General features: G+C 51.1%; 5 protein-coding genes and 1 non-coding gene across 10 annotated transcripts; 4 read left to right on the plus strand and 2 right to left on the minus strand.

Moving 5' to 3' along the window:
- The first annotated feature begins 4275 nt into the window (after positions 1 to 4275).
- On the plus strand, positions 4276 to 40579 carry ZBTB7A (zinc finger and BTB domain containing 7A). 3 transcript variants are annotated; one of them, XM_019485392.2, is made up of 3 exons: positions 4276 to 4367; positions 21172 to 22373; positions 26965 to 40579. In XM_019485392.2, the coding sequence occupies exons 2-3, from the start codon at positions 21187 to 21189 to the stop codon at positions 27416 to 27418; spliced, it is 1641 nt and encodes a 546-aa protein (XP_019340937.1). In that variant the 5' UTR covers positions 4276 to 4367; positions 21172 to 21186; the 3' UTR covers positions 27419 to 40579. The 3 variants fall into 3 exon arrangements, with proteins under 3 accessions (XP_019340937.1, XP_006278739.2, XP_014464328.1); XM_006278677.4 differs by lacking the exon at positions 4276 to 4367 and adding an exon at positions 4886 to 5018; XM_014608842.3 differs by lacking the exon at positions 4276 to 4367 and adding an exon at positions 5474 to 6141.
- A 13630-nt stretch (positions 40580 to 54209) lies between these two features.
- PIAS4 (protein inhibitor of activated STAT 4) lies at positions 54210 to 87611 on the minus strand. Of its 3 annotated transcripts, XM_014608848.3 has the most exons (12): positions 87504 to 87610; positions 83590 to 84028; positions 76428 to 76512; positions 73805 to 73939; positions 69143 to 69184; positions 68656 to 68746; positions 68008 to 68136; positions 67809 to 67914; positions 62833 to 62906; positions 62439 to 62599; positions 59366 to 59496; positions 54210 to 57409 (listed from the first exon to the last, which is right to left on the minus strand). In XM_014608848.3, exons 1-12 carry the CDS (start codon positions 87528 to 87530, stop codon positions 57204 to 57206), a joined length of 1626 nt encoding a protein of 541 aa, XP_014464334.1. In that variant the 5' UTR covers positions 87531 to 87610; the 3' UTR covers positions 54210 to 57203. The 3 variants fall into 3 exon arrangements, with proteins under 3 accessions (XP_014464334.1, XP_014464335.1, XP_059575521.1); XM_014608849.3 differs by lacking the exon at positions 73805 to 73939; XM_059719538.1 differs by lacking the exons at positions 54210 to 57409; positions 59366 to 59496 and having other exon boundaries at positions 62435 to 62599; positions 87504 to 87611.
- Positions 87612 to 100444: 12833 nt separating this feature from the next.
- Positions 100445 to 110552, plus strand: EEF2 (eukaryotic translation elongation factor 2). The gene is made up of 15 exons (XM_019485391.2): positions 100445 to 100556; positions 101615 to 101829; positions 102408 to 102589; positions 102682 to 102893; positions 104002 to 104180; positions 104714 to 104819; positions 105188 to 105301; positions 105490 to 105628; positions 106245 to 106440; positions 106779 to 107037; positions 107690 to 107797; positions 108336 to 108689; positions 109148 to 109330; positions 109449 to 109581; positions 109727 to 110552. Exons 1-15 carry the CDS (start codon positions 100554 to 100556, stop codon positions 109918 to 109920), a joined length of 2577 nt encoding a protein of 858 aa, XP_019340936.1. The 5' UTR covers positions 100445 to 100553; the 3' UTR covers positions 109921 to 110552.
- LOC132246664 (small nucleolar RNA SNORD37) lies at positions 104896 to 104963 on the plus strand. The gene has a single exon (XR_009458076.1). It is a non-coding gene; the product is annotated as a small nucleolar RNA SNORD37 (small nucleolar RNA).
- Positions 110553 to 113144: 2592 nt separating the features above from the next.
- On the plus strand, positions 113145 to 127227 carry DAPK3 (death associated protein kinase 3). The gene is made up of 8 exons (XM_006278679.4): positions 113145 to 113296; positions 117089 to 117449; positions 118279 to 118408; positions 118948 to 118996; positions 119774 to 119800; positions 120068 to 120220; positions 120908 to 120953; positions 121539 to 127227. Exons 1-8 carry the CDS (start codon positions 113235 to 113237, stop codon positions 122079 to 122081), a joined length of 1371 nt encoding a protein of 456 aa, XP_006278741.1. The 5' UTR covers positions 113145 to 113234; the 3' UTR covers positions 122082 to 127227.
- Positions 127228 to 131139: 3912 nt separating this feature from the next.
- On the minus strand, positions 131140 to 138359 carry LOC102559899 (protein-lysine 6-oxidase). The gene is made up of 7 exons (XM_006278681.4): positions 137695 to 138359; positions 135971 to 136079; positions 134430 to 134567; positions 133987 to 134143; positions 133547 to 133642; positions 133147 to 133262; positions 131140 to 131916 (listed from the first exon to the last, which is right to left on the minus strand). The coding sequence occupies exons 1-7, from the start codon at positions 138296 to 138298 to the stop codon at positions 131910 to 131912; spliced, it is 1227 nt and encodes a 408-aa protein (XP_006278743.3). The 5' UTR covers positions 138299 to 138359; the 3' UTR covers positions 131140 to 131909.
- Between the last annotated feature and the right edge of the window lie 910 nt (positions 138360 to 139269).

Below are 139269 nucleotides of genomic sequence, written 5' to 3' on the forward strand. Positions count from 1 at the left end.
GGACAAACTAACCTCTCATGAAACTTGGGACAATTCCCAGCCCCACTCAGGGCCTCCATTTCCCCACCAGTAGCTGATGGGGACTGGACCACCTTCCTTGCAAAGCTGTTGAGTACCTCAGCTCCATCCCAAAGAGCTCTGGGCCTTCTGGGTGCCTCTTGCTCCATGCAGCCCCAGGCCCTGCCAGCCTAATACCAGGCAGGTGGGTGGGATGTGAGAACCCAACAGAAATCCTGGCTCCCAGGACTAACCACTAAACCATCCTCCCCCATGCTAAATGAACCCAGCTCCTGGTGTGCTCTGATATGCGATCTGAGCTGCCAGTCCTTTGAATGCCTAATTGCTTCTCATTAAAGTTAATGATCTCCGGACACAGCATGCCTTGGCTTGCTGGAGGTAGGTGGTACAGCCTTCTGGGCTTTGACTATGAGGGAGTAGTTCATTCCCATTATTGTATTAACCATTGATTTGTCCTATCCTGTGGCATGGTGGGCCAGCACCCCTTGTGCTAGGTGCTGTATAAATCTAGCTGTGGCTGAAATCTTAGTTTTCCTTATCATGTTTTCTGCCTGAGCTCTACCTTTGTGTTATGATGCAAGGGCTGCCACCCCCAGGCCTGCAGCAATCATCAGACTGGCTTAAAATCATGAGGTTTTTTTTTTTATATAACAGTTAATTTGTGGGAGGAGGGGTTATTATTTGCCTTCTGATATTGAGCTGTTGAGTCCCATTTTTTAGGCCTCTCTTGAAGCCAGGAGGGCTGTCAGCAAGACCTCCTGAGCTCCTCGGGTGATCCCTTTAGGAGTTATGGCTTCAAGAGAAAAAGGGTTTTGAAGGCAATAGTTTGCCAATGGTGTTAGCTGCTTGTTCGAAGCCCACAATCTACCATCTTAAATATAGTTTTTGCAAAGCTGCCCACAAATAAGGGTATTTTAGTGACTTTCTTTGCTACTTTGATTCCAGCAAAGAAACTGCTTTGGACTCTCGCCTTTCCAACTTCCCCGGCAGCCACTGAAACCCCAAGGTGATGTTGCCGTCCTAGAGCACACAACTGAGGAGCAAGAGAAAGTGAAACCGGTTGGGCAAGCATGTTTCAGTGTCCGAGCTGAGTAAGATGCAAATAAGTAAGTAGGTCGCAGGGGCCCTGCGATTGCAGCTCTTCAGGTTTTAGTAATCTAAGATGGAGGTGGGCTCGGGCCTAATGCACCAGATCACGCATCCAGACAGACGCCTGGCTTCCAGTTCCTGCCTCGGCATGTGGCTGCACACAAGTCACTTCCTGTCTCAGGGCCAAATCCAAAGTCCCGTGTAGTCATTTGGGATACTTGCAGCTGACTTTTGCTGGGTTCGAGATAATGGTGTCTGCTTTGTGCCTGGGAGCAAAGAGGGAGGTGATGATATCTCCACATTCAAAGCAAGAAAATGGCATCTCTGTCCCCCATGAGATGTGATATTTCCCATCCCCGCCCTTTATTAATGTATATACTAGAAAAATTGGAATAAACCTTTAAAACCAGGCAGCCCTTACATACTTGCTCTTCCCTATCTGACTGCCAATGCTTAAGTGGAAGAGTTATACAAAGCTCTGTTTGACCTTGCGTGGGGGATGTGTGTTAGCACGTATGTGCTAACAGTATGACCTAGTGAACAGAGCACTGGGCTGGGAGCCTTGGTGTTGGGAGACCTGGGTGCTGTTCCTGGCTCTGTGATCTTGCGCCTCGTAAGTCCTTGCCATGGCCTTGCCCCATAACCATCGTGGTAAAGCTTTGAATTCGGAAGCTGAAAGGTCCCTTATCAGAGGTAGGTAGTGGTGTTAGTGATTAGAGGTAGGTAGTGGTGTTAGTGATTAGTGCAATGAATCCAAGGCCCAGTCTGGTCTGTGGTGATAGGATACCTCCCGGGGCCCTAGTTTTATATATGCACTGGCTTGCCCCAGGTTATGGGCCCAAATTTTCCTTCTTAGATTTTCTTTTAAAGGAGCAGAAGGAAGCAGGAGTCGATTTATCTTCTCCAGCCAGAGACCATGGCAGTTCAGCACTGTTGTGGGTGGCTGTACCGTGGGACACTTGTGAATGGAAGGTGCTAAAGAAATAGGGACTATACTGCTTGAAAGGGGGATTAGAGAGACTGCCTGCGAGCAAGTGAGCATCAGCTGATCTCCTGCAACTGTTTGGCCTGTCTGAGCCTGCACTACATTGAGTGAAACTAAACGGCAGCAATTTACCCCGGAATGAGCCAGGTGAAATACTTACTTACCATGGGCTAGAGCAGACAGACACAGCAGTTAACATCTGACCCTTGGTAAGTCCCTTCCCCCTTTCAAATCAGTATCGTTTTGCTCATCCACACACACAGCAGCAGAGGAGGAGAGATGTGATGCAGGGGGAGATCTGTGTTGAGCACTCTCCTCCAGAGGGTGGAGGCCCATCTTTTAGGGCTTTCAACACCCCACTTCCTTGGTGGGCTCCCTAGAGGGCTGTGATGATCGGGACATGTGCAATCGGTCAGCTATATGGTGGCTGCACTGGCGGTGTCCCTGCCCTGGGCTGATCACTATGCTCTTCTCTTCTGTTTCACACCTAAGTGATACCAAAAGCTAGTAGGGGCCTCCTTTGCACCTGTCCTCTCTCACTTGATCAGTTGTGGGGAGTACACCTGAGCTGGCAGCACTGCCAAACCCAAGCAGTCAAGACTCTGATCCCTTGAAAACCGTGAGATTTAATTCTATCCATTTGGGAGCCTGTCTCTCTCTTTCTCTTAGTTTTTTGGGGGGGTACATTCGCATGACTAAGCTTTCATCAGCTATTAGTAACCACTTTAAAAAGAAAGCTGGGATTTTTTTCCCATACTTGCAGGACTCCAGCATCTGGGAACATTACAGATCGCACAAGTTGGCAGCACCAAGCCGGAGACCTCGTGCCACAGGCTTCATCCTCCATCCCCACGTTCTGCCCCACAGCAGTCCTTCAGGCAGGTGTTTCTAAACGTACCTTCTGGGGCCCTGCTGAAGGTAGTTGATTAGTTTGACAAATGCTGGGATGGTTTTTCTAATTATCTATATTCCCCCAGGCCCGCCCCAGTGTACGGCATTGTGGGATTGATCCAGGCAAAGCTGTGAGTGTTAAAACAATGCAGCTTTCCCTTATTGTTCAGTCCGGGCCAAGAGTTTCTGAAGTAATGAGTGAGCACTTGAATACAGTATATTGGGATGCCTGACCTGAGCCACATTGAAGGCTCCTGCTTTAAAGGAGCACCCTGCACCCCTTGTTCAAGACCCATGCACAGACTGCGCCCAAGTGCTGGGGTCAAACTAAGAGCACATATCCACACTCTTAGCTGGTCTGTGGGAGCACCCACCTCCTTTGTGCCACCCATATGCCACCTCTCCCATCTAAGGGGCTTCTGCTATCCACTGGCATGCCTGTAGATATGGTTATACTTTCTGCCAGGGCTTGGTGCCTTCTACAGCTGGAGTCTTCCCAGGGTGCATTCACCCCAGCGGGTGCAGTGAATGGCATGGACCTTGCAGAGGCGTGCTGGTGACTTCCTTGTGGCAGCTGCTGTCTGCCAGTAGAAGCTGCCCTAGTGTAGGCAAGGCCTCGGACATCATTCCCAAGCTGCTAAGTTGTGCCTCGGACCCAATCTCCCAGAGCAAGCCTGGTGCAGCCTTCTCCTGCATCCCGCTGCTAGCCCCTGGAAGATGCGGACTGGTTCTTCTCTTTATCACGAGGCAGGAGGCTGATTGCATGTGCATTGCCATGGGCATCCCAGCACAGCCAGGCACTTCTGGACTCAAGGACATCGCGTTCGGGTAAGTGCCAGGGACAGATCAGGGTAGCTCATGATGACACAGCAAGTCGGTCCTTTTCTCTGGGGCGGGGAGAGGCTGCGTTTTGTGTTCAAGCCCTTCATGACTGGACTTTCGGAAGTATCCAAAACCCAGTGGGAATTGAGCGTCTCACTCCCTCGGTCTTAAAAGTCCCCCCCCCCTTAAATCTGAAGCCTTTCCTCTTGCAAAGGAAACATTTGAGCGAGGGGGGCTGCACACGTGCCCATGCTGGCAGATCATGCAAAACGTCTCCAAAGACGGATGTGAAATCCCAGGCTGTTGACCCTGGAACCTAACGATGGCGGCGCGTTAGCAGCGACTCGCGTGAACGCCGTTGACCATTTCTCAGCTGTTGCAAGGGGCGTTCATGCTGTGCAAGCTCCTGCGAGAGGCACTTTATTTAGTATCGGGCATAGGAGGAGCTTGGGTGGGAGGAGGAGCTCTGAGGGAGCTCGCATGACTTTTTTATTTTTCCTGGCCTGACCTCTGGCTCCAGGTGATAGGCAGCCAGCGGATTGCACTTGATTTCCTTGAAAGGGTGAGATGGGAGGCAGGCTCTCGAAAGCAAGGCTTGGTTTTGTAAGAGCTTCGTGGCCGTAGAAGCACGTGCCACCGACGGTTTGTGGGGGGCTGGGCTGGGCGCTCTCGCCACGCCACGGCCGTGCCGGGCAACGTGAGTAACGTCTGTCTGGTCCGGTCCGGTCCGGCTCCGGGCGCTGATACGGGGTTCCCGCGCTCCGGGGCCGTGTCACGGAGCTAAATCGCGCGGGGCCTGGTCCGACGTCCCTCCTCTCGTCGTGGTGGGCCGCCGGAGGAGAGGAAAGGCCCCTGGGGAAGGGGGAAGTCGCTACCCTTGACACGACGCCCCTTGCCCCCCACCTCTGTCTACCCTCCGCTGGGCCGAGAGGTGGGGAAACTGAGGCAGGGGGGTGAGACGAGCCCCCCCCCACCCTTCCCCCTCCCCCTCCCCCGCTCAGGCTTGGCAGCTGAGGCCGGCCGAACTCGTGGCACGGGCGGGGGCGGGAGGGCGCTGCACCTTTAAGAGGAGGGAGGGACCCCTGTGCCCTCGGAGAACCAGGAAGGGAGCTGAGCATCATACGGGGCTTTGCATATACAGTTACAGTAGGGGCCGGAGCGCAGCGCCGCGCGGCCCGGGACCGCCGCCAACTCCGCGCCCGCCGGACCCGCGGTAAGAGCCCCCCCGGGCCGCGCGGGGGGGGCAGGGGCGTGGGGGGGGGTCTCCCCATAGCAGGACCCCCCCGGAATGAACTTTTGCGGCCGTGCAAGGGGGGGCCGCGCGCAGACGCTGGAGTCTGGGGAGGGGGGGAGTATTTTCGTATTTTTTTTATTTTTTTTTATTTTGGGGGGGGCTCTGCCCCGCGGGCTCCTGGGAGCCGTAGTCCGGCCGGCAGGTGCCACGGGCGCGCGGACTACGCTTCCCGGCGTGCCCCGCGCGGGGCCGGGCCAATAGGGCGCGGGAGGTGTGTTGACGGGCGGCAGGCTGAGCCAATGGCGAGGCGGCTCGGCCGCCGGGCCAATGGCAGCGCGGGGGGAGGGGGGGTGGGCGCGGGCGCTGGCTCGGCCGGCTCCGGCTCCGGCGCGGGCGAGCCCCTCCCGGCTTCCGGCCGCCGCCATGGGCAGCGCCCCCCGGGGGCCGGCCGCACGCGAGGCCGGGGATGCGCGGCCTAGTGCAGGCCCCGGCTGGGTGGCGTCCTCCTGCCCCCACCCCCCGCCCCGGCCTCCATTGGTCGCGGCCCCGCGGAGGGTGGGGTGTGGCGCGGCGCCAGGCGCCCTGTGGGCCCCACCGAGCCCAGCTTCCCCTCGGCGCCGGCGGGGGGGCCGCTGGGTGGGGTCCCCCCGGGCCTGCTCGGCGCGGCGGAGGGCGGGGGGCGGAGGGGAGGCGGCTCCTCGCGGGTCCAAAGAGACAAGGTCGCCCATAGGCCCCGCGCCGCCGCGTCGGCAGGGCGGGGGGCAGGCGGGGGCGCTGCGGCCTCAGCCGGGGTGGGGGGGGCCTGCCTCGCCTCCCTCCCTCCCTCCCTCCCTCCCTCGCCCCCACCCCCCGGGCCGCGGCACCAGGCTGCAGGAAGCAACTTGCAGCCTGATAAATAATCCAGCGCGGAGCGCCCCGAGGACCCGGCCCCGCTGCAGGCAGGCAAGTGGCGGCCGGAGCAGAGGGCGGATTGAGGGGCGGGGGGCCGCTCGCCTGCCGTCTCTCCTCTTCCGCCGGGACTTCCTCGCCTTCCCCCCCAGCCAGGACGGGCGTGGGGCCCGGTCCGGAGAGCTGCTGCGGACACCCCGCGATGCGTCTGAAGGTCATTAGATGCCTCTTTTTTTTTCTGAGCACCGCTTTTGCACGGCCGGTTTGTTACATAAGCGTCGGGAGGAGGAGGAGGAAGGGTGGGGGGTGTTGGTTCGGAGCCGGGTCCGAACCGCCGGCGGAAAAGAGGTTTGGGCTGCCTGAGCGCTCGGGTGCCCGTCGGCAGCGCTCCTCGGCGGAGTCCCGGTGTCGGCTGGCATTCGTGGGATCGCAGGCCTTCCTGTCATCCTGGTCGGGGCCCACGGAGTTTGCGATTTCTAGCCTATTGGTGGAGGCGATATCACGTTGGGACCAATGTGCGTGTGTGTGTGCATCTCCTCCTGCTTCAGCCGGTGTTCGGGGCAGGCCTGATGGTTCCCGTGGAGCCAGGGGCAGGTCCCTCTTCCTTGGGTCTGTGCAGGGCAGCCGTGGGGCTCCTGTCCCCTGCCGTCCCCGCGGCAGCTTAGGGGGTCGCAGCAGTGTGCCGTGTAGTTGGGTGACGGGGTCGATTGTGTAGTTTTAGGAACGGGCTCGGCGAGGACTTGCCGTGGGATTGTTTGGATAGGGATGATCCTGCCTCGAGCAGGGGGGTGGACTACACGAGGGTCCTCCAGCCCTGCTTGTCTCTGATTTCAGAGCCAAGGGAGCGGGCAGTGCGTGGCTTTGGCTTCCTGAAATGGCCCCTTGGTAGGATGTACTGCTGGTCCCTGAGCACAACAGTCATGATTACCCAGCCTCCCCGCTGCTAATTATCTCCACTGTAAAACAAATATGCATGTTTACAGACCCGTATGTGGGGAAGGTCCCTACTTTGAAGAGTTTACAGCCTAAACGAGGATTGGATGCATGCAGGAGTGATTCATGCCATGGCTTTCATTGATATTTGTTTGAGGAACCAATGGGACAATATTTCGGCTTGTCCCAGGTTTAAAGAGCACCTACGGACACTGGTTAGGGTTGAGTTGGAGGAGCTGGCACACTTACGAATTCCAGCAGTTTGTGACAGATGTGTGTTTTGTTTTGTTTTTTTTGAAACACTATTGCCTCCTATATCCACGAACAGGTTATTGGAGATAAGGCATGCCTCATCTCATAATATATTCATTCAGTCGTTAATATTCATTCTGGCTGCTCCTGTGGTTTGTTCTGGGAAACCAAAGATTAAAGTAGCACAGGCCAAACGTGGATGACATGGTGGGGCTTTTCCACTCGGCCCTAATCATGTTAGGAGTATAGGGAGGGTTTTGGAGGATTAGAGATGTCACAACACAGGCAGTGGATAAAAGTTGTTCCGTGTTATGCTGATCCGTGCCTCTTCGTGGGCTCGCATGTGTGCCATGTTGCGTTGTGGGGTTGACACGCTAATGGTTCGCCAGTTTCCAATGAACTGGCTTGGAGAGTTGAGTGCTTTTACCCTTGGAAAATGTGCTCTGTTTTGCTTTCTAGTACTGGGAGAATGTGAAAACTAACAGGTGTTCCTCAGCCATAAAGCGCTGGTTTCCCAAAGGAATGCAAAGTTGGTTGAAAAGTTACATGCTTCAAAGATAAGGTGCTCACTGGTGTTACGAAGTTGCCCGGTTAGCTGTGGGGTGCTGTAAGAACCAGCCATAGACCCCATGTGCCAAGCTGAGTGTTTCTCCTGTGCCCAAGTTGAACTGGAGGCCTGTGGAAACCCTGCCCTGATAGGAAAGTCAGCTCCAAGCATCTGAGATCTGGTGTTTAACTTTGGTTAAAACTGACGCTTGAGGGGGTTTTACCACTCTTGCAACGCCACATTTATTGAGAGAGAAGTCTTTTGTGACAAACAGTTACACTTCCACTTGTTATCTTGCTAATCAAAGCCATTCTTAGCTATGGAGAGACCTGTTCCCATCTATAATTAAAAGCCTTTTGATGAGAGTGTTTCAGCAAGGGAGAAAAGGAGCATCTAGGATGTGGAGAGGTATTTGTGCCAGATCCCATGACTCTCTGATCCAAGCTAGGTTGGTTGATTGGTTGGTTGGGTTGTTTGTTTGTTTGTTTTGTATTTGGGGCTCTTTTGATTGGCCAAAGCACCTGTCAATCAGTAGGACATCCGGGCCTCCAATACCTGTGCTTGAAGCATCCTGCTAAGCCTGGAGGAGCTCCAGGAGGACGGCAGAATAAGTGACTGAGGTCAGAGCAGCGCTGGGATGCTGTGCAGATAGGCAGAGGCAGGCCTTTGTTTCTCATCCCACTCCCATGCGGTACAGTTGTTTTTTTTTTTCCCCCCCTCTGCATTGAGCTCAAATGTCACTGTTTGGACTCTGAGTAACTTTGCCCATTAAAGTTGAACCCGTGCAGGTTGATCTAATCCATTCCTCTGTGTGCAAGTATGGCTAGCAGAGGTGAGAAGGAGGAACTCTCTCCCAGCCTCAAGGCCTGGTGCGTTACGGAGATTTTCAGTTTTCCCTGAAGCATCAGACGGCCACTGCTGTAGGTGGGACATGACTGTGGGGTCTCTGGGTCTGTTCAGGTGTGGCAGGGGGAAGGGCACTGCCCAGGTGGCATGTGCTAGCCTGGCTGCAGGTGGAAGGCAGGAGCAGGTGGGTGAGGAGTCTGTTCTGATATAACCTAGTGACACAGTGCTCAGCACTTCCATTCCTCTTCCAGCCTACTCGCTATCATTCTCGCCTGTCAGAGTTATGGTCTCAAACAGAACAAAATTATGTCTCCGTCTCTGGAAGGGTGGGTCAGTGACCTACGTTTTCACAGAAGAGGACGCATGTAAATATATCTTCACCCTGTTAGTTGTTCTGGTTGCTCATTCCACCTTATACTTGCTCTTTTGCTCTGGATTGGTGGGAATTCGCTTTCCTTCCTGGTTCACATGCCCAGTTTCTGCCCACTGGCAAAACTAGAAACTGATAAGTACACAGCTATTTTTTTCCCCTTAATGAATGTGTATCCCACTCTGAGCTGGGAAAGTGTCTATAATCTATAAGTCAGGCTTGTAGCTACAGGTAGCTGTTCTCTTCTTGGTTGAAGCCTCTTGCCCGAACAGGTAGAGGTAGAGGTTCAGCACTCCCACCCATGGTTGCTGTACGATCAGTTCTTGCGCTGGGAGGGGTCAGGGAGGAAGAGTTAAAGGCAGGAGTTTCCAGGAATTTCTTATGACACACTTACTCCTGGGATTCGTTTTTATACTCCAAGAGAAGTAAGAAGTGAAGAGCTATCTGTTCAGCCACAAACTAAAAATTACATAAGTGCCCACCCTGCCGTTCATGCTTGGCTTTGTCAATAAACTCGAACCTTATTCTTTTATTTTTTTCCTTCCTGGTGCGGAAAAAATGAGCGGCCTTTGGGGTGCTATTTGAGGTAACCGGAGTCGGGCTGGATCTTGGTTCCTGGAACTAGAAAGCTGGGGGTAGTAGGGAAGGAAATGGAAGGCTTTCTCAGGGTCAGGGGTTTGGAGGGCTGGTGGGGCAGGGACCTTGAAAGGGAATCTAGGAAATGGTTTCAGATCTGAAGAGGAGCATTTTCCTTTAAGCTCACAGCAGCACGAGTGGAAGGGGGGAGGGGGCAAGCAGCTATTGAAGTATCTATTTGGAATTTGTGCAAATGCTTGTTTGCACAATGCAAGGTTTGCGAGCTCATTTGGTAGGGAGCAGTCACAGAAGAGGGGACTGGTTAATCCCCAGCAAAAGAAAGAAGCGAGTGGGGACTTGGAGCACTAGTCATCAGGGGCAGATCCTGCGGGCCTTCCTGAGCTGTCAGGGAGAGCTCTGGTTACACAACAGGAGTTCAGCGCAAGCAAAGAATTCAGGATTTGGCCTCGGATGCCTGGTGTCCATTCATGCCTCGTCTCCCAAAGAGGTAGAACAGAAATACGGCCTACCTAGCAGGGGCCTTGCCCTTGCCCAGATGGAAATTTACTGGACTGACTTTCCCCCTCGATACGTGCTCGAGTCCTTCGGTGGCACCATGCCAGGCAAGGCTGGAGATTCCTCCGTTTGTGCTTTGCTGAGTAGTGGGTTAGCACTCTCGCCTTGGGATGTTTTATTTTATTTTATTTTATTTTATTTTTTTTTAAACGATGATTCTCTGGGCTGGTTCAGATACTTTATTTGGAGATGTGGAGTCTTGTGCCCTTTTGAAATGTTGTCAGCTTATTTTTATGCAGTACATGGTTAACTCCAGCTTTGCAGTCTTCAAGATCTAAGTAATTCTTTCTCTTTACAAACGGACTGTATTTCAACCCTGGCCTTAAAATGGAAGCCCTCAGTTACTAATTTAATTCCATGGATTTTTAAATTTATTTATTTTTGTCCCCCTCTTGCAAAAATGATTAAGATGGAGATCCTCAACATGGCTGCAGGAATTGAATACCCAAAGACAGCGAGAGCAGAATACTTCACTGTTCTCCGCTTCTGAAAATCTCTGAATGTGGTTCGGTCACGATTCTCGGTCTGTTTCTTCATTACCATTCCAGAACAACTTAGGGGGAGCAAACCAACTGGACGGTCACAAGCACACGGATCACATTCGCTGTGGGTCTCAACAGGACTGGATTCAGCAGCGATATAAGGTCCTGCCATTAAAACCAGCACGTGGGGTGAACTCGGTGACAAGTGACTGAAAACGATATTGCAGCGTCTTAATAAACGAGCGGACGTTCACGCAGAGGATGGGTACACAAAACTCGACTGTTGCTACACATATACATAAGTCAGGAGACATTCCTGCTGGATTAAATGTGGTCTCTGATGACAAAGGAGAAAATTGGCAAGGAGGTCTGGGTGGAGTAACCAGTTGAGACTAACCTTGCAACACAAGATCAGTTTTAGTTTGCCCTAGTTTTTCACATCAGTGGCAAAAAGGGCCGTGTGTTGACTTATCGCAGAATCACTCTAATAGGCCTCCTGCTCCAGCCCTAAGTAGGGTGGGTGGGTGGGTGGGCAGGCCGGTGACTGGGCTTGATTTGTATTTTGCAGCTTGATGGGCTTTCTCCTCCCACTGTTCATTGGGGAAGAGCCTTGTCACTTGAGCATGTGATTTGCCATCCTGGATCAGCCTGTGGGTAGGTAATGGCATCTTGCTTCCAACATTGGCCAATTCCTGATGCCTCTGTAGAAGCTGATCTTCCCCGATGCGCTCTGCAGCTTGTGTACAAGCAGGAAGAGGATTCCTTCCTGATGCCTGGAGTGAGCAGCGGTTGCCCTGAAACACGAGGCTTGATTTCCTCGTGTCATTTTGCACGGACTTGGGCGTAATAACCAACCATGCAAAAAAACCCTGCTGGAGCACTGCTCTCTTGCTCTCTTTCCTGTGGCAGTGAATTCCAGGGGGTGATCGAACAATGCAGGTCTTGTCCCACTCGGCAGCGAACTCCCACTGAAGTGTTTAGAGCACCCAGGAAGAGGCCTTGCATGGAAAGCTCCTGCTGCTACTTGGGCATTTCCCTGCACTACCTGCCAGGTGTTCCTTTGTCCCTGCCTCATGGCACAGCCAGAAAATGGATGGATCAGCTTTCTCACTGCACTTCACAATACTACTGCTGTGGCCCCTTTAATTATTATGTGCTTTTTGGTAATGCTCACAGACCTGAGATATGGGCTGGGGGCTGCACCCACGTGTGAGAGACTGCCCCTTATCCCGAGAATTTAGAGTTGATAGAGGAGGCAAAGAGGGGACAGGGAGGTAAAGTGACTCGCCCAAGGTCATACCTCAGGTCATTGGCAGAGCCAGAAATAGAGCTCAGGGCTCCTGACTCTCAGTTCACTGCCCGTCTGCCAGTTTCCACTGCCGGCGATTCTTCTTTTTTTTCCCTTCCAGGCTGAAATCCTGGTGTCTTTGTACCCTCTCATCAGTTGCATCACTCTCTCATTTCGTATATCCATATGACTGAAGAAATTACCCCCTTTAACATCCTCCAGCAGCTTTGTGTTTGGGCCCATCATGTGCAAGGCATTTAAATTTTAGCAGAGCCAGAAATGGAAAAGTAACAGCCTTTCCACCCTCCCTCCCTCCTGGTGGGCTCTACACCAGTGTCCCTAATAATCTCCTTCAGAGCAATGCAGAGTACTAGACTTTTGAACATCTCATTAAATTCAAAGAGAACTATTGATACTGCAGATCCAGCTTGCATTGGGTAGTAATTATCGTTCTCCTTCATCCCAGCTCTATGCAGGGAGAGGTACAAATCTCAAGTTAGTCACCGAGAAGAGGAGCCAGGCTTGTTTTCTTACCTATGATTCGATGATTTAGGGCTGTTTGCGGTCTGTCATACTTTGTACTCGGAGCTTTGCAAAAAATAAGTGATGCTACAGCATAATCCCAAGCGACGGTTAGAGATGACAACCGTGTATTATGCATGAGGTAGCTATGGATGGAAGTGGCTTGCTCGCATGCCCTGGCGACTCTGTGGTGAAACTGGCAGCAGAACTCAGGGTTCGAGATTCCCGAGTTTCTGCTCTAACCACTCCCTTATGCTGCCTCAGTGCAGATGCCTGGTTAACATGTCAAAGAGCAGGGTGGAACTTGATACGCAATGAGATGTCTTTGCTAAGTCATCCTTCAGCTGCTGTCATTGTTGACACAGCAATAAAAGGCAAAAGAGAATAAAAATCGGAATGCTGAAACGGTTGTAAGCAGGCTGGCCTGGGAATATGCAGCAGTCCCGTGGGAGGCCTGGTGACAGCAATCTGCAGTTTATCTGAGTTAATTGAGTGCTGCTGAATTATCCCCCAAACTTTTTTCTTCTCTGGAGTCGCTGGGTGATGCTTGGTGTGAGCTTAATGCCAGAGCAGAAAAGACTGGTGTAGCTGCCAGTCTTTGGTGTAGCTGCTGGGATTTTCTCCTAAGTTTTAGATGCAAATATCGAAGACCAGTCTCAAGACTGCCAAGATGATCAGACTAATCTAGGCTCTAAATGAGCGCAGGATGCAGCTGTTTTTGCTCTAGGAAATGGCTGTTGGGATTCATGGTGGGAGGGGGAATGCCTTTCTGCATTGGCTTTGTGTGTTTGCGCCTCTTTGATTAGCGGGTTCCAGGGAAAAGCCAGCTGGGGGCACGGCTCATTCTGCAGAATTGTGCCCTGGTGCAGGGGGGCCATTCCCCCTGGGGAAGCTCTCTGCAGCTCAGCCATGGCTCTGGCAAGAGAATGGGGTAAGTTTGTTGGAAGGTCCCAGACCATCCACTTGAGCCAAAGGCCTCCATTTCAAACCAGATCCTAAAAGCTCTGGGGGTTTGCCATAACTCGGGTACTCTCCTGAGCAAGATCTCACCCATTTCAGTTTTAGCCTGCGTTTAACAGTCTGAGGTTCCTGGCACCAGTTCTCAAGGTCCAAATCTGGCAGGGTTGTGTAACACAGGTGCACACACATGCTCACACAAACACACGTGTGCACACAGCATGCATATCTGGGCATCTTATTGCAGAGGTTCCCAACCCCTGGGCTGCAGCCTGGTATCGAGCTGCAGTGGGTTGGCTGCTGGACCGTAAGTCCAGAAGTGACCGGCATACTGTGGACCCGTAGCCAACCCTTTTTTATACTGAGTATATAAAAAAAAAAAAAAAGTTGGCTGCCGGTCCGCAGCATGCCGGTCTCTTCCGGTCTGCAGTTTGCTGGTCCGCGGTCTAAAAAGGTTGGGAACCACTGCCTTGTTGCCTTATTTTAGCAATGCAGTTGGGTTGAGTGACCAAAACTCAGCCTGTATTTGCCACTCCTACAGCAGCTAACTTGAAATGCACTTGGTTGTCAGCCTGGTTCCTAACAGATGAGTATCCACATCATAGAAGCTTCCATCACACTTTGCCTAATCAGGCCTCCAGCTTGACAGCCTCAGCAGAGGTCCCATAGGGTGTTCCTCGAGGTGACTTCTCCAAAGCAGAGGCTACTAGGGTGGCTGTCAGTAGGGATCGGGTGAGCGTGATCCAGGGAATAGGGTTCAGGGAGTCGAGAGACATGGCTTCACCCCTGACTTGCAGTGTGATGTGGGGCAAGTCATTGCCCCTCTCTGCGTCTCAGTTATTCAGGCATGGATCTCAAGGATGGGTCTTTCAGCTGTTAAATCAGAGAAATATAGCTCTGGAAGAGACGGGCTGGGCCTACCCCCTGCTTACCGCAGGATCATCCCTGCCTAAGTCCTTCCAAATGCGGGGCCTAACCTGCAATTAAAAACTTCCAATGACAGAGCTCCCACAACATCCCCGGGGAATTGGCTCCAGTGCTGAATCTCCCTCCGAGCTAGAAAGTCCTCCCTAATATCTAACCTACTTCTCCCCTACTGCAGTTCAGCCTATTACTTCTCGTCCTGTCCCCTGTGGACATGGAGAACAATAGCTTGCCATCCCCTTTATAACAATCCTTTCTGTATTTGATCTGTTCTCAAATCTCTCTCTGTGCTCCCCTGTCCCCCCATGTTTTTGTCTTTAAACTAAATAAACCCAGGCCTTACCAGCCTTTCTTCATGTGTCACATTTTCTGGACCTCTGATCATTCCTGTTGCCCTCTTCCCAAACAGAGGATTTCTCTTTCTTCTGCTATGCAAGCCAGTATAGGTATTTGTGTTTAATTTTTAACTGGCGTTAAATTGGGGGGGATTACAATTTTTAAATTGCATCCTTGTTTCTTTTAATGTCCAGGATCTTCACCTCAGGAACATGCATCTGTTTTGCAGGTCCACATAATTCAGATACTTTGGCAGTCAACTGCTGAAAGCCCATTCCTTTTAGAGAGCAGTTGAATTTTTATAGAGCCAAGGAGGAGTGGATACTGTGGCTTCTACCAGCTGGGCAAACGCCCAGCTTTTAGAAAGATTTTTGCTTCCTCCAGAGTGTCATGAATCCCACCTTTTGGCTCCGTGCTGTGTTTCCCAAGGCCTGGAGGGAGGATCTTGGGCGGAGAGAAACCTGCTCGGGCTTGCCTTGTGATGTTGCAGGGAACGTCGTTGGCAAAGCCCGGCTCCTTCCCCGTATGATCTGAGAGTTGCGTTCATCTCTAGGGATCTGGGGCCACGTAGTTGGAAGATGGGGGAGGAGGGTAGAACCAAGGCAATTGTTGCCTAAATATCAATCAAACAGACAAGGGCTTTGTATGACTTGTAATTGGGGTGAGCTATTCATAGGGAAAAAATGCCTGATTCTCCAGTCGGTGGTGGTTGGAGGATAGGATAATATTTGGGCTGTGGGCAGCAAACCACAGACTTTTTAAAATAGCAATACTGATTTATTTTTTTTAATGGCAGCATTGTTTTAATACTCCTTCTCCAGCAGGCAGCAACGCCATGGCTAGATCCGTTCCAATACTATAACGTGCGGCCATACCCTCAGCGCGCAGACTTGACGGCTCACGGTCCCAGGTCTTTGACGTAGCAAGTCAAATGCCCGGCACCTTCAGGTCTGAAACGGAGTTGTTCCCATGAAGCCTCGCCCCTGAGATGCCAGCAGCGCGGTGCCCTGAAGCCAGTTCACCTCGTTCTCATCTGGGAATGAGAGAGGCTTTCCTTTCTGCCCTCGCCTCGTTGTGTAATGTTATTAAACAGCTGACGCATTGCCAGAGTGGGTGGCATTTCAGCAGCGAGGGAAGAGGCCTGCCTTTGTGAAGTGTGCTGGGATGCATCGGGATGAATGGTGCTCTGCAAACCCCCAGCGCTATTATTGGCCGTCTCGCTCTGACTTACACCTGCTTGCCTCCGAGCTCTCATGAGCTCATGAGGCTCCTCCTTTCATCCAGGGCAACTTTACATTACAGCAGGGAGGCAGAACTCAATCGAACCAGCTAAGACATCAGGAGGACCCCAGCAGCGCACCATGCTGATGTCGACTGTCCCTTATTTGGATCCTGACTTGACATGGACCCCATGGCTTGAATTAAAAAAATCTCAGATGGCTGCTTTAGTGATCAGTTGGGATCTGTTAATTAAATAAAAGCCAGCTCCATTGTAATTCTTAATTAACTTTTATTTCTCTGCCTGTTGAAGAAAGAGTAGCTAATTTGACTCTAGTCTGAAAGAAAATAATAATGTAATTTTAAAAGAAACTTTTCAATGTAAATCTGCTCCAAGGTAAAGTCGGCCTTAAGTGTGGCAATGATTTATGAGTTTACAGCTAGGATAATTGCAACTGAAGGCAATCAACCACCTGTTGGGAAGTATTTCTTTGTTTTTGCCCATTCATTTGTACTTCTGATTGTGCTTTTTGCCTTATTGGTTTCACTCTGTATCCTGAAGACACAAGTTTTGTCCAGGGAGATTAAGCTTAACGCTAGGAAGTATTCCCTGTTAGGGTAGGGAAGCACCAGAGCAGGCTGCCTCGGCAGCCGGTGGAATTTCCTTGAGGGGTTTGAAAACAGGTCGGACAAACCTGTCTGGGAGGCCTAGGTACATTTGAGCCTGTGTCAGCGCAAGGGGTTGGACTAGATGGTCTCTTGAGGTGCCTTTAAGCCCATTAGTGCCAGGGTTCAGTGCATTAGGTTGGCTAGGCTGGTATAGGTACATCTACACTGGGACTTGGATTGCCATAGCTATGCTGTAGTGGACATTTCCTCTTCTGGGCCCATCAGACCCCACGCTGACCAGCTCGGGGCCAGCTGGCAGCTATGCCTGTGGCTTCTATCGTGCACACATCCGCCTGTTTAGAGCCCCAGAGTCCATTCCCACCCCCATGCTCGATTCAAACTAGGCCCTGCGGGGCCATAGCACCAGGATGACTTTCCACTGCTACCGGCCTGGGCTGCTTTTGGAAACTGTAAAAGTGGAAAGCCCCATATCTCATTACTCATCCCCTGAGCCACCTAGTCCTGGCCTGTCTGGAAGGGCCTTGCCACTCAGCTCCCCTTAGGAAGGCAATGGGATACCATTTCTGCTTCCCGTTTTGAGGACCTGAGCAGGACACCCGGTACCGAGCCTGGGAGCTGTTGGCTAGACGCTCAGACGGCTGCTGCTGCGGTGCGGCTGTTCGTCCCGGGGAGGCTGGGAGGAATCGCAGGGGAATGGCATTGTTTCGGGCCCCCTTGCCTTCTCGGCTGCTGTGAATCTGAACCGCAGCCGGACACAAAAGGCACGTTGTGCGAGTAGAATAAGTTGCGAAGTGTACCACTTTCCATGCCAACGCTGGGAGTCTCATGACCCTGCAGCCGTTCCCACACTATCCTGCTGATTGTCCCGGCCCCCACGGCGAGTGGCAGTTAACTCTTGCCTGGCTTGGGGCTGGGGGTGGTATATGATGTGGGTAGGCTGCCCAGAAAATAAGTCACCTGGAGCTTCAGTCTTGCACACAGTCCCGCTCCCTTTAGGAAGCAAAAAGCTCCCTGCACTGTCTAATGCAGCAAGTTGTCCTGGCTCTCACTGTTGGGGCCAGAGTGATGGCCCCCTCACCAAGGTGACAGTAATGTCTCTTTATAGACATGGATGGCTTAAGGCAGGAGTGGCCAACGTGGGTATGCAGCCCCTGTGCGTGGCACATCAGGGAGGGAGCAGAGCAGCCTGTTGGGCAGGGGAAGGGGGTTGGAGTGGCACTCCGGGAGCATGTGGGGCTTAGCTTGTGACACCCCTGCCAAAAAGTTTGGCCCCCACTGGCTTAGGGGGTTGTGCTGATGGTAAACCAGGCCAGTTGTGTATAGCTGGGTGCTCTTAGGAGCCTCTTCTCTGTACTGTCCGAACGCTTCAGGATCACCGGCAAATGGGCAGAAAGCCCAGTGAGGTCAGGAAGGATTGTTTAGTCCTGTTTTACAGATGAGGAAGCTGAGGCAGAAAGAGAGATGAAGTCATTTTCCCAAGGTCACACAGCCCACAGTAAAGTGAAGGCCTGGGCCGCATTTTCACGAGTCCCCTCTCAGCACTTAGCTCTAACCTCGCCTCTCTCTGAACAACACCAGCCCAACAGCCCAGGCTCCCTGATTCAAGAGCATGTTCTGCCCCTTTTCGTTGCCAAAACGAAATCCTCCTTTCCAGCGGGGCAGGATTTCAAACCCCACGAAGCCAGGTCCTGCATACAGTGTGAGAAGCCACTTCCGTCATGATCCATATGACGTGCTACGCTCGGCCTGGTTTGGCAGCCCCTACTGGGGCCAATGGCCAGGATCCCATTGATTTCACTGGGAAGTGACATCCAGACACATGCACAACAAACCCGTCTCCGGCTCTGAAACCCATTCCTGCCATTAAAATCAATCTCTCTTGTGCTTAGATACAGTCGATTTCATTAAGAGCTCTATCGGGCACTTCCAAATGCCAGTAACCCTCTATTGGAGCCATTTCTACACCTTCACGCTGGATGGATGTGGGTGTTACTGCGTGAGAACCGCCTCTGCGCTGGGATTGATGTGGCTATTCATACTCTTTGAATGAGGAATGAACAGCAGGAGGTGTGGAAACATGCCTTCCTCTCATACAGGGATGTTATGAGAAAAGGTTCGGCTTGGAGAGAGAGTCAAAAAGAAAATTAGTAACAGATAAAAGCATGTGTGTGCAGAGGATATTGTTTGACTGCTTCAGGTGCTGTGGCTGGTTGCCATCTCCCAGTGCCAGCACCTACAGCTAGAAACTGGTTCATGCACCAAGGTGCATCAGGTCCCTGCCCCGTGCTTCAGTTTTCCCGTTGACAAGGCAGGGATGATGTTGCTCACCCGGGTGGTTTGAGTAGTCTGAGAGCTGTGCCGGGAAGGTGCTTTTCAAGGGCAAAAGCTGCTTTCCTTTTTCTATTGTGATAATACCTCGGGGATCTAAGTGTAATGGGAGCTTTTGTGCCAGGGGCTGTGCATCGAGAGGCAACCCCTGCCCCGGACAGCTCGCGGTCAAGCTGGGCAAAGAGCTGCACAGAGTGGGAAACTTGGGCCTGGAGAGATTTAAGGCCACGTCTCTACAGAGGTTGGCCCAGCCTGCTCGCTCCCGCTTGGGGGCATGCCGGGCTGGCAGCCAGGCCATGTAAACAACTCTGGAGCAACCTCATGGCTTGCCATGTACACAGAGCCCGAGCACAGCCCTAGCGCGGGCTGGGGCCCAGCTGGGGCAGCCCCTGCCCCATTTACGGTGCCTTGTGACTGGTTGGTGCACCCCGGGGCAAGCAAGGGGGCAGGCGGATCTGTTCTCTAGCAGACTCGGGGTGGAGACACAGCCAAAGCGAGCTGGGGATTGACCTGGGGCTTTTCTGCTCCCCCCTCAGCCACAGGTTGCCCCTCTTTGGCTGGCAAATTGCTTGCATGAGGGTTGTCCAGCTGCAGCGAGGAAAGGTAGATCAAGCTGAGCAGAGTCGCTTGGCCTCGCTGTCCTGCCGGTGCCCCAAAAGAGCCTCGTCACTGTAGGAAATCGCCGTTCCCCGTCCCAGCGATATCTGTGGGCCTGGGCTGCAAGGTGAAGGGGGGGCAGGTCGCTGCCCTTCGCCCGGGGCTCCTGCGCCGTCAGCACTTCGCCAGCCCTCCAGGAGCAGCTGAGTCGCTCGGCTGGTGCCTTTCATGCCACCTCAGGGTTGTTCTTGCTGGAGAGCAGATGGGTTTGTTGAGAGAGGGGAGGGGAAGGACGGCACAGCTGTGGGGGCCTGGGGGCCTGTGTGAAATCAGATAGGTAGGGACCCTGGCCAGATCCTCCCCTCCAGCCTGCCGGGGTGGGAGGGTGTAATCCTGCCCAGCTGGCATGCCAGGAGCTCAGCCAGCCCTTGGGAGTGGGGGGGTATGAGGCACCTGACTGGGGACTGTGCAGGAGCACACAGAGTACACAGGGGCTGGGCCGAGGGGGAGCGAAGGCGGGCACTGTCCTTGGCAGTGCCGTGTAGGGAATGGGCTCAGCCATGCAGCAGCATGAACTACGGGCACACACAGCTGCTTGTCATGTCTTCTGCCTCCTGTGATACAAGGCTGCTTTAGCACAGTGCACACTGGGCTGGGACTGGCAAGATCTGCATACATTAACTGTGCCCCAAGGCCACTGGGGACCCAGGGCGAATCACTTGGTCCATCCTGAGACCTTCCTCCCTCCTCGGGCGGAGGTCAGGATAGACCCGTTCATCCTTCCGAGGTGCTCAGGTACAGGATGATTGCTGGGGGTGAGAGGAGATTCACTCTCTGCATCTGTTTGGGTTTTCAGTCCTCCACAGAAGTTATACCACAGTCAGACTGAGACCCCCCTCTGCCCTCCCTCCCCTCCCCTTCCCTCCTCTGATCTTCAGCCACACTGTGGCAGGTTGGTGCCCCCTCCTCTCATGCACAGTCCCCAGGCCCTTGCAGGGTTGGGAGCTGGGGCACCTGGTGAACTTCAGGATCTGTCCATGCGCAGCAGCCTCACTTGTGACCCCTGTCCCCCTTAGATTTGTTGAGAAAGTTTCCAGTCTTTGCACTGGGCACTTCCACAGCTGGTCAAGATGGTCTTGTTAAGACCCCATTCTGGCATACTGTCTTCTTCAGTACTATTTGCCCATGCCCCCTTCACAGGGCAGTGCATATGGGTGCATCTACTCCTGGCTTCCTCTGTGAGTGTGGAAACACAGTAGGCTGATCCATCTCTTACAGGCATGGCCAAGCTGGTGCTGCAAGAGATGCTGTCCTCCCCCGGCTTGTTCGTAGATCATACCATGGGTTTGACCCATTCCTTTTTTGAATTGTTTTTCAGGCCATGGGTGAATTAGCAGGGTGGGGATGTCTCTGAAGGAGATGGCAGGACCCTGGGCACTATTTAACAAGCCGGACAAGCTATGACAGAAAAAGGGCTCAGCACAAGGGGGATGTTTGCTGTTACATGGAGGCTTATGCACGGGCCAATAAATAAAACCAACCATATTCCTTCCAATATAACAGGCAGTATTGAAAACCAAGTCTTTCTTGTGAAACAGCTTGCGTCTTAAATTTGCATTCAAAATAATAAAGCAAAAGCTCCTACGTGCACTGTGGAGGTTGTGCCTTGCCAACGTGCCTTTGTTGGATGTTTTACTTTCTCCCTTACGTTTAAGTTTCAAAAAATCTGGGGGTGTCTTCGTTTGAAGGGGTCTTGTATTTGAAGGGAAGTGCTGTGTCAGGAAATGATCTGTTCAGGTACAAGAGCTCTCTGGAAGTGGAGGCCTCCATGACTTACGGTGTTTCCTCTTGTCTCTCCTCAGCCCTGCGTGTCGAAGATGGAGGGTGGCGTGGATGGTCCCATAGGGATCCCGTTCCCTGATCACAGCAGTGACATCCTGAGCAGCCTGAATGAACAGAGGAACAATGGGCTGCTGTGCGATGTGGTCATCTTGGTGGATGGGCAGGAGTTCCCCACCCATCGCTCTGTCCTGGCCGCTTGCAGTCAGTACTTCAAGAAGCTCTTCACCTCAGGGTTAGTGGTGGACCAGCAAAATTTGTATGAGATAGACTTTGTGAGCGTGGACGCCCTGTCGGCTCTGCTCGAGTTCGCTTACACCGCGACCCTTACCGTCAGCACTTCGAACGTCAATGACATCCTCAACGCCGCCAAACTGCTGGAGATCCAGGCGGTAAGCGATGTTTGCACGGATCTCCTGGACAGGAAGATTCTGGCCAAAAATGACCAGATGGATATAGTAGATCAAATTGATCAAAGGAACCATCTCAGAGCAAAAGAGTACCTGGAGTTCTTCCAGAGCAACCCCATCAATGGCCACCAAGGCAGCCTTCCGTGGACCAACCAAGACTTGAGAGACCTTCAGAGACTGAACTTCCAAGGCCAAGAGGAAGAGGAGGAGCCAGAATGCAACGGCATGGACTTCTACTCGCAAGCCCCCCTAAATGAAAGACCAAAGGTGAACGACTGTGACCCCGACAGCAACCAGGACATGTGGCTGGACAGAGACGAAGAGGAGACCGCTGGGTCCTTATTCCCACCTTCCCAGAATGGACATTACAGTGGACGTAGTCTGCCAGCCCCAGGAGATGATGATGCGGCCCAGGGGGGGCCTCTGGACCAGCAGGAAGCCAGCGACTCCCCCAGCTTTGCTCCTGGGGGGGCAGAAGTGGAGGATGCCGACACCAGGGATGTGGACAGCCTGGCTGCCAGCGCCTTGCTGCAGCAGATGATCAACTCTGTGGGGAGGCAGCAGCTAGGCGATGATGACCGCAAAGATGATGATGGGGTCATGGATTATTACTTGAAATACTTCAGCAGTTCGAACGAGAACGACGTGTATCCGTCCTGGTCCCAGAAGGAGAAGAAGATCAGGGCAAAAGCATTCCAGAAGTGCCCCATCTGTGAGAAGGTGATCCAGGGGGCTGGCAAGCTTCCCCGCCACATCCGGACCCACACGGGCGAGAAACCCTATGAATGCAACATCTGCAAAGTCCGATTCACGAGGTACGCGGGGCAGGTGGGACCTGGGGGCACTGGCGTGTCCTGCCACGGGGCTAGGGGAGGGGAATTGCACAAGCTTCACTTTCGGCTGGGTGGGGGAGGGGGTCGGCTGTGCAAATCTTGCACAATTCTTTTCGCCCACTCTCCTGCAGTGACTAATTTCCGTCTTGCCAGGCAAGTAGATATAAAAGCCCACATTTTCCAAAGAGACGAGTGGTTACAGGTTGCTGACAAGAGGTGTCTTAAAGGGGCCCTGGTGTAGTGTGGAGCGACTTGGGCCTCTTAGAGATAGGAGTAGCTCTCAGGTGTCTTTGAAGGGGGTCCGTGATCAGTAGTCATGGCTAGAGATGGGATATTGTAGAGACCCTGGGGGATTGACAGTCCATGGGAATTAGGGGGTCTCGGGGAGGTGGGTCCCAGCCCCAAATGCTCTCAGCCTGGTGGGGGAGATTTGCTTTGCTCAGTGGGGCTGGGATCAGAACAAGGGGGAGTGAGCATTGATTGCCCCAGCTGACAAGTGTGCTGCAGGGAGGGAGCCAAGTGCAGGCCGCCCGGCCTGACCTCTCTGAACTCACTGTCTGCAAACCCTCCAGGATCAGAGCTGCTCTTGCTGCTGTTGCCTGGTCCTCCAGGATCTGGGAAGGGCTTGGGGCTAGATCTCTCCCTGTCTCACCTCCAGCCCGCTCCAGCAAATCAGGCAGCATGTTTGCCCCGGCAGCATTTCTAGTCAGGGGCCATCTGCGCTTCCCCCTGCCATGGGAGCGCCGAAGAAAGGGCATATTGTTTGAGCAACTCCAGCTCGTCCAAGTGTTACAAAGCGCCCTCCTCCTCCTAGCCTCTGTGCCTGTGATTGCAACGCGAGGCTGGAGCCGGGGCTTCCACCCAGGTCTGTCCTGGCTGTGCCAAGCGGTTGTGTGGGCTGGTGGTGGAGGAGCCAGGTGGCTCAGCCTGCTCAGCCTGCTGAAGAGTTCGCAGCCCTGGGAGCCCTGATGGCTTTGCTTTCAAGGGAAACCGTCCTTTCCAGTGCCTTGGTAATGGTGGGGCAGCATGGGGGGAAAAGTAAACTATGGGGAGGGGCCAGATCACCCTCATGTGCGTGTCAATTTGGAGCAACTTAGTGTAACATAAATAGGTTTCTGGGTGGAGAACATATGAGATAAGGGAGTACCTTGCTGCCGAGGAAGCATTTGGCCCTCACCTTAACCTCTGTTCACCTTGCTGGATTGGGCCCAAGGGGCACTTGTGCCAGTGCATGCCCTGTTGTGTCATTTCCTGTTCTCCCTGCCCCCTTCAGCACCCCAAAAATGCTGCCCCTGCCTGTCCCCAACTGGCCGGCAGGTGCAGGGGGCGTTAGCCCAGCAGCGCAGCAGGGAGAGGCGTGTGGCGCGCAGGCCACACATTCGCTAGCTGGGGAATGCTGATAATGCACTGACTCGCTGGGGCAAGCCGCCAGCCGCACCAACACCCTGCACCAGCTCCGGCTCCAGCCCCGAGTGGGCCTGGCTTTGGCAGCAGCCGAGGACATATGTACCTCCCTGCCCTGGGAGTGAATCTACCAGCAGGCCTGGGGCGGCCTGACACAATATAATGTGTGCATTGTATGTGGGGAGGGGGAGGGGTGTGCACTGTATGCAGAGGGACATATGCAAACACTGCATGCACACGCAATTGTGCACTCTCACGCATCAGATAAGTCTTCTCCATGGTAGGTCTGTGGAGGGGCTGAAGGATGCTGTCTCTCTCAAGCGTGCCCTTGCGGGCTGTGTCCTGGCACGGAGCCATCCTTGGCAGTGGGGTGGGGGGAGCAGGGGACGCGTGGCTTGCCTTGCTGAGTCTCTTTCGGAGGAGAGTTTTGATGATGAGGCAATGCCACCTCATCACTTTTTTGATCTCTCCCTCCTGCTGTACTGCCAGGGCTGCTGTATCTCTCTCTCTCTAGATGCTAGCCTGCGCCCACCACTCGCTCTGCCCAAGCTGGTGGGAGGGCCTGGCCTGGGTGGTTTGCTTTTTTTTTCTTTCCTTTGGATGCGGAGAATTGGATGGAAGCACTGTCCTTCGCCCAGCCCAAAGTTATAAACAAGGCTGTTTCAGACTACGCAGGGGCCAACTTGCCTTTTCAGACCAGACTGTTTGTCCCTCCTCCCCCTGCCTCCCTCCAGGGAAAACCATATTTGGCTGCAGAAACCCCCAAATCAGGGCTGCCCTCGCCCTGTGCAGGCTCCTGCCAGGTTTCACCTGCAGCTTCTTAGCTGGGATGCCTTGTTATTGCCTGTGGGGTTGTCCCACAAAGACCTGCTGCTAGGCCCACTTTTTTCCAACTGCAGTTTTATTGACCTCAGAAATGCTGAGTCAGGCAAAGGCGAGGGTTATGGAAAAGTCTCTCTAGAGGTTAGAGACAGAAATGGCATGTGGCTTCCAGCCATCCTGTGTGTCAGCCCTCACCCCTCGCTCCCATTACCTAGCACCAGGCAGTGGGGCTGGAGGAGGCTGATGGTGCTGACCCAGCTGCCTGGGAAATGCTGGTCCCTGGCATTTTGCCATGTTTATGAACCTCTGCAGTGGTCAGAGTGGGAACAGCCGAGTCCTGCCACCTCTCCTGCCAGCGTTTACCGTCCCTGGGGGTGCAGCAAAAGTCCCCTTAAGCCCCTATGGTTGTGGTGTCACCCATGTGCTTCCCTCCAGATTGCCATCTCCCTTCGCTTTTCCTTTCTCATCGTTCCCTCCTTTAACCAGAACTTGTCAGACCAGACCCCCCATGTCACAGATGTCAGGAGGCCATTGTCTGCGTTGCAGCTGGGCCCAAGCAGAGATCAGGACTCACTGATGCTGGATGCTGTACAGGGAGGTGCAGCCCCTGTTGTAAGGAGGTTGCAGTCTAACGAGACAGGCAGAGAGAGAGAGAGGACGAGGTGGGCAGTGAAGGCTCAGACCAGGGAGTGACTTGCCGCAGGCTGCACAACAGGTTAGAGGAGCAGAGCCTCGATCTCTGGGGCTCAGCAGAGCCCCCGCCCCATGGACAGGGCCGACTCGCAGGCTGCCCCAGACTACTGACACTGGCCATTTCAACTCACACTCCCCGGCTCGGTTTGCCTTCCCCATTTAGCCCACCAGCTTCCCCTTTGACCCTCTCTCAGCTGGGAGGGTGACGGAGGCAGCCTGATGTCAATCCCCTGAGTTTTACTTAGTTCTGTAGCAGCCCTGTTAAAGTGTAATTAAAAAAGAAAAAAACTCTTTAAAAGGGGAAATAATTTTAATTGTTTTTTTTTGTTGTAAAACCTTTGTTTAGAAACTTAGATTCAAGGGAGTGAGCTCTTAGACCATGTGCCCTGAATGTGACCCAGAGCTGTCCCCATTGCCCCTGAAGCTAACCTGCCAGGGGGAACTGGTGTGAACCAGGGCTCTCCAACTGGTGACCCACCGGCCTCGTGGAGCCCATGGGCTCCTGCCCAGTCACTGCTCCCCTCAGTGCTTTTCATGCAGTGATACCATGGGGCTCCAAGCTCCCTCTCCTTCCCCTGCTTCTGCCTCCCCCCCAGGAGTGGAGGCAGGGGTCTTGCAGCAGGAGGGGGCCAAGTTAATGGCTTGAGAGTGCTGCAGACATGACCTCTCAACCTTGGAGAAGTTGGATAGCCCCGGTAAACAATTATGACTCCATGCTCATGCACCTTCCTTCAGATGGTAGGAATGTCTTTAAGCTTACTGTATCCTGTAGTCCATAGCCAGAACTTTCTTGTGGTTACTGCAATCCGTATTAATGATTTGTATTGAGATAATAGCTAGGAACCCCAGTCTTGGGCCAGGCAGTAGTGTATATAGCACAGAATAGAAAGGCTGGGGCTGCTGGGCCCTCCCCAGGGTAGAGCTGGTATCTGGGAAGCAGATTGCCTCTCACTAAACAGGCCAGCACTTTTCGGGGTAGCAGAAAGGTATGGAGTTTGCAATAGTAAATCCAAATAATGGAATGAGGCCTTGGAAGGGGCTAAATCTTTCCACTTCAGGGGTGGCATCAGCCTCCCCTGAACACACTGACCGGTCGGGAGGAGGTTATCCCAGTGAAACAGTTGGTGTCATACTAGGCAGGGTGGCCCCCTGTCTGATTCACTCTGAGAGCTTAGCTCCTGGGTTCCCCCCCAGGCACGGGATGGGCTGCCCTAGAGATGTGCCTCAGGTCTGACCTTCTCTGGGAAGGGCTCTGGGACGCTGCCCCACCAGATTGTGTTGCTCCTGGTCTCCCTGGATGGCTCATGCCACACTATGTGGGTTTACTAGGTGGATGCTTGTCTGTTAAGAACCACACAGAAACCCACCAGCTTGTTTCACGCAGGCTCCCAAACAGCCATTGAATGGCAGCAGCTTGCTAAAATGCTCCACTCCCACCCCCAGTGTCATTGCACCGAGTCACCCCAATCTCTTCCAGGACTGTTTGTTAGCATCCGGCCAAGAGCGGGTGGAGCGTCTGAGGTCGGAGGGACTCCCCGGCCCATGAATTGTAGGAGGTAGCAGGGTTTCCATCCCTATTGGGACCTGGCGGTGCGTTGGGGCGCAGGGTCTGAAGGCTGCGGGCTGACACCCCCTTTCCTTTCTGTCCTTGCAGGCAGGACAAGCTGAAGGTTCACATGAGGAAACATACAGGTGAGAAACCATACCTGTGCCAGCAGTGCGGGGCCGCTTTTGCTCACAACTACGACTTGAAGAACCACATGCGCGTTCACACTGGCTTGCGGCCCTACCAGTGCGACAGTTGCTTCAAGACTTTCGTCCGATCTGACCACTTGCACAGGCACCTTAAAAAAGATGGTTGCAATGGTATCCCATCCAGAAGGGGACGGAAGCCCCGGGTGAGAGATGTTGGCGGCTTGGCCGCCTGTACAGGGAACCCCGAAGACGGAAGCTTTCAAGGTGATGGCGAGAATCAAGAGTCAGAGGACACCACGCAGAGAAACAGCCCAGAGCAGCACTTTGAAGATAGCCCTAACGATGAAGCATCAGGAAGTTTGAATGTAGCAGGGGGGTCGTCTGAGGGTAACAACATTCAAGGACTCTCCTAAACCAAAAAAAAAAGGTGTCACAAAATCTAGTTAGTACTTTCCTCCAATTTCTCTTCAAAGATGTTTCTCTCCCTTTTTAAAACAAAATGAGATATATATATCTATAGATATAGGTATAGATATATATATATATAGATATATATATATATATATGTGTGTGTGTAACGTTTCCAATCTTCTCATCATAGCCAGGCTTCCTTTGGGAAGCTTTTCTAGCCAAGGGCCTTTTCTTTGAAGGCAGATTCTTAGGAAGTTTGGGTTGAGGGTGGCAAGATGGGTCTGTAACATGGAAAGAAGCTTCCATGTAAATCCAAAGCTTTATTTTGTGTCCAGACACACTTAAAACAAATTCTGAGATGCATCTCTTAAAAAAAAAGAAATGATGGAAAAATGCTAAGAGCTGAATTAATTTTCCTGGGCAGTTTATACTTTTGGTGCCTCTGTTTGGCTGGACTGGGAAAAATCAAGCTCAGATTTTTTTGCTTCTTCTGTTTTGGAAAGATAAAGCTCCCGATGCCTGAGATGCTCATCGCAGGGTATCTGATACCTCCCAGGGGTTTGGGTCTTTCCTTCCCTGATGCTGAGTAAATTGAGGTAGCTTTGGCAAAATCGTCCTTCATAGCAGCCCCAGTGCAATTACATTCACTTGCTATTTGTGATAATGGAGGGGGTGGGGATTAAGGATACTTTACACATTGATTTAAAAATGTTTATGCCGTGTGTGTAGACAGACAAAATTCTGCTCCAGACATCATGCTTGAAATGCCTACAGTAAAAACCAGGGTCCTTCCTATAAGTTTAGCACTTCGTCCCTGACTGGGAGTAGGTTGTAATCCTGGCTCTGCTCTCACATCCCTTTGTGATGTCAGGCAAAGCCACTTTTCCACGGGTCTCAGCTTCCTCAGTTGTAAAAATGAGGCTAATGCTATTTGTCCACATTTGCAAAGTGCTTTGAGATCTAGGGAGTCCACATCATGAGGGGAAGACTAACTCTTCTGCTTCCAAGGCAGATGAGAAACAAACAGACAAACCTGTGCACCCTGCAGGGGAACCGCGTGAGATTCTCTTGGACAAGACAGTGGTTTTCAGCTGGGGTGCTACTATTCCCCGTCAGGGGTGCCAGGATGCAGGTACTGCCACCATGGTGACAGCCATGAACATACTCCTGCTGCATTAGGGCTCTGATCAGCCTAAAGCAGGCAGGAGCTGGCTTGGCCATAGCCCTTCCCAGTCCACCAGTGTACCTTTCTTTCCAGGCGGAGCATTGGGGCTGCTGGACCAAGAAGGGCTGCACAGCATGAGGCAGCTCCTGCCTGCTTTAGGGTGATTAAAGCCCTAATGTAGGAGTGCGCTCATGTGCCACAGCCCTTCCTGGATCGGCTGTGCAGTAGGTGTAGGCCAGCTTTATCTGGAGATAGCAACACCCAGTTGAGAAACTCTGAACTAGGTTGAGCAGCACCGACAGTGGTTCTCAACCAGGGGTGCCTCCACCTTCCAGAAAGCGGTGCAGGGGGACTGTGGCTCTGAAAAGGCTGAGATCCACTGCCTTAAGTGGTGGCCTTGTCTGCTCAGGTGGCACTTTTCCTGAGAGCGCTTGACCTGCCTGGTGAGCAGCACATATATACATCCTGTCCCCCACCTCAGAGATGGCTGTATTTCAGCCGGTACTATGTGGTTGTAGATTGTAATATGATATAGCACTAAAAGTCTTGTGTGAGTGTTAGATGTCAGTAGAAAGAGAATCTTGTGGCAACAAAACTAACTCCTCCTTGCATATTGATAACCCTGAGTGGGACAGGGAATATGAGAAAGCAACAAAAATTCCAGACAGTCTCTGATTCAGGGATGAGTTAGCAACACCCGCTTTATTTTTTAGTGCCTGGCTCCGTGATGACGAACTCTAGGTGTAGTAGAGCCAAGAGCTGTTCCATTGCAACTGGGACATCCTGACTTTCCCTTTTACAACATAGCACTTACTTTCTCTTCCCTGTTTATTCATACTCTACTCCCGAATCCCAACTCCAGTCGTGAAGCTATGGTCATCTCTAGGATAGGGCAGAAGCCTTTGAGGCTCACAGTGACCCAGTGATTACTGGAGTGGCTTCTTAACCTCAGCCTTCAGCCTTCCTGAACAGCTGCTGCATGGCCTAGTGACAGTCCTTAGCACTTGCTACATTGCACCTTTCAGCCCAGGATCTCAAAGCACTCGATTCCATGATTATTTAAGTTGAAAGAATTTCTTGGATGAGGATTATCCCGGAGATTTTAGGAATGAGAGCAATGGTGTCAAAGCTCACCCTAAAAAGGAGCTAGAAATGAGAGATGTCCTGCAAAGGTTATTTAGGATTTCCCTTAAAAGATTCAGGGAATCATTATGAGGAGAGAATTGGTAGGGCTAGAAATAAAAGTCTGCTGAAGCTGCTATCCCTTTAAGGCTTAGGGGATTTGGAAACGTCTCTCCTATGAGCACCCTGCGCTGGGTCATCACACACCCTGACTTCTGGGGTATGTAGTTCTGGTCCATTAGACGGGCACCAAAGTATTCACTGTCCAGCAGAGGCAGGGACTGTTATTTATTTGGATCGGTGGTGCTGAAAGCCTTGCGCGGAGAATACCAATGGAACTAAGGTGCTGGCAGTGCCACGGGGCAGAAGAGGCAGCCTGCGGGCCTCTTAATGCAATGCATAGCAGGTTCCTTCAGCATCACCCAGCGCCCTGTTTCAGTGCCAAACAGACTTGGAAGTGACCTGTCTGGGAGATCCTTATGATCGTAGGCCAGCGACTCCTTGAGATAAAGAGGGTCAGGCCCTGTTCTCCCTAACAAAGGCCCCTTCCCAGCTCTCAGACAGCACAGAAAGGTGGTAGAAGTTCATCTGCCTATAAGTTCATCACGGGGGCACAGAAGGGAATTGGTAGGTATTTACTCAAGGCGCCCCCGGGGGTTACAAGAAACAATGGCCACAAGCTAGCAGAGAGCAGATTTAGACTGGACATTAGGAAGAACTTCTTCACAGTTCGAGTGGCCAGGGTCTGGAACGGGCTCCCAAGGGAGGTGGTGCTCTCCCCTACCCTGGGGGTCTTCAAGAGGAGGTTAGACGAGTATCTAGCTGGGGTCATCTAGACCCAGCACTCTTTCCTGCTTATGCAGGGGGTCGGACTCGATGATCTATTGAGGTCCCTTCCTACCCTAACATCTATGAATCTATGGTAAAACAACTAGAAAATTACACCCACAGCTGAGCTGAGTACAGGAAAGAGGCAGGTGTTGCTTTCAGCTTCTCCAGCATGTAGGATCTTGTCCCAATGTAGCTCTTTGGCTTGGGGGTGATGTCTTACCAGTAGAGCTACACTGGGGCAGTCCTTCGTGCGGTCTCAGTTTGAGCCAAGTAAAGGTCATTGTACTGTCACGTGCAGGAAGGAGAGTTGCTGCGCTGGTGTAAACACCTTTGTCCTAGTCCACCAGGCTACCGTGTAGGGCTTGAGGGATGTCACTAGCAGTCCTGGCTCTGTGATCTGAAATATCTCCCAGGGGTCACTCCCCAGCCTGTTCCCCAGCTCTCTAGCGAGACAAGTCCCTGCATATAGAGACAAGTAGATGGGTGGGTACACAGCACACCCCGCTCCAGGTTAGGAGAGGACAGATAAGGCACCTTTCAGCCATTCACCTGGTTTTTAAATGCACAGTGTAAAATGAAAAGAGATTCTAGTCCTTTAATTTTAAAAGCACTTTTTAGATTCTTTTTTGTTTGTTTTTTGATTTCCAAGTGAGAGCAGGTTTGGCTGAATGTAATTGGAGCGGGAGTGAGATGGGCGTGTGAGGGGGGAGGGGGCGCGTGGCGGGGTCGGGGGGGAGCTGGATGTTTATTTAATGCAGAAAAAGCAATAAAAATAAAAAACCATTATAAAAAATATATAAAAAAACAAAGAAGTCTTAGCACTTTGCGATGGAACGGGTACTTTGAGATCACTTTATCTTAATTTAAAAAAAAAAGCAAAAGCGAAACATGTTTACAAGTCAAAACCAACTTCTACGGAAAGAAATTATTATTAAAAAAAAAATTCCTAAATTTATTTTTGTAAGAAAAAAATGTGTATATAGATATAAAAAAAAAAGAAAAATCAATTTCCCTCGGCAGAACCCAACGTATCTATCACAGAGTAATAAACCCAGAAGACCCACCATGTGAGGAATGATGCTAATTAGGTTCTGTGACATGACGTGAAAACAAACCCCTCAGAAGTGATTGCACTTCACAAAACAGAAGCTTGAATTTTAGGCAGGAATCATGGTTTCTTTTTTTGTGTATTGTTTATTCCCCCCTGACCCCCCCCCCCTTTTTTTTTTTGTTTCTTAAATGTCTTATAGCCAGTGCTAGCCCAGATGTCTCTCCCATCTCCCCCACGCCCCGTCCCCTGGGAACATCTTAGTTCATACAGTTCTAGGTAGAAAGAAGACTGCTAAGCTGACCGACAGTGCTGTTTATCAGGAGAAAAGGGCCCTGGGATGGTAGGTGCCCCCGTGCTTGTCTTTGGTTGATTTCGGAGGGTCGGCAGAGGAGTATACGCAGCCCCTGTGTACATAGCTTCAAGCTTTACTAATTTAACATTCCCCAGCTCTGCCTGTTGCCATATAAATATCAGCCGGTGCCACCCCACTGTTTGGACAGCAGTCAGTGCAAAGGGAGGCATTCAGGTTTGAAATCTATTTGCTGACGGCTAATGTGGGACTTCAGGATCAGGGCTTAAAGATGATAATGTGCAGAAACCGCCTCCCCTAACTCCCACTGGAGCCAGGATCAGATTTGAGAGATGGAGGGAGATCACCTTTCAAATTAAATCAAGGGAAATCGGAGTAGTCCAAAAAAGAAATGGAAATAAATCCTTTGTTGATTCTTTTCACCCACCATTTGGCCAGACCTTTGCCCAGATCTCAGCATGGGATCTCCATTTTCCTAGCGTTTAAAGTGAAAACCTGTTGGCAACAGCGCAGAGGGTGGTTCCTTCCTCCCTGTCGAAAGGTGCATTAATACCGCTCTCCCCTCCCAATTCTGTCCCATGCAAAGAGGGTGGTGGGAGGCAGGGGAATATCCCATGACCTGGGCACTAGATGGACAAGGCAAGCCACCTCTTCCAGGGATGAACCTCTGCTTAGCACTGGCTAACTCTTGCATATGCAAAAACTAGTGTGGACTTGTAAATAGACAGTTACTTGAGGTTCTTTATTGTAATCAAAAGTTGTGGTATCTCTTTTCTAGTTTGTGTTTCCCCCCCTCTCTCCCCTGCTTTTAAAGCTTGTGTTTCTCTCCACACCTCCTTCTGCCATTTGAAAAAAACAAACAAACCTCTCTCTTTTCCTTCCGCAACGTGGACAGCAAAAAAAAAAAAAAAAAAAATTACAAAAAAAATTAGTCTCAGGATTCCTACTGGGGAGAGAGAGAGAGAGAGTGAGCAAGCAAGAGTCACTCACACACATGTGCCCCCTAGATCTATGCTAGAGGGTACCCGCCTGCCTCTTTACAATGCCAGCCTGCCCTGTTTCATCCTGAGATCTCTTTTTTGGAGTTCTTTTCCTCTAAGAAGCAGCATGCAGGGATGGGACTGTTTTGAATGGGGCAGGGCTAAATTTGGTCTCCTTCTGTGTGAAATCTTCCCAGCAAGGAAAGATAAGACCTGAATTGAAACCCCAGATCCAGGGTCATATTCCCAGTGACAGCAGGCGCGTAGTTTAATCAGCGTTCCCCCTGCAGAGCTCTTCTCGGAGCTCCCCTTTTGGGGATTTAACTCTACTAAGGGGCAGGATCCAGAGTCCTGGTCTGGGGTTTGCATTTGGCTCTGTCTCCGCTATGGCAGAGCATGGAGCTCCGCTGCCCCCTTGCTCCGGGTCTACGCTGACCCGAAAAGAGGGCGGGGGGGTCCTCTCTTTCTCTCACTCTAACCTTCACCTCTTCTCCCCATCCCCGTTGTTTGCAGTGATGGGCTTGGGAGCAGGTCAGCGATGGTTTATTCTGAACAGAGATACCGCACCTTGTTTGTGATATGAAATGCTTTGACCTTTATTAGAGATCTGGGGATTTGATGCGTGAGCTTTGAGTGGCGCTAGATTCATGCATCAACATGGCAACACTTTAGCACAAGCCTTGATAAGTTTGCACTAAACAAAAAAATCCAACCAACCAACCAACAAATGATTCTCATCCCTTCTCCCTATAGGGAGACTAGGAGCTCCGAGTATGTTTTGCCTTAACCTTATGACTTGTCTTACTCTGTGTAACAACCAACGACGGAAATAATAGTGCATGCAAAAACTCCCCAATCGTATACTGTATATAAGTATTGATTTTTATTGTTGTTATTATTATTATTATTATTATTTTTAAATTCAGGTTGTGATAAAGTGTTGCCAAAGATACTGCTGAATTACATTTCAGGAAAAAAACAAAAAAAAGTAACTCCTAAAAAAAAAAAACAACCAACAACAACAACAACAAAAAAACAGCAATTTTTTTATTACTGCCTGTTTTGATTTCTTGGTACAAAAGAAAAATGTAATTTCAGTAGTGGTAAAACTGTGTTTGTTTGCATATGTGTGTCTCAGACAGTGGTTCCCTCTAGGCAGGGGGACTGGGGCCTTCTTCCAAGCTCCTGGAAGAGGACTAAACCCTTAACTGATCAGAGATTGGGATTTCCTCTGAAGCATTTGAGCTAGCTTGGGCTTTTTGGACTTGTCAAACATCCTTGCTACAGGAAGAGAAGGGCATGGCCTGGCTGTGGGCTTGATTGTGTTCCCACGTTGGCATCAGTGGGGAGAATGTCTCACCGTTACGGAATCAAAATTGGGCCTTTGGGTTTCAACACTAAGAGATCTTGGGATCCAGCCCACCCTGGCACTGTGGGAAGCAGAGGAAGCCTTCTCAGATGCTTACGACTCAATAGATCCCCCCCATCTAGAGGGAAACCCGCCCGGACACACGTGCTGCACCGTGTCTACCACCTTGGCGGAGCACAGAGAAGCCACTCCTGCTTGCATTCTTCCTCTAGGAGACGGCGGGATTCCTCTCCGCCGTGTGCACCGAGGGCCTGTCGAGCTGCCCGCCTCACAACTGGGAGACTTGTTGGAAGCTGTTCTCTCCTCTTTCCACCCCACTCCCCAAATGCAGCTAGTGAATGTAACCCGCGGACATGGCCAAGGGCTGAGGACAGAGGGCAGAGAGGTGGGGAGGGCCAGCTGGCCGCCTGGGGAGAGCCTGCTGGCATCCGGCTTAACGGGGACACGAACAGAACCGTGAGTTCCCACGACTTCTTCAGTGAATACCAAAGTATACTCCACCCTCACCGCAGAGGTCCTGAGGGGCAGGCGGGCAGGGGGTGGGGGGCAGGGGGGAGCTCTCTGATGGGATCTGCTTTGATCTTAAATCAAACACTTTCCCATCAGAGTGAGCTGTAAGGGATTCACTTCTCTATTGGCACAGACTAAAGGCTCTTGGCCCTCCCCAGTGCAGGGAGATGCGGGCCAAGGGCAGTAGCTTCCTAACGTGAGCGTGGGGTGTATTTTCTTCTCCATTGTCATGCTGTAACCATGCCTCATGTATGTCGGTTTATTTCTTCTGTCCCCTTCCCCTTTTCTCTGATCTCCTTTCAAAAATGCTGCATCTCCCCCAGACCCACCACCCCCAGCAACGTGCCCCTCAGCTCCAGCCGGACTTGAAGGCTTTGCTAGCAGACATCGACCCTGGTGGAGCTTCCAGCTCCTCGGCTGGGGCAGGACACTGCTCTCTCCATGTCCAGATTGGGTTGGGGAGAAGGAGGAAACTTCAGGGCACAAGGCAGATCCCATCTGTCCTAAAGTCCATGCAGCCGGTGGTGCAGGAAGCTGTCTAGGCTGCAGGCAGGTCCTTGCCCCTCCAACCCTGAGTCAGGTCCTGCACCTAAACATAACAACCTGCTTCCCCCCCACCCCCCCACAAGCCTTAAGCAAACCCAGACGGTGTGGCAGGGATGCAGCATCTTGGAAGGCAGCAGATTGATTCTTTGCACTAACTAGCCCCATTTGCTTTGATGGGAAACTGTCCTGTTGCACACATGAGCTGAGAGCAAGCCAGGGGCTGTTTCTAAGAGGAGCCCGGGGGCAGTGACAGGTGAGGATGGGAGAGAGAAAGTCACAGGCTCAGCCATTCCTCTTGGTGATGCCGGGCAGGAGAGGGGCAGACTTGTCTCTCCTGCAGGCAAAGGGCTCCTTTCTTTTTTCCTTTAGTGTCTGATGATGTTTAACAATGCGAGTGGTTTGGTTTCTTCTCCCTTTCTCTTCCCCTCCCCATCCCCGCCTCCTCTTCAAAAGTTCTTGATAGTTACACCTAGATTGTAAAGATGGGTCTGGGGACCCCAGGCCCCAGCACCGGGGGAGGAGGGCTGGGAACACATCTGGTAACACCGTTCCCAACTTTGTGGTGGGCTGGAACCAGAGCAAGAGTCCAGCTGCGAGGCAGGGGCCGGGGAGCAAACACAGATACTTGCTGGTGATCTCTTTGCAGTGCAATCAGGTTGTCCATCGGTCAGTGCCAGGCGGTATCCCCGAGTGGGTGTTTCTGTCCTGTGGGAGGCAGGTGAAAGGCTCAGAACAGTCTCTTCAAATGTCCCAATCTCAGAAAACACCCACCCCACCCTAGACCATTCATTCAGGGTGCTCAATGGCTGCCTTGGTGAAACCCCACCACCCACCCTCAGAGGAGCAAGGCCAAAGCCCAGCTTCTCTCTTTCTCTCTCTCCCTCTCTCGAAATGCCAGTGTGACGAGCGTTCAGGAGGCCTGATTCGACTATTTAAAAACATATATATATATTTATATTTTCAATTTATTATGAAAGTTTTATTTAAATAAAGAGGAACACTTTTTAAAGAGCAGTTAGTGAGTTGTCACAAGATTTAGCTTCCTTAGTTGGGGACCCAGGCTTGTCACATTTGTATGGCCTGGGACGAGTAACAAGATGCTGCATTAAAGTTATGTTTTCTAAAATTACATATATATATATATGTGTGTGTGTGTGTGTTTGTATGTGTGTGTGTATATATATATATATATATACGTGTGTGTATGTGTGTGTATACACACACATACACACACACACACACACACACACACACACGGAGATTAAACTTTATTTTGGGGTAGGTGGATCTAAAACTCCCCTCACCTTTCCCCAGGAACGAACTGATCCGATGTCAGAAGGAAGAGAGAATATTTAAAAAAAAAAAAAAAAAAAAGATGGGGCCACATTTTCTGCGTCTTTATATATAATCTATTTTAAAAAAAACCAAAAAAAAAAAAATTACAAATTCTATATATAAAGCACTCGCAAGTTTCATCAGTTTTATGTGTAAACTACTTTTTGTGGTATCTGGGTAATGAGTGAGGTGAGACAAGCACAGAAAAGACATTCCATAGATTGTAACTTTGATAGTTCTTTATAAAGTGTGGGAGACGAGACAAAAAAAAATAAAATAATAAAAAATGCACTTTTTGGGGGCTTTAAAAAAATAAACTATATATTAAAAAAATACATGCAACAGTTTTGTCCTTCTTGTATATAAGAACCACTAAAAAAAAAAAGAAAAAAAAGGTAATTAATAATCCAGTCATTAATAACTTGGGAGTTGTTTTGTTTTGTTTAAATCTCTTTTTTCCCCCTCCCCTCCTCTTAAATTCAAAGAGAATTTAAAATAAATTAATCAAAATCACTGGTGTCTTGATGGGGCTGAGACATGAGGAGGTGAGAGAGGGAGTTTGTAGGGTTGGAGGGAACCGGTCCCTGCCCTGCTCTGTCTGAGGTGCTGCTGGGTCCCCTCGGTGCCACCATGCCCTGCCCCATCGTGTCTGGCTGAGTGGATGTTCAGGGCTCATAGGATCCATTGCAAACCCGTGTCTCTTCCCCGTGGGTGGCGTTCACCCGTTCACCCTTGCAAAGCAACTCCAGACAGGAAGCCCTAAGACCAATCTCTCTCTCCGCCTGACGAAGGGGAGTGTGGGGAGATTGAGCCAGTTGTTCCTCGGGAGCTTTTAACTTCACCCATTTCCCTTTGCCCCATCCCATGCCTTTGTGGCGTTTTCTCTCATGGCTGTGGTGGGGTTGGGGAGATGGGGGTGGATGTGTTGCTGGCTCAGGATGCATGTCTCTTCCCCCTTCCGGCTCCGAGTCAGGACATGGGGTGGGATTGAGGCCAGCAACCTGCGGGGCAGACACGTTTCTGTCCACGATCCTGAGCTCCTCCAGTGAGGCCATTCCTGTCTGTTGCCTGCATCCTCCTTCTCCAGTGCCCTGTGCTCTGACTAACCCCTCTTGCGAGGCAGCTGGACTCTCGCAGACACGGAGAGCCTGGGCATGTGTGCTCAGCTTCCCCTCGGCCAGCTTTGTAGGTCTCTCTCTGCCCAGCCCCGTGGTTGTGAGGGATCTGGGTCTATCTGCCCCAACCGGGACAAATCATAGCTCCCCAACCCCAGCCAGGTGCAGGCCTGCCTGCCCGGACAGCTGAGCGCTGATGGCCAACAGTGGGTGCCTAACTCTTGAAAACTAAGCCCCAAGTCTGTGAGGCAAACCCCACAGCTGGCTGGAAGCCTGTGGTGCTAGGCTGGCTGGCACCTGCTGAGGACCCACTGACGGCCGAGCCCCACTTGCCCCCAGTTGCCCTGGGTCAGTGCTTGGAAGCCACTCGGGATCAGTCTGGTGTTGACTGGTAGCAATGCGTAGTTTCCTGCTCTTTTTTCCCCCCGCTCTTTTTTCTCTCTGCTTTGTCTCCACTCTTTTTTTCCACCCTTTTCCCCCCCTGCTTTTTTCCCCACTTTTTTCAAGCCCTTCCCCCCTCCCCATTTTTCCCCCTGCCCTTTTCCCCCTGCTTGTTTCCCACTCTTCCCCCACCTTGCTTTTTCCCGCTCTTTTTCCCCACTCTTTCCCTGCTGCTCGTTTCCCGCCCTTTTTTCCCGCTCTTTTCCCGCCCTTTTTCCCCGCTCTTTCCCCTGCTCGTTTCCCGCCCCTTTTTTCCCGCCCTTTCCCCTGCTTGTTTCCCGCTTTTTTCCCGCTCTTTCCCCTGCTCGTTTCCCGCCCTTTTTTTCCCGCCCTTTCCCCTGCTTGTTTCCCGCTTTTTCCCCGCTCTTTTCCCTGCTCATTTCCCGCCCTTTCTCCCTGCTCGTTTCCTGCTCTTTTTTTCCTGCCCTTTTTTCACGCTTTCCACTGCTTGTTTCCTGCTTTTTTCCCACCCTTTCCTCTGCTCGTTTCCCGCTCTTTTCCCCTGCCATTTCCCCCTGCTCATTTCCTGCTCTTTTTTCCCGCCCTTTCCCCCTGTTCCTTTTCCACTCTTTTTTCCACGCCCTTCCCCCCCGCTTTGTTTCCCACTCTTTCCCCCACTGCTTTTTTCCCGCCCTTTTTTTCCCCCTGCTCTTTTTCCCCACTCTTTTACCTCAGAGGGCGTCAAGCTCAGCCCTGCCAGGCACAGGGCTCTTCTCACCGCTGGGGACAGGGGAATCAGAAGAGGGCGTTTGGGAGCCAGTTGCTCCCCTGCTGTCCCACATCAATGACTTTCTTTCCGACCAAGTGGTGGCACTTAGATCAGGATCTGGCCCTTAGCAGAGAGAGGCCATATCCTCTGACATAAGCAGGGAAGGCACCAAGCGGAGCAGGACAGGGGCTGGGGATAGCGACCAAACCACTCACAACAGCCTGCATCTGAATATTGGTCCCATCTTCACTGCACAGAGCAGGGGTTAAACTCTGCTCGGCCCCCGCTGGGCTCTGCTGGCACTGGCAAGCCCAAAGGCAATCTCCAGCCTGGGCTGGGGGAGCTCAGGGGTCTCTCAGAGGATTGTCCCGATCCCGGCTGGGCAGAGCCTAGCAGGCATAGAGGCCGTTTGGCCCCTTGCCTCTCTTGAACCAGCCCCATCAGCAGTCACCACCCCGGTAGCCGCAGTTGCTTTCAGCCCACAGCAGTGAAGACTCCCAAAGGACACCGCAGCTTCTGCTAAGGGCCGTGAGCAGGATCCTGCAGTCCTTCCTCAGGCAAAATGACCACTGAAGTCAGGTCACAGGAGCAGAGGAGGCCAGCAGGAGCTGGGGACAGTATGGGTGTGGGTGCACGATGGCACCGGCTGGAGGTCAGATCGGCATTGCTTTGCCGCTCCTTTGCTCACCTGTGCCTCCCTTCTGGGATCAGTGACCGTCTTGCTGCAGCTCTGAGACGAGGTCCTTTCTGAAGGTCCCCTCTGCCGGGCTCAATCCCACGTGCTTAGTTCTGAAAAAGGCCCAGCTTCCTGCACCCAAACCTTCCTCTCCCCTTTAAAACCTCCCCTAAAATAATAAAGGAACCTGGCTAACTGTGCGTGGCCGGGTGTTGCAGGCTCTGAGCACAGTCTGTCTGGAAAAGGAAATCCTGACCGGCTCTTCCCCTTGCTGCTGCTGCGAGCTACCCCGGGAGCTCAGCCGCTTGCTCCCTGCAAAGCAGCCGCCTCTTGCAAAGGGGCCCCCTTCATAGCATAGGACTCCCTGTCTGCAGGCCTCGGGCTTCTTCGGGGGCGATCCACACACAGGCTCAATGCTGCCGAGGCCAAAGCGAAAGACCCAGCATCTCCCTGTGCAGCGGGCTCCTTCCCCGCAGCAGAGAACAGCTCCCCGCACCAAACCTTGCCAGTCCCGTCGCCCTGCTCTGAGCTGTCCTGAGGTCCCAGCTTTTTTTTGCTTTTTTTTTGCTGGGGGTAAAGGGTGGGGCAGGAATCCTGTATCTTACTATGTAGTCCTTGCTCCTTTTCTAATCAACTAGTACCAGGTATTCAGGGCTCCTGCTGACACTTAATGGAGGCAGGCTGGAGAGAAGGGCTGTTTGCTCTGGAGGCCTGGGGTTTATCTTTCACTATTATTCTTTTTTCTTTTATTTTTTTTTACTGCGGGGTGTTCAGGCCCTGGGGGGAGGGGTGCCTGACATGAATTTCAGGCTTGCACAGGAACCGTTTCCTCCCCTGGTATAAGAACAGCCCATTTCAAACGCTGCATTTGATTATTTTCTACTCTTGGGCAGGTTTGGTTGTTTGACTAAAATCCAATCCATTGTACGTTCCTTTCCATCTATTGTACTGTAATAGAGACCTGTTCATTTTTGCACTAATAGATTGTTTTTTTTCTCTCTGACTCCTGGCATCCGCTGCTTTTACTCGTATCCCGGTCTCGTTCCTGGCCAGCCCTGTGGCCCGGGAGTCGTCGACCCCTGCTGGCGGAGTCGTTGCTAGCACCAGGCTGCCCGGGGGGCTCCTCTGCCCCAGCACTTGTCATGCTGGGGGTGCTTCCCACTCCTCCCCCATGGCTGGTGCTCCTGCAGGGCCTCCTTCTGCCAGCTGCTTGCTCCCACACCAGTGCCTGCTGGGACAGACTGGAACTGAGGAGCCCTAAAGTCCTGCCTCCCTCTCAGCTACTCCCCATTTTGCAATCTCCCCCACCCTGCTGGGACTCATAGTGCCCCATTGGGGCAGCTTGGTCATGATGGCTCCTGCATCTGCATCTGTGCTCCAGTGCAGCACTGGCTGCCGGCCACTTTCCATCGGGGACCCAGGGTTGTAGTGAACCCCGACCCTGCCAGCTGTGCTGCTGTCCTGCCATCAGGGGACTCTACAGCGGGTGCAGGAGCCCAGCCAGGGCAGGGGCTGTTTGGCTACAACACGCTGCGTGTTGGGTGGGCTCCGGGGCACACCCAGGCCCTCAGTGCATGTGCACCTCTGCCGTGCAGGGGAACGTCCCACAACTAGCACCAACATGGCTTGCCCTGCTCTGGAAGTGGGGGCCAGGGAAGTATCTCAGCCACTTGTCACAGGCCTGGATGGAGTCTGTGTCCTGTACTGTGCCTCAGTTTCCCTTTTTGTTAAATGAGGCAGAGTCTTCCCCGCCCCCTGCCCGTATTTATATCTCGGCATGGCTGGCAGGCAGGCAGTGCAGCTCATTATCATTGGAGGCCCTTCCGCTGGGAGAGACGGGCTGGAGGCGCAGTGGCCATCCCCAGCCAGTGGATCTGCTCCTTCTGGGGTGCAAGTACAAGCGGCACTGATTCCTGCAGAGGCCAACTGGTCCCCCTGGAGAAAGGGGCAGCTATCCTAGAGCCACTTGCTCTCGCACCAGGCTCGACAATGCCTCTTTGTGGAGGGAAGCAGAGCAACCCCCAAAGGCCAGTCCCCAGCACTTCCCCGCTGCTTTGGCCCGGTGGGTTGAACTGTGCGCCCGCACCCCCAGCCTTTCCCTCATGCCCCTGCTCTTGATTATTCATTAAAGGCTAGATGGCACGCTGAGGCCCATCTTTGCTTATTGTCTTAAAGGAGCTTTCCTGCCTCTCAGCATCCTAAGCCTCTTGCCTTTGCTGCTGCAAAGTGCGATTTGAGGCTGCTGATGCCTGGATAGCAATACAAGGAATGATTGTAATCCGTGTTTTGCACAGATTACTGCCTGGGAGGCTCCTAATGCCACGCCTGCAGCCTGCTGAGGCATGGGGCTGGCACTGCCGCTTAGTGCAGCGCAACCTGTCACCCAGCGGGACCCGGGAAGCATATGGCAGCGACTTAAAAGAGTTGCCATGCCAGGTCTCGGCCTCACTGCACACCTTGTGGTAGAGGAGGCATCGGAAAAAAACGGGAGCCCCTATATAGAGGCTGGGTGGTGCTTAGCGAGCTCTCACACCTCACCGGCCCAGAATGAGGGCAGGTGTTGCCCCATCCTAAGGATGTGGGCACTAAGGTGCACGAAGAAGCAGTGATCTGTTGGGGTCAAAAATAAAGCCAGTTGCAGAAACAAGAGCAAGGACCGGGAGTGCTAGCTGGCATGCCTCTGCACTCACCATTACACCATACTCCCTACCCATCTGGAGCGGAGCCAGCGTCCTGCCCCACCACTGGCCCTGCTGTAAGCCCTCTCCCACACTCCCTCTATACCTTGGAAGCAGCGGGCAGGGTCCCAACCTGTCCAGAAGGGAATCTGCCACCCACACAGCCCCACTGAACAAGCAGAGGAGCCAGCTCCACTGAGGGCTGGCAAAGAAAGCATCCTGGGCTCTGACAGGCAAGTGGGATCATGAGAACTGCGTTTAATCCCCTGCCCCAGGCACTGGGCCTTTGTGACCCCCAAAAGGAGGTCGACTTGGTCCTGCCCACAGCTGGACAGGAGCCGACAGAGCTTGTGCACTGATCTGTGCAATAGCCACGCTGAACTATAAACGCTCCACAGTGAAGACATTTTAGGCCACATCAGTGGGGGCTGTGACTGCTTGGGCTCTCCCCAGCCTTTAGTTTCAGCTCCAGAAGATGTCTGCCTCTCAGCTGAGGACCAACAATGAGGCCAGAAAATGCCTCCCCTCTGTTTCTGTGGTTTAAGAGCCCCCCACAGCTAAAGGCTCAAATCCACAGCACCCTGGCAGTCTCCCATCTAAGTGCTAGCCAGGCTGAGCGCTGCTTAGCTTGGAAAGCAAGCAAGAGCAGGTAACATCAGTCTAGGAGAACAAGAGGGTCAGCGTGAATCACTCATAAGCTGCCAGACCCACATGGATGTAATCGAACACCACCTTGGTGGAGATTCAAGGTGTAAGGCACACGCCTGCATAGGGAAAGGGCCAGTCTGTACAAGTCTGCCACAAAGACTGGCACCCTGGGGCTGGACATTACACACCAGGGACACCAGCGCCATGCAGCCTCATTTGCTCTGCTCTTCAGCTGAGGAAGTAGACTCAGCCAACAGCCCAAAGCACAGCACTGGCGATGCCAGGCATTTGTCCCTGGACCCCCAAGCCTCCTGGCTACAGGGAACCCTCCCTGCCGCCCAGCTCGTTCTTTAGCGCTCTGCCGCTGAGCTCGAGGCGGTTTGAAGTCACCCCAGCCAGCCCTGGGTATCGTAGGCCTGCTCTGCCAGCTCCACACAGACCTGGAGAGCCCAGGATTTAGCCCAGGTGTCTTGGGCAGCATGCACGCCACAGAAACGGTTGCATTTTGTCAGCAGGGCACAAGTAGCAGCACTTTGGGAGGAGGGCCGCGGTCCATGGTTTCTTGCCACTGCCTAGGTGGGGACTGGTGCCAGTAAAACCCAGGCTGGGAAGGGATTGCCATAGCACAAATCGTGCTACTGGTCACTGCCTGGGCTGGGGCTGGGGCTGTGTGGTTCCTGCTGATGTAATTGGAGAAGTGAGTAAGCAAAAAAGAGAAGGGGCACAGCGAAATAAGTGAGTTTGAGCAACAGGCCTGCTCCCCACACCTCCTGCCCTTACCTGCCACATCCAACCCCTCCCCAAGGAGAAGCCGTTTTGTCACACTGGGGGCTCCAGGAACATGATAACTATCGCCCACTCAAGCCTCCTGTGCCCGTAGCCAGCCATGCTGCCAAAGAAGGGCACAGGAAGGTCTCAGGAAGCAGCCATCATCCTCCACCCCAGAGCTGGCTGCTTTTCACTGATGGGTGAAGGAACCTGTGTTCCTCCAAACAGCGTATAATTCAAGATATCATGGCTACGATTGTTGGTACTGTGTGTTCTATAACACCAAGTGAAACCCTTTTTAAAAGGAAGATCAATAACCTATAGGAGTAAGAATTAATAAACCATAACACCATAACCAACATGGGTTGGGATTGCCAGTACCCCCAATGGAGAAATCTGGGTTGGGCGCTGCAGCCAACAGTTACCATCTTGCTGATCATCAGGTTAGAACTAGGCTCCCCTCCATCTCCTCCCTCTGCTGCCTCCAAAATGCTCCTTGCACAATCCCTCCCGAGCCATTGCCCCCATCCACGTGGATTCAGAGTAGGAGGAGAGCAGAGGCTGCAGGCTGGGTGTATCAGTATCACTGCATCCCCGCGGGGTGACACCTGGCTGGGGCAGAGAAGCAAATATCCGACAAGGAAGAGTGTGCAGGAAACTGGCTTGGGACCAAAAACTCATTCTTCACAGGTCACCAAGCAGGTACTGAGATGAAAAGCAGGGGTTCTCCATGTCTTGCAATCTTGCCAGGTGAGGAAGGGCAAGAGGGTCGGGACCCCAACACCAGATCCTATCTCCAAGTTACATGAACGCCAATAGCAAACCCGCACCCCCCTTTCATATATTGAACTCAGAGAGCAAGAACATCCAAGGCCACACTTTGCAGAGCCACCGCCCTTTGGGTGAGAGACACAAGCAGTCATATAGAGCGAGATTCAGCATTCAGACATGTGCACCTTGAAGCCAGAAATGGGGAACTGAGCCAGGATCCTGCCATAACATATCTGCAGCTCGAATGCAGATGTCAGAGAGCCTCTTCGCTGGATGCTTGCCACAGGTCTGTCCTGCTAGCTGGAAAAATAGGTGGTGTCACAAGGGTGGAAACAGGAGACCCGATCATCCCCAAGGACCAAGCAAGCAGCTGCCCCATGTGCCACTAGAGGACACTCTGGTGAAGGTGGAACCCTACAGACCTTTCGCCTTCCCGTGAGACGCGTTTACATTGACCTCCAGTTGCAAAGGCATATCCCTGGAAGTCTCCATCCAAAGGGCACTGACAATGTTAAAAGATTAGTTTGTGTCATAAGCTTCCTATTTTTCAAGGCCGCTATAAGATTTTGGGGGCTTATCTCCTGGGATTAAACAGCCAAGTCGTCTTTCTTAGCAAGGTCCCTAATGCCACTTAGTGCCTGGGATCTGCGATTTTCATTAAGGGCGTCAGAAACAATTAGCAGGAAAAAATTAGGGCAGGGTCTTTCTTAAATAAAAACCAAGGCTTATTCAATCAGTCAAATGAATTTCCAACTAAGTATCAGGCCTGACACCCCTCCCCCACTCGTGCATGCAAGATGGAGATTGTAAACCCCATATGTACAAGTGGCTTTTGTATCCAGTGGCAGGGGTGGAATGGGGGGGAACTACCTGCACACGCGCGCGCGTGCGCACACACACACACACACACACCCATACTCGCACATGCCTAGACATGCATGTATACATATGTAAGCTTAAAAAACCATCAAAAAAGAGGGGCAGGTACTTTTCCAATGGGTTTATTGGCAGAGAACAGCAGGGAGGAACAGGACAGACCTTAACATCTTTGCTGCTAGGGCAGCGATTTGCACAAGGGTTCAACGCTTCCTTTTTGTGATGGATGGATGGATCGTTCAGCGTCACAGAGCCATGTTCAGAGCAACATGAAATAACTTGAAATGTGCTCATGTGTTGTAAGTCATCCGAGACCTTTCCCCAATGTGGAAGTTTCTGAAAACCAACCACCAAACCAATGCTATAGAACAGCAGTGATCTCATTCTTCAATCGCAACAAAAATAAAGGGGCTGGGATCGCACAAGACCCATCAGATACGCTGCTCTGGCCAATGGCGTCCACATAAGTCTACCAGAAGCCAGCAAGGCTAACTATGGGGCAGAAGCAGGACTACTGGGTTCATCTAGAAACCTCATATCAAAGTAAATATCCTGTTGGGTCCCTTCTAGTATAACCCTGACAGCCTTGCCCAGCTGGGGTGTAAACGGTAGGGGACACAGGTGTGAACTCCATGCTTCTTTAGTACAATACACACACTTGCACAGATTCATATGCTGCCTCCTCCTCCTCCTCCTCCCCTTCAGCTGTTCTAGTTAGCTCCATGACTAAGACTCTCAGTCTCAGGTGCTGGTTGTGTCCCCAGGAAGGGATGCAGAAATTGAAGTGTGACCCCTGGAATTGGCAGCTTGTCTTGAGGGGGAAGCCCAGCTGGGGAACAGGTTTGTTTGTAAGAGTCACGCTGGCGGAAGATGCCCAGCTAAAGCCCTTGTAGTGCTATGCTGCACCGCAGGCAATCAAAACTACAACCACTGGACCTGAAGGCATGATGTTCTGCTGCCTGCCTCCATCTGCTAAGGCCTTAGCCGCCTCATCATGTCCTTTCTGTGCTGCAACCATGATTAAGGATAGAGCACCCTTATGGGGTGGGTGCATGACTGATATGCTATAGATATGAAGCCACACTAAACCCTATCCCACGTGGCCTGGCATGGCCTCACTAAAGGCAAGGAGGATCACTGGTAATCTATACCCCCACTCAGTCCTTGGACTGGGTCTGGGATGCAGACAACTGGCCACTTGACACCCAAGGGAGTAAATATCGAGTCACTGGAGTCAGCATCCTGCCATCACAGGACTTGACAACCATCAGCTAAGCCAAACTCTGCTCGAACTGGTACCTTAGAGGAGACAGACTTCAGGTATCCCAACACCAACAGTTTGGATACCGCACGGTAAATGGGAAACACAAGAATCCACCCAGCATCAAAGACAGGAATGCACTGAGCTTCTGGAAACACTGAAAAAGATACACTAGATGAGAGAGCAGGCATCCCTAATCTTTTGGGGTAGGTGACCCCACTTCCAGGTTTGCAACCCCATGTCCCATAGGAGTCTGAATGCTATCCCTGAATGGGCTCGTACTTGCTAGCTTGAGACCTTCTGGCATAGGCAGCTCATGCTACTAGACTGACACCACGGTCCTGTCTGACAGCCCATCAAATGACGCTGGATGATGCTGAGTATTCAGGTGCTTTCAGCTGTGGATTTATTGTTTATAATACTATTCCAATCAAAATAAACCAAAAATAAAGACTCTGCAGAGGCTCTAAGCTAGGCAAGAAGACTGAACACGCTGAAGGGACGTGGAAAGGAGTAGCTACTGTGAACCCCATTATCCTCACACCAGTGTTCACCCCAGCAGGGGACAGCAGCAGTCAGCACTGCTGAATGTAGTGATCGGATGCTCCTCCAGGCATGGATGGGGACTGGAAGCAGTGTCTGAACCCCTGAGCAGGTGGACTTGCAGGGCCCCTACCTCATTTTTATATATATAGAAGATGGGGTGGAATCACAAGTCATGTATCATTTTCTGGCCTCTGCCCTCTTCAAAGGGCAGGTCCCTGTCCCAGCTTCACTAAGGCAACCCATGCAAGGGGAAGGACCTTTGCAGTCAAGTTCAAGGCTAAGTGCAGGTCGGCAGTCATGCTCAGCTCTCCGTGCCGCATCGGTCAAACCTGGTTCTTCCCGGCCCTGGTGGCCCCACGTTCCCGAGAGGCTGGCGAAGCAGAGGCTACAGGTACAGATGGGCCTTCAAGGGGTGCTGTAAGTGGGGTCTGCTCCAAGCCCAGCTGAGCTGCTTCTCCTGCAGGCATCTGTAGGCAGCTCCGGGGAGGTACAGGGGAGGCTGGGAAGCTGTCTGGGCGAGGGGCAGAACGGGGAATCTGGGATGGCAATGCTGAGAAGGGCTGGCGGCAGCAGGGTGCACGTACGGTGGGCAGCACAGGCAGTACCTTCCTGGGCAGCAGCTCGCCCCGTAGAAGGCGTAGGGGTAATAGTTCAGACTCACCGCCATCCTGGAACAGGGCAAAGAGAAGACAGGGTCAGATGGGGCCGTGCGCTCTGGACACAGGGGTCTGGCTAGCCTGGAGCAGATTATCTCTTCCCTTGCCGCCTGGCCCAGCAAACCCAGGAGGGCTCTCCCTGGTGCAGGGCACGCAGGGCTGGGAGCCAGGTTTGACTTAGCAGCCAGCAGCCCCCTTGGGAGGGTTGTCTGCCTGGACGACGACCGCTGCCAGGGCTGCGTCTCTCAGTGGCTCGCACTGGCTCCCAGGCTGCTGGGGGTCTCTTCCCGAAATGCAGCTCACAACTCGATTGTTAGAGACTCCACATCTCCCACCCATTCCCTCAACCTTTGCCCTCTGATAGTGTCTTTCATCTGCACTCTTTGCCTTGTGCACTTTGCAACCAGGGCCCCTTGTCCCATCTAACCCTGGCTCTGCCCCTTCCCTCCCAGAACGGAGGCAGGTTTAATGTTCATTATGGAGAGAAAACAGAGCGTGAGAGATTAGCTAAAAGTCACGTGGCAAACCCACGGAAGAACCCAGGTGACCTAACTCCCCAGCGCTCAAGTCCTCCCTGCTGCTGCGCGGCACTAAAAGAACAAAAGGCATTTCAGGAAATCACCAAAACCTGCAGTTAACCTTGGTCTCAGGCACCAAGGATTTTGGGGGGGCCTTGATGAGTATGGGAAGAGATGTTAGCCTGCTGCTTTCCTAGCTGCCCCTCTCAGCTTCTGCAGCCCTTACTGTGACCACTGGCTTTTGCCCAGCTGGAGGCACCACTCAGTTTCCTTTCTCCTCTGCCAGGCAGAAAGGTTTCAACCACCAAGTGCAGTATCATGGCAAAGGACAGAGGAGGGATCACCTGCAGCACCAGGCTCCAGTGAAAGGAAAAACAGACATCCTTTTGGGCCCGGTGAGGTCAGATTCAGGTCAATGTAAAGGGATAATGGGCTTATCCCCATCCACAGGTCAGGTTGGAAGTCAGTGGAGTCCAGTAGAGAGAGGGGGTCACTCTGCACATGGCTCAGGGATAAGCCAAGGATTTGAGAACTGGGCGCTGCGAGCCATGACTCCCTGCCTCGGGCTGTCGCTCACCTGCGGATGCGCCGGCGGGCTCTGCGCCGGTGGTAGTCGCCCTTGGAGAAATCCTCCAGGTTGGCTGGGTGGATGGCCCAGAAGTGCCCCTTGCCGTTGTCACTCCGCCCGGCTTTGATGAAGCATTCGTTCAAGGAGAGGTTGTGCCGCACACTGTTGCGCCAGCTCTTCTCCTGCAGAGCCAAGAAGTTGTACGGGGGCAGTGAAACATGGCAAGAAGGGGAGAAATTGGAGTGATAGCATTTGCATGGAGACAAAGGAGGGAGGGAAGGCAGTGGCTATAGGAGCAGCTGCCCCACCATGCTCTGCTCGCTAGCACCCAAACCCCATCATAGATCTTCAATACTCACATCACGCTCCCATGGTCTAGGTTGGATGAGCTGAGTTGTAGCCAAATTTGAGCTAGATTTTTGCCTAACTTTTAATTTCTTTAGGATGAATCAGAGAATGTTTTCTTCTTTCCCCTGCTGTTTACTGAACTTTAGAAATACCAAGCCTGATATTGATATCTTGGTCTTTCCGGAAGACAATTTGGAGGCCCCAGACAGCAAAGGTTGATTCTTTTATGGAGATTTTCTTTGCTTCAAAATGTTACTGTCACTACATCCGGGGAACAGAAGTGATTTTAATAGTCTCAAGTCAGAAAAAAGAAGACAGCCCTTTTCTTCTCTCAAGCACTTCTGTTCTCAGAAGGTACCCTTAGTCTGGGGTGGCTAACCTCCGCTATCCCAACAGCACCAACTTGGGGTGCTCAGACCTGAATTTCTAATGTAACAACACAAAACCCACCTGCCCACCCACCCACTCACACCAACAGCTTGCTGTTTCTCTTGACAAAGTAAAAGGGGGTCAGATGCAAGTCACTGTGCAGCGACCAAGCAAATCACTGGCAGTCACAAGTTAGCCCTGTCACTCGGTTCTCTGAGCACCATCACATCAACATGTAGCTGCCTCCCCCAGAACACCCACATGGATCCCAGGCATGGACAACTTCATCTTGCTGCTTGCGTTGGCTAATCATCCAGATGACCCAGTGATCTGGACAGTTTCCTATTGCAGCCAATTTCAAGATTTTTTTTTTTTTTTGTATAGTCTAACCTGGGGAAAAAAAAAACAATCCCAAGATCAGAAAGTCACTGCATCTCCCTGAACCTGCACATCTCACCCTCTCTGTTCCACCCTGCTACTTGGTGATCTATGCAATGGGGGTTTCAAGCTGGCAGTGGATGGATCCCACATTTGCAAGACTCCGGACCTTTTTTGCATCCATTTATACTGAGAAGTGTAAAGCCAGAGAGGGAGAATGGTCGCTTCATTTTGCCTTCTCCCTGGGCAGCAGGTAATGAAGAGCAAACATGAAAATCAAAGAAAAAGGCATGGATCAATAAGAAGGGTGTAGCAGGGTGTGTGTGTGCAGTCAGTATCATTGAACCAATGTGTGTGGGGGTGGGCATTGGGTAGAGAGAAGGAAACGGCAGAGAAACTTCCTCTACCCCGAAGAGAGGAGATGCTTCTTAATTCTGTAAGAACATGCTGGGTCTCTCTCTCTCTCCGGTCTAATTTCAGGGCCAAGGCACCCTTGTGCCCACTCCCTGCCAGACTGGCATTGAGACAAAGGGAAATTTTAAATCTCCTACAGATCCTCTCCCTTTTACCCAAAGATTCAAGTGAAAAGTAGAGAAGCAACTCTGAAAAATTCAGCCTTGTCCGTGCACAAACCAATGTCAAGAGGCTCAGACAAGGGTGGTGAGTTTTTATGAATGAAAGAAGGACGGAGCTTGCAATCTCTCAGCCCCCCGTTGCAACGTCCCTGGCACCAAAAGGAACCGTCCAGCAGGCACAGAGGCAAGAGGCAAGCCCTCGGTGTTGTATCCAGCAACTCATACCCCACCCGTGGCTGTGGAAACTCACCTTATTTTTGAAGTAAGGGTAATTATCCATGATCCACTGATAAATATCCGAGAGCAGCAGCTTCTTCTCTGGGGAAGAGAGGATGGCTGTGGAAATAAGGGCAATGTAAGACTGGTTGGGTTTGTCCACGGCATCTGGTGGTGCCTGAGCTCCAGTGTCTGCCTGCTTTCTCTGAACCTCCTTTTCCATTTCTTTCTCTTCCAAGGAGCCCAAGCTCTTGGACTGAGGCTGGCTCCCAGCCTCCAACTCCTCACTCACTGGCTGCCCCTTATCAAAGAGCAGATAATCAATCGTGAAGGAGACACCCAGTTGTCGCTTGCTCCCAGCTCCTGCCTCCTCCATGGTACTAGTGACTCTGGGGCTCTTGTGTTAGTTCATCCTTTTCTTTGCCGCTGACTTGAGTAGCTTCAAGCTGGGCTAGGGAGATCCTGCAAGGGGAATGAGCTGGGGAAAGCCTCCTGAGCACTGCCTGATAATTAGTGCAGATTACAGGGTTTGCTAATTGTGTTTTCACAAACGGGCTGCCTTGGCAAAGCAGCCTGTTTATCTGGCAAAGCCCTGGGTTTAGAAGGATTTGACCCTTAAGCCTAATAAATAAAATGATTAATCCACTGGAGGTAGAGGAATTCTGAGCCAAGCTTTCCAACAAGTCAAGGATTCACAAAAGAAGAGAGACATGCAATGGGGAAACAAAGCAGGGCTGGGAAATGTTTGAGGCTGATGGATCTTCTAAGAGACGCCTCGAAATCTGTTAGCAAACCCATTGTCTGCGACCCTGCAGATGAGTCTAGAACGACAGTCCAGTGGTATCTGTTTTTCTGCACATAGACTAACTCTTTTCCCTGGAGAAGAACGAGTTTAGATTGTCCAATGCTTTCCCTTGGACGTCAACACAGCAAACTGGGGTTGAGACAAGAGTAAGGGAGGAGGTGGAGAGGTCCATTGCTGAGCCTAGGAAGGGAACAAGCTACTGGGGAAGGATATAAAAGAAACCAAGCTAGTATCATGGGTAGAGCAAACGTGGTGAGTTTTAGGAACCTAGAACTGGAAAAGACCCCCTGAATCATCAAACCAATCCTGAGCAGGCGCAGACAGCCACCTGGCTAGCAGAAATCTAAAATAAGAGAAACAGGAATGTTTTTTCATCTCAAACAAGACTCACGACAGCTTACAGGAGTGGTGCCCAACCTTGAGAGACTCAAGGCACCCTTTGGAAAAAGCCAGCTCTTAGCTTTCACTTGTTTTTTGCCTAGAGCAAAATACTAGAGCAATTCTGTTGCAAGGAACTCCGAAAGACCACAGCAGCTCAGAGCATTTTTTGACACGATGGACTCCTACTTGAAATCTCTGGGTTTATCTTGTAAATCATGTTTGCCCACCTAACAGTGCTAACATTGCGTGGCATCCTGCCACATACTTAAAAGGATCTCAAGGCACCCTAGGATGCCACAATACCTTGGCTGAGAATCACTGCCCTACAGCAACCATAAGATTTAGAGAAACTCATTCTTGATGTTGACCATAGGAATGAATCACTATCCTCACTGGATTAATGATCAAGGGACCAGTGTCCCAGGAGCCCTCCCAATCGCCAGCTCATCTATTGAAACAGCTGAAGTTTGGAAGTCAGAATCCGACCCACGTACATAATAGGATTAAACGGCGCAGCATCCTTCTTGGCACACTTTGCTCTTCCACCTCTGTTCTAGTCTTTCCTCAAACCCTTATCTTTGCCTACTCCACTTGGGTTTCCTCTTCGAGTGAAACTGTGAACCTCTCCCCAGTTTAGTCAGGCCTTGGATTGGAGTTTAAGAAGCAAACTCTTCTAAAATGGAATGAAGTTGGGTGTTTTTGGTACTAAAGAAGCATATAGTTGCCCCAGTCAAGATCAAGACTTTATTGTCCTGGATGTTGTACCTATCCGGTGAGGCACCCCCTGTCTCCAAAGAGTTTCCCATCTGATTAGAACAGAGGCCACAAAACTTTCAGCTTCCTTCCTCCTTTCCTTCCTTGGGTCCTGCTCCCTTGCTCTCTGTTTAGCAGAGCTTGTGATAGCCGTTCATTACCTACTGGTACGGAGAGCAACCCACTCCTGCTATGGTAGCAATCCGAGTTGGAGTCGTATATTATTGAAGAAAAGTGTGTCCAAGAATTTGCCATTGCACAAATCCTATTTTGGTTTGATGTCCTATTTTAGGTGGTGATTTTATCAGATCGGTAGGGAACAGAGCCAGAACTTGGTGTGAATGCAGCTGCCTGACACAAGGTGTCCAATAAAAGAAAATCTGAATAGGAGAGAAGGACAAGGACTAGTCCCAGATTTAATCAGGAGAATCTGTGCAGCTGAGAGCAGCCTTTCCCCTGCACAAAGCCCATTAATAATGAAAGCAGGGATGCAAAATGTAGGATGAGGAAACCATTTTATTCCTGAATGCAACAACTACCATGAGTGAGAAGGAGGCGGCAATTCGCTTAACGACATCGGCTGAGTCCTCCATTGAACACGTGGTGGGACTTCCTAATTAATGGTCAGGGGAGGCTGCACGTGGCAAACACTTCCAGAGACCAAAATCCTCCCAACCACGGCTGTATTTTAGTAACTACCTAGTGACACTAGGAAGACTCCCCCCACATTTAGGTTGTCCACACAACTCATTCCATGACAACCACCCCCAACATCTCTAGGGCCCAAGTTTTCTCAGTCCATTCTGCAAAAAGCAGTGACCTTCTTTCTTGGATGGAGCCTCAGCAGGGAATGGAGGAGTGCAGGTAACATGGGCACCATCAGCAGCATTTCAGTGACTTCTAGGACACCCTCCCCACCTCAGCAAGAGCAAGGAGCAGTCAGACTGGTTGCATCAGCTATTGAAGGGATCCCCTGCTAGTGACCAAACAAAAGGACGCCCACCCGGTTACAGGACAGCTGCAGGCAATAGAGGCTGGGCTGCCACTGCGGAGCATTAGCTACATGCAGTGCAAGCCTTGTCTGGAGCCAACTAGTTTGCTAAGTAGGCATAACAGGATCACAGCCAAGAGAGACGACCTTGTCCCCACTCTGCCTGCCCAACACCTCTGCCATCTTCTGCAGGTCCATGAATATCATGCTGGATGGGACTGCAGCAACCATCTGGGCTGGGCTTCTTCAGCGCACAGAATAAGCAGTTCCTCTGGTGAATTCTGCTTCCCGCTAAAGCTTCTCCCTTGCCCTGGACCTTTGTCAAATATAATCAGGCCTAAGTGGAGTTAACGCTTGTAAATCAATATGGTAATAAATGGTATCTCTTGACCCTGGCGAAAGCAACGGCAGTGCACGGGAAGAGGAAAATTGAGTGCCCAATCTCAAAGCAATGGAGAATCTACTGCCGTTGGGTCAGGAAGAGAAAAAAAATCCAATAGCACAATGGAGAAGGACAAAGCTGGGAATTAAATGTAAATCTTTCTTTTTATTTAAGAAACACTATAATTCTGAACTTTGAAGAATGTGTACTGAGGGAAAGAAAAATAATTTTCTTTTGCTTTTTCTCTTCTCTTTACAAAAAGAAAAAAACAGGATATAAGAAAAAACATATGTACAGGAAGAGCTGGCCAACTCAAACAGAAAGCAGTAACAGAAGCATGATGTTTCCCAACAGTGGCTTGGCCTGGAAAATTTAAAAACAATTAAATTAGAATACAAATATTAGAAAAACTGGACTCTAAAGCTACCTTGCGGCCGGGGATGCAAGCCGCGCAACTTTATACAGTAAAACTTAATGTCTGAGCTCTACCCAGTCCCCCCCGCCCCCCAACCCAGTTTAAACCTGAAAACATATTGCTTACTTGCGCAAAGAAAAGAAAAAAAGAAAAGAAAAAAATTAAACGGAAATTTTCGTACAAACAAAGGTCATTCTGTGGTGGAACTGAAATGGCGGAAGAGCAAACAAGGTTTTGGGTTGTCTCCCTCCCCCACATGCCCCTGTCTCATTCCCTTTCCGCAGCCCCTCACCCCTCCGTGGAGGAGGCAGTGCTTTCGCATGCTGGTGCTCGAGAGGAAACTTGAAGAGGCTTCTTTATTATTTCTCCCTCTGCCTGATGGGCCCCTGCCAGAGTCATTTGCAGAAGGTCCCAGAGGGGTGTAATGGGGGTGGGGTAGGGAAGAGAATCTGATAGAGAAGGCAAGAAGAGCTCCCTTCTGCCTCCTGTTTCATTTGCTGGGAGAAATACAGATTGGCAGAAAGGGCTCCTCCCTTCAGAACAAGCCCACGTGGCTCAAGGTCATCAGGTCTTTGCCCTCCACCCTCAGGCGGTGGGATGCAGAGCCCAATAACCAGCCACCATAGGGCATGGGATTTCTTGAAGCAGATTAATCCAAGGTACAGCGTGCCGCACCGGAGAAGACTCTACTCATACATCATGCAACGAGACTCTATGGAGAATTTGAAGAGAACTTCAAATGCCAGGGTCTAAAGCATTCTGGCTCGATAGCATCTATGGGATAATATTCTGTTCTCTTCCTATATGCGTTAGGCTAGGTCCTTAAAGGTATTTAAAAATAGTTCTAGGTGGAACTTGATGGCTTTAAGTCGATGTGGTATTTTAAATGCATTGCTTTTTCTTAAATGCATTAAAAGTGCTTTTGAAAGCACCATCACTTTGGTTCTGTGATTGAACATAGCTGCCTCCTTTCCTCCAGACTGATGCTTTAGGGGAGGAGGTGGTTCTAAGGGATGACGTAGATTCATGCTGCCCAGACGTCTGTCATTTCACTGCAGCTGGAACAAACAGCAAGAGCTGGAGGCATGGCGGGGGCTGGAAGTGTTCAGTGATCAACTGCCTTTTTCCAGTAGCTAGAAAGCCTATATACAGTATGACTGAAAACTACTTGCGTGGCCTTGGCTGCAGTATTACCACTAAGCTGGTCTGGTGCACAGTGCACTGCTAAAGGCCATTACGTTGCTCTCCACCCTTCCCTTGTACACGTTCACGGGCCAAGTCAACATGCCAGCTTCCTTCCAACATTTATTCCCATCCACAGACGAGAAAGTCAGCAAGGTCCAAAGCAATGCAGACTTCAGAGGCTTTTAACTAGGAACAGGCAGAGCAAATTATGCAAAGTTAATTACAAAATCTCTACAAGACAAAAAGGTTACCATTTGGAAACTCAAAAGCAACAATATTTTGCCATCAAGAGCATAGCAGTAGCTTTGGGTCTGGGACCAAAGTCTTAACAGAACAGAGAAGTGGAAAAGTCCAGAGGCCGTAATACGTGGTCACTGTGCTCCACTCGTTGCCCCTTGGCTCTGTCCCCAACATCATGACGTTCGTGCCGTCAGAAGTACCAGTGATGGGCTTTGCACTGTTTCATGTCTGAAATAAACCTGAATTGGAGTTACCGAGGTAGTTGGCTAGAAACTGAGATTCTCCCACCTGGCATTTTCTTGAAGGCCATCCCTCCCCTCCACCCTGCCCCACTCCTACACGATGCCACATGTCCAGTTGATGGGCTTCAGCTGTCCTGCAGGCTGCTGGCACCGACTCCAGAAACAAAGCCTTCTTAAAAAAAAAAAAAAAGGAAAAGAAAGAAAAGGGAATGTGCAGCCCTTTTAAGTCTTCAAAAACACCAAGTTATTGCACTTCAAAAATACAACAGGTTTGTGGTTCAAGCCCTCCCCGCCCGCCCCATGGCTTCTGCTCAACTAAAATGCTTCACTACGCACAATTTCTACATTACCTTCAGATTAGGTTAAAAGGATTCAAAATGTGTCTCTCTTTACATGAGGTGCAGAGCTGCGGGAGCTCCTAACTAGAACAGTGCGATCCCAATCTTAAGTCTCTTCCCTTTCAGTCCCGGCCCTCCCTGCCCTCTCCCTCCCCCTCTGCCACCCATTAAAAAAAAAAAAAAAAAAGAAAATTAAAAAAAAGAAAGAAAGGAGACCTAACTTTGCTGGGGTTCTATCAACCGCCCCCCCTTCTCTTCCCCACCCCAACCCACCCATTCACATGTCCAGCAAAACTTTATCAGGAATGGTTATTTAACAAGACAATAAAAATGCACACAGCTTTGGAGATGCACCGGAGTTAGACGTCCTGTTGGTTTTCAGGTGAACTCCACCGATTCAAACCGTACTGGTGAAGGGCAGTTGAGATCAAGTTAGCTCTGGATCTTGACTGCCTGGCTTAAGACACTTTTCCTTACTTCAGACTCTGGTTCAGGTTGAGCTGGCAGAGCTCAGGTCAGGCTTTTAGTGGGGCAGTTTTTCAACCAAGAAGCAGCTCAATGGTTTTATTTTTCATTTTAATGGTTAACTCGGAATAGGAAAGTCAAAAGGAGACCAGGGAGGAAGGGAGATGAGGTGAGAGGTCCTCTCCCACCTCCAGTTTAGTAAGCACCAGAGTATTCAAGTCTATCCATTCAGAGATTCAGAGCTACTTCCGCAGTCAGCAGGCAGAAACTAGATCTTTCTCGTAAGAGCAGCGTCGTTTCGGTTGGGGTCCATCATCGTCGTCGTCCTCCTCCTCGTCTTCTTCCTCCTCCTCTTCTGATGATGAGCTGTCCAGTGTTAAATCCACCACATCAGCAGTGACCTTGCCATTCTCACCATTACTATTGGGAGTGGGCAAGAGCCCGTTCACATCTGAAGAACCTGGGAATAAATGGACTTCAATTAGAACATCTATGAATTAAATGTTAAATAAATGGACCACAATTAGAACATCTATTATACTCCCCAGAGCCAATACCCCTTGGCAGGTCTTGTATCCACAGTATCCGGGGAAGTAACAGAGAGAACCCATTCCTCAGGGAAAGCAGTATGAAGAAAGATCTACTTCATATGAAGTCCACTGTTCAGTTTCATAGTTGGTTGGGTCGGAAGGGACCTGAGCAGATCATCAAGTCTGACCCCTTGACATGGCAGGAAAGAGCATTGGGGTCAAAAGACCCCAGTAGGGTGTCATCAAGCCTCCTCTTAAAGACCCCCAGGGTAGGAGCCAGCACCACTTCTCTTGGAAGTTGGTTCCAGATCCTAGCAACCCTGACAGTGAAGTAGCGCCTCCTGATGTCTAGTCTGAATCTACCCTCCGCCAGCTTGTGACCGTTATTTCTAGTCACTCCTGGGAGTGCTCGGGGGAACAGGGACTCCCCCAATGCCTGCTGGTCCCCTCTGACTAGTTTGTAAACGGCCGCTAGATCCTCCCTCAGCCTTCTCTTGTGGAGGCTGAACTGGTTCAGGTCCCTCAGCCTCTCCTCATAGGGCCTGCCCTGCTGCCCCCTGACCATGCGAGTGGCCCTCCTCTGGACCCTCTCCATGTTGTCCACATCCCTCCTGAAGTGCGGTGCCCAGAACTGGATGCAGTACTCCAACTGCAGCCTGACCAGTGTCGCATAGAGGGGGAGGATCACCTCCCTGGACCAGCTTGAGATGCATCTGTGGATGCATGACAAGGTGTGGTTGGCCTTCCTGACCGCGTCCCCACACTGTCGGCCCATGTTCAATTTGGCATCAATAATGACTCCAAGATCTTTTTCTGCCTCTGCACTGATGAGAAGTGAGTTCCCCAGCCTGTAGGTATGCTGCTGGTTCTTCCTCCCCAGGTGCAGCACCTTGCACTTGTCAGTGTTGAAACCCATCCTGTTCTCATCCGCCCACCCCTGTAACCTGTCTAGGTCCAATTGCAGTCTATTCCTCCCTTCTAGCATGTCTACTTCCCCTCACAACTTAGTGTCATCTGCGAATTTGAACAGGGTGCTTTTTACCCCCTCGTCCAAGTCGCTGATGAAGATGTTGAACAGTGCGGGTCCGAGGACCGAGCCCTGCAGAACCCCACTGCCCACATCCCTCCAGGCTGAATAGGACCCGTCCACCACCACTCTCTGGGTGCGGCCCTCCAGCCAGTTAGTGACTCATTTGACTGTGTAGGTGTCGACGCCACAGTCCCCTAGTTTTTTTTAATGAGAATGGGGTGAGAGACTGTGTCGAAACTGTATCTTTGTAAACCAATGCAATAGTAAAATACTTTCTAGGATACCCCCAAAAGCTCATCTGATCATCTTCTGCTCAAACTACTGATGGGAAGCATTTGAAAAAGTGTATGAAGCCCTTCAGTTACAGGGAGAAAAAAAACCTCAGACATATACAAGCAGGTTCTGGCAAAATCCCCATTCAGGGAAGATCTGATGTTCCACTGCCCCCAGCCAGATGAGTTAGAATAGTTTGGTGTTTGGTCCAAAAGCATGCATGCCAGAATTAATTCTGCACCACTTTGAAGCCATACCTAAACAATTCACTTGGACTTGGTAGTTAAACCATTAGAGAACGAAACTGTTCAAAGGGTTCAATGACCCCATCCATAATGATCATCTTACTGGTCAGATGCATTGGGCATCTCTAGGATGCCAACTTACTCCTTTGTATGGAGAGAGGAAAAATAAAACCCTATTGGCTGCCTGGTTGTTTACTCAATCAGGTGCCCTACTGTTTCCAACACTAATCAAGCGCCCCTTAGGAAGCTGGGGGCCCATGATTTTGTATCACGAAATCATTTGTGCAAGTTCCCCAGAGCTCAGCATATTAATCTCCTTTGCACCATGCCATACGTACCTAGTACTAGTATTGGACACTGAGGGCTGCAGCTTCTCTCCTTCTCAGCTCTTATTGGACACCAGGAACCATCCGCCATGTATTCTATTTCGTCTGCATCCTCACATTCTGTCAGTATCTTTGACAAGAGCCTGGAAAGGAAACAAGACGCTATCTATTAACCTTCAGGCAATCAGCAGAGCACCATGGCAGTATGTCATTAAGTTGGATCCTCGCCTTACATGGCCCTACAGCTTAATCCAAGAGGAATTTGGTGACAGGGCAAGGTTACAAAACAAAACAGTCCTTGATCACAAAATCCTATTTTCTCATAAAGGAACCACAGTATAGGTTCTAACAGTGAACCTTCATCACAAAACCATTCCACCCTGACAATGCATTTAAATAATAAAGCAGAGACAGAGTCCAAGTGAGAGAGCAGTCTCTATGCTCAGTTCAGTTCCTTGCCTCTCAAGGCTGACAGCAAAGAGAATTACTGCAGGTGGATGGTTTTGTGATGAAGGCTTTCAAACAAGTGGACTGAAACACCAGCTCAGTCATAATAGCAAGTCCAGTCTGAAGTCCTCGCTCCTCACCAGGTCATCAGATCCTTCAGAGTGTTGAGACTGTAATTCCATGACGTTAGAAGCAAGAATTCTTGCAGGTGATCTCTTTTATTGGACTTGAGACAGACAAAGGCAAGTTTTTGGGTATCACAGTACCCCTCCTCAACCTCTGAGAGCAGCAGACACAGCAGAACCAAACAGCAGACTGAACAAAAGCTTGTGTAAAACTCAGTATGTAAACAAAGGTGGGAGATAAGAGCGATCGGGTAGCCAACAGGCAGGAGAGAGGCAATAAAAACCTGATGAAAGAGGAACAAGGTTGCTCAGGAGGGTCATTATCACCTGGGATCTACAGATGGCCTGTATCAGGTAGATTATAATTGGCCATGAAGTCACTGTCTATGGCATTAAAACCCTGGTACTTAGTTCTCAAGCTTCTCCTGTAAGGGTGCAGGTAGGTTTCCTTTGAGCACAAGAACTGTGAGGTCAGATTGTTTTCTGTGAAAAATGTTCCCCTACTTGTGTTTTAGTGTCTCTCTTCTTAATCTTTTGTCTGTGCTCATTCATTTTGGTGCATAACTTTTGTCTGGTTTCAGCCACAGTTGCCATGAGGGTATCTGGTGCACTAGGTTTAACTTCCCAAGTCCTTTGTGCTGCTGCCCAGACAATATTCATATGATGAGATGCACAAAGCTTACAGGATAACTGGTGTACATGCATCAAAATTAACACATTAGGATAAATTGGATGCTTTTAATAAGACTGAGAAATAGGCAGGAAATATTACCCTTTTTGCTCTTTACAAGTCCACATGCTGGATTTCCCAAGCTACTGCTGAAGTCTCTAGGGACACCATAATGTATGCAAATGCTTCCTGTTAGAGGCTGTACCAGGCAACGGGTGGGGAGGGGAAAAGAGGGCAACAAGAACTTTTTTGCCCAGCAGCCCACTATCATCATAAGAAATGGCCATCTCTTTTTCTGAAGTCCCTGGTCTCTAAGTCCAGGTTACTCTTCTGGTTCACTCTACCTTCTTTTACCACTGTTCAAGTCTCAGCACTTGCTTTTCAAATGCACCTGGAAGCCATTTATATTTACAGAGTCTGTCTGCAAGTCTGGTTCTGGAAAGCCTCATTCCCTCTTCCACTTTAACAATGTGACCCAAACTCATTTGGCTGGTTTGCAGCCCAAAAAGAGGCATCTGTAGGTTTCCATTTTAGTAACGGGGCTCTTACTGCATTGTGGGCATAGGAAAGGGAGTCTGGGGACAGCGGTCAGATTTCTCACTGGTGTTAGAAGTACAGTTCAGAGGGTCTTCGATCTAAACACCTAAAACTTCACTGTTTGCTTAAAGAGCTTCTCAGAAATCCTGAAAAGCAACTATTGTAGTTAGAATAAAGATGATCCAACCCTTAACATGAAACTCCCCAAATCAAACAGGAAGGGTACTTGTTCCTCTTTTCAAAAGCAGAAGCTACTCGGCACCATAAACAGACAAGTTCTTTTGATTCACAGAACGCTCCAAAAAGTGTCTTGGTTGTACCGTCTCCATCTACTGGCAGGGAGGAGCTCTACCTGTGCATCTAGACTGATGCCAGATAATAAAGAATGAAGCGTAAGCTTCTTTAATTAACCTAGGCCAAAGACTAAAAGTAAATACTATTTAAAATACACGTTAGGGGAAAAAAATCATGATAAAAAAAGAAGCCAGGGAAAATTTGGTTTAAGTGAGACTTCAAGAACCCTGAATCTTCTGAAGTCTGGGTATTTGGGAGGTACACGAAATATCTTAATCTTGCCCCTTCAGGAAGATTTCTACCCTTTATCTTGTTCCTTATATAGGTAGCTAATGAAACAGCCAGAACAATAATACTGAGTACTTTAAGGAGTTCCCAGTCTGCAGCTACAGAAACCGCACTTGCGCAGCTTGAACCAAAAGCATCAAACATGTACCAGAGATCTCTGGTTTAAAACTGCATTTGTACCTCAATCTCAAAGGAGCTAGCTCTGTGTCTAGAGATACTCGAGTGAAAGGCTGGCATTTAGAATCATTTGACCCGAACCGATGACATGTTGAGAACTGCTCATGGGGTGCTAACATCATGCATGATAAAGGCTCTTAATGAAGGAATGGGAGAAGAATACATGCGAAAGGCAATCTGTCCTGACACTAGCATGTAAAGAAGTTTCAGTCTGCTGAACTATAAATGATAAGCAATAGCTCATGGTAGAGTAAAGCACCCTTGTTTTGTCAGTCTCTAGTCAGATAGTGCATATGAATGAGAAGGTGGTACAAGTTTTATTTTGGCAACAGTTTACAGAAAGCTGGTTGAGAAACTATAAAACCAAGCAAGGTTCAAGTCATCAATTTTGGTGTCAGTGTTGTCTCACCCAAATTAAGAGCAACTGGAACTGTAATATGTGGCGTTGGATCAGATATGGAGCTAAAATGATTATAAAATCGCAGTTGGGAAGAGAAAGGGGCTGGAGAGAAGCAAGTGAAGAGATGGTGGAAGAAGGTAAACTCACCCATCGATTATTAGCTGGTCATAGGGCGCTGGCTTGTCACACACAGGGCACATCCACGTGGGCTTCTTCTCATTCATCTGTAGGTAAAAGACTGCGTCGAAGCACTGCAGATGTGCACAGGTCTCGGCTCGACAGGGGACAGAAAGCCGCATCTTCACCAGCTAAAGGGACCAATGGCAGGCAGATCAATGAGAAATCCCACCACAACGTCGGAAGCCTTCCCCTCCCAAAATGAATACATGTGTGTAGACAGATGGTTTTGGTGCTAACATGCAAGAAACTGCTTAAAAGGCAACTGGTAAAAGGAAATATTTATTATCCTGCAATGGTGGCTTGGGTAACAAACCAGGACAACTAGTATTAGTAGCTGGAATTGCAGTGCAGTGAGACTTACTGGACAAATGAGTGACACTCGAACACCTGTGGTAGCAATTTCACTGTCTGGATCCAAGCGCAATTTCTCTTTTACTGCATTCAGAAACACAAAAAAGGATAAAATTAACATGCAGCTCCATTTAACCAGGACCGTTATGTGTGGGGAAAACTGCTGATGCCAGAAGAGTATCTGGTACATTCCCCAAAACATGCAAATTCATTTCAACCATGGAGAGTAATTGCTACTAGGCAACGACAGGATGGTAGAGAGATTACTTGGACTAGGTCTTGCTTTTTGGGACCAACGGACCATGGTCAACCCTCAAAATTTCTCAGAGATGACTAAGACTGCAAATCAAACAATGGAAAAGTGCATCAAGGCACCAACACCTACTGCAACCTGTAATTTGTGAGCCATTTGCCACCATTTCATGGAGCAGTTTTTGATACCACTGCTTCAGAAGGTTCTCAGCTAAATAGACAGGGACAACAGGAAAAAAAATACGTGAGAAGGAAGCAGATCTCTCTCATGTAAAAGTCATGCTAAGGTGTGGGTCACCAACAGTCGGTGTTCAGCTTCATCCCCGTGCCCTACAGAACTAGGAGGCTCTAAGATAGCAGTGCCTAAACTGTGGATCGCGACCCCAAGTGGGGTCGTAACATCAGTGGTTGGGGTTGCGAGATTTCTGAGCCCACAGTGGGGTGCGGGGCTGCAACGGGGCTGGACCAGCTTCAGGCAGAAGCTGCCTCCACAGCCCAATGGGCAGGACCCAGCACAGGAGGGAGCATTACACTGTCACGGCTGCCAAGGCGAAGTGCAGCAGCAACAGCGTGGAGTTGTGCCCCCACTGCTGGGTAGGAGGCGCCTGCATCCTCCCCCTCCTCCCCACGGGCTCTGCTCCAGCTGTGCCGCCCATAGGGGAGGGCAGGAGCCAGGCTCCACACTCTGCTCTACCTGCAGCAGCTTCCGCCTCTTGCAGGCAGCAGCTGGGGCTTGGGTGCTGCTGGGGGAGCTGGCAGGGATAGGGAGGTGCGGGCCCTGGCTCTGGGGCACCTGGGAGGCTGTGGGTCAGGAGGGAGAGGCAGTGGCAGGGCCAGGGACTGTGGGTCAGGAGTGAGACACGATGCTGAGGAAGTCTGGGAAGCACTGCTCTAAGATATGCACTTTTCCTTCTGTTTGTTTGGCTACACCAGCAGTCAGAGAGAAAGAAAGACTTAGACAAAAGACATTACAGAACTGCACTGTATTTCTGAGATCGGGTTAACCTAAAATATCTGGTCAAGTGGGATGTAAACTCACTCCATCCCGAGACCAGGGCAGAGACCGGACAGTTGTGAGACAATCGGGTCAAGGTCACACCTACTTTTCAAAGGAGATCAAATTAAGGTGCAGAAGAAATCACCACTGTAGACAGGCAAGTGCTGCGCCAAGTCCACTCAGTTTCCCCAGCCTCACTTGAGCTGAGCTGGCCTGCCTCGGTTGCTAGCGGGCCACAGTGCTGCAGTTGACCAACATGCTGGGCTAGCTTCCCTTCTCCAGAACCTGTGTACACATTTGGGCAGCAGCTGTGGCATGAGTATGCACAAAGGCTCCTCCAGCGGGCCATCCGCAAAGCACGCAGTGCAGGAGGTTGAGCCAAAATGCCGTTAACAAAGCAGGCAGATGGAGAGGGTATATCCGAGAGGACTCGGCACATCAGGACAAGAGACAGGGAGTTCAGATTCTGTTGCAGCCGACTGGTGTCAGAAACTAGTGGGGCTGCAGATAGGCTCTCTCACTGTGCTCTAGCCTCAGTGACTGCAGAGGCATTTTGTGGAGGAACATCTTTTTAAAAATCAGGGGTGCTGGAGAACAGAGGCCAAATGCGCCACTATATAAGCACAATTATAGAAGCTATTAGCACTGCTGTTATAAGGATCTATTACCCTTCCTGCAGCCTCTCTCACTGGAGTGATTTCCCATTTTGACTGTTGCAGATCACAACAAAATGCAATTAGATATTGATTCTAAAGGCAGCTTTGTAGCAAGCATCTCTACGGTGAAAGGCAGTTATGCAACTAACCTGTAAGAATTTATGGGGTATTTTTGTGCCATTCCAGCCACACTAAAATTATCCTCAATTTAAAACATTATGTTTTGCCAACAGTTAACTCGTATTTTGTCCAGTCACAGCAGCCCCTGTGCATCCACTCCTGGGTCATGGGGGCGGGGAGGAAAGAGACCTCCTAAGGAGCCATTAACCAGAACCAAGATTCGTTTTTAAAACAGATGCCTTAAGCCTGGCTCTTAAATCCACAGTTCAGTATCTGATTACGTAGCCTGATGTTCAGACAATGTTCCTAAGTGAATGCACATAAGGAAGATAAGTCAGCAAAGGGAGTCAAGCTGAAGCATTAGTGCTTACTGGAAGACAGATGAGCAGAACCTGGAACCCGTTGGGGAATGATCGTTAAAGCTACAGCAGCAAGGTTTAAGCTACCGTTTCTTGCATACTTCATGCACCTTGTCCCTCAAAAATCACCCTCAAAAGCTGGGGTGCATGTGTTAAATGGAAAAGCTGACTTTCTGCCTGGGGTTGGAAGCGTTTGGATTAGATTTGGACTCTACTGTGCAGCAGCTGTGATATTACTGTTCGGGCAGCTGAGGGAGCCAATTGACTTAATGGCTCCCTGCTCCTCACGCTACAGGTGTTAACAATGTTCACTCCTTTTTTAATGGTCTTGTTGTTCCACTAATTAAGTTAAACTTGAGGGAATTCTGCTGGCTGCTCCTGGTCCATTTCACAGCCTCTAATCTCTCTTTTCAAAATCACAGGCCCACCTGTGGAGACCAGTCTTCAGCATCAGCTAGGGATTCAACTTTATTTATGCAGGAAAAGGAGCTCAAGTCAGCTGAAGATCAAGCTGTGCCCCTGCTCTATGCAGCCATGACTCTGGAGAAATCTTTCCCCTTCATTCTGCCTTTCAACAAGGTACAGATGAAATATGGGGGCACATGTATGCCAGAAAATACAATATTTGGTTTTGCCAGATTCAGAGAGCCATAAAGAAGAGTTTAAGGCAAGCAAAAGCAATGCGACTAGGAACTAAGGCAAAGAGCCTCCAATTTGAATGTAAAGATTTTGAAAAATAATCCATCTTTCCACCTAAATGAAACCAAGTTTGATTAGAGCAGAGGTTCCCAACCTTGTTAGACTCAAAGCACTCCTCCGAAAGTGTCAGCTCTTAGCTTTCACTCCTTTTTTCGACCACAGAAACATAATAAAGCAATTCTTCTGTTGCCAAAGAGCGTAAAGACCACAACAGGTCATAGAAGTTTTTGATATTATGGCATCCTATTGGAAATCTCTGCGTGCATCTCGTCAATCACGTGTAGATGTCTGCACACATAACAATGCCAAGATTGCACAGTGCCCTTAAAGGGATCTTTTGGCAGCCTGGTTGAGATCACTGTATAAGAGCCTGAAGTGCAAGTCTAATTTAATGGAAAAGTGGAAGGCAGGAGGCCTGTTTGCAGAATCTCTGCTGGCTGCTCTAAAACAGGATGAAACACTCTTCTAGAAGAGACAGGACACAATGTTCTACTCGGATTATTCAAAACTTGGTTCCAAGAAAAGTGCTGGGGTCAGAGGGAAACAATGGGCTCTTGAATGCATTCATCTTGTGACAAGACCAAAATTGCATCTTCTGCTCAACTCATCTGAAGGTACCACTAGGGAGCAGAAGTGGGAGCACAGCCAACTGCCAAAGCTGACTTGAAATTTCTTCTCGCATCAGCCAACGGCTGCCAAAGATTTTTAACCACTTGCTGTTTGTCCCCCTGCCCCTCATGCTCAGATTGCCAGATGTTCTGTAGGACTGCTAATCACATTGACAATTCTTCCTGAATGACCTATGTCTCAGCCAGAATACCTTGTTAGAGAAGTTCAGCATTTCTATTTGCACCATATTTGGGCAGAGCAGGGAGTGATGAACAAAGTACAAATCTGTATTTGCACACAGAGATAGTCCGAAAGAGATTCGTACAAATGGATGTTTAGTTAAAGCATTGCCGTGTACCACAGAAATGCGGATTTAATCTTGTAAGAGCGATTCTGTATAGCTAGTGAGATCCGAGGCGCTGGTGAGGCAGAACACCCAGTTTTCTCCTATACATTTAATACACCACGAGATTGTATTTTCTGGGCCTCTAGAGTTGTCTGTGATTAGTAGTTAAAAATTATGCCAATGAAATTAAATCAGCCTCTTGTAAAGTGCTAAGACTATTCCCTACGTCATTCGGAAATTTTGAACAATTTCAAGTAAATTACTCAGACGCCTAGGAGCCGAAGGCAAGGCCTTCACTTTGCGAGGTTATTTCCCCTAAGACTTACAATAAGGTTTTGCATTTGGTTTATACCACAGTAAATTTACCTGGACAGTCTGGGACAAGCATCTCTTGGGGATCAGATCTATCATAGCATTTGAAAAGAATGGTGATGAAACACTGCTTCCAGCCCCTACGATTCCTCAGGGGCTGGCAGCAGAATATTTGCACAGGATGGTTGTGTGCTCCACAACACTCCACTAGAAAGACTGCACATCAAGGCTGAGGAGCTCTGGCACAGTTTCTTGCCTTATGAGTCAGATGAAGGCAGGAAGTCACACATGTAAGAATGACATTGACCCTCAGCAACTCACTCAACATGACCTAGGGATGAATTTTAAGTCTGTCATAGATTCTATGGAGCCACAGGAAAATACACGCTGCAGAAACTATTTCTGCAGAGATCTGGAGCAATTTGCTGTGTCCGACATACAGCGTAGCAAATTCACAGACTTGAAAGTGTTTTTTTCACAGAATTGGACAGGGAAATCCTATAGACCATGGCAGTTTCTCACAATTTCTAGTGCCCCAACTTACTGGCTTTTTTCAGTTGGAGGGAGGACATAATGCACGTGACATGGACTAGAAGTAACCACTCAATCAGTCTCTTCACAGCCTCACACACTCACCGAGTGTCTTGCAGAGTTCTGGGTGCTTGACTCCAATAGTTTTCAACTTCTGCAGCAATTCTGCTGAAGTCAACTGTCGCACTAAGTACAGACCCACTGAATAACTCTGGAGAGAAAGAAAAAAAAAAGTGAGAGGATGAGAAAGAATGCTCTCCCCACATGCTAGCTTAACTCCCAAATCACCCTCTTTGGCATTTACCTTTCCATAATTCCCCCAGGTGACAGTGATACGATTGGTTGCTCCAGACAGGTACAGGAGATGTGTGAGGTTAATGGGACGACAGGGCCTCTTTGGCTCCACTCCTGGCTTGTTTGATGGATAATAGCCCTAGGGGACAGACAGAAAGTTTTATTTTCCATAGTAGTGTCTGATTCCCTTCCCTCCCTGCCCCCCACATTTTTTGAGCAAAAGGACACACCTCTTCTGTTAACCAGTGTTGCAAAATTCTAGTCACCTAAAGTCTTTTCTGGGGAAAGAAAATTAATTGCTTTGCTTCCTCCTCATGATCAGCCACAGCAGAGAGCAAGAGGGTACATACCGACCTTCCCAGCAGCATGGCCAGAATATAGGTTCACAGGATTTCAGAGAGCTTAAGGTCAGAGGGAACTATTTAATTATCTCGCCTGACCTCCTGTTTACATTAGAGGCCATTTCATTTCACCCAACCATGCCATTATTAAACTGTAAACCAAATTCATCACGCAATTAGCTTTAAAAGTCAGAACAAGATACTTTTAGCACCCTAGCGCCTCGCCTCCCTCGCTTTAATCAACAAGCAGCTTCCATTTAAATCTCACAAGTTCTCCTTGTGCTGTAAAGTAACTTGTCATGCCTGGGCTGACTTACCGGCACCGAGCAGTAACTATGATTCACTTTCACTGCGATGTTTGGAGGGTACTGATCCTCCTGAGGGGAGCTAGTGTCTGTGTAGCAGATTCTGGAAAGAAATGGGGCACCTTTAAATAGCTCCCTTCTATCCGTGTCCAAATATTACCACCTTCGCCAGCTGCCAGCCAGACCAATCCATGCCAAACCAACAAGCCAGTAATCACCCCCCAGGACCCAGTACACAGCTGTGAAACAGACTTTGATATAACCAGCATCTTCTATCGACATAGCAACTCAACTGGCAGATAGAAAAGATAGAGGGTCAAACTAACGGAAAGCCAAAGTGGATGCTCGTCCCATCCCTGGGAACAAGGGCTTTGCTCAGAGCGATAGTTATTTTAGCAGCTACTGCCCAGAGCGCTGGCACTGCTGCCATGCTGTGCTCGTGCGTTCCCTCCCCCAGAGTGCTGCCTCATGGGTTTAATTCCCTGCCATCCGGACTTACCTTAGCACAACCTGAACCGATTTCACACCGGGTTGCAACTCCCTGATAAAAACAAACAGAAGACAGGATTCCATGTAACACTTTTTTTTCCCCCAACCAAGTCGCAGAGTTTTAGGTTATTCAAAACTGAAAAGGTGTAAAAAAACCCAAAAACATTCACTTGTCAGAGCTTCTCTTACAGAATTCACTGAGTTTGGAAAAGAAAAACAGCTTTCCAGGCCTTGTGTGCTGGCCCCAAGCCGTCGTATTTGGATTTCCAAAAGAACATAAAAGATGGTGGAAGGAAAAAAGAAAGAAAAACCCTTGGGGTTTTTTGTTTTTGTTTTTACCAAAATATGATAATAATGGAAACACTACTACTGATGGTAAGTTTTGTGAGACGTTTGCAGCCCACCACACTCACGATCTAGATTATCATTTTAAGAATTGTTGACAAAGCTATTTAACGCCCTCTTTGTTCAATTATTCCATGAAAGACGATTCTTGAAAACCAAAGAATCTGAGTGTTATGGCAGGGTCAGAATGACTGTGATGCAGTTAGGTTTCAATAGCACGGTGCAGAGAATCCTAGGAAGTAAGGGTTGGAAGGGACCTCAGTCCAACCCCCTGCTCAAGGCAGGGGCATCCCCAACCAGATCATCCCAACCAGGGCTTTGTTGAGCCGGGTCTTAAAAACCTCCAGGGATGGAGATTGCACCACCTCTCTAGGTAACATGTCCCAGTGCTTTACTACCCTCCTAGTGAGAAAGTTTTTCTTAATATCCAACCTAAACTTCCCTTGCTGCAACTTGAGACCATTGCATTCTGTCATCTGCTACCACCGAGAACATCCTCTTGGCAACCCCCTTCAGGTAGTTAAAGGCTCCTACCAAATCTCCACTCAGTATTCTCTTCTGCAGACTAAATCAGCCCAGGTCCCTCAGCCTCTCTTCAGAGGTCCTGTCCCCCAGCCCCTGAACCATTTCGTTGCTCTCTGCTGGACTCTCTCTGACTTGTCCACATCCTTTCTGTAGTGGGGGGCCCAAAACTGGACACAGTACTCCAGATGTGACCTCACCAGTGCTGAATAGAGGGGAATAATTGCTTTCCTCGATCTTCTGGCAACACTTCTATACTGGTGCACAGGATTCTTCTGTCCTAAGAGCAGGAGACTTTGCACTTGTCCTAGTTGAACACCTCTTGAGATTTCTTTTGGCCCAATCCTCCACTTCATCTAGGTCACTCTGAATCCTAGCCCTGCGCTCTAGCATATCTACTGCTGCCCCTCAGCTTGGCGTCATCAGCAAACTTGCCAAAAGTGCAATTCATCCCATCTTTCAGATCGTTAATAAAGATGCTGAACAAAACCGGCTCCAGGACTGACCCTTGGGGCACTTCACTTGATACCAGCTGCCAGGTAAACATTGAACCGTTGATCACTACCCACTGAGCCTGACAATCCAGCCAGCTTTTTATCCACTTTACAGTCCATTCATCCAACCCGTGCTTCTTCATCTTGCTTGCAAGAATGTTGTGGGAAACGGTATCAAGAGCCTTGCTAAAGTCAAGGTATATTATATCCACTGCTCTCCCCGCATCCACAGAACCAGTCATCTCATCATAGAAGGTAATCAGTTGATCAGGCATGACTTGCCCTTGGTGAATCATGTTGACTGTTCCTAATCACCTTCTCCTCCAAGTGCTTAAAGGACCTACTCCATGATTTTTCCAGGGACTGAGGTGAGGCTGACTGGTCTGTAGTTCCCTGGGTCCTCCTCCTTTCCTTTAAGATGGGCAGGCACTATATTTGCTCTTTTCCAATAGCCTGGTACCTCCCCCAATCACCATAAGTTTTCAAAGATGATGGCTGTCAGCTCTACAATCACATCAGCCAACTCCCTCAGCACCCTTGGGTGCATCCCATCCAGCCTCATGGATTTGTACACATCTAGCTTTTCTAAATAGAAAAGCTTAACCTGTTCTTTCACCACTGCTGGCTACTTGCCTTTTCCCCAAACTGTGCTTCCTGGTGCAGTAGTCTAGGAGCTGACCTTGCCTGTGAAGACCAAGGTAAAAAAAGACATCGAGTATTTCAGACTTTTTCTCATTGTGTCACTAGGCTGTCTCCCCCATTCAGTAATGGACCCAACACTTTCCCTGACCTTCCTCTTGTTGCTAACATACTTGTAGAAACCCGTCTTGTTACCCTTCACATCCCTTGCTAGCTGCAACTCCAATTGCGCTTTGGCCCTCCTGACTTCATCCCTGCATGCCCGAGCAATAATCTTATACTCCTCCCTAGTCACTTGTCCAAGCTTCCACCTCTTGGAAGCTTCCTTTTTGCATTTCAACTCACCAAAGAGCTCTCTGCCAAGCCAAGCTGGTCGCTTGGCACATTTGCTATTCTTCCTGCACATTGTGATGGTTTGTATCTGTGCCCTCAGTAAGGTTTCTTTAAAATACAACCAGCTCTCCCGGTCTTCTCTCCCCCTCAGCCTGGCCTCCCAGGGGATCCTGCCCATCGGTTCCCTAAACTGCAACTCCTCCTCCTCTTCTCCCCTGCCTGTCCTTCCTGAACAGCTTGTACCTATTCATGACAGTGCTCCAGTCCTGCAAGCTCCCACCACGTCTCTGGTGGGAGAGACGTGGTGAGCTCCCATAACGTCTCTGTTATTCCAGTCATGTCGTAGTACCGTGACTGTGCAAGGACTTCCACTTCTTCCTGCTGGTTTCCCAGGCTCCGTGCATTTATGTACAGGCACCTGAGGTAACTAGTTGATTGCCCTGATTTCTCAGGAAGTATGAGAGCACCTCCCCTGGTGCCCCCTCCTGCTTGCTCTTCCTCCAGGTCTTCTGCTTCCCCGCTTACCTCAGGGCTTTGGTCTCCATCACCTGGTGAACCTAGTTTGAAGCCCTCCTCACCAGGTTAGTAAGCCTCTGCAGAGATGCTCTTCCCTCTTTTTGTCAGGTGGATCCCATCTCTTCCTAACAATCCTCCTTCTTGAACAACATCCCATGGTCAAAAGCTGAATCCCTGCTGGCAACACCACCTGTGCAGTCATGTATCAATCTGCAGGATGCATCTGCTCCTGCCAGGGCCCTTCGCCTTAACCGGAAGTATTGAGAACACAACCTGTGTCCCCGTCCCCTTCCCCCTTGCACCCAGAGCCCTGTAGTCACTCTTGATCTGCTCAGGGTCTGCCCTGGCAGTATCACTGGTGCCCACATGGATGAGCAGCATGAGGTACTAGCCTGAGGGTTGGGTAGGGCTCAGTAATCCTTCCGGGACATCTTAGATCCAGGCTCGAGGTACACAGCAGACCTCCCGGGACAACAGGTCAGGCCGGCACATGGATCCCTCCTTCCCCTGCAGAAGGGAGACTCCAACCACCGCCATCCGTCGCCTACTCTTCCTGGAAGCAGCCTCAATTGTCCCCACCTTGGGGATTTCTGGCCTGGACTCTTCCCTCTATGGAACATGCTCCTCCTCCTCTGTTGCTAGTGCACCATGTTTGTTCTCCAGGTAAACTACTGCACATGGGGATGACAACTTTTTTTGCTGCCAGAAGATACAAGCTGCCACCTTCCTGCGAGTCCAGGCCCTCTTCCTCTTCTAGCACCACCTCTGGCAGTCCTTCCTCCAGTCCTAGAGGTTTCCTCCAACATGGAACGCATGAAGTCCTCATGGCAGAGGAGGACAAGGTTCCTTGGGTGAATCTGATATCTTTTATTAGAACAACCCAAATAGTTGGAGAATAGTTATTAAGCAAGCTTTCGGGTTCAAAAACCCTTCGTCAGGCTAAGGAAGTTTCAGCAGTTGGTGTGTGCTCTTCCTGGATGGAATGGAAAGTCATGGCAGAGGATGCTCAGGAGCCTTGCCAACTCCCTCCTGTAGCTCTCTTGCCTTCTCCCTGAGGGACGCCACCAAAAGGCACCGCTCACATCGCAGGCACTCCTCCACCCGGCTGACACAGGAAGGAATCTGCAAGCTGCAGTCTGCACAGCACCAGACCAGGGTGGACGCCACAACCGTGTGTGGTCCTGCCTGGACAGACACCTCACAGGTGGAAGCAGAGGAAGAACTGGAAGAGGCAGTGGCTCTGGGATTGAAATGTCCTCCAGGTATGTCTCTGGGTCTCCTAATCTGCAGCCTCTCACTTCTTGCCTCTCCTTCCAAGCAGACCTTCCCTGGCAAACTCCTCTGTAGCTGGCCTCTTTGCTCTTCCTTGATTTGAAGGGTTTCCCCCCTTTTCCCTGCAAACTCTTTCCTCTCAGCAAGCTTATAGTAAAGGAATGCGAGAGAGATTCCAAGCAAACTCCCCCTCACTCTGGACTCTAGTTAAACAAGGGGCTTAAGTCTTGGTCTAGCTGCTGAGTTTTAGCTGCTAAAATAAAACTATGTAGATTCGTCAGTCCTAATTACATAAAAAAGCAGCTTATCTTTCAGGCTCCCCTTCCAGGACAGGGGCAGCAAACTGACCAGCAAACTGCTTGCAAACCGTCCTGTTTGCTTCTCTGTTTGCTGATCCCCTGGTCACTTGGACTGTCCAGGCTCCTTTGTCACACCCAGGCAGCAATCAATCGGCAATCAGTCCACTCAGCTGCTCAGAGCACAACCAAGCACATAAACCCACCAAACAGACCTCAGCAGGCCAAGCACACAGGCAACCCTGGCTGAGTTACCTTCCCGGGGCGGGATCTGATGCCTCATGCTTGGTTCCGCTTCCCCTTCCTCCTCTTGCTCCCAGTGAACTGCTTGCAAACTGTCCAGTTTGCTTCTCCCTGTTTGCTGCTATCAAACAGGATTCTCCCTGTTCGCTGCATAGCAAACAGGATTTTAATACATCTCAAAAAAGCAACATATCAGACTAAACAGGCTTGTTAATAAAGTTGTATACACAGGACAAGATCTATGATTAACTTTTGCACAGGATAAAGTGGAAGTACTAGATTAAACCCATCATTTTGCCTCGATTTCACAGGGAAGCGTTTCATGTTGTAATCCATCTTTTAACAGAATTCTTTAAAGCTAAGAGGTGTCATTTCAGTGTGTGACTTGCAAGGAAGGGAGTTATTCTGGCAATTTTTAGTCAGTCTCTATTCAAGCAGTACCAGAGAGGCAGAACCAACCTTGAATGACCGTCATTACACCTGATCTGAAGCACTCACTAAAATCCCTCCTAGGAGCATGTGCTAAATTCAGATCAGATTACAGATGATTAAAATCCCCTTGCAAATCCAAATATTCTTGGCTTTTCCTTTCTCAACATTCAGGAAACAAAATAAGCAGCCTATTATGTCCTTCTAAAACAGAGGCGGGCAAAATATGGCTCAAGGGCTGGATCTGGCCTGCCAGGCAATTTAATTTGGCCATGGGCGGGTGCCTACCAATTCACTGTATCCAGCCCAGCCCCCACGCTGTGCTCACATGGGGACGAGCCCCATTCATTCCCGTGGGGGCAGCATGTGCTGCGCTCCCAACCTCCCCTGCAAGATGGCCCTGACCCTGGCCCCGCAGGTAGGAAAGCAGCATCAGCAAGCGGGCTAAGAGTAGCGGTAGGCAGGAAGGGTGGTGATGGGGAAAAGCAGCAGTGGGGGGAAAATCAGCGACAGCAGTGGCTGGGCAGGGCAAGTGGTGGCGGCAGTGGCAGGCAGCAGCAAAATGGCAGCTGAGTGGGAGTATGGGGCCTGTGCCGTTGCTGGCAGGTGCCCTGGGAAGGGTGTCAGGAGTGCGGAGCCCAGGCTGGCAGGGTCCACCTGGCTCCACTGCATGGAGCTCCCCGGGGCTCGCATGCAGTTCCTGGGCTCTTTGCCCGAGCCATGTGCCTCTAGAAGAGGAGCACTGCGCAATAGAGCTGGCAGCCTGGCCCTATTCACTGCCATGTGCAGGGCATGGGGAATGGCAGGGACCTCTGCGCTATGGAGCCTGGCTGGCTTTGCCCCTCTCCCTGCAGCCCTAGCTGAGCCCCATGACCTGCACCACAGGCTTCATTGCACAGAGCTCTCCCCAGTGGCACGGGACTCAGGCAGGGAACCTATATACATACACAAATCCATACCCTTGCCTACACACACACATACATAGACCCCCACAAGCCCCATACCCACCCACTACACCCCCATATACACCCCCCCCATCCACACCCCTTCTACAACCCCCATACCCACCCACAATATACAAGAGTAAGACTTCATTTTGAGATTTTTATGTGATCACCTCTATATACATTACACAAACACAGGCAAATCAGGACAAAAAAAATACTTTGATTTTTTTTCTGGTTCCAAGATGGCACCCCCCTCCCAAAAGAAGTCCTTATGAGGGTAAGAGGAGGGATTTTTGGTGGCAGAGGTCAGGGGCTAGGGGCAGGACTTCTAGTCTCAGGGTGGCAACCAGGAGGCGGGGCACCTGTCAAGGGGCAGGGCTACTCTTGCGGCCCTCAAGAGCTCACTAAAAACTGATTAAGCGGCCCTCCAGCCTAAAGAATTGCCCACCCGTCCTAAAAAGGTCCACACAAGTCCTCATATACTGTTTCCTCTCTCACTGGGTCCCTGAATGGCATTTTCCTACTCTGTTTTCTATCAATCTAGAGCACCACCGCTTTTGAGCACTTAAGTATTCAAGAAAGAAAAAGCCCTCCTCTCCCTCTGACATTAGTAGTTACAGGATTATTTACTGTGGGAAAGTTGGGTCAGGGTTTTACATCTCGTTTCGAGGGCTATTTGGTTTGTCGTCATTCTGATCTTTCATGGCAGCGAGTCCCACAGTAACAGGCCAGCTGCAGAGAAAGCTTCATCTCCCACACGGGCGTATTTCACTCTTGGGGTTGAAAGTTATGTCACTGCAGAGGAACGTAGTTGTCATGGTAAGTCCTAGTGGCAGAGCGTGAGATGGTTGCTTAGGTAGCTATTATAAGGATCCTTATAACTGAGCGGCTTTCTTTCAGGCAAGTAAGGTCAATGGCATTAAGCGTATAGCTTTTAACCTAGGATTCAAAAAAGCCACTGCAAACAGATTCACAATGCAGGGTTAAGAGAATTTAAGACATCTATTGATTTCATGCTGTTTGCCCTGCCCAGACTTACTATTCTAGCTGGAGGTTACAGAACTAGGAAAGTTGGGAGACATGAAGGCAAATTGGATAGTGCAAAGAAATTACAGTTTTTAACAGTGGAGAAAAGGTGGCGTGCTAGTGTCCTCAAGCAAGCAGTGCTAGCAGGCAGAAAAGAGACCGGAGAGAGGAAAAACCGTCAGGGACATTACACAAGTCAAAGGCTTTTTTAAACAATACATGGCAAAGAGTACCTGGAATTTCTGATCAGATCCACTTGTCTTGATGTCAGTGCAAAAATGCATGGACTTTCCTGGAGCTTCTCATTATTCTGTGGGACTGAAGAAACAGGAGAGAAAAAGGAGACTTTATCTCCAGTGCATATCAGAGCGAAGCAGAGACCAATCACATTCTCGCTTTCATTGCACTGCTAAACAAGAGTTAAATTCAGTTTGCTTAGGGCTGCATTTGTGTTTGAAAGGGTGCAGAGACTAAACATGAGAGAAGTTCGAGCCTCCCCCAACGGGACTGAAGAGTTGTATGCAAACTCCAAACAAGCATTTTCCTGGCAAGATAAGGAAGCAAGATGTGTGTCAAATGTCTTTATGCCATGCACTGCTGATTAAAACAGACTGTTCACTCCTTGCCTGCCTCTATTGTTGGCCAGGGAATTAAAGTGCCATGGACTTTAGTCCCATCTATTTTTCAGGACCCTCCCCCTCCCACTTCTATAACCCAGACAATAGGCAAATACTTAAAAATAAAAGCCTATCATGAACGGTACCACAACACGAAGACTAGAATACAGGGAAAAACCTAACAAAGGATGTCAGGGCATTCACAGATGAAACCACTAGACTATGGAAAGGGAGGTAAGCAATTGCACATCAGCTTCGGACAAGATAGCATCAAAACCCCAGCCCCAGAGGGCAAAGAAAGAAGCGTTTACAAAAAAATAGAAGGATTGGTGCATATGTAGGCATGAGAGTGCTGAGATTTACTGACAGATGAAATGCTATGCATAATAACTGATACTTTAAAATGTAATGTTTGTTTAACATTTAGTTTTACAAATAAACCTAATTAAAATTAACATTTAAAACTGATAACCCATACTAGCTTATAGGAAGTTTAGATCCCAATTGAAATGAAAAATAATCACGCTCAACCAGTACGTACTTGCAAAAAAGTCAAAACAAAAAAAGTGAGGTTTAGTGGGGTTCGCTGGCTAAGCACCTGCAACTTCAAATGCCAGACTAGCTTCTCCCAGCAATTGCCTCTTCTGCAAGGCAGAACTAATATCTTCTTCCTTTCACTCTAATCAGCTAGTTTGGTTCAGCTAGTTTATTCATAGCTAAGGAACTGAGCGGGTATTGGAAGAGCAGGAAAACTGGTTTTCCTCTTTCCAATCTGCGAACAAAAAAATGGAGATGGGGGCATGAGGTCTATTAGTCCTAAAACCTTGGAGGGCAAAGGGACAGAAACAATCAGTGCAGTTAGCTGAAGGTACTCCCTTCATGAATATGTCATCTGTAAATGCAAGCCATATCTTTGTAAAATTACCAGTTCATAAGGAAAAAAGTAGGCAGCATATTTAAAGGCAGTATTAAATCAAAATATTAAAGTGTTATTTTTGCGCGTTTTCAATCATAATCCCGGTTTCCATCCAAATGCAACTTGACACAAATTGTAAGAACAAATCTTGTAAGTTAGAAATGCATCATTTGCCATTTTCTAGCATAGTAAAAATACACAAATTAAACAGACTAGATCATCCCTTCAAAAAAACTACATTGCCTTGGTTAGTAAAACCACGTATCAAATACAGTAACATGGCAGAGTTTTTGTAAAAATTGAAAAGGTAAAAATACAAAACAAGACTAAAATGATCAATTTTTAAATGATTCCACGTGGCAAGAACTCTTCTCTTTAACCAAAGAGATCCCCACCTTCTCTAGAGAACAATGCTGGTGGGCTGACTAACCCAGACTGAGGACACCAGCCTCAGCATCAGCAGTGAAGCTGTGCCCCAACAAGCCCACGCAACTGGGAGATTTGGTTTTCGCTGAAGTTACAATCTCCAAATAATCCCTCAGCAGCAAGACTTCCAATATGCCGCATACCCTGGAACACAAAACGTGCTTATTCAACAAGCCAAACGGCTGGGGCAGCACTCCAAAGAAGAAGCCCATCCAAGATTACCTCTCCTTCTCGATTAAATATAATGGGGCAATGAATACAGCCAGAATCCGAGGGAGGTAGGACAGCTCTTGCCTGCACAGCACCAGGCACAGAGAGAACAGCAATCCTACGCAATCTGAGCATGCAGCCAAGACCACAGAAAAAAGCAATGCTAGCCAGAAGCAGAAGACGCTCACTTTCCTCTGCAGCTGCCTGGTTAACGGTGAAAGAAGGAAACCGTTAGGAGACCTGACCTGCACCCCCCTCAATTTTTATTCCTCTCCAAGGATCCAAGTTGGGCCAACTCATCTTTCCTGGATGAGAGCCAGGATACTCCTCTCATGCACAAATAATGCCTCTATTTGATTGGTCAAAGTAGGCTGCTATGACTTGACACAGTTCTCAACCCTTTCTAGCTGTGAAGAAACCAAGAAATCACACTAGGTCTGACCAGCAGACCCGTATCCTGTCACCAAGCAAGACCAAAACCAGATGCGTGACAGGAATGTGCAGGAAAACACCCTTCAGTAGCTTATGGGATAATGTATTCCCAGGGGGAATTTCTGCTAGATCCACATCAGACAAACATTGATTTATGCTGTGAAATGTCAGGATGGCTACCCCTTGCTTGTGAACACTGAATAGCACAGGAACACTACATCCACAAGGTAAAGCCCTTGCAGTCCAAAATGGCCAGGCACATGCATCTTTACCCAAGAGCAGTCATCAAAAACATGGTTTTTTGGAGTGACCAGCCTTCGACAAACCAGTTTCAAGCAAAAGTCTTTCCTGAAAATTAACTCTTTTGAAATCATGCAATGCATTCACCATTGAGGATAGACCAAAACGGTCAGAGCTTTAAAGCAAGCCCTGGTGAGGATTTCTCAGAGGATGCACGGAAGCATACTTTGCAATCAAGGCAATGCAGTTGCCTCAGCCACCAAGCCAGACAATCTATTCAAAGCAACTGGGGATAATCTTTGTTGGAGGAAAAAAAATGTACTGTCAAAATGCTTGCAGCTAGTTAGAGCAGAAATCATACTGCCAAGTCGATATTAAAAGTCTAAGACAAACCAACGCCATTTACTACAACAGTGGCTGGAACTGCTAGATTACATAGCTCTGTTCCCACAATGGTCCTATGAGATCCTCCAAGGGAAGTCCCACTGTCCGCAAGCGCGGACTAAAATTCCTTGCCCCACTGTGTTTTAATATTGCAAAAGCCAGTAACAGCGCTGCCCTACCTGCTAGCATGCGCGAGGATTAATACTCTAAGAACTGTGAGGCACTCGGATATTGTGGTGATAGGGATCATGCAAATGCCCAAGAGATAAATACCAAAGTGTTTGTTGGAAGCAGCAGTAGAAAAAAAAAATCCAATGACTAGAAAAGTCTACGCTTGGATCCCAGTCTTACATCTGAGACCTTCCCAATACAAAAAAGGGGTGATGAATTAAGTAATGGCCACACCTGCTTCATTCTCACTGCCAAACCATGTTAAAAACTGCCCACCCAAGGCGGCTGTGCTGATTTAACTAAACCATTTCTAACCAGAGTGACCGAATTCTCACAACTCTTGTGGGTTTACGGTTACCAAATACTGAATATTACCTGGATCACGCTACACTTAATCTGTTTGCTCCCACAGCTGAAGCCCTCTCTCCAACGGTAACCTGATGCTCGCCTGTCAGGGGAACACTGCCTAGAGACCAAATTAGACATACCCCATCTCACCTTTTCTCTCAAGGTGATAATTTTGAAGAGGCAGGAGAGCCCTTGTTACTTCTCAGCACAGATTAGCTTCCGATTAACCAATATCCTTCCAAGGCAAGGGAGTGCACAAATTGCCGTTCCCTTGTTCCCAACACTACTACTGTGCCTTCAAATTCTCTCTTCAGTTGTGGCCCATTTCACCAGGCCGCATCAGTACTTAAGTACGTATCAACACGATCTTTAATCTCAGATTTGTCTTGGGTATTTCTAAAACACAAGGAAAGGAACAGAGTTTTCGAGGGCAGCTCTGGTTTAGATACAGAAGCTGCACCAGTATAGCAAAAGGTACGTCCGCAAACAAAAGTTTAAAAGGGTGCAACATCAATACACACAACCCTTTCTTCTTGAGGACTACCTCATCATTCCACCCCAACCTCGCCAAGCAGAGCTCCACGGAAATGTAGCTTTTCTTCACTATTTTCGCTTCCTCCAAAAATATCATCACCACAATAAGTACTTAAAGCCCGCTTTCTACAGAGCATGGGTTTATGAGGGCACCAAGTAGCACTGCTTAGCGATGACAAACAGAATCTTGTTGAACCAAGTACAGAGGCTGGTCACAAAGATGTCTGTCGCTCCTCCTAGCGTTAATGCTTGAACCAGATCTCTGCAGAGATGCCCAGCCTTCTCTCAGTTCCAGTTACTGAAATGAAATGGCAGGGCCAAGCCACACAGACGGCCCTCATGTTTCCTGCCCCACACTGACAGTGGTGTGTGGTTGTATATTCCCAGCTTCCAGGGCTTGGAAAATTAAACTGAAATCCAAACATGTCTTGTATTGTAGATTGTGAGCAATAAGTCAAGACACCAAAGATAATGAGCATCTGTTCACCACCTAAGTACTCTACACTAATGAAGCAGAAGTTGCACTTATCAAAAGAGAAAATTAGTCAAATGTGCTTCAGGGAACAAGCTGACTCTCGGGAGGTATTAGCTAACATTGGGGTAGGATACTAAGTCTAACCAAACCCATGATCTGATGTCACCTAACACATTTTCAACTCTTATAATCAGGATAAATAGTTTTCTGTTCCTATTTCTCATCTGTAGATATTTCCACTCTTTTTCTCTTTGGAGCCATGAACAGGAAATGAGGTTGTAGCTAAATATATGTATTTTTTTTCCTGCAGAAGATTGGATCACATTCAATTTGCATTTCTGATGGAGCACAACCTTGAAGCATGCTGCATTCAGAAGCAAATTCATCAATTTCTAAAGCTCTAGCATGTGTGTAGTTAACATACAGTTTAGCCTGTCAGCATCAGTTACCACTTGTCTAAGGTATGACAGCCTCCAACCTTTGTTGCTGTCACATGAAGCCTGACTCATACAGTCAGTAGATTTTTTTAAATTTTAAATACTGGTGAGCAGTTCAGAAACTAAGAAATATGGAAAATAGGAGTAAACAGGGAAAAATCAGGCAGCATTGCACGAAGGGCAATAAACATATGGAATACGTTATCAGGAAAGGCAATTGAAACAGAGGATATAAATAAGCTCTAGGGATATCCACACTGGCTTGCGAAGGCAGAAGGGAGTGAAGGTACGATGAAAAAGCAGGAAGATGGGATTAAGAAATTATGAAAGTGTAGCCACATTGGGCCAGACGGCTGTTTCCTGTTTCTAAAAATTTATGTTCTCCTGATTTAAAGAGGACAGTTTAAGTATTGTCGAATTGTGGTAAGGCAGGTTTTGCAGAGCCACATAACATGGTCAATGAAGTGCTTTTCAGGTCCACATTAGAACAAACTCCACACTCCTCCTTGGCCAGCACAACAATGCTGTGCAGTAGTGGCCATCTCCCAGGTCTTCTTTCAAATTTCCAACCCATGACCAAATACTGCAGCAGTTCATCATCCACCTGCACGAGGGTAAAGTGTCATTTCTTTCATCTATCACCACTGCTTTCATGCTCATGCACATTAGAAATGTGCCTTTTCAGCAAAGGGAGATCAGATTCCCAAGTTCTGCCTTTATTTTGCTAAAATAAAAGTCTATGTCGGGTTGCACACTGTCTATGCTTCAGTCAGCAGTGGCTTCCAATAGCTCTCCAAGCACAATTCAAGGTGCTGGTCTTGACCTATAAAGCCCTATGTGGCCTGGGACCTACACAGCTAAGGGACTGCCTCCTCCCTCACACTCCATCATGATCCTTAAGGTCAGCCGAGAACAACCTCCGTTCACCAAGCTGGTTGGCCAAAACGCACAGGAGGTCATTTTCAGTTGCTGGTCCCCAGCTCTGGAACTCCCTTCCCTTGGGGCCTGCCAGAGCCCGAGCCTGGCCATCTTTCAGAAGTGGTGTAAGACGTTTTCATTTGGGAAAGCTGTTATCAACGTGGGGTTAAGCTCTGGGTATTTTTTGCGGAACAATTGTATTACTTCATCTGTTTTTATTACTTTATCATCATAGGCTGTCCTGAGCCTCTTTGGGGAAGCTGGCACAGAAATCAAATCAAATCGAATAAATCAGTACAAATGCTGTGAGTGAGGCCTCATGTTACCAAGCTTACTCCGTGGACAACTGCACATCCATGTAGTTTGAGGAGTCCCACAGCAATCAGGAGAGAAAAAAAAAAGGGGGAAATGGGGGAAAAAGACAAAAGAAAGGCCTATACTTCCTGCAGAACCTGCCACCAAAACTACACTTCACCCAGGCACACCTATGCTTAACACTACTCAGCAGCATTCCCTCTAAGCTGCATGGCATGTGCGGCCACACAGGTGTCCTCATGCCGTGCTGCCAGGTGCACCTGCGTGGCCGTGTACATCACACAGCTTAGAGGGAATGCTGCTACTCAGAACTACAATAGCGCAAACGCAGTGTCCAGTCATCTGGGCTCCTAGCTGGGAGAAGATGCTTATTTCACCTTCCAGGTTATTCTAGGTGTCTCTCAAAAACACAAGGTCCTGAACATACAGAACTGTGATTGGTCTATACAGAGCATGACTACTATGGAAGCCATCTTCTTTCCCTTATGGCAGGCTTTCAGTCTGCTGGGCTACGTACAGAACCAACTGGCACTGATACAGAAAGGGACAGCGCTCCTGTTTAGCACGCTTGTGACATTGATGCAGAAAAAAGCTTCCCCCCTAATATACTGCTCCATTAGCCAGAGCAGGGATAGATTATGATTCACTGCGTGAGGATGCAATGCTACCAGGCAGCATTTTCAATGAAGGATATGAAAGCTCCGGCAAAACAAGACAGGCTTTACATTACTTATCAAGATGAATGCAGTTCCTGTTTTAAGGTAAAGGGAATATAAGCAGAAACAAATAAATCTATATTTAAAACATTTTGAACAGACACCCACCAGAATTGGGGGAGGGACCCAATGAACCCTCTCACATGGCCGCACTAATCACTGAGAACACTGTCATTGTTTCAAAGACTATGCTTTTTTCACTCTGTTCCCCAAATGAGCCCTTAGCACAAAGCCTGCATCTGGGTACAAGACTCACCTAGCTCGGTCGGCTTCAGCAGTTCATCCAAGATGTTATAGAAGGGCAGTTTCACCAGCCGAACTTCGGGCTTTACAACTTTGGGCGGTAACCTTCCCAGTCCATTAAGGTATTTTCCATAGATCGCAGGATAGTCAATGTTAGTAGTGGAGATAGAAGTCCTAGCAACAGTGCTCCCCCGGTCATATGAAGAATGTATGGAGAGCGTTTCAGGAGGTCGGTGCGGCTGCTGCTGCTGCGGCTGCCCAGACTCGGAGCTCTTCTTGGCATAACGAGTCTCATAGAGCTCTTTAATCTTCTTGAACACTTCCGGGCTACAGTCAAACTGGACCAGCTGCAATGCTCTGGTGACTAGTTCGTGTTTAAGTCCGCTTTTACTCCTGCCGACATACCCCAGTAACATCTGAAGATCCGACACTCTGAAACTCATCACCATGTTCTAGGGAATAAAGACGAAAAGTCAAGTCAAAGATTCTTATGGTTATAAATAGATTGTGTGACAATTCCCTCCACAGTCTGTAGCCTGGAATCCAAAATCCTGACGTTCACTTTCAAGAGTGACACCTAGCCTTCTGCTTAGGTCAGCTGCTGTTCACCTGATTAACATGCTGTGCGTTAGACACTTATCTGGACAATGGAAATGAGCAGGAGACCATCTACTGAATTATCAACCTATTGATACAGATAAGCGATGGCACAAGCTCATCTTTAAATTACTACAAACATTTGTAGCCTCATGCTGATTTTAGTGGAAGCAATAGCAACTATACAGTAACTCAGGAAGACACTGAGTGGCTTTGCACCATACATATTCATGGCTTAGTTCCTTCTTTCAAAAGAAGGAATTAGCCCTACCCAATAGCTCTCATTCCCTGCCTGGCACCTGGGAAAATTGTGTGCGTTTTGTAAAAATACCATTGCGTCTGGGTGTATTTTGATGTCATCCTACATTAAAGCGAAGGCAACAGTTAATGTCAGTAGTGGAGATAGAAGCTCTAGCAACAGTGCTCCCCCGGCTGTATGAAGAACGCCCTGTTTTAAGACTCTGCCACATCTATCCCAGTGTTATCAGCACTGCCTGCATGTGCAGGAGAATTCTCACATATGCCTGTTTTAGAACTGAAATGCTAACAAGCCACAGGATGATGCTCAAGAGGTTTTCTTGGAGCAGGAGGTAGGAAGACAGGCCAGGCCATCAATGACATTCACAGGGAACCCTCTGGTCAGAAACCCAGGTCTTGATGCTAGACATCCTCAGCATCTTCCCTCTTTCTGCCAGGATGTATTCTCTGGACTCTGTTTGAATATTTCATCTTCATAGCAGTCTCTGGTCACTGCAGTCTGATGTTTTTAAAGAATCCTTTCTACTCAGTCTTCCTGTGCCCACGGGAACAGTTCCTTTCCTTATCACCCAGGACTTCTTATCCTCTGGGTGAGAGCAGGGCCTATCAGATTGCCAGATGGGCAAGGATGCCAAGGGACTACTTGCTTCTCTGGCCCATGCCCAGCCACCCCTATGACCAGGCCCAGTGCCTGCCTCGCTACTGTTCTAATGGAGCACCATAAAACCATTAAGTTAAGGCAGACCCAAGGTTTTCAAGACCATTTAAAACTAGCCAATCTCCTCAATTTCAGCTTCTCATGCTTGTGGAAGTTCAGAGAGCCTATACCTGTTCACAGATTCAGGAAGACAACATTGCATCTGTCTACATTGGAAAGCTTATCTGCATAAGAATAAGAGCTTTTTAAATTAAAAGTAATGCTTAGATTCAGAGATTGATCATTCTGACCCTCCTGACTACCAAAAACAATGTCACAAGTGTTCAGGGTGAACCGATGAAGTGCATTTCCGATAAATGCAAACTGCCTTGAAAATGTTTCGCGGGCACCTACATTTATCACTTCAATGTACTTTGTGTTTTATACACAGTATTCTACAGCAGAAGGTGAAATCGGAGAGCCAGTAATGATCTTTCCATCTGAAGTCAGATTAATCTACGCAAACCAGTTGATAGCAGTATTCTTGTGATTCTCTGAAGAGGGACAAACTAATTTTAAACTAAAAAAAATGAAGTAAGACCAAAAACGTTCACTTGCCATGTTTATTTGTGGGAAGTAGTATTCAGCCCAGAAAGGCCTAACATTATTTTATTTTTCTCAGTTTACTATGAAAGCCTCTAACTTCCTGGTTCACTGAAGAGGACACAGAACTCAAACTCACTGGCTGGACTGAGACGCCGGGTAGCCGAGATGTTCTGGAATTTCTTCTGGCAAGGGGGAAAGGGCTTTGGAGAAAGTTCAGTTGCTTGAACACTTGTCTTAAGACTTGGGAAACCTGGGTTCATTTCCCTGCTTCACTACAGAGCTGCTGTGTAGCTCGGGATGAGTCATTTGGTCTCTGTGCTTCTGTTCTTCGTCTGCAGCATGGAAAAAAATAGGACTTTGCCACCCCGCAGAGTTAAGATAAAGAAACGTTAAAGACTGTGAGATGTCTACTGCAAGAGAGTCAAAAACACCTCCAAAAAAAGCTATTGCTGCACTTACTGTTCTTGCCTTCAGATCACTTGGGGCATCAGGAGCATAAAACAGTTTACATTTACGCAGTTTATATTTAGAAGCGTTTCAAGTCTTAAAAAACACAACCATGATTTTTGACCAATAAAAAAAACCCAAAACATTTAGGCACAGAGAAAAACAAATCACTAGACGCTTGGGTCACTCACTCATCAAGGAGCGGGTACAAATACAGGTTTCGTTAGCTAACGAGGTTATTTCAATATCAATGCAGATGCAGGCTTTCCCATAAACTAGGAGGTCGTGTGGGCGAGGGGCGCAGAAGATGGCAAGTTCCAGTCTGCCAAGCCCACAGATTCACACAAGTTTAGGGCTGGAAGAGACCTCACAAGATCATCTGGGCAGGAAAGACGGCTTGGCTCACACGTCACCCCCGCGCACCTTCGATGACCAACGTGTCCACGGTGCCTCCCATCAGAAGAACAGCGGGATCAAACCACCGGCATCCGTCCTTCAATCCTTTTGCCACTTTTCAATCCTGCCACGTCTCAGGCAGCGCCGCGAACCCTCAGCTGCCCCGGGCAGGCGAATTCCTTCCTTCCAGCCTAACCCGGCCGTACGCCAAGCACCTTCGGCCGTCGCCGGGTAGGAGCGGCGATTTGACAGGAAGCTTTGCCTTCGAGCTCATCCCCGGGTGCGTTCACCCACTTCAGACACCCCAGGGTATTGCACAGTGGGGCTGGACCACAAAGAAGAGCTGGGTGCTATATACGAGACAGAGCATCCCTTATATATATACACACAAGACTATATATACGGGATGCTCTGGAAAACTAGACGCGTTTTGAAAGCCCCTCCATTGAAATGCAAAGGTCGCCGGGACCCTCGACACCGTCCGGCGCCGCACGCTCATCCCCGAAAGCTTCCCCGGCCTTCGACGCGGACCTCAGCAAAACCATCCGCGGAGCGGGAGTGTTCGGCTGTGAATTTGTGCGCCGGGAGGTATTTGGACAGCTCCTCGCAACTTGCGCCAAAAGCCTTTCCAGCGGAGGACGCTGCCCGCCATCGCTTGGGGCCGGTGCCCCTCGCAGCCCCGCGAGCCGAGGGAGGGGGAGGGAGGGCCGGGGCGACCCCAGGGGCAGGCGGCGGGGCAGAGGGAGGAGGGAAGGAGCGGGGGCCGGGGCGGGAGGTCCCGGGCTGCGCGGGGGTCCCCCGGGAGCGGCGGGCGAGGTGCGGCCCGCGGGGGCGCGGCCGGGCAGGACCCCGGGGCACGGCCGGCTGCCGGGGGAGGGTCCGGGCGCGCTGGGGCGGAGCCGGGCCCCGCCGCCCCGCTCCCGGCCCAGCCCCGGGCCGCCGCCGCCGCCCGTGGGAGAGGGGGGGGAGGGGGGGCGCTCACTCACTTTCGCCTCCACCAGCTCCGCCGCCATCTTGTTTCCAGCGTCCACCGCGCCGGGAGCCGCCGCCGGGTCACGTGAGCGGCGGGGCGGGGCGGGGCGAGGGGGGCAAGCGCGGCCAATCAGAGCGCACTCTCGCAGCCTCGCTCCCGCCCCAGCCACGGGCGCAGGCGCAGTGCAGCCGCCTGCCGGCGCCGCCTGCAGCCAAAAACCCGCCCCCTCCGCCTGTGACAGCCGCGGGCTCTTAAAGGGGCCGAGCGCGGCGGGGATAGGGAGGGAGCGGGGCTCACGCCCAGCCCACGTGCAACCAGGGGCGGGGAGGTGCGAGCACGGGGTGGAAGGAGCATAGTCCGCAGTAAAGTGCTGTGCTTCCTTTGCTGTATTCGGGGTATAGCATCAGTCCTCAGGTTCAGGGCGAAGGCAAAGGGATGCATCTTTGGAATCGCTCCCAACCGCGTGGGTTCATGGGTGCAGGGTGTCCTTTGAGGGAACAAGGCCAAATCCTGCTTGCTTGACATGTGCGAGCTGCCCGTCGGGCTCCAGAGATGATCCAACTTGCGGGAGAAAGGGAGTTGGGATCGTTCGCCACGATGGGCTGGATTTCTGTCATTCCCGGGAGTACACACCTACACCTGCACACACCCACGCACACCCCTGCACGCATGCCCACCCACCCCCGCACCTACCAACCCACCCGCACCACCCTACTTACCCACCTGGGGACTGGGCTTTGACCCGCTTTAGTGTCCTGTGGGATTATGATCTTCCACATCTACCCAGGAAAGAAACTTTCATCTCTATCCAGAGCTTTTCCAACCTCTTCTCTGACGCCCGATGAAGGGTGCTTGCGCCCGAAAGCTTGCAATCCGAGAAACTGTTTTGCAAAAATCTAGCTGGTCTAATAAGAGGTATCGCCTCTACCACGAGTCCTGAGCTGAATGAAGTGTCTTGTGGGAGCATCCCATAAACTTGGCAGATTCCCAGGGAGGCCGGAGCCGTCCTCACCCCGGCCTTGCGCGTCCTGGCTGTGCCCGCGACTGACCGCGTGGCAGATTGGCTCCGTAGGAGCTTGATACCCTGGCCCTGCAACGAGGCCCAGGCTGATCTGAGCCTGTATCTTTCCCCTGAAGATTCTCCATAGTAGCCGAGAGGAGGAGGAGGAGGAGGAGATCCCACCGTTGCCCACCATAGTTATCCAAGGAAAACCTTCCAGTCTCCGCCTATCCCTGGGAAGTGGAACAGGCTCTGCCAGGGCTGATGAGGGGAGGAAGGGTAATATGCAGCTGCTGCTATCTCCTCCCTTCTAGTGGGGATCTGTACTTTGAAGTCCTCCCACAGACACCCATGGCTCAGGAAGGTCTGACCCAGCCCCCTGGGGCAGAGCCCCGAAAGAAGAAAGGGTCCATGGACCTGCTTCTGTTCCAGCTGACACACCCTGGGCTTTGGCACCAGGGATGTTAATGAGCCTTACCCATATGGCAAGATGGAAACAGATACAAAGCAAATGATGTCCTATGACTCAGCTGGAGTTGCAGTCAGGAAGATGCTAAATTTAGATCCTCAGATTTGCCCTCTCAAGCTCTGCTAGCCGGCATTGTCCTGACTTTCTGGGACTTGCTGTCCTGGTGGTGCAGGCCTTAGCACCGGCGACCCCAGAGTTTCAAAAATCATAAGTGTGACCCTCAAACGTCTTGTGATCATCTGAATGAACATTAATTTTAAAAACCCGCCTTACCCCACAGGGCTGTCGGCATTAGCTTCAAGGGGCTGAAGTGCTTTGGTGGTGTGGTTATATCACTGTGTCTAAGAGTAACAACCACAGGCAGAGATACAGGTTTTTGCATAACACTTCACACTCACAGCTCTGCCATGGCAGCAAAACCCCTATTAGATAGATAGATAGATAGATAGATAGATAGATAGATAGATAGATAAACTATAGGAGGTGCAAGAGATAGATAGATAGATAGATAGATAGATAGATAGATAGATAGATAGATAGATATTTTATCTATCTATCTTCAAAGTTGGTTGGCCTTTGATTTAAATATATTAACAAAGTAAGCAAAAACCCCCCTCCAAAAACCCAAAGAGAAGTATAAAATCGCACAAGTCTTTTATATCTTTTCCTTTTAGGAACCTTTCTCTTGAGCATAGGTTGAAGGCAGATTTCAAATGTATATATTTGCTTCAAAAGGTTTGGATTCCAACACAGCCTTGCCAGCCCTATGCAAGCAAAAATCATTATTCAAGACCCAAAATACCATAAGAGTACCTAAAAATGTTGTAAAACTATTTGGGACTCTTTTTTTTTTGGTTCTCATTTTGATTTCTACATGTTAAGGTACAATCAGTTAATATTTTTAGTCTTTTATAACACAAGAACTAGAAACTTCTCTTTAAAAATGAAAGATCAGATTTTCAAGTAATCCTTTGTTTCCAGGGGCAGGAATTAAAAGGCATGACCAATATTTTGTCATCCTAGAATAAAACAGTAAGAGGTGGCAACCCAGTAAACTAGGCAAAGGTGCTATCTAGTATTTGTTGGTCAAGATTTTCACAAAGTTTGATTCCTACATCCATATTTGGCACCTCGATAAATAACCTGATTTTCAAAGTAGCATAAGAGTGATTTTTGTAACCCTGATGGTCCAGACATTATGCGAGAGGCAAGGTTTTCTTAGGATGATATCTTTTATTGGGCAAACTACGTAGTTGGGATAAAGTGAGACAAACTTTCAGATGCAAGATGTTCTTCCTCAGATCTCACAGATTTTCAGAAGTACTGGGTAGTTTCTACTATAATCTTTCAAAACTCAAGTAACCGACATGGGCCCCAATTCTGACGAGATGACAGATGTAGTTTACAGTATGCACATCAGTGGGCTTAGAAACCTCTGCAAAGGAATAGGGCCCTAGATCCCTTTTCATAATTTTTGGACTTGAGGACTGTTTGGGGAGGGGATTTTTCTGAGGGACAAAGTAGCAAAACCGCCATGAAAATCAACAGGAGTTGTGCACCTAAGGACTATTTGTGCCTTTCGAAAGATCACGGGAAACAATGTTGTAAGTGTCAAAGTGACTTAGGAACCTTAGGCTAAAAAACGGAGCCCAGTTTATCTTGGAGCTGTTTGGCCCAGGCTTTAACTCTGCATAAAAACAGGCAGCAGGCTCAGTCCTTAAGGCATGCACACTTAATGGCAATTAACTCAATTATCCCCAACTGCCTTGGGAAAAGGTGTTATCTCCGTTCTTCACAGGTACCTAGGGTGGGACAATGAGCTTGTATTGCTGTAGGATCCCAGAATAGAAGGCTTTGGGGCAGGCAGGGAATCCTGTGATCTGTTTTTCAAGTCACCTGTGCATTTAAGAGAATAGTTTGCTTCAGTTATGTGCCCCTTTGCCTTAAAAATTTGAAGCTGGAGTCTCACTTCTACCCTTCAGAGCTAGATTTATAAAAGACATAAAGATCCACATAGATGCCAAGTGGAAATTACAAAAAAAAACAACCCAAAAAACACGTTAGTGTCAATGGAATTCAGATGACTCAACCGAGATCTTCCAAATGTTTGGGCCCCTAAGATCCGCTAGCTGAAATCAAGGAGTGATAAATGCTTAAGTAGAATAAGGGTGTAGGTTGTAGCCGTGTTGGTCTACGGACATAGGCAGACCAGGTTCTTTGGGTGAATCTGATAGCTTTTATTAGACCAACTTAAATAGTTTCCAACTATTTAATAGTTGGTCTAATAAAGGATATCAGATTCACCCAAAGAACCTTGTCTGCCAAATAAAATAATAAATAATACCTGGGAGGATCTGGGGAGCAGGTGTTTTTTAAAGTGCCATTTAGTGCCCATCTACAAATCTAGGTGTCTAAATGTATTCACTAGGCTGACTTCAAGAGCCTTGGTTATTTTGGAAAATGTGACCTAGGCACTTTTGAAAAATATTTCTCTGACCATGGCCACAGTTGTTTCCAGAATCAAATATTATCCATTTTTGCTGTTGTTCTTTGTTGAAAAAAATGGAGATTGTGTTTACTTTTGGAAAGTATATTAGCAGACAAGGTTCTTTGGGTGAATCTGATATCTTTTATTAGACCAACTTAAATAGTTGGAAAACAATTTTTAAGCAAGCTTTCAGGTTCAAAAACCCTTTGTCAGGCTGAGGAAGTTCAGCAGTTGGTGTGTGCTCTTCCTAGATGGAATGAAAAGTAAAGAAGCCAGAGGCTGTACAATATATGGAAAGTACAATTGTGTACAATTGTATACAGAAAGCATATGGTACACTCTTGGAAAAGCATGTTGTTTCACTCTCCCATTTATATATATGAGCTATGGAAGAGTGAAAAAATACACTTTTCCAAGAACGAACAAAATCCACATTTTTACTACAGTACCATTAGTCCGTGAATCTTCCAGCTCTTTACATTGCAAAATGCATCCATCCAATTGCACAGCTCTAAAACAGAGGGATTCCCTCCTGACTGCGACTGTCAATCAGTCAAAGTTTTGAAATGATGAGGACTAATCACCCTTGTAAAATGTAACCTTTTATTTCTTCCATAGGACTTGTCCATACATGAAGTTACTTGCTGTCTCCTACATGCAAGCTTGGGGAGTCTTCTGGAATAGATTTCATCGACGTTAGGGCTGGAAGGGACCTTGGAAGAGCATCAAGTCCAGCCCCCTGCCCGAGGGGCAGGAAGTCAGCTGGGGTCATAGGATCCCAGCAAGATAAGCATCCAAATTTCTCTTGAAGGTGTCCAATGTAGGTGCTTGAACCACCTCTGATGGCAGGCTATTCCAGACCTTGGGGGCTTGGACAGTAAAGAAGTTCTTCCTTATGTCCAGCCTGAAACGGTTTTGCAGTAGTTTATAACTGTTCAACCTCATCATCCCTTGGGGCGCTCTGGTGAACAGACGTTCCCCCAGACACTGGTGGTCACCCCTGATAAACTTATAGGTGGCCATCAAATTGCCCCTGAGCCTGCACTTTTCCAGGGTAAAGAGCCCCATAGCTCTCAGCCTGTCATTGTAAGGTCTGTTTTCCTGACCTCTGAACATGCGCGTGGCTCTTCTCTGGACTCCCCCAAGCTTCTCCACATCCTTTTTGAATTGTGGGGCCCAAAACTGGACGCAGTACTCCAGCTGCAGCCTCACCAAGGCTGAGTACAATGGGAGAATGACGTCCTGGGATTTGCTTGAGAAGCATCTATGGATGCAAGCCAGCGTTTTGCTCGCTTTAATAGCCGCAGCATCGCATTGAAGGGTCATGCTCATCTTGTGGTCGATGATGACCCCCAAGTCTCTTTCCTCCATAGTGCTAGCCAGTGTAGCACTGCTGAGCCTATAAGGATGCTGCATGTTTTTCCTCCCAAGGTGGAGAACCTTGCATTTTTCAGTGTTAAACACTGGAAGTCTCTGTACCTGGAGTTACTGAGGAATAATTGATCAGAGGGATGTTCTCAGTGTAAGTGGTTCATTGGGTTAGTATGAGTGAGCCACTCCATTTTCTGGAGCCATTGGCACACAAAGGAGTGATGTGGCCTTTGATGCCCCAGCCCAAATGCCCAGGGGCCCATTCTGTGGTGGGACGGATGGGATGGTAGAGTGGCTTTCCAGGCAAGTCCTGGGGCATAGGGAATTTTCAGACACTCAATATCAGCTGCCCCTTGTTATTTATTATCCAGTCTTAAAATTGTTTCTGCCCCAGCAATAGTGTCATCAAAAGTGTATCCACCCTTTCTCCTTCCCCATTCAACTCAGTGGGGCTTGAATTCTATTCTCCATCCCCGCTCAACCTCCTGGAGGTGTGAACCCCTTTCTCTCTCCATCCACCGGTTCATTCCCACAAGGGAGCAAACTATTGTGCTTCCAGATCAGTGCTCAGGAGTATGAATGATGATGTGAGGAGAGTTGGTCCAACATGTTGTGGGAGAGGAATGCTTTCTTAAAGCATCAAGCCCTGATTAGACTTGGTATGAACTGGTGCAAAGTGGGTGAAGGACATTTCCACCCTTCTAGCTGAGATCCAGTGCAGTGAGATAACAGCCCTCTGGCTACTTCCACCTTTCCTTTTTTTGTGTTCTTGTGACAAAGTATTTAGAAGAAGTCACAGATTTGCTGGAATCTGATAGGGCTGCACCATGTTTCATTATCCCTGTTTTACAGAGAAGGAAACTGGGGCATGGGGCAGTCTGCTGGCTTATCTGTGGCAAGTAGGCCAATGGCAAAGTGGGGAATCAACTCTGGGTCTCCCAAGGCCTGGCCCAGTACTTTGTAGATGTCTGTAGTTATCATTGAAGAATAGAGCTGGAAGGAGCCTTAGGAGTTCACCTAGTCCAACCTGCTTCTCAAGGCAGGATCATCCCTATTTAAATCATCCCAGCCTCATGTTCGTCTAACTTTCCCTATAAGTTAACAGTTTGGGTACTGGAAATAGCCACATCAGCACAGCATTACACGCAGACTAATTCACGTCTCAGCAGAGTACATTAGTCCGTGGTGAGCTCGATGCTAACGAAGCTGTCCTGCTTCTGGTTCTTGAGCTGGCTTGGGCACCTCTCCATGGCTCTGTGTTGCTCGTATGCTCCAAGGGCAGATTTTCCAAAGTGCTTGGCATCTTTGACCTGCTCTTGGAAATCTTGTTGGTCCCCTGGGCATTTGAATGGTAGCGGGTCCCATCTGGAAATTGCCTCTGGCAGGCCTCCCCCAGATAAGCAGAGATGGTCAGTGGTAATAAGTGAACAAGTGTTTGAAAGGGACTTCAGACCATTTTGTGCCCTTTGCAAGTTCACAAAGTCACTGTGGGGGAGTCAGTTCTTGCAGCTGTGATCTAGCTGGAGGAGGAGGGAAAAGAGAGACTTAAACTGCCCTGTGCTCTCTGTTATGCAGGTGGAATGCAGGCGTCTGATCACAGGACGAGAGGAGGAGGGCTGCAGAGTCTGTATGAGGATAGTTACTCATCTGATCCCCCTTTCCGCTGCAAGAGAAGCCCTGGGGGGCTGGGGTTTGTGGCATGCTGAGAATGTGCATCTTCTGTGCAAGCTTCAGGCAGCCTGGCTCAGCGTGTTGCTTCCACTGCAGCACAGTGCCCCTGCGAGGAACACCCGGTGCTCCGGACCCCGCACAGACCACACTTCCATTGAAGTCCCTGGAAGTTTTACTTACAGCAGAGTTGCAGATCTGGCTACTAGGGGCCCAGTTCTCCTCTTGCAAAGGTTTTACACCAGTGACTGGAAGAATAACCCCCATCCCACTGCTGCTGGGGAAGACAGATTTCCAGGAGCCTTCCTCCTGTTGGCAATAGCAACACATATTAATCAAACAAAATACAATAAGACAACTCCCCTGACAGGCCAATGTGTTAACCAGGCCAATCATCCTTAATTTAAATGCTGGCAAAACCCAGCCTTTGTGCTAAAAATTCAAACAGTTACCTTAGCAACTCTACCAGCTGATAACTCATCCTGCCACAGGGAGAATGCACACCCTCAGACAGACACTCTGGGCCCAAGCAGTCCTTGGTGTAACTCCCTTGGAGCCACTGGGAGTCACAGTGGGAGCAAAATTGCCCCTTTTACACCTATAGAAACTGCAAACAGCTGTATTTGATATGACTAAAGTGATCTGGGGGTGGAGGTGGCATGAATTCAGTGGTGGATTTTGTTGAGGGCACAGCGGTTGTAGAGCAAAGTGACTTTGTTGCATGCAAACTTTCTATGTCGTATCTGTTGAGGTTAGAGTAGTAGTTCTGAAACTTTTTAGACTCGAGGCACCCTCAGAAAATGCCAGCTTTTAGTTTTCACTGTTTTTTTAACTACAGAAAAATAACAGCAGGTTTTTTTTCCGTTGCAAAGAACTCAAAAAGCCACAAAATTGGATTTCAATTTGAAATCTTTGGGTTTATCTTGTGAATCATGTTTGTAAAACAAACAGTGCTAATATTGCGTAACACCCCGTGGCACCCTTGAAAGGATCTCATGGCACCCCATGGCACTCTGCTTGAGAATCACTGGATTAGACGGTAGGAAAAACAGTCTTTCTCCCATCAGGCTGTGCATACTAAATAAGCAAAAATAGAGGCTGAGGCAGGACGCTTGATTCTGCCACTAACTTACGACATGGGCAAATGATTTCATCACTCCCTGCATTTCCCCATCTGTGAAACTGGGGCAAATAACACTGTCCTGCAGCGCTGGGGCTTAGGGAACCTCCATAAAACAACAGGTCTAATTTCCACTCTCATAACTGACATTGCTGTAATTCCACTGACTTCAGTGAAGTCCCTCCTGTTTCATGTCAGCACATGTGAGAAGAGAATCTAATCCGCTGGTTTGAGACGGTATTTAGGATTAATTAAAAAGGTACCATATTGTGCTGATTATAAGTTGACACTATATATAAGTTGACACCCATTTTCAGGTTCTATTTGAGGAAAAACAGCTCTCCTCCCCCAGCCTCCAAATTTAAGCTGATAAGGACAGATAAAGACCTTGAAGTCCTATTGCCTTTACAAAAATCCCACATAAGAGTTAACCGACCAAGGAAAGGACCCAGTGGGTTAATGCCCTAAAAATACTAACCTACAACTTACGCTGCAAACTTTTCTGATTTGTAGATTTTTCTTGCATGTACAAAAATACTGCGGGGATGAAGTCAAGACTGTTGGGGGCCTGAAAATAGGTTGACTGTGAGTAAATCAAGAGCGATTTTGATGGTTCTTTTGGAGGGAAAGAGAGGTAGGCTGATCATCAGACTGGCCAAACTTCTTGGCAAGCGTGCCACAAATGAAGGCGAAAGTGTGAGGTAGTGCCCCTTTAATCAACCACTGCTGTTGCCCAGTGCTGCTGAATCCCATCACCACTGGGATGTGGCAGTACTGAATTTGGCAGCACTTGTCCTCTGCAGCTCCAAGCTCTGGAGCCAGCACCAACTCCCATTGCTGGCATCCCCTTTCAATCAATGCCTGGGATTTGCGTGCCAAACACACTGGCTGTCCTTGGCACGTGTGATATGCATGCCACAGGCCGGCCACCCCTGCAGTAGTCAATGTGTTTAATGAGTCATGCTTTGATTTTTACCCAAAGGTGTTTCAAGAGAAAACAAGGCGTTGAGGAAATAATTGCAGAATGGCACGCATGGCACATCTTCTGATCTGACCTGAATGAGTAGAAAATCCTTTGCCTGGAAAGGAGCGATTCCTTTGGAGTTCACCTGATTCAACTGGGCTTCATGCTGGGTTACGGTGCATCTTCAAAGGGGCCTGCTTTGGTCCTGTGATCTTTGAGTTTCCTTTTAGCCAACCTGGGCACTCAGTGAAGGCCTGACTTATACCATGGAGTTTTGCTGGCTGAACTCTGGTGCATCTTCCTTCTCATGGAGGCAGAACCCTGCCTCCCTGCTGACAGAAGACTGCTGCCACCACACAACAGCTGGCAGACGGCACATGTAACAAAATTAGATATTTTGTCAGCAGCTGGAATCCCTTCTGAGCTAGCTTCCTGGGGCACATTTTGCTCCTGCTGGCTGGCACAACTCCCTAGGCATGTCGAGCAGAAGCAGCCCAACAGACACATTATAAATGACAGCGTATTGTCCCCTGACTTCACAGAACCCCCCTCCTACTGTCCTTGGGATCTTGATGGTCCAGACTCCAGAAGACTTTGAGTCATGCTTTGCTCCTCTCCTCTCAGTTCTTCCACTCAACTAACTACCTCCTCCCTGTCCTTCGTTACTAGCCTATGCTTCTGGGGCGTCCAAAGACCCTGGAGATGTCATTGCCCCATAGCTAACTGCATAATGGTTCTTTTGGACAGGTTTCCTCATTCAGGGGGGCACTAGCAGGCTGCAGTATGCAGATCCTGCTAGGTGTTGCTCTACTAAAAGGACCCAAAAGCAGAACTAGCTTGAATGCAATGCTATTCAGTTATCTCCACAAGCCTCCGATTCATGGCAGTAGAGATTGGACTAGTCAGCACCTGGAAACAAAGCCTGAACACCCCACCCAGAGAGCTAGGGAAAGCCAGGGTGAGGGAGATTACTGGATGCTTTGCTTAATTTGATCACTGCTTCTCTTCCACATTCCCAGCCCTATCCAGCTAGACAGCTATGGCCCTCCAGGGTCATTTCAAGGCAATTCCCGCCTGTGATTGAGGAGGTTTTTAGCAGCAGGCATTTCAAGGAGACATTTTATAATCTCCTCCTTGCTCTGCCTGTGAAGCTGTCCCCCACAAGCTGAGGGAAGATGAAGCAGGGAGAACAGATGAGCCTGACTGAGCAAGAGCCAGGACCCAGCTTTAGTGCAGGCTCTAAAAATAATTCTCCTTAGAGCATGATTTATGCAGCACAGCGGAGCCACTCCACTCTCCCCCCCTCTTGGCAGGCAAGTGAAGGCATCACCCAGCCAAACGCTGCACCTCTGGGAGCTCTGGACTTGTAGCAAAACCTCCCTTCCTACAGGTGTAGCTGCTGCCCTCTCCACCCCTGCTAGCTCATGCGCAGGCAGGCCTCCCTGTGACGTTTGCAATTCCCTTTCCCTTCCCCTTGTCATTATCCACCCCAGCCAAGGCACTTCCTCCTCCTCCCCGGGTAGTTTATTATTGGTTAGAAACGTAGACGTCACGGAGACAACAATGCACCGGCCAAGACATGAACTTGGGAGGAAAAAATCTAGAGGCTCTTTCTGCTTCCTCCCCCTGCCAAATGTGTATATCAGCAGAAAAAAATAATAGATCAGTGAATTATTCCAGCTTCTGTTTAACAGTGAACATCTGGCAGCAGCTGGAGGTGGTGCTACGGCATCAGGGAGCATCATGTTCAACCTGCAAAGTTGAAGCAACCTGCAGTAATAGACATTTCACTGTTTTGTTGGCACCTTTAAACATATCTATTAGGGGGGGTCCTTTGATTTACAGAGAAGGAACAGTCTAAGCCAGGGCTTGGTTTTGTGACCTTCATGCCTGTTGCCATTCACATTGGCTTCACAGCGAGGGCTCCCATATGCTTGCTGGCAAGAGGAATTTTAGAACCATGCTCCGTTTTCCAGCAAACCACGTTCATGGTTTAGTGCTTCTAAAATGGTATGTGCTTCCTTTTTTTTCTTGTTAACACACTGTTTGTATTGAGCTTCTAACAGTAAAACTAGAGCGGCTGAAAGGCCCAAGCCCCAATTCTGCAATAAGCAAAATGCAAGTGTAACCCACTGCTCATATAGGACTCGGTAGCTCTTCTGGGGCTGTGCATGGGTGCCAGAGGCCATCCCTACAGAGCTCAATGGCAGGATCAAGGTCAAAGGGAGAACTAGTTTATACAGTTGAGAGTCCAGAACTGGGATGACTCACCTGAGATTACACTGCAGTCTGAAAATTTATTCAGAGCTCATGACTTTCCTTGTACTTAAAGTGTTGTAACCCAGTAAAATAACCTGTATCCAAACTCAAAGAGAACAATTTAGAAATAGAGAAAAAAAGAGAGAAGAAGCCTAGGAAAGGGGCAGGGGGTGTTACCTGTAGCTTTAAAAGCAAATAGGTCCACTTGTTTGTTCTTTGTAGTTATTTTATTGACCATATGCATTTTATTTAGCTACCACATCAGAAATAATCCAAGTACACAGCTTAATCTTAGCTTGTTTTTAGACACTGAGAAAACATTCCTTAAGGCCCAGTTCTTTTTCTAGCAAAATCAGTGCTACACTGCCCATAGCGAGGGAAGCCGCTGACCTTGCTTACAACTCATTACACCTACAGGGTGCTTTAAAAGTGATTCACCTGTAGGGCAGCAAAATCCTAAGGTCAAATCCCACTGGCTAAGCACATCCTAGGGCAATAAACAGCACTTTGCAAAGAAGGAATTTGTTTTTAATCACATTAAAACAAGGTCATCACTTGTCCCCTCCCAGTTGAAGGTTGTCCAGGGAACGCCAAGATTCAGGACTCGGGGGCGTTGGCTGTAGCCCTGTTTATCTAAGGACGTAGACAGACAAGGTTCTTTGGGTAAATGTGGTATCTTTTATTAGATTCATGGAATAGTTGGGAAAACCCTTCTTTGCAAGCTTTCAGGCACAGGTGCCCTTCCTTCAGGCACAGGGAGAGCAGTGGTGGCCTTCAGGTTGTTGGGGCCATGGGCAAGAGAGCAATTTAGGGCCCCTTAGAGGTATTCGGGTAAGTGTTAATGCACCACAGTTGTATCATGGATTTTTTTAACACTATTTGGGAGAATTAGATAAATAGTCAAGTGTTAAAATGCAAATAAAGCCACTTCCTTGCAAAAACTTCACCCCCCCCCCCCCCAAAAAAAAAGTTGGTTGCAAAATTTGGGGGCCCCCCTGAAGTGTGGGGCTGGTTTGCCCTCCGAGTTTTCTTATCACTTCTTTAACTATGCAACTCTGCCTCAAGAAGGGCGTTTGTGCCCAAAAGCTTGCAAAGAACACTTTTTCCAGCTATTTAGCTGGTCTAATAAGACATCGCATCGACCCACAGAACCTTGTCTGCCAAGATTTAGGTCTCTCGGCTTTCTGTGCAGCGCAGAGACTTTACTAACACATCTTCCCCCCCCCCCCGGATGCTGGCAAGGAAGATGCAGTCAGATGCTCGAGTCGTGTCTGTTCAGGATCACACCGGTTTCCAACAGAGAACCAGGCTGCCGCCGGCAGGACTTATAAACTACTCAGCGCAGACTCAGGGTTTCTCCTACTTTCCTTACTCGCCTACCAGCTGCAAGCTCAGGCTTGAAGCCGGGCTGCCCCGGGCCGCCAGCTACAGCGCTCCGCCTGGAGCGACCGCATGGTCCCACCGTGCCGGGACCAACCCTTCCGGATCATAGAGCTCCCCCGAGGCAGAGGCAAGAGCGCCCTCTCACGCATGCGCTCTCCGCCCTCCCGGCTGCCCACTTTCCCCGCCCCCCGGGCCGGCTCCGGCCTATAAGAGGCGCGCGGTTGACGTCAGCGTCCTCTTCCGCCCGCTCTGTCCCCACCAGCGAGACAGGGCCGCAGCTGCCGCCATTACCGGTCCCCTCCTTTCCTTCGACCTCGGGGAATCCGCCGCCATCCGCCGCCATGGTGAGGCGTCCGCGCCCCCGCGGGGGCTGGGGGGAGCCGGAGGGCTCTGAGCCGCCCGGCCCGGGGGATATGGCCGCGCCCGGGCTCGCAGCGGCGGGGGGAGCGGCCTGCGGGCAGGGCGGGGGGAGGGTCAGGTGTAGGGGAGTGGAGGGGCAGGTGTAGGGTATGGGGGGGCCGGAAGAGGGGGCGAGGGGGCAGGTGTAGGGTGTGTGGGGGGGCAGGTGTAGGGTGTGGGGGGGGTAGGTGTGTGTGTGGGGGGTAAAGGCCTCTCTGCCCACCGCGGTGTACACCTGCGCCCCCTGAGCAGGGCGCTGGGGAAGGTCGGGGCGCTCCTGGCCTGGCTGCATGGAACGGCTTCATGGCTTTGACTCCCCTCTTCCAGGCGCAGGGGTCTGCTGCTGCCGCCCCTCCCCACCTGGGCGCTGGCTGCGGGGCTGGGGAGTTGCCCCCCATCCCCTGATCCAGGCGCTTGGGACTTTTCTTTCTGCTGGAGGAATGATGTGGCAGGGTGGGGGGAGGCCAGGATGTGTCTTAGCCGCCCTCCTCTCTGGTCAGAGGAGGTACTGCAGCGTGGGGGAGGGGGATGTCTATTTTTCCTGCAGTGAGGCGGCAGTCTTATGTAACTCTGCAGTAGCGGCACAACTTGGTTGCCTCTGTGGGGAAAATCCGAGGGAGCTGACATGGCAGGTGTCCTGGGGGAGCACTTGGCCCCTCGGTGGGGATGGAGGGTGTCTAACGGGGATGGGGTGAAATGACGGGGTCGTTTCATGGCCGTAAGAAGCTGCTGTGCTTGCATGTAGGCTTTTCTTGAAGGAAAACAACTAGCTCCCCTCCATTTAGATATTTAAAACACCCTTGGGAGCATTCTTGTGGAAGCCCTGTTAAGGTGCTGAGAGAGAGCGAGGTTTCTATTGTTGTAGGCTTTCTGCTGTAGTAATGTCTGCTATGCAGCTGGAATGGATGTCAGCAGGACTCGGCTTGGCCCTGCTACGTATTGGCAGGGCTGGTTGGAGTTACTGGAAAAACTAAATCTGTTATCGTGTGCTGTGTTTTCTTAGGTGAACTTCACAGTAGACCAGATCCGGGCCATCATGGACAAAAAGGCCAACATCAGAAACATGTCTGTGATCGCCCACGTAGATCACGGCAAATCCACCTTGACTGACTCTCTGGTATGCAAAGCTGGTATCATTGCCTCCGCCCGTGCTGGTGAGACCCGCTTCACTGACACGAGAAAAGATGAGCAGGAAAGGTGCATCACTATCAAATCCACGTAAGTTGCTTTCCTTCGAGCATCCTGATGTTTGGATGCATATCTGCGATGGTTTCACTTCAGGACCAAAACCCAGGGACCTCGGAGTTCTAGTCTTGTTTCTGATGTGAGATTGGAAGAAGAAACTACAAAGCCAAACTGTTCTGTAGCTTCAGAGGTTTATTTCCTTGTCATTCAGAGTACTGGGAGTGTACTTTTACAGCTGTTAAGATACAAATACTGACTTTGTCCATGATGAAACTTAAGTGTTGCCAACAATAAATGAAATACTTCCCATGTAAATATGAGTTGCAGTCTTATGACAGTGTTAATTGGAATCGCCAGAAATAGTGGATTAATGCAGCTCTTTTGATAGTCAGTTGCTCATTTTTGAGCGTATCCAGCTGAGGCAGCTGAAAGTCTCTGCCAGCAACAATGTCTATTAAAACTCTGAGCACCTTTTTCTGCCCCTGGGAAGATAAGTAGGTGCTTCTACTGGCATTACCCTCTCCTAGACTGAGAATAGATAGCTCATGTAAAGATGATCTTTCTAATCTTGCTGCCCTCTTTATTTTTATTTACTTATTTATTTTTTTCAGAGCGATCTCCCTCTTTTATGAGCTGTCTGAGAATGACTTGGCCTTCATCAAGCAGAGCAAAGATGGTTCTGGTTTCCTGATTAACTTGATTGACTCTCCTGGGCATGTGGACTTCTCTTCGGAGGTTACTGCCGCTCTCCGTGTCACCGATGGTGCTCTGGTTGTAGTAGACTGTGTCTCTGGTAAGACTTAACACTACCAGTCTTGGTGATCGTATAGTGGCTTGCATGTTAGCCCTGCAGCAGGAGTCACCTAGAGTCGTCCTCTCTCCCAGGTGTGTGCGTACAAACAGAGACTGTACTGCGTCAGGCCATTGCTGAGAGGATCAAGCCTGTCCTGATGATGAACAAGATGGACCGAGCTTTGCTGGAGCTGCAGTTGGACCCAGAGGAACTGTACCAGACATTCCAGCGTATTGTGGAGAACGTCAACGTCATCATCTCCACGTACGGAGAAGGAGAAAGTGGCCCCATGGGAAACATCATGGTAAGGAGCCAGCCTTGAGGCCTATATTTGGAATGAGCTCTATCCAAAAGTTACCCTCGGGTCTTAATAAGAGCCAATTAGCAGTGCTTCCTCCTCTTGGAAGGGAGGAGCGGTATCTGTTCGGAAGTCTTTTAACATGGAGAACTTCAGTTTAAAGTAGACATTGCTACAACATCTCCATGTTGGCTGTTTTTAACTTGTCCTAGAGCGGGTACCACGTATGCCCACTCCAGCCAGTCTGGTCTGTGTGTTGCCCAGTTCCAAAGCTGCCAGGGTGGCAACTTTGCGCAGTGTGGCAGCCACTCCAGCCAGACTACTGCCTGTGGCATCCATGTCAGATCCATGCTGTGCACAGTGCAGGTTCCAGACTGACTGGAGTGATGGTCAGATTAGGTGTGTGTGGGGACAGACGTAGGGAAAGGGGGTCCATGGCCCTGATCCAGCCTGTGGACTGGTCCTACACCACACGTGGCCTGCAGAGATGGATGAATTGGCTTAACATGCTTCTGAAGCAAATGTGTCAGTTTGATTTAAATACTGTATTTCTGATCCCTTTCTATTCCTGTAGGAAAATTTTATTTACAGTTCAGGCATCTAGAACAGACCTTGAAGAGTGACTTGAGATCAATAACATGGTTTTAGTACAGCAAGAATCATTTCCATGAATTGGAAAACCAGCAGCCATTCATGTAGGAGCTGGTCTTCTGGGCTGCCAGAACCACTTCCTAATCTGGGCCTCAAATCCCACTTGATGGCAGGTCATCAGACCTGGTACCTGCTAGCTTTTCAGGTAGCAAAGTCTGTCTCTGCACTCGTATTTGGCAAGTCTGTATAATTAATGTCCCTGAGGTTTGATCTTGGGTTTTTCTTTTACAACTGAAATTGAGTTGCTTGGAATCCAAAACTGCAGGGGCTGACATGTCCTCTAGCTCTGAAAAACTACACTTACAGAAGTCTTATGTCCAGACAGATGAAGTCTCCTTGCTTGCCATGCTGTAGCAGTTGAGGTTTAACATCAGATTTCTCATAGTTGAGACACCCTTGGCATATGCATGACTTGTGTTCAAATTCTGTCAGTTCCTCAATGTTTTCTGACCTTGTCTTCCAGATTGATCCAGTGCTAGGTACTGTTGGCTTTGGTTCTGGCCTGCATGGGTGGGCTTTCACCTTGAAACAGTTTGCTGAGATGTATGTTGCCAAGTTTGCTGCAAAGGGTGATGCTCAATTGAATCCTGCTGACCGTGCCAAGAAAGTAGAGGATATGATGAAGAAGCTGTGGGGAGACAGGTGAGTGACCTTGGGTCCTGGTCTTGGTAGTGCTTTTGAGGTGATTCAAGCTTACTTCTCTTCAATCTTGAACTATTTAAGCAAGAGAAATATGACTACAGCTTGAAACTTTTTTCTTTGGGACGCTGACTCCATAATGCACACCAGCCTCCTCTGTTCTTCAGAGGAGCGAGGCTTGAACCTGTGGGCTGGGAATAATGAAGTATTAAATTTCATGCCTTTGGGTGCTACTGTTGATGGTGACAGGGTGGTGTAGGACATTCTCATGTGGGCTCTTGGTGCTGTGAATGGCTTCCAAGCATACCCATGTTAGAGGTTGGATATGGTGGGTATAGTCAGATCTGTCAGACTCTCCTGCAAGCAAGTGACCGATTTTATAGAAATGCATCCTCCATATTAGAAGACTGGGCATCTTTCTCTGAGCAGGACCTTGTCTTGGTGAACTTTAATCCTGAGACAAGCAGACTCTGCAATGCTGGTAGGCAAATGTGCACCACGCTAACCTTTTGGTTTGACCTTTCTCTTTTTCCTAGATATTTTGATCCTGCTTCTGGCAAGTTCAGCAAATCTGCCACCAGCCCTGATGGAAAGAAACTGCCCAGAACTTTCTGCCAGCTGATCCTAGACCCCATCTTCAAGGTACCTACCTTTGGGCCCAGCCTTCCATAGCAGTGGGGGTGCACTGTACCTCTGTTCTCCAGAGACGGCAGGTGTGTGCATGATGATGAAAAATTTCTTCACTTTGACCTGACTTGTTAGTTTGAAGAAATTGCATATCTGACACAAGCTTAGCTGCTCTGTGCAGCAGCAGAAGCTGCGAGTTCTTCCTTCCCAGAAGTGGATCTGTCTGATTTTTAAATTCCCTTGTAACTGATGGATACCAGTGCTGGTATGAATGCAGTTCAGTTGCCACTTCCTGCCTTTCCTGAAAGCGGCCTTGAGCTGCTTTGTCTGTAGACTGGGTTACTTGATGCATTCCTTCCTAACTTTAAACTCTCTTGCTTTAGGTTTTCGATGCAATCATGAACTTCAAGAAGGAGGAGACAGCTAAATTGATTGAGAAACTAGACATCAAGCTGGATAGTGAGGATAAGGACAAGGAGGGCAAACCCCTGCTGAAGGTAAGAACTGATCTGAGTCCTCAAACAGGGCCTGGCAGTTAGCTTGGTCATAACATTCTGTTCATCTAATCTTATTAGACTCTGACAATACTCCAGCATGGAAGGACTGCTTAAACTTGCATGAGAAGCTATTATAGGGGTGAGGGGAGTATACATGGACTAACTGGGGCTTTGAACTTTTTCATCAGGCTGTGATGAGGCGCTGGCTACCTGCCGGAGATGCTCTGCTGCAGATGATCACCATTCACCTCCCATCCCCTGTTACAGCTCAGAAATACCGCTGCGAGCTGCTATACGAGGGACCCCCTGATGACGAGGCTGCCATGGGTATGATGAACTACACAACTTGTTGCTCAAATGTGTTGGAGATCTACAACAGTGGGTCCCAACCATTCTGGCAGATGTGCCGCCTACTGGCCTGGCATCCTCCAAGTGCCACTCCCGTTCCCTTTCCCTTACCTGATCTGCTGCACTATTTTGCTCCCTGCTGTATCTGCCCCTGTGCTGCCTGTCCTCTCCTCAACCTGCTATGTGCCTCCCAGGTGTGGCACCTGTGCCACTGCTTGGCCACCCCTGCTCTCTAACCTTGAGCCACTTGTGTTGTGGCAATACAGGAGGACTAAAGCTGTAGATTCCTACATCTGCAGCATTGCCAGCGTGGATCAGATAAGTTTGTTTAGTAGTTCTTGCTCCTGAGTGCTTGGATTAGCCTGAGCAGACAGGGTGGTTACCATCTAGATAACCTCAGCCTTGATTTAATGTGCGACTTGCTTGATGCACAGTTCCTCTCTTCCTTGCCAGTTAGGCTAACCAACAATGTGGAGATTAGCCTGTGTAGTGCCAATGTCTCAGAATACAGGACCCGATTGTTCATCCTAGTGTTTTTAGTGCTCTTTTGCTTTGGCAAACAGTTTAGCACTAATGTCTGCCTCTCTTTTCCCAGGTATTAAGAACTGTGACCCCAAAGGCCCCTTGATGATGTACATCTCTAAAATGGTGCCAACCACTGACAAGGGCCGTTTCTATGCTTTTGGGCGTGTCTTCTCTGGTCTCGTCTCTACTGGCTTGAAAGTCAGAATCATGGGACCAAACTATACACCTGGCAAGAAGGAAGACCTGTACTTGAAGCCAATCCAAAGGTCAGTACTGGCCAGACTCGGGCACAGCTGGTGTGCATGGCTTGTGTTTTTTCAAAACCAACTATAGAACTATTATAACACTACTGTGCTAAAAGGTGAAATGCTCACTCCTGCAGTTCTAGCATTGGGAGGTGCCTTTCAGTACCTGGGATAGAATGAAATGCAACATTCAACCATCTGCCCACCTCTCAACTTGTCTAGACAAGCCCAGGTACTTTAGTTTATAGCTTCATCACTGCTAAGCTGGATCCACATCTCCCCATTCCATAGTAGAGCTCCCATTTAAAAAAAAAACAAAAAACTCCCCATGGCATTACTTGCTGCTGCTTTTAACCTAGGACCATTCTGATGATGGGCCGCTACGTTGAACCCATTGAGGATGTGCCTTGTGGTAATATTGTTGGTCTGGTCGGCGTTGACCAGTTCCTGGTGAAGACTGGAACAATCACCACCTTTGAACATGCTCACAACATGAGAGTGATGAAGTTCAGTGTCAGTCCTGTGGTGCGTGTGGCTGTTGAAGCAAAGAACCCAGCTGACCTGCCCAAGCTAGTGGAAGGGCTGAAACGTTTGGCCAAGTCTGACCCTATGGTGCAAGTAAGTGTCTGAAACATCCCTTGAAATACCAGTTGCCAGGCAGAGCTCAAGTGGCCACCTGAGTGTTTCTCCCAACTCCCTGTCCTAAAAAAGGAGCAATGTGCTCTCCTTGGGCCTGGAGGCATGATAACTGGCTATAGAAGAAGTGAGAGCCAAAACTTGCAGCATATTATGGAAACGGCAGGGGTTGGGAGTCATCTGCATGTAGTGTTGAGGGGAAACTGCCATCCTTCCAGTGCAAGTCTGCCAGAATGAAGTTGAACACAGCTGCAATCTGTTTGTAGCCTGTAGAGGTGTGGAAGGATTCATGGAGATAAAGCTGAGACTTATACCCAGGTGCAACTCCTTTTAGCATATGCTATGGTGACTCCTCTCCTCATGATGCTGCATGCCCAAGGTCCCCCATGGCACTTTACTGGCATCTTGGAGCTTGCTGGTCATAAACTAAATGCTATTAACTTGGCAAATAAAATGCTGACATGCCTCACTAGCCAGCTGCTTCTTGCAGTTGGATTAGTTTTAAAGGACAGTTTGCTGCCTGTGATCTTTCAGCTAGCAATATCTGAAATACAAGTGGGTGGTGCAGAGGCTGGGGGTGGTATTCTAGTAGGATGCTCTTCCATCTGTATAATTGATTGCTTTTTGCTTTCAGTGCATCATTGAGGAGTCTGGCGAGCACATCATAGCTGGTGCAGGGGAGCTGCATTTGGAGATCTGCCTGAAGGATCTAGAAGAGGACCACGCATGCATTCCAATTAAGGTAAATTTCTGCATTCTGTCTTCCTCTAAAAGCCTGGAAGAACTGAATTTATTGAATGAAGTGGTTGCAGATCTATTCATCCTGTAAGCTTCTGGATTGATGGAAACCATAGGGGGCTGCCTGCCTGTGTAGCTCTCTTCACAATAGCTTGGCACACAAGCAAAATCCAGGAAATGGCAGCTGTATGCAGAATACTACAGCTCCTCTACACCCTGGCTACAGGGCAAGTTGATTTGAGTACAGGCCTGACTAGCTCTAGTTCACCACTGACATCTTAACCCTGCCTTCATGTGGCTTGGTAAAATGGGAGATTTCTGGGCATCGTTCCGAAGTGGGTGGTGTGAAACCTGACCCTCTAGAAAAACGATGGCGGTTAAAGCTTTAGCCAGTAAAATATTGGTCATTACCAGGCTTGATTTTAGTGAAAGTGGCAAGCAAACCTTTGACTGGATCTTGAGCACTTGAAAGTATAATAGCCACAATGAGACTACTGACTTAAGACCCCTGGAGATGCACTGTCTATCTGATTCTTCTGCAGAAATCTGACCCTGTGGTGTCTTACCGTGAGACAGTCAGTGAGGAATCCAACGTGATGTGCCTTTCCAAGTCCCCCAACAAACACAACAGGCTGTACATGAAGGCCCGCCCCTTCCCAGACGGTTTGGCTGAGGACATTGACAAAGGTGATGTCGCTGCCCGCCAGGAGTTGAAGCAGCGTGCTCGCTACTTAGCTGAGAAGTATGAGTGGGATGTTAGTGAAGCCCGTAAAATCTGGTGCTTTGGTCCTGATGGCACTGGCCCCAACATCCTGACCGACATCACCAAGGGAGTGCAGTACCTGAACGAAATCAAGGACAGCGTTGTGGCTGGCTTCCAGTGGGCAACTAAAGAGGTAAGAGCAATATATGCAAGTGCCAGTTGCTGTCCCACAAGTCCAAGGTAGAAGTTGGCTGTGTGCTAGTGCAGATTCTACTTGGATTGCAGTGCCATTGAATGACAACTAGCACCTGCTAAAATTTGCCTTCTTTTTTTTTTTTTAATCTGTGAGGATGTTGGTATGCAGGCCCACACTAATACACTTTTATCCTGTCTTGGTCTGGAAGTAATGCTTGCTGAGTGCCTGGCCAGAACATGATTCTCTCTCTCCAAGTCATGGGTGACTTTCAACAATTAGTGATGATTGTCAGCTTCCATAGCGTAGCGCAGCCCGGTTAAAGAACTTGGAAGTACTGGGCTTGTCTAGAGGTGTCTTCCTCTAGGACCTGCTTGCCTGTGATGGCATATGGGTTGGGAGCTACAGAGAGGAATAACTTTGAGCTGCTTACTGATACTTCTGCTCTGTTCTTCCAGGGAGCTCTGTGTGAGGAGAACATGCGTGGAGTTCGCTTTGATGTGCACGATGTGACCCTTCACGCTGATGCCATCCACCGTGGTGGTGGGCAGATAATCCCTACTGCCAGGAGGTGCCTCTATGCCTGCGTGCTTACTGCACAGCCAAGACTCATGGAGCCCATCTATCTCGTAGAAATCCAGGTATGTGGATGCTGCTTGGCTTAAGCCTGCCTCCTCCATAACTGAAGTTCAAAGGTATTGAGAAACGAAAGCAGGAACTGGCAGTTCTGTAATCCATGTCTTTTTCTTGCTATTCCAGTGCCCAGAGCAAGTAGTTGGTGGCATCTATGGTGTCCTGAACAGGAAGCGTGGCCATGTCTTTGAAGAGTCCCAGGTGGCTGGTACTCCCATGTTTGTTGTCAAGGCTTACCTGCCAGTCAACGAGTCTTTTGGTAAGCGAGCTTGGGCTGCTGGAGCTCTGTTCCTCCACAGGGTGTCCTTGAGGGATAAAAGCCCGAGTAAAACTAGCCATCCTATTCCATCCCAGGACTCTGAATGCCGTTGTCTAAACACCTACCCATCCTTTTTCCTCCATAGGTTTCACAGCTGACTTGAGATCCAACACAGGTGGTCAGGCTTTCCCCCAGTGTGTGTTCGACCATTGGCAGATCCTGCCTGGGGACCCGTTCGACAGCACCAGCCGTCCCTGCCAAGTTGTGGCCGAGACCCGCAAACGCAAAGGGCTGAAAGAAGGCATCCCAGCACTGGACAACTTCCTGGACAAATTGTAAAAGACCCCCCCCCACCAACATCAGATCAAAGTCACTATTGTCGGACTCTGAATAAACTAGTGTAACACCAATGCAGCAGGCAAATGGTAGACTGCAGTGACCATCTTTTTGCATTACACCTAATCGGTTTCATAGCAATTTGAGACTTTCAAAGGGGAAAAAAACTCATTGATATTCAGCCTTATAGGTTTCTGTGTTGAACATGATGCATTGGGGTCCCACTTGGTGCCATTGTAACTTAAAACATTTCCACTTGATGCAACAAGAGTTGCCTGGTTCCATATTTATTTGACGCAATGAAGGAAGAAGCTCTGCTTTCTTTCCTGCAGGGGTTATTTGGCAAAAAGCAAGGGGGTATGGTGGGGGGGAGGGGAAGCACTTGGCTCTAACCTCTCCGAGGGGATCACTCAATGCCCAACAGCTTGCAAGCCAAGCGGGACAAGTGCATTAAGAGGGTTTGCTTGGGTTAATGGCCTGTAGTGGGTTTGTTCAGGGGAGGGGGATGTGGAAGGGAATTTCTAGTTGGGCAGAAACTAGAAGGCAGGAAGCTCTTGTGCAGTGTGATTGATTGTCATCATGAACATCAAATGTATTTAGTGCCACTGGAATAATAAATTTGATATGGTGATGAATATTTGCATGGACTCTCAGTATCATTTCAGTAGCTTTAAAGTTGCTGAACTTAGATTTGATTCTGCCTGCTTGTCTTCACTGGTAACAGCTCCAGAGAGTGAGTGGTATGAGTTGGGCCTGTTCTCTCTTGGTTTAGAGATGTCAACTGAGAGGTTGAAGGGAGGATCCAGGACAGGTCAGATTAGCCTCTGCAGGCACACTTTTTTGGTAGAGAAATCTGCCATGGGTTATGCTAGAAACTGCCTAGCTGTGGGATTGAGGCTGGTTCTCTCTTTAGAAAAGCGTATTTAGGAATGACCTTGCAATTATGGGACTAAAACAGCAAATATTCCTACTGTGCTTCAATGCAAGGCTGGCTTACTGTAGCTAGTGTCCTCAGTCTAACAAGGTCAACTTTAAAGCTAGACACTAAACTGGATTTCTGAGTTTGTATAAAGTGGGCTCTAACTAATTCTTGTGCTAGAGCAGCTGCAGTGGTAGTAAGATGGGCTGAGACTCAAGTGTGGTCAAGACTTGCATTCCCAATGTGCCATGAGCAGGCCAGGGGCTCTCTCTACCACCACTTCCAGTTACTGAGTCCTGCCCTACAGTGCTCTAGTCCTCTGATATGTGAACTTGTATCTAAATATATGCTGTAAAGTGAGCTAATCTTCCTGGAGCAAAGGCCTTGCATTGACCTAAATCAAAGGGGAGGCAGGCTACCACCTCTACCTATGTCATCCTCCATAACGATGGAACTCGCACGCTAGGTGGCAGTGATGAGCCCATTCGTAAATGCATTTTTAACTTGGACTCACTTGTCCAGTTGGGTTGCAACCACATGTAAGCTCTTGGGAGTGAGGACAGGAGCACAAGCAGATTAGGGCCTCAGGTGCAAGATCTCTCAAACTGCGTTACAGATTCATGCCCACTGACTGAGGCTGAGATCACTTAAATGTGAGAGAAATGAGGAAGCGTACTACCAGCTCAGACTAGCGATGCCCTCTGCTGCTCATTCTGATCTTGCTAGAAAGGAAGTGCAATGTGAAGGCTACTGGCTAGTGTTAAGCATTTGAAATATCTGGCTTCCACCGAAGCCCTTGAGTTCCCCTTTGTGAAATCTGAGGGGGAAGGATGGAATTCAAAGTGGGATTTTTTGTTGTTGATCTTGTTCAGTAACCAGAGAGCTGCGTAGATGTGATTCAATTGCTTTGTGTTCTCCAGCATAGAAAACAATTTACCGAGTGGGTGGATGTAGCTATGGGTGGCATTGCAGCAGAAGTATTGCAAATATCTTGATAGGATTGCTTAAATTAGGCAAGTGCCTTGTAAGGAAGCCAGCCTGTCACTTCTGAGAAAGAAAAGGGAGTCATTTTCAGGAAAATGGCTGCTTTGGTGACTCAGGCTTGGCTCAGATAGTGCAGGGGATTAAGGCTTTTGGTAGTTGGATAAATGCTGTTCTGCTCAAGCGCTGCTGTCGCTGGAGCAGCAATGGCAGGTTGTGCAGATGATATTGGTGTTTTGTTTGTGGACCCTTTCATAGACTCATAGGAGTAGCGCGGCTGGAGGAGACCTCCAGAGGTCATCTCAACCTCTTTCGTACCAGGACCCAGTTGTAAACGTTGTTGGCCAGTCCCAAACCAGTGCCCCTCACTCCACCCCCGCTGCCCCAGCCCTCTGGGGTGGGCAGGTGCGACACGGCAGCCCCTCGGAGGCTGGAGGTCTGCCAGCCTGCAAGGGAAAAGCCCCGGTTTCCCGTGTTTTTTCTTCTTTTAAAAAGGAGAATCCACTTTTTAATAGCATTAATCCTTTTTTAAAGTCTGTTCCCCACTCTTTCATATATTCTTGCAACCTACTTTTGCCTTGTGACCCATGGGCTCTATCCCATGCTCTATCCAACCCCTGCCCGAGGCAGGGCCATCCCTGTCCAAACCATCTCCCGAGCTCTGTCTCCGATACCATCCACGCAGACCACGGGTGAAGCAGGGGAACCAGGGCAGCCGGCGGCCACCTCTGTGGGAGGCTGGCATTCGAAGTGGGATTTTTTTGTTGGTGGCATTCAATAACCAGAGCGATGCGTGGCCCTCGTTTAATTGCTAGGCGTCCTCCAGGATAGAAAGTGATGTAGTATGTGGGTGGACGTAGCGTTGCAACAGAAGCATTGCAAATATCTTGCTCGCATTGCTTAAATTAGGCAATCCCACCCTCGCCTGCAGCCCTCTGACCCTGGGGTTAAATTCCTGGCTGCTCCCAAGTGGGGCACGGGTCCCTGTCCTGGGGCCTCCGTCGGCATGAAGACCAGGCCAAGGGCAGCCCTGGGCACAGGAGGGAGCGTGGGAGCTTGCAACTCAAAAGGACATAGGAGGCCCTGAAACCTGCAAATCAGTCTTCTGATGCACTCGGCGTGGCTGGGTCTCACCAGCGTTGCACAAGCAGCAGTGGGCGAGCTGCTTGCACCACGATGGGACACTTTGCACATTGTCAACCCGTGGAGGGGGGCACTAGGACCGCGGAAACCACTTTGGGAGGAGGCCGGTGACGTCAGTCGCGGGGTGGAGGGCGGGGCCGGCGAGTGTCGGAATGCGGCGGGGGCGGGGCTCGCGGGGGGGCGGGGCCGAGCTCTGGTCCCGGCCGGCGCGCGGGGCGCAGCGCTGCGGAGCGGAAGTGGAGCTTCCGGAGCCCCGGCCCGGCGCGGCCCGGCCATGTCCACCTTCCGGCAGGAGGACGTGGAGCTGCACTATGACATGGGCGAGGAGCTGGGCAGGTGAGCGCGGCCCGCGGGTGCTGCGTCCCCGGGGCCGGGGGGCGCCGGGCAGAGGAGGTGCCGGGTCCCCAGGACCCCTGGACCCCAGCCCGGGGGCCTTGAGATCCTTGCAGGGGCGCGCCAGGACCCGGAGCTTCCCAAGAGGGCCCGGCTGTGTTGAAGCCCCCGGCAACAGGAGAGCGGCGCTGCTTTGCTGAGCGCGGAGGAGGAGCCGGTGGTCTCCTAGACGTCGGGGACCTCGCGTGCCCGTGGGGTGAAGGACGACTGGGGGCGGGCGTCAAGGAGCGGAGAAACGACTGCTCTGGGCCCTGCGAAGAAAAGCCTGGGGAGCGGGCCGGTGGCTGCAGCACGGCCGTCTCCTGCCACTTGCCTTCCCCAGGGGGATGCGAGGGCTGGCAGCCCCGTTCCCGCGCCGCGCGGTCAGTCCCGGGTGCTGCTGCCCGCCCGGCGCCGCGTCCCGTCGCGGTGCAGCGCTGCTGTCACGCTGCAGTGACTTGCTCCGGAGCCGGCTGCGTTGTGGCAGTGACACGAATGATCCCTTGCCTGTGCGCAGGGGCGGGTTGTGATGCTCGCTGCCCTTTTAGGTGCCAGGGTCGGCGAGAGCCTGATGTTGGCGCCCGTCTCCTATTGCAGCGTAGCTCCAGTCCTTTCCCTCTTTGGAGTTGGTTTTCTCTGGTCCCGAGAGGCTTGCGGCTTTGTGTCTCAGGCACTTGGCGTGTTTGGGGACAGCAGATTCTGCGATGAATCATTTTCCTCGTTTGAAAGAAGCCAGGCCTCCCCGCAACGCTGTCCTGTTATGTGCTGCATCATCTCGGAGCCAGGATCTGCACTATCTCGGATGCAGCGATGCAGTGCTTGCAAGGGAGCGCTCCCCGGCTTGCCAGGCTGAGTCGTGGAGTTGCCGTGTGCTGCAGCAGCATGCGGAGGTCAGCGAGGGTCTTTGTACCACGTGCCGAGCAGCCCGCAGGAGGGCAGAGTCTTGGTCCTGAGTGCCTTGTGTTCCCCTGTGGACCTTGCAGCCTGAGGGCCCCGGCCTGTGCAGGGGAAGATCGGCTTTGGCAGAAAGCAGCTGTACTGCAACTTCAGGCTAATCCGTCATTGCAGGCGTTTCTAATGAGCTTAGCCTTTTTTGGTTTTTCACAACAGCTTTCTCACAGAACTAAACTACTGACCCACATTTAAGGTTGGGGAGTCAGGGGGTTCCCTTTAAGAAGTCTCCAGCCCCGTCCTGACCTAGAGAAGAAGGTGGTGCCCGGTAGCCAGAGCAGAGCAGCCTAACCAGATGTGCAACTGGGCTGCAAGGCCAGGGTGAGGTTTGAGCAACAAACTCCTGTTGCTCGTGGCTGTAGTGGCCTTTGCTTAGGTAGGGTCTCATGGTGTCTGGACTGTCCGTAGTCCGCTTTGCTGCTAGCTAGCAAAGCAAAGGAGCATTAGGTATTGGGATGTGGCTTTGGAGCTCTCCAGGATGGGGCAGTGTCCTTACCGGGTGGGGCAGTGAGGTGGATCTGCCTAAGAGCAGCCCTTCCATTGCCCCCACAAAGAGGCAGGCAAGGATCACGGCCTTGGCATAGCAAAGGACCGGTTGTGGGAGGTGGGTGGCGGTGTGTCCGACTGGCTTCTGTTCTGTTGCCCAGACCATGCTTTGGCGGTAAGAGCCCAGCTCTTCCAGAGGGCAAAACCCTGATCCCTAGACCTCGGTGCATCCTCTTGCCAGCGTCCCCTGGAGCAGGCTGCTGCTACCCCAGGGGTTCAACGTGGCTGGGCAGCAGGCTGAGGCCTTCTGTTCTCCAGCCTGGCTAGTGGGGTGCCCGAGCCCTGGGCCCTCTGAGGAAGTGGTTCCTAGTTTCACCGCCCCTTCCGCCTGATCAGGGAGCAGTACCAATTACTCTGTCTGCCTCTCTCTCTCTTTCTCTCAGGCAGCTGGCGGCTTGTTGCCTGTGATAATGAAGAGAAGGTGTGGGAGGCGCAAGCTGTTTGAAAGGAGGCAGATGGTTGGACTTTCCTCCATGCTTTGGGGCTGTCTGGTATTTTTAGAGGGGAGTGAGCATCTTAAATTGAGGGTCTTGGGTGCCTCTTGCTGTGGCAGGCACCCCGGGCACTTACTGCGCTGCGGTAATCGCTCCCACGGCTTGTAAATATTTCATTGCATCACTGCCCAGGCCGGGTGAGATGAGGACAAGGTGACCTCCTTATTCCTGCCCTTCCTCCAAGATATCCATTTGAGACTTAGCACTTAACAGCTCCATGATTTTTTCCCCTTCTTTCCCATGCTAGTCCAGCCAGGCCGCTGGATTTTGCTGGTGGGAGGTGGAATTAGGAGGCTGTTGGTTTTGGGAAGCCTTTAGCATTTGATCAGCTCGGGCTGTTTCCTATTGAAACAGGAGCCTTATATGGAAAGCTTGGGCCAGGCAGGTGCCTGCCAAATGAAACGTGCCGTGATGTCACTGCTTAAAAATGTAAATAACCAATCCTTGCAGATTCCCAGGCAAAATGAGGATGGTGTGGGGAGGGGTCACTTGGATCCTCCTTGATGGAGGGAGTGTCTTCGAAGACGTGGAGCTCTTGGGACTCTAGAGCTGCCTTCCCTCCCTCGGCTCTTGCCTTCAGCAAGCCTGCAGGGTGGGAATTGAGAGCGGAAGCAACGTATGAGGCTGGGGAGTGAGACTTGGTTTAAACAAGGGGCCTGGGGCAGGAGTCCTGGACTCTGATTTCTTCCCCTGCTGCTGTCCCCTGTGTCTCAGGGACTTTGACCCCCCAGAGCTTTGCAGGCCCCCCCGCACTGGTACGATGGGGGCGACTCTGACCCTCTGCAGTAGGAGTGGAGTGTGTGTCCTTACCGGGCATCTTTAAAGCACTGGCACATGGGAATTGCTCTGTAGCATCATAGCCTGGGTTTGGTGCACAGGCACACACTCAAATCACTCGTCCTGGTGAACGCCACATCTGTTGGGACTCTGGCAGCAGCCGAGGTTATTTTGGGGCTTTTTCAGGAGCTCTCTTGATCCACGGGTCTCTAAAGCTTTAATATAAGAAGGGACCATTTTTATTCCTGTCTGACCCCGCCATGGATCATAGGCTCCGTCCCTCCGCCTGGCTCCCCACCAGCCCAGCAACTGCGGTTGTGTCGGTCATTTGTTGCCACTCTCATAGCTGAGGGTTGTAGCTGCATCAGTACAATGATGTACTTCCTGCTACGTGGGTGATTCATATGTTTCGAGGCAGAACAAAGGATAGCCCCCTATCACATGCTGGAGGATACTGCCAGCGTCCTGTTCCAAGAAGCTAACGAATCCGGCAGAGCCAGGAAGGAATTTTCTTCCTTCGTCCCAAGCACGACTGCAGGATGTAGGGGTCTTGCGGATTTGTTTAAGTGCCTTCTTGTCCTTGCTGTATCCCCCCCGGGCATTTATTGGACTCCAGGCCCATCTTGCTGTGGGAGCTCCCAAGCCCATTCACCCACTGAACGTACTCCGTGTCTGTTCTCTAAGAAGGGGATTCTGCGTTTCTTCTCCCTTCTCTGCTCTGCTGAAGAGTCTCTGGTGCCCCAGATACTGCTCACATTTGAAGTGGAGCACAGGGAAGGGAGACGCTTGGCACTTGTTCAAGTGGAAGTGCATGGAGGCACTGTGGTTCCCTGCAGGGTACCAAGGCCTTGCAGTACCCCCTGTAAGGACGTGAACAAGCAGAAGGCTTGTACATGGCCCACTGCGGTCCCCAATGCTGCCACGCAGGTGCCAGCACGCACAGTTCAACGAGCGGTCTCATTTACCACCATCTCCTTTCCCCGTGCAGCGGCCAGTTTGCCATCGTGCGCAAGTGCCGGGAGAAGAAAACGAATCTGGAGTACGCAGCCAAGTTCATCAAGAAGCGGCGCCTATCGTCCAGCCGGCGGGGCGTGAGCCGGGAGGAGATCGAGCGGGAGGTGGACATCCTGCGGGAGATCCAGCACCCCAACATCATCACGCTGCATGACATCTTTGAGAACAAGACGGATGTGGTGCTGATCCTGGAGCTGGTCTCGGGTGGCGAGCTCTTCGACTTCCTGGCCGAGAAGGAGTCCCTCACCGAGGAGGAGGCCACACAGTTTCTCAAGCAGATCCTGGATGGGGTCCACTACCTGCACTCCAAGCGCATTGCCCACTTTGACCTCAAGGTGAGACAGCGTGTTGCTGTGGGCAGCGGGAAATGTGGGGTGCTCTACCACTGAGATGCAAAAGCAGGTTCCTTCCCCTCCTTGTGGTCTGAAGCCTGGGAAGAGGGGACAAATGTCCAGGTCAAAGGCTGCTCTTGTACACACTGGCTCCAGTGCTACCGCTTAGATCTGAGTTCAGAATTTGACCCAGGTGATCAGAGGGGTAGATGCCTATGAGTACAGCTAGAAATCCCCAAACCCAGAGGCAGGACCCAGGGCCTGGCATAGCAGGGCATGGGCAGAAGCAGCACCATCAAGCTGTTAGGACAAAGCAAGGGCAGCGATGGCAGCAAAGCACAAACGAGTTCTGGTGTAATCTAAGTGAGCGTCGTTTGAGCTGCAGCTCGGAAGTAGCTAGTGTGCTGCAGGCAAATGCATGAAATAACCAAGCCCAATTGTTCCTGCTTGCATCATGTCTCCTGTGTGCGTTCCCCTCTTCCTGATGTGCTTTGTCAGTCCATATGGCAGGGCCAGTGCAGTTCTGGGCAACCAAACTGGAGCTCCTGCTGTTTTGTGGAGCAGTAGCAAAATACCCAGCTCTATCCAGAGAGTACCCCAAACCTCACATGGCAGGAAGAGCCCAGCCTGACTTAAAGGCCCAAAGCAGAACCCACAAGGCTGGCCACTTGGAAAGGACAGATGATGTGGACATGATTGAGAGGGGGAAGGAGGCTTGGGAACTGCTGACAGCTTCCAGGTTAGAACCAGGGGAATCTTAGAGAGCCTGGCCAAGGGGAGATGCGATGAATGGCTTCAACCTTCTCCTCTTGCTGTCCTGGCTTCTTTCCAGCCTGAGAACATCATGCTGCTGGATAAGAACGTGCCCAACCCCCGCATCAAGCTGATTGACTTTGGCATCGCCCACAAGATCGAGGCGGGGAACGAGTTCAAGAACATCTTTGGCACTCCGGAGTTTGTAGGTGCGAGGGGTTGGGGGGAGTGTGAGGCTCTGACACCTTATTCTGACCCTGGGAAAGACATGGGGCAACCAGGAGCTGGGTGGCAGTAGGTGATGGCCCCAGTTAGGTGTGAGTTTTTCTCCTTCAGATAGATGCTGAAGGGGACAGAGGAGCAAAGGGAAGAGGAACAAAACCACTGCAGTGAGAGCCAGCCTGGCTGTTCTGTGGCCCCTTGCTTCAAGTTCACTAGCAGAATCCTGGTTTCCTGAACCCACCTGGAGCTTAGCATGCTGGGCACTGCATAGCTCTGTGTGCTGCACCGCGCTCTGAAAGAGAGAGGTGTCTGCACTCTGTCTTGTATGGCCATGAGCCTGGGGATGTTGTTGGCATAGCCCTGAGCTGGGCAGCATGCCGATACCTCTGCAACAACCCTCGTCTTCCTGCGCTGCTGAATCAGTGCTCGGTCGGGGGTGGGCTGGGTGGTCAGGTGTGGACTGACAGCACCTGCTTTGCAAGGAGCCTTCCTGCAGCGTAACCGTGCATCCTCTCTCCTTCCAAAGCTCCCGAAATAGTGAACTACGAGCCCCTGGGGCTGGAGGCTGACATGTGGTGAGTGTTCAACGAATGTATCGCATCAGAACTTAGGTAAATTGAGAGCCTGGGCCTGGTTCTTTGTTGACAAGTGCCCACGTTACCTCACAGTTAGCCCCAAATGGTGCCTTCATTAGAGAGGCCTGAAGCTGAATACACCTGAGACTGAGCCCTCCTCTTTGTTACAGGACAGCCTGTCTAGGTCAGGGTTGAAGGGCTGAGTAACAGAAGGGAATTGTCTTTGGTTGATGCACATAAATGCACATACAAGGATGTCACCTGTGGATCAGCCACCTCCTGAGCCAGCCAAGATGCTCCTCAGTCAGCCTAGGAGCTGGCAGCTCAGCAAGGAAGTTCTCTGCCTGGGGACTACCCCTGCTTCCTAGCTCTCTTGTGTCTCTGGTGGCATTTACAGACTCCAGTGGGAACAGTGGGGGCTATCTGGGGATCTCTGATCACAGTCCCTCTCATTCCACTCTCCTCCTGTGCCCCAAATAATCCACTGGTGCTTGGTTCAGTGGACCCTTCCCTGCCTGGGGGTGAGGAAGAGGCTTGTACTTTTTAGTGGGCTGCCTAAAGGGGGTTGGGAAGGCCTACTTCTATCCTTAGTGCTGGAGGATGAATGGAGTTGGGTTGACATGGAGTAAGCAACAGGGTAAGTTGCTTGCGGGGCAGGACTGTCTGTGCCACCAAGGCAGCAGTGCCAGGGAAGTCTAACTAGCTCATGCGGAAAAGGCCTAACTAGGAAATGACTTGCAGGGCTGTGACCTTGTTTCCTCCCTCTCTTCCTCTTAGGAGCATTGGAGTCATCACCTACATCCTGTGAGTACAGAGGCACTAGGAGCGTGGTCTGCTGCATGCAAGGGGACAGAGTTGTGGTGGGCTGGGTTGCAGACCTGGGGCTGCAGGCTGGGGCCTGCTCCCAGCTCTGCCACTGCCTCGCGGCATGACTCGGGCATGTCTGTGCCCTTGCTGAGGGTGAGGGGACATCAGCACGGGGCCGTGCGAGTACCTCTCCTCAGGGTCGGGAACAAATTCGCAGCCCTTGGTGTTTGTTCCGGACAGTAACAGTTGAATTCCCTCCCCCAGCCTCAGCGGTGCCTCCCCGTTCCTGGGCGAGACGAAGCAGGAGACCCTGACGAACATATCAGCTGTGAACTATGACTTCGACGAGGAGTACTTCAGCAACACCAGTGAGCTGGCCAAGGACTTCATCCGACGCCTCCTCGTCAAAGACCCCAAGTATGAGATCTGGGCACTGTCAGGCAGCTGGAGCTCCCCCCATGAGGCAGCCTCGGGGAGAGTCTCTTGTGTACTCAGCTCCCACATTTGTGCTCCTTGTTGGGCCCATGTGGTGGTGTCAGCTGTTGCCCACCTTCCTGCCCTCTATTGGCACCTCTGCCAGATACCATTGAGTGGCAGAGTTGTAGTGAGTTTAAAAGCTGTCTCCTCTCTTGCCTCTCATCTCCTGCAGTTCCTTGTTGTCTGTCTTCAGTGAGATGCATCTCTCAAATATCCTAAAAACAAAATATCTGCTCATCAAAGGCACTCCATGTGTGTGGGTTTAGTTAGTTTTGGTGAGACCATCATGACTTCATTGCTTTATAATCCCTTTCTGTTACCATGTGGAGGTTGCAGGGTCTGTATAGGTGGAAGCCAGTTCCCTTCTAACCAGCTATAAATCTAGCACTTGACAAAGAAGTCAGTCAGCCTTGGGCAGCAAATGCCTGTGTGTAGGGGCAGAGGGAGCACTAGTTGCGCAGTATATGTAGGAGCAAGAGACTGCTGTTTACTTGACCGTTAAACCAGGGCCCAAGAGGAAGATGCCAGCACTCCCTGGGTGCAGGTTTCCTCTGAAGTCTAGTGAAACGATGCCAGAACCTCCGTCCTGCTTCCGACAGACTAACCAACAGGCTTGTATCCTTTCAGGAAGAGGATGACGATTGCCCAGAGCCTGGAGCATCCTTGGATTAAGGTAACAATGCATGCCAGCTGGCAGGCTGTCCCTTGGCTTTCCCCAGAGGGGCCAAATGCCCAACTTCTAGCCAGGTCAATAGAACTGCTTATGCACAGCGCCTTGAGTAAATCTGGGGCTTGACTTTGGTTCTGAAATTGCTGCTCTTTGCACTGGAGGGACACAGTAGGTGTGACCTGGCATCACGCTTCAGCAATGGAGAAGCAAACAAATGTCCATTGACCAGAGAGGTCAGTGAAGAATGGGTGCAGCAGCATCTAGGGGAACAGGATCTGGAGGAGCAGAGCCCTGTCTGGCCGTGAAGCTAGGGGTGAACGTGTTTGGGGAGTGCAGGGAGGTGGAGGGGAGCAAATGAGCAGCCATGCCTCCACCCAATGGCTTGTAGCATGAAACCAGTGGGACTGTGTTATGGGGAGGGTTTGGCTTGGCCTGGCTGCCAACAGTCTGCAAAGGCCTATGGCCAGAAGGTAGGAGAGGGACTCGTGGGATGGTTTAAACACCTGCTCAGATGAGCAGGTGGAGGAATGGGGAGTGGCAGGCCCAGCAGCCGCCAAGGGCTTAGTGGTCTCCTCTGCCCCATTGCAGGTGATCAAGAGGAGGAACGTCCGCAACGAGGACAATGGCAAGAAGCCAGAGAGGCGCCGTCTCAAGACCACGCGGCTCAAGGAGTACACCATCAAGTCTCACTCCAGCATGCCCCCTAACAACACCTACATCAATTTTGAGCGCTTCTCCAAGGTCATGGAGGAGGTGGCTGCGGCCGAGGAGAGCCTGCGCGAGCTGGAGAAGACCAAGAAGTCCTTCCGGGAAGACGTCGAGGCCCTGCTCTCTATCTACAACGAGAAGGAGTCGTGGTACAAGGAGGAGAATGAAAGCATCAGCCAGGACCTGCGTCAGATCCGCCAGGAGCTGCAGAAGACGGAGACCCTGAAGAAGCAAGCCCAGGAGGAGACCAGGAGCATGCTGCAGGCAGCCAATGGGCTCAAGAGGCGCTACCGGAAGCTGGAGAACCGTTATGAAGCGCTGGCCAAGCAGGTGGCCTCGGAGATGAAGTTTGTGCAGGAGCTGGTGTGGTCCCTCGAGCAGGAGAAGCTGCAGGGCGGGGAGGGAGACTGCAGCATCCGCTAGCCTTCTTCTGCACTGGTGGAGCGGGTGGGGGGAGAGGGGGCTTGGTGGGGAGAGCTCCTTTGGCACAGCTTGTATGGGGAGAGATGGCCCATTGACCCAGCTGGGCTTTGTCTACGGAGCAGGAGCCCAGTGTGCTCCATCATAACGGCATCACCTGGGAACAGCCTGAGACAACGTTCCTATCATGCAATGCTCTTCATCCAAGCTGTCACCTTCTGGGTCCACTGCATGCTGGGGTACTCGGTATTCCCCCCACATTGCCTCTACACTGTGTTCGTGTAGAAAGCGGTACTGTACAATCTGATGGTTCTCTCTGAGTCCGTCTGGTCGGTCCCTGTCCGAGGCGGTTAGAGCAACAGCCGCTTCCAAGGCCTGGCTGACTGGCCTGCTCCCTGCTCCAGGAGCTGGGTCATTCCTAACTCTAAAGTGAAGAGCCTTTGGCAAGGCGCTTCCTTGATGCTTTTCTTTGGTCGCAGCTCAGCTGCGACTCCTCTTTTGACTCCCTGCAGCCATTGCAGTACCCAGGTCAGGACAGACCTGGCAACTTTTCAGGCTTCAAGGGCATCTTGGTAGCAGAAGCAGGCATTGAGACACTTCATCTTAGGACCCTTTCTGCAGAGGGACCATGAGATTGTCCTTGAAAAGCTGTCAGGTTCTGAGGCCCAGCTGAAAGCCCCCATGGGGCATGCTCTCTGGTGTTGCAGGGACCGTCTTTCTCCTTCAGACATGCCAGGAGCCCCCTCCTCAAAAAGCCTGGCTCTTGAGTTGTTGACAAAGGCAGTTTGTCTTCACTGAGCTCTTCGGCCCAGCCGTGGGCCCGTTACCAGCCAGTGCTCTCACCAGCACCATCTTGCCAACTTTCTTCCTGCTGTGGGGCTGTCGGTCACTAGCCCAGCTGCTGCTCTTCCCTCCCAGTTGCTTCATTTATCTTTTGCTTTGCTCTGAGTCCAGTCTCTGAGCCAGATTGCTCTTGGGAATCTCTTTGCTTTTGAGGCTTTCTCTGCTGTGAAGAGCAGGTGACAGGTGCTCCTGGTAAGGACTCAGCGTGTCTTTGACACTGGGGATTTGCTTGACCAGCACTTCCTGCTTCCCAGGTTTGACTGGTTCCTCCCTAAGCCCTAGCTGGAAAAGTGAGTGGGTGAGATGCCCTGGGCCTGTGCTGGGTTGTGGAAGTTAAGGCCTCTCGGGTCAAATTCCACCACCTACTTGCCATGTCAAGATTTGGTTTTGACCACCTGCTAGCAGACATACAAAGGCCTTGTTTGATCGCACCCCCGCAGCTGTCCCCTGGCTGGGATCCCAAATCCAGGCAGGTGTCCTCCGGAGATCTGCTCGGCACTCTCTAGCACTCATGTTGCTGGCTCTGCAAGGGCTGCTGGGTAGGTGCTGGTCCATGGCCCCTACCCGTGCCTGCTGTCTGGATCCTCCTTGTATCTGCTTCTTGCTCTGGGACTGCTCCATCCTCATTGCCTCTGTTTCCACTGCTGTTCATCATCTCTTCCATGTTTTCAGTGCTCTCCAGTGAAGGTCTTCAAGAGCAGGTTGGACAGACACTTGGCTGGGATAGTTTAGTCTAGGACGATCCTGCCTTGAGCAGGGGGCTGGACTAAATCACCTTATGAGGCCTCTTCCAGCCCTACTGTCCTGTGATCCAAAGATGCTTCCCCTCAGTTCTCAGAGTAGCCAGTTCCTTCCCAGCTGGTCTTTGCTGTCATGTGGTACCTGCTTTCCCTGCATTAGCTTCATGCACCTTGGTCTCAAGCTCTCATAGCTTGTCAGAGGCTTCTGTATCCAGCAGGGACCTGGGGCAGGAACTGGAGAGAGACCAGCAAGGAGATGGAGTCTCTGGCTTAGAGCTGGTTCATCCCCGCACTGTCTCCATTGCCTCCCTGTATGCCTTTTCCATGTCACCTGCTTGTGACCCTGTGCCCTGCTGCTTGGCACTGCCTGATGCTCCAAGCAGGACGTCTTCAGCAAGGCCAAGGTCCCTTTGAGCCTGTCCCTGGGTTCCTCTTCAAACCACAGCTTGACACTCCCCACACTTCCCTTCTCCTCTTTTCTCCATATATCTGGCCAGCACCCGATCTGGTGCATGTGTCTAGGTGGGACCTATGGTCATCAGCCACTTCTTCTTGGCCCTGTCCTCTTACACGTGCTCCCAGAAACTTCTTGCCAGCCCCCTGCCCCTCCAGCCTTTACATCCAAGTGTCGTTCTCTCTGTTTTATGTCTGCGGGCACCAACTGGCTTTCATACTCCTGTCCTGCATAGCTGCCTTTCTCGCCGCATGCATGATCTGTTCCTCCGCTAGGAGCTCAAAGCACTTTCAAAGCCCCGTCTCTTCCCCAGTGCATCCAGATGTCGGGACTCTTCAGGTTTAGAGGTGAGTGCACAGCTGAGGAAGTGGCACAAACGGCAGATGAAACCAGGAGTCTGGACTCTCTTCTTATCCCTGTGCACATCCCAGCGGTCTTTCCTGCCCTCTGAACCATGCTTCCCCTTGCTGAGCCCTCCAGCTCCTCTGGGGCCTGGGTTTTCCGGGCAGCTTCAACATCCAGCCTTGCACTGGAGCAGCACCAGGCTCGCTCTGGTGATGGAGCTGTCTTGCCACAGAGCAGCTGCTTTTCAGTGCAGTGCAAATGTATTAGCCCACCCTTGTATTTCAGGTCTCTCGGCTTTGACTGTCGGCCCTGCATGCTCGCCAAACCCAGGTTCCTCCCAACCGAGCTGAGCCAGGGTCTGCTTGAGAAAACCAGCTAGTGTTACAAAGATCCTGCCCACAGACAGGAAAAGCTCTCTCCCAGCTGAAAATGAGGGGGGCTTTTAACATGCTGTGTGCAGCTTGTTATGTCTCTGCTCGTCTGAAGGCTTCCGGAGCAGGGAGGGGAAGAATGCGAAAAATGCTGTGGATTTCCCTGGCTTTTGTGCAAGGTCTTTGTTAATGATCCCTCCAGAGGGGGTTGGAGCTGAGAGGAATTTGTTGCCAACTTGGCTTTCAAAGGAGCATGCCTGAGCTCCAAAGCAGTGGGCTGTGTGGCTTGAGAGTCCTCTCCGGCTTCTCTGTAGTGACCCCCGTTGTTTTTTAAATCCGGTTTTCCCTCTCCTTCGGGGTTGTGCATGTCTGTGACCAAAGACTTTGACTCAGAGGAGCCCGATCCTACCAGCTGCCACGTGCACTCGCATCCAATGGACTTTTCTGGGAGCAAGAGAGTGCTCGGTCCTGCCTGGGATCAGGGCCTCAGGTCTACAGGGAATATCACTTAACCTCTGCTCATGTCTTGTTGCCAGGGTCCAGGACCAGCCAGGGTAGAGGGGTCCAGGCTAGGTTTCCCAGGGGAGCTGGTTGAAGTCTGGCAACTGCATGTAGAAGTCCCTTATGCTAGCTTAAGAGAAGGTTTAAGGACTTGACCTTCATGCTGTAGAGCAGGCAGTGTTGCTGTCGGCTCTCCTTGCACAGTGCTTTCCCTGATGCACTTATCCCATTCCACTTGTATTAACCTTTTCTTCTGTGCCATCACTGCAAAGGTCATGGATCCTCCAGGCCAGCCCCATGCTTGCTTGTCGACATGGCATGGGGCCCTTCACATACCTCTCAAACACTCAGCTGTATTGTCTGTGATGCCACCTCAGAGGCTAAATGGACTGCTGCGTTTGTGCCAACTGGAACCTGCATTTGACATACTGGAACACCCCACTGCCGGACTCTGCAGGTGCTTTCTAGAGGACATCTGGAAGTGGCGAGTAGATCAGTAGAGAAGTGAGGTCGGGGAAGGACGTGGACTGGCTGGGACCTTGTGCTGTTCCAAGCTGGTACCAAGCAAGCACCTGGGCCATAGAAAGCGCTTTTTGTCCGGGCTTCTCATGGTGTCCATGTGCAAGATCCAAGTGTCCTTTCTGTCCCCACTTGCTCTGCGTTCAGACGCAGCTGCAGAACTGAAGAAGAAGCGTTGCGGGCACTTCTCATGCTCCAGATTTCCTAATGCCTTTACCCCAAATGTTTTCTACCTAATAGGGGTTGGAGAAGGCAGGTGCGGCTGTGGGGAGCGGGGCATAAGCACCACATGGGCTGCGGGGGTCTGGTCTCTAGTGGCTTGGGTTGGGTAGGAGCTACAGGTCCTGTTCTGGTTGCATTGCTTTGCAGCCCCCCCACCAAGCAGGAATCAACAGCTGGACATGGTCTCTGCTTGGGTGCAGGAATTTGGTTGTGTGGTGCAGACGGTTGTCCTGGGTTTGCCTGCCCCTGGGGAGAGGAGATGCAAGATGCTTGCCTTTTAATGGCCCTGTGCTCTGTGCCATCTCTGTTACCCTGCAAGAAGAAACTTTCCTAGGACCAGGGCTTGGCACAGGGGTGGAGCTCAGTGCTTTTGGCTCTGTGTCCTTGAGACCAGGTCCAGAGCAGGTTGCTTCCTGCTGGGCTTTCCATGCCCCTTGTGAATTCCTGCTTGCACGTCCTCGCTCAGTCTTGCTCATGCTGGAGGTCCCAGGCTAGGTGTCTGGGTCTGCAGGCCCAGACCCTGGCATGGTACCTGGGACTGGGGATTAGCTGTTCAAACTGCTGGCATTTCCTTCTGTGGGAAGCTGATCTGGCTCATTCACAGACAGTAATCGCTCTTCCAGCCTCTTGCGGCGTGCAGCAAGCCTGGGCGAGACAGATTGCGGTCTGGCCCGAGAGCCTTCCTCATGGACGTGGCTCGCTGGGAAGGGGGTGAGATGTAGCACGCACAGAACTGTTGGATGCACAGAGCTGTTGCCTTCCCCCAGGGGTGGCAGCTGCACCCCCTACACCCAAGATAGAGAAATGGCCTCGTTTGTGGTGCAGATGCCCCTTTGGGCAGCCAATGCCTTAGCTATTGTGCAGGTCTGGAAGGAGGCAGCCAGTCTGTTCAGCTTTGCCCAGGAGACGGCCGATGCCTGCTGGCTTCTCTCTGGGCAGAGCCCAGCGGGCTCCTTTGACCTCACACGTCAGGCCCCCTCGTGCCGTGCCAAGTCCTGTATAGCTGAGGGCTTTGCTCGCCCCCGGACGGGGACCTGGCTTGTGTTCTGACCTAGTGAAGCCATATCCTCTCCCGCGGTGTGACATTCAGTCTGATACCAATAGGTCATGCAAAATGGTCTGAATTTGAAAGGAATAAAAGGTTTCTATCTGAAGTCACCGGCGTCCCTGGTTCTCCCTGTGGGGTGATGGGGTGGGGGCACAGGCAGCCTTTCACTGCTTGGGGGTCTGTTTGAATCCGACCAGTGGAAACAGCAGGGCCATCAGGTCTGCTTTGGCCAGCGTGGCTCAGTGCCTGCTCCCTGGTGGGTGCCAAGCCACCCGCTCCCTTTGGCACTGATGGGCAGGCTGTTTGCTGTCCTTGTGCCTTGCAGGTGTCCGTGGACGCTAAATCCAAGCCATTTTAAAAAACAGCCATTCAGCTCTCCCCAGCGGGATGTGCTGGCACTGCCGACGAGCTCTCAGCAGCTCCGTTCGTCTGGCTCCAAGTGTCCGCATGGGGCAAAGGGGCAAAAAATGTCCCTCTTTGCCCTATGGCAATGTCCTGGCAGGAAAACCAAGCTAAGTTGCAGCTCCACGCTAACCCTGGGGCTTAGCCTGTGTAGGATAATAGCACATGCTCACCTGGGAGCCCCCTTGCTCACCGGGCTGCGGCTTCTCTCCTCCCACACAGCAGTTTTTCCTGAGATAAAAATGCCGCCTGGCAGCTCCCAAACAGCAGGAAGCCCCCAGTCCGCCTTTCTCCTGACCGGGGACAGAGGGCGGGATACCTTGGTCAAGGGTGATCCCAGCCCCTACTGAGCAAGGCAGCGGAGTCGTGTTGAGGATGGAGGAGGGGTCGTGTTGTGGATGCCAAGCTTATGCGTTGGGTGGGCTCTGGCTCCGACTGGGAGAGCACTGGGGTTTCGAGGCCCTTGGGTGCAAGACGTGGGCTGTGCCCTGTGTGTGGGCAGCGTCCTGCGCTGCTAATGGGCACCTCTTGCCCCGAGGCTCCCTGGAGCAGCGTGTGGTGGGGGAAGCCTTCCGCTAGAGGTCCTCCGGCTCCTGCTCTTGGCACCAAACCCCCCAGCTTCGTGCTCTGGCAGCTGCTGCTTTAGGTCTTGGTCTGAGGACGTGTCTGACTGCAGCAGCCTGCTGTCAGAGCCAGCTCACAAGGGCTGGGGAAGCATCGCCCTGCAGCTAACATGGCTGTGCTGGACAAATTCCTGCTGGGGATCCAGGGCAGTTGTGGGGAGCAAGCTGCTGCAATGAGGAGCAGTCTCTTCCCATCATTGCCCCAGGGGATCCAACTCTGGAGTGGTGATGGCAGCAGCTCCATAGCGTAGACAAGGCTGAACCCCAGTAGCCACCTGCCCTTGTCCAGGATGAGACCCAGTGTTTGCAGAAGCTTGTAGCCGTGTTCCCAAGCCTTTCCCTGCCTGTGCCGAGGAGCCGGGTGCTAGGAGCTTCAGTCTGCTTTACTGCCCATGCTGAACCTCCCTCAACCGTGCATGGAGAAGACTGCACCCGGAGCCCGGTGGCCACAGCCCTTGGAGAAGGACCCCCGTGGGCCTGGGCGGAGGTGAGGGGCTGATGGTGCAAAGCAGTGGCAGAAAAGGTGGTACCAGCCCACCTGAAGCAAGTGGGAGCCAGCTGGGATGGGTTGGCGCTGCTTCAGCGCCTCCTCGAGCCCCTGATAATGATTTGCCGGGGCTCCCGACTCCCTCGGAGGTCTGGGTCCCCCCCATGCCCACGGTGCCCAGGCGGGAAGCGTGCAGGCAGGCGGGGCGGTAGCTGCAGCTGCTCCAACCCGGAGCCCCAGGCTTAAACAAGCCCTGTGTGTGTGCCTGAGTCAGCTCCTTTGGGAGAGGTTGTTTTGCAGCCTTGTCCTGCTGAGCGATGCAAGCAAACACGGCCACGGCCCAGGCAGCTGGGGACACGGACCTCTCAAGCCAACTGAGAGGCCTTGCCACCCCAGCCTCCACCCCGGCCTGTTCTGCGCTCACGGCCCGACTCCAGGCGTCTGGGGGGTGGCATGGGAGCTGCTGGTGGTGCACCTTGAGGTGCATGCCATTGGGACGTTGGGTTGCCTTCAATGGTGGGGGCTTGGGAGATGGGTTTGGGGCCGGGTCTGCCTGGTTCGGAGGAGTCTCTGCGCACAAAAGGCCGTAGACGTGCCAGCCTGCTGGATCTGGGGGAGGAGATGGAGCTGGTTGGAGGCGTGGTTGGTCGGTTTGGGTCTGCGGCTGCTTCGGCCCGTCTAGACTGCGCCTATCCTGAAGTCTGGCTCGTGTCGGTGTGAGCCAGGAGAGGGGTGGGGAGAGCTCTGCCCCCTTCCTCTTTGCACACCCCTGAGAAGTCCTGCGCCGTCTGTCTCACACCCTGGTGCTGGGGGGTGGTGAGGACTGGAGGCCTTTCAGTGAATGAAGCCTTCTTGTCCCCCGCCACCTGGGGTTTAGTAAGGCGAAGGGACAAGAAAAGCCTCTGAGATGTGCCCAGCTCACAGTGGCCATCTTTGACGGGAACTATTAGTAAAGCAAGCCATGGGGGCTTTGGGGGGGGGGGTCTGATTTGCAGAGGCACAGCACGAAGAGGGACTCTGCACATCTAGCGCTTGCCTTCCCCTCAGGCGTTTGCAGCGCATGAGGCTGCGGGCGAATGAAAGCCGCTGGTCACCCTTGTTATCTAGAATTTGGGAGGTCTCCGAGGTGGCGGTCTGTCTCAGACCGGTTGCAAGGCCCTCGGTCTTGATATCCAAGCCCAAAACCCCTCCTAACGAGGTGCCTTTGCAGGTCTTCCCACAGCGCAGGCTGCCCTTTGATTCTCATCGGTAAAAAAACCACGGATATTTGATGCTTTGCATCATGGCAGCAGAGACCCAGGGCTGGAGTAGCTGGGCTAGCCGAGGCGAGGCAGGGGAGCTGGGCCACGGCTCTGTTGGGGTCAGCACGACCGGGGAAGTGGGTGTGGGCTGGGGTGAGCTTGAAGCAGGGGTTTACGTGGGGACCCAAGCCGTGATTACTGCAAGGGCTGTGGACCTAACCTGCATGGGTGGCATTACAGATGGTGTGCGCACCTCTGCAGGCCTTCCCGGACGTGTGCATGGTTGTGGCCACAGAGGGGTCTATTTTGGTGGGTGTTAGGATGCTAGGAGCCAGGTGGATTTGCAGTCCAGGAGAGGTGGGATACAGAAGACAGCCTCCCTGGACAAGACGGGAGCAAGGAGAGAAGCAGCAAAGGAGCCTCTGGAGCGGTCGGCATTGCCGCGAGAGGTGAGCCGCTCGGCTTTGGCTGCAGGCTGAGGGGAAATGTCTGGAGTTCTTGGTCTGCTTCCCTCTGGCTGGCGGGGTGCGGGTCTCAGGAGGAGGAAATCTCAGTGGGAAGAGGCTCCAGACGGTGTCAAAACAAGGCCCTGGCGGGCGGGCAGGGTGGAGGGGGGCGCGGAGGCTGCGGGGAGCATCGGTCACTCCTCAGGAATCCAGGGCTGCACGGAGCTGCCCCATCGCAGGGGATGAGGACGGTCGCTGGCTCGAGTGCCCTCTGCATGCGAGTGACGTGTCTGCTGAAATCGGTCCTCAGCAGACCTGGCTCCTGGGGCCTTGCCTAGGGTCCCTCCAGCTCAGAGCAGTTTGGAGAGGATGGAAACTGCTCCTTCCTCCGCCCCTCACATCAGGGGATGCTTCCCCACAGTCTGTAGGGCTGGGACACCCTGTGTACTGCCATGGAGGGGGAGCCCACGTGGAGACGGAGTTGCCTGTCCCTGCAGCGCTTCCAGCACAGGGTGGGGGCATCATGGATGGAGGGCAGAAAACCCTTCCCTCTGGAGTGAACCTATTCCCCCTGCCTGAATCCCGTGCTCCCCGGGCAAGAATCCCGCACCGTGGCCAGAAATACCTGCTGGGACCCTGCAGGAGGCTTGGCAAAACACTGGTAGGGGGACACAGGTGGTCCTGGCATCATGCCATCCCATATCCTCACTGGATATCACATCCTGCATGGCTGATTCAGCCGGTTTTGCCCTTGGTCCCAGCCTGGGCACAGGGCTCGTCCCAGTCCCTACCCCAAAGGCAAAGATCCTACCAGGTAGATTCCAGTATTGTGAATTTTATTCAGAGGATCAAAGAACACAGGTTGCAGCATCTCCCTGCTGCAGGCTCCCAGCCTGCCCGTGTCCCCCCAGCTTTGCCACTGCCACAACCGAGCCGGCCACTGGAGCCTCCCCACCCTAGGGCCGAGAGCCACGTTCCCCCGTCTCCCTGCTCAGACTGGCCTCATCCCTACCGCTCGCCCCCGAGCTGGGGTCCCAGCTGGACAGGGGCTGTTCCTCTCTGGGTTGTGGGAAGTGACTGATAAAGAAGCTCTGACTACCAGGATTTGGGGATCATTGCAGGGGGAAGCGGTGGGTACAAGCCGCCCCACAGCTGGGATGCCCCGTTGAGCTGGGATGGAGCCGGAGAAGAACTTGGCTCCTGAGCAGCAGGGAGCATGAGATACCACCCAGGTGCGAGGTACCATGCCTTCCCTTGTTTGAGCCCGTGCAGACCCCAGAGCGAGCGATGCTGGCAAGGAAATGCGATGCCTGAGCTGGCAGCAGTGCAGCAAGGACTAGACAGCTTCGAGTTTGTTCAGGGGTGGATGCTGTGATCTCCAGCTCGGGCCGTGCTGAGCCCTGGGCAGCTGCTCTACCTGGATTCCCACAGGCACCAGGTAAGAGACATGGAAAAGCAACGCGGCAGAGAGGGTCCCAGGGCATCCCCTGGGGCAAGCGCTGCGGTCAGGGGGAACCAAGTGGTGGCAGAGGCATCCTGTGGAGCAGGTGTGGAGTCTGGTGCTCCTGTCGCTTGCAGAGGGGCCCAGGCTAGAATCTAAGAGGGAAAGAGAAGCAGTAGGTTCATTTTGGAGGTAAAATTTTGGAGATTCCCAGCCAGGGTGTCACAACCAGGGCACGGGGGTGCTCTCAGAACCAGCTCTGATACCGAGCGCTCTGGGCTGAGCCCTTGGTCGGCACCCTCTGCCCCTGGTTGTCACCCAGTTCCCCCCCAGCTAAGTTAGAGGGGAAGGAAGGAGGCTCCTTGTCCATGAGTGGACTGAGAAACATGCCCATCCCTTCACTCCATGCCAAGGGGCAGTGAATGCAGCTGCCTTTAAGTGGGCTTGAGCAGAGCATGCGCTCCTGGCTGCTCTAAGAGGTCTGTGCAGGGCAGGCCGGGGCGGTGCTCCTGGTCTGGTCTGAGGCCATGTGGACACGCTCCGGCTCAGGGCAGTGCTCGGGACCCTGATGCTCCTGCTCTGTGTCTGTGCAGCCTCTAGCACAGCAGGGTCCAGGTCAGGCCGGGAGCTCTCAAGTGCCACAGCACAAACCCCAGGAAGCCTTCAACACTGGCCCCTGCTCTGGGCTGCTTTGACAAACGAGGGGCTGAGTAGGAGGGTGGTTTGTCTAACACCTCTGCAAAGAGCCTGCTGCTGCAGGGCTGCTTGGATAGGAGCAAGGAGGCTGAATGCCGGCAGAGAGCTGTTTAAGCCTGAGTGCGCTTTGTTCGTCTGCCAACCTCTGTCCGGATAGTGGAGCTCACGTGAATGGCACCCCAGTGAGAAAACTCACCCCAGGGCCTCGGGAGATATCGGCATGAAGTGGGAGATAACAATAAAGAGCTTGGAGGTTCTCCCTGCTGTGGGGTGAGCGTGGCAAAGGCACACCACTTTGCTGTTAGCTGCAGAGACAGGGACAGTCTGGTGATCTGGGACCCCTCACCCTGGGTGACCAGGTGCCCACATGCCAAAGGCTGTGCCTACTGACCTAGCTGCAAGCGTGGGAGAGTGTGAAGCTCAGACTTGTGCCCTGGGAGCTGCTGCAAGACAGGTTAGCAGCTCTGCTGCCTGGGCTGAGACCAGGTGTGGTACCTGGAGGGCAGCAGTACTCATGAACCTCCTGTGTGGCCCTGTCACTAGGGAGCTCCCTACACATCTAAGGCCTCAACACCCTTTTCTGTTTTTGCTGCTCCAGGGGTGACAAGCTCAGCTGGAGCCCCCCGAGTTGAGGTCTGGACGGCCCCGGGGAAGCGAGTGACGGGGCACCGTGCTTCGCGTGGCCGTACCTGGTGATGCGGCAGTTCCGTGCGGTGACAAAGGTTCCCGTGTACGTGAGGCTGCACCTCACCACGTTGTTGGTAAAATCCGACTCGGCCACCAGGAAGTTGGGGTTGACGGTCACCTTCAGCGAGATGCATGCAAATACAGGCTGAGCAACCCGCCCTTTGAAGTGGGCAGGTCCGAGAGCTGGAGGTCCCAGCCAAGGGACCAAAGTCTCCCTGCACTACCCACTGGACCGAGGGTCCTTGCAAGGGCCCTTTGATAGTGAGTGTGTGGGGGTGTCCAGCAGCAGAGATTTGAGCAGTGCTGGGTAAACATGCCCAGTCAATGTGTGTACAGAGGAGCTCCTTCTGCAGCTCCCCCGCCCTCTGTTTCCCCACCCTCCCGGTGCTGGGTCAGCTTTACCTTGAGGATGTAGTTGCCAGGGGGCACATCTGTGATGTCAATCCACTGGCAGTCGATGTTGGCATTGTAGGTGTCGTAGCAGCCTGGCCCCAAGCCCTGCACAAAGCAGTGCCATTACTGACCAGTCCAGTGCTCCCTGCCTGAACTTGCCCAGCCCTGCCAGACAGCGTAGACTGGGTGTCCTGGAGCAGCCAGGGGGAAGACCTTCCCCAGCTGGCAGGCAGGTTTTGCCATCACGCAACAAGGGAATCTGCGGTGTGAGGCCCCGTATCATGCTCAGTAGGAGCTGGGGGGCAGCTCATCCTTCCCGACACCCAGAGCAGGGTCAGTGCTTCATGCTCCCAGCTGGGCCAAGCACAAAGCCCTCGAGGGACAGGCCCCTAGTGCCAGGGCATCCAGCCCCACGTGCCAGTGGGCCCCCGGCTCCCTCGCCAGCTCACCTGGGTGTGGGCCGTGCAGGCATAGCGCCGCCGAAAGCCCGCGTCGCATGTGGTGTCCTCCAGGCAGAAGCTGGCCTTGTGCCCTTCCGCCACCCTTCTCTGGGACACCGCATCCAGGAGGTCGTAGTTGCTGAAGGCATCCATGCTGTGGTAATGCCTGGGAGGGAGAGACGGTGTTGTCTGGGGGTGGGCGGTGGGACAGCCCTGATAACCCCACAGAGGTAAGCGATGCAGGGATCAAGACAGACAGCCTCAGGGGCACAAGAGCAGGCATGGCTGCACCTGGGACGTGGCCTTTAACACCTGCAAAAGGGCTTGCAAGCTAGGACCCCCGGAGGGATGCTGGCCTGTGCCAGGGCTCCGTGCTGTGGAGGGGGATCAATGGCGATGGGCTCCCAGACCAGGATGTCCTTCCTTGTGGCTGCATTAGCTTTTCTACTCACTGGTGGCAGCTGTGCCACTCCCAGGCGTGGCGCGGCTTCACTGGGAGGAAGTCAGCAGTCCCCTGGTTTTTGACCCTTTGTGGAAAGCGGAGCAGCACCCTGTAGCTGATGTCAGTCACACCTGGTCGGTAGGCGGATCTGAACAGAGGAGAGGGTGTTATTTTCACACAATCCCATAGGCAGACTTGTAGCCAGGAGAAGGGGAGAGTCTCACACATAGACCCCTTTCCCCCATCCCAAATCCTAGCGGCACTGGAATCCACACTGGGGTTGGGGTGAACATCCCACAGCTCTTTACATGGACAATGACTTTAAAAGGTATGGCCAGCAGATGAATATAAGGGCATGGCCTCTGAAGAGATCTCCTATAGACCCCTGCGAGGAGTCAGGCGGCCTCCATGGTTAGCAGTCACCTTCCCCTGCGGATGGGGCGGAAGACACCGAGTTCACCAGACAGGTGCAGGCAACCCCTGGCCCATGCACGGGCCAAGGCAAAGGCATGTACTCAGAAGCAAACACTATCCCCGACACGCACACGTGTGCCCATGAGCATACTCAGAAGCCCTTTGTCAATGATTTCTCCAGACTTTGGAAAACATCCCACTGCAGGGCCGGATGCTGGTTCTCACTGGAGGACTTTGAGCATCTCGGAGCAGCTGGGAACACAGCTTCCCTGCCAATACAATAACAGTCCGTGTCTCTGAAAGAGTCTTGCTAGGAGCCGTGACAAGCCACAGTCAGGGCCTTGGCGGACACGATCCTTCGGAAACCGCCCTCCGGCACAAAGCCCTGGCTGTTCCTATGCTGTTTACAAGAACCTCTGGGCTGTTTCCACTTTGAAATCGAAATAAACACTCAGATGCGAATGAACCATCCTGCCGCAATGCTGGGAGGGCCAGCTTCGAGCTACAAAGCCCAGGAAATGCCAGGATGGAGGGTCGGGCTCAGACCTGCTGCTCTGCTCTTGTCGGGAATAAATAATCCTTCACCTGGACGTAGCATCTCTCATCCGGCAACCTCAGAGCACTTCTCAGAGGGCGAGGACCAGAGCCTCCCTCCATCCGGATCAGGATGTTCAGACAGCACCTGGAATAATCAAACCTCCCTCCAATTCTCCTGCGTTCTCTCTCAGCCTCAGCTCTGCTCCAGGCTCACCCCTGCAAACCAAATCTGCCACCCACGCTCCTCCAAACTGGATGGCTTCACTGTTAGCACCTGCCCCTGGCTTGCTTCACTCCCTGCCCATCAGAGCCTTGTAGTGCTGCTGCACTTTACTAAAGAGCTGCCACGTTCTGCCTCGGCCCGCTGCATTTCAATGACAGGCAATGTGATCTCAGCGGTGCGGTGGAGCTACAGCCCTGCTGGAGTCAAGGCTGTCTTCTCCTGGAGCTGGTTTGATATCATCAAATGGAAGGGGTTACAGGAGCAAATGTGTATTGAGGCAGCACCTAACAACCCCGGGCACAGCCCAGAATCCCACGGTGCCAGCACACAGTGGGCAAATGCAAGGTATAATGCCAGCCCTGCCCCAGAGAGCTTACCTGGCCAGGCAGTTCTCCTCAGCCGCACACCTCAAGGCATACATCTGCACGCGCTGAATGTAGGTGGAGGCTTGAATGTAGTACGGATCTGGGATCAAGTCAGGCAAGCCTGGAAGGAGAAGGAAGCATGGTGCGTGAGCCAGGCTGGGAGGGAAGTTCACAGGAATTCGCCCATCCAGCCGGGGTCGTCTTCCCTTCCTGCCTCCACAACGGGACACAATAATATGAATGGCCTTACTGAAAGCTCCTTTGTGCTGTAAATGGGTGTCAGTAATATAAGGCAAAGAAACCTGAACAGTTCAGGACAAGGGAAAGACCAAAGGAAGGAAAATGCAGTCGTCTGAAATGAAATTCAGTGTTAAGGTTGGATGCAAACTCCCCCCCACTTCTCCACCATCACAGAACAAATCCAGCACTGGGAAACATGGAGACCATTCATGTAACCTTCACGCTGCCCTTATACCCTCCTCTGAGCCAACTCCCAGCTGTATGAGAGCATACATCTTCAGTATCATCACTGCATTGGATACATGCAGGGTATCCACCAAGCACCCGCTGCACGTGCCACCTCCTTAGCTGGGGACTGAGTCACCAATTCCAGCACCTCGACCAAGCTGAAGAGGCTTGACGCAGCACGGAGCACACCCAGTGGGTGTTAAGTGAGGGGTTAAGCGTGTAGTTTCAAACAGCCGGGAAGGGCAGGGAGCGGGGTACAGGGAAAGGGCTTTGGTTCCTATAGACTGGAAAGGAGCAAGGCTTGGAAATGCATCAGACCAATGGGATCTTCCTCCCTTGCAATCCGAGGGATGTCTCCATGCCCCAGCCTGGGAGCTAGCCGTTTCAGGCTTTCCCCGCTGGGCATTGCTGAAGCTCTATGGACTACCTGTTTTAGGCAACTTTGTGCCAGTTTGCTGCACTTTGGGATGGGACTTTGTGCCCTCACACTCAGCAGACACCGAGTGTCCAGCTGGGGGGTTAGGAAGAGGAGCCAGTGCTTTGTAACTTCTCTTCCTAGGCAAGGGGGCCTTACAAACATAAGATCTCCTAACAAACTTAGGATATTTGTTTCATGCAAGAGGTAATATTCCTGGAGCGCATTCCTGTAGCAAGGGGGCAGGGCTTGCCTGCAGCCGTTTCGCTAGCTCGGCGTCTTCCTCCCCATTTTACAGACAAAGAAATGGAGGCACGGAGAAAAGAAACGACTGGACTGAGCCCCTAAAGCTGCTCTCTGGTGACGCTGGGGGAACCCAGGAGTCCTGACCCCTCAAGTGCCTGTTCTCACCACTCAGGTCTGTCCCTTCCCTCCTGCCCCCTTCATTTAACCAAAGCACGGACTGAGGCTGTGTGATGCTCACGCACCGTCAGGGTCCCAGCTGGGCCTTTTGCCGTGACGGGGCACATCTGGGAGGCAGCAATGAACCAAGATGCCCTGACCGGGCTCCCCCTGCCCACAACAACAGAGCATCCCTTGTGCTCAGCGGAGGAAGGGCCCATCCTTTGCCATTTCAAGCCGGGCTGGTTAGACCCATGCTCTTCCCTGCACCCAGCTTTGACGTGCACCTCCCTGGTAGCCCCAAGGGCCCCCTGCCAAGACACCCCCTTCCCGTCTCCCACCCGCGCGGCTGACAGCAAGGGGCAAGCTTCCCCCAGTCCCTTCCTTCGCCATCACCCTCCCCGAGACACGCAACGTCAGGCCCCGGGAGCACCCCGAAGAGCTCGCTCACCGTTCTGAAAGTACCTGGTCCCATAGCCAGGCCGCCTGTGGCCCGCGGCCGGGTCCTGGCGAGGCCCGCCGCCGGAGTAGACGTTGTACAAGACGGTGTTCCAGCTCTTGTAGGGGTTGCGGGGGTCGTCCCCGGCCATGCTCTCGGGGTCCCAGGCCCCCCACTCCTCCTCGCCCGGGGCTGGCGCGGCCCTGCTAGAAGGGGTCCCGGGCTGAGCATCCCCTCCCCTGGCCCCAGAGCCCCTGCGGCTGCCACGGGCCCGGGCCCCCGTGGGACTCCCTCTGCCACGTGCGCCACTGGGGATTCCCTCCGGGCTGACGTCGGGCACGTGCCCACGGGCATCGCGCGGGGACGCCGGGGTCCCTGGAGGGGGGTTCCTTCTGGCGTCATGCCCGGAGGGTTCCCCCCTGACGTCACGCCGCGGGGGATCCCCGCCGGCCGCCGGGAGCTGGGAGCCGGGGAGGCTGTCGAGCCGCCCGCGGTCCTGCCAGCGGGTCCGCTGCCTCCGCAGCCCGGCTGGGCGCTGGGCACCGCCTCGGGGCACCGGCAGCAGCACGAGGAGGAGGAGGAGGAGGGCGAGCGGGGCGCAGCTCAGCCCGGCCATGGTCCGGGGACCCTCCTGCGCCGACTGCGAGCTCAGCCTCCCTCCTCGCCGGGCTGTGGCAGGGGAGGAGACTCGGGGGAGGATCCACACCTCCCCCTTAAATCCCACAGCCGTGGGCTGGGGTGGGGGGGACACGGGCAGGGACCCCCTCTTGGCTCCAGAGCCAAGCCAAGCCAAGCCGCCCAGTGCCCCCCGCCCCGCGGACTGGGACAAGTCCCCTCCTGCAAGCCCTGGCGGGGTCACAGAGTCACGCCAGTTTAGGGCTGGAGTGAAATCATCGGCCGGGGTCACGTCACCCCAGCGAGGCGTCCTTTGGAAGATCTCCAGGGTCGGTGCGTGGGAGTCGATCCCAGCGTCTGGTCGCACAAAGGTTTTCCTTATGTCCCATCTGAAACCTAGGAGTTTACGACCCGTTGCTCTTGGTTTTCCCCTGGGGTGCTTGCCGCCGAGCCCCCGATGCTCTGCCCCGATATATTTGGAAGCTGAGGTTGTCCGAAGCCAGGCGGCGTCCGGGTGCTTTTTATGGGCACGTCACCTCTCCGTTCCAGCATGACCTCGGCCCCGGCTCGGTCCCCACGGGTTTTGAGGGGGTTTAGGCTGGTCTTTGAGCCACGGCCCCGTCCGCAGACTTGACGTTTTTTCCGCAGGGGGACAGCAGGCCCTAGGCCAGGATCTCTCTCCTTCCTCTGCCCTGTGGAAGCCGTGACCAGCCCCAGGCAGAGGCTCTGCAGAGGGTCAGCGCTGCCAAAGCAAAGGGCTGTAGGCCGATGGATTTTCAGGTTAAACCCTTTGATCCATGCTTATTTTGCTGGAGTCGGGTTTGACCCTTGACAGGTGCTTGGTTTGACCCAAGCAGCTGCTTTAATTCAATGATCCAGCTGTTTGGTGAGGGGTATCAGAAGCCGACTGTCTGACCATGCCTTTGAAAATCTCCCCCTTTATCTTTTCAGGGATTTTTGAAGAATGCACTA

The sequence above is a fragment of the Alligator mississippiensis genome, chromosome 16 (genome assembly GCF_030867095.1).
Source record: "Alligator mississippiensis isolate rAllMis1 chromosome 16, rAllMis1, whole genome shotgun sequence".
Lineage (NCBI taxonomy): Eukaryota > Metazoa > Chordata > Crocodylia > Alligatoridae > Alligator > Alligator mississippiensis.

Excerpts from the sequence above, each read along its gene's own strand:
- LOC102559899 (XM_006278681.4), bottom strand. The coding sequence starts at position 138,298 with ATGGCCGGGCTGAGCTGCGCCCCGCTCGCCCTCCTCCTCCTCCTCCTC. Across the intron at positions 134,144-134,429 it reads GAGTGGCACAGCTGCCACCA|GCATTACCACAGCATGGATG; the intron begins GTGAGTAGAAAA and ends TCTCCCTCCCAG. Across the intron at positions 133,643-133,986 it reads CCTGCACGGCCCACACCCAG|GGCTTGGGGCCAGGCTGCTA; the intron begins GTGAGCTGGCGA and ends TGCTTTGTGCAG.
- EEF2 (XM_019485391.2), top strand. Across the intron at positions 107,038-107,689 it reads AGTCTGACCCTATGGTGCAA|TGCATCATTGAGGAGTCTGG; the intron begins GTAAGTGTCTGA and ends TTTTGCTTTCAG. Across the intron at positions 109,582-109,726 it reads GCCAGTCAACGAGTCTTTTG|GTTTCACAGCTGACTTGAGA; the intron begins GTAAGCGAGCTT and ends TTTCCTCCATAG.
- DAPK3 (XM_006278679.4), top strand. The coding sequence starts at position 113,235 with ATGTCCACCTTCCGGCAGGAGGACGTGGAGCTGCACTATGACATGGGC. Across the intron at positions 118,409-118,947 it reads TGGCACTCCGGAGTTTGTAG|CTCCCGAAATAGTGAACTAC; the intron begins GTGCGAGGGGTT and ends CTCCTTCCAAAG. Across the intron at positions 118,997-119,773 it reads GGGCTGGAGGCTGACATGTG|GAGCATTGGAGTCATCACCT; the intron begins GTGAGTGTTCAA and ends TCTTCCTCTTAG.
- ZBTB7A (XM_014608842.3), top strand. Across the intron at positions 22,374-26,964 it reads TGCAAAGTCCGATTCACGAG|GCAGGACAAGCTGAAGGTTC; the intron begins GTACGCGGGGCA and ends CTGTCCTTGCAG.
- PIAS4 (XM_014608848.3), bottom strand. The coding sequence starts at position 87,530 with ATGGCGGCGGAGCTGGTGGAGGCGAAA. Across the intron at positions 84,029-87,503 it reads CGGAGCTGGTGGAGGCGAAA|AACATGGTGATGAGTTTCAG; the intron begins GTGAGTGAGCGC and ends TTTATTCCCTAG. Across the intron at positions 69,185-73,804 it reads TCAGATCCCGCCCCGGGAAG|GGAGTTGCAACCCGGTGTGA; the intron begins GTAACTCAGCCA and ends TGTTTTTATCAG.